This window comes from Rhipicephalus microplus, chromosome 7 (assembly GCF_043290135.1).
Source record: "Rhipicephalus microplus isolate Deutch F79 chromosome 7, USDA_Rmic, whole genome shotgun sequence".
Taxonomy (NCBI): domain Eukaryota; kingdom Metazoa; phylum Arthropoda; class Arachnida; order Ixodida; family Ixodidae; genus Rhipicephalus; species Rhipicephalus microplus.
The window spans coordinates 46,325,356-46,447,251 of NC_134706.1; the positions used below are offsets into that span (position 1 = coordinate 46,325,356).

The 121,896-nt window shown below is 44.9% G+C and overlaps 2 protein-coding genes and 1 non-coding gene across 3 annotated transcripts; 1 reads left to right on the forward strand and 2 right to left on the reverse strand.

Annotated features, from left to right (window-relative positions):
- Positions 1-61,760: 61,760 nt before the first annotated feature.
- Positions 61,761-69,879, reverse strand: LOC142767760 (uncharacterized). The gene is made up of 4 exons (XM_075869991.1): positions 69,787-69,879; positions 64,618-64,853; positions 63,592-64,257; positions 61,761-62,091 (listed from the first exon to the last, which is right to left on the reverse strand). The coding sequence occupies exons 1-4, from the start codon at positions 69,877-69,879 to the stop codon at positions 61,761-61,763; spliced, it is 1,326 nt and encodes a 441-aa protein (XP_075726106.1).
- A 2,910-nt stretch (positions 69,880-72,789) lies between these two features.
- Positions 72,790-116,013, forward strand: LOC119179244 (alpha-L-fucosidase). The gene is made up of 8 exons (XM_075869103.1): positions 72,790-72,959; positions 73,757-73,974; positions 74,888-74,994; positions 75,446-75,576; positions 78,687-78,820; positions 81,901-81,998; positions 110,581-110,884; positions 115,562-116,013. The coding sequence occupies exons 1-8, from the start codon at positions 72,822-72,824 to the stop codon at positions 115,941-115,943; spliced, it is 1,512 nt and encodes a 503-aa protein (XP_075725218.1). The 5' UTR covers positions 72,790-72,821; the 3' UTR covers positions 115,944-116,013.
- On the reverse strand, positions 99,733-99,805 carry TRNAK-CUU (transfer RNA lysine (anticodon CUU)). The gene has a single exon. It is a non-coding gene; the product is annotated as a tRNA-Lys (tRNA).
- Positions 116,014-121,896: the final 5,883 nt, after the last annotated feature.

Consider the following 121,896-nt stretch of genomic DNA (forward strand, 5'->3'; position numbering starts at 1 on the left):
TAAATCGCCGATGTGAGGCGCATGGTTCCAGTGGTGGCCGCGTCGAGGCCTCCTCGTGGTCGTATCACGATCTTCAAATCGCTCCTTGGGAGTAGTAGCATTTTGCTGTTTCTGATGACTTGCTGCTTGATCTTACGCGGTTGTCGACGCGAACGCTGTCGGTTGCAGTCCGCTCCCTTGCCGGTGCAGGAGGGGGCCCCATTCTGGGTGTTGCTCTGCGCGTTTGCGCGGTTAATTTAGGTCTTAGATCCGATGGTGCACCAATCCTTGCCCTCCAGAAATTCTTATGGGGAGATATTCTCCCCGTTCACTTGGACTTCCATTGTTGATGGGCGAAGAAAGCGCCCGCGTCAGAGGAGATGCTCACCGCGTCTCGTCGGGTGGCCGGTTTGCGTGAGCGTCGGGCCAAAGGGGCGTGGGTTCAAAACCTCTCGAATCCGGCAAAAAGTCCTTTCCAACCTTGAATTTTGGTGTCAGTGGAATCCTGGTGACTTTCCGTACGCGTTGTAAAATTCATGGGCTGAATGACCGAAAATCACTGCCAAATAGTTCTTGGAAGACGGAACCAACGTGATGCGCGTCTGCTCTCTTCGGCGACCAGCGTGCCTCCAGGTCCCCAAGAAAGACTATCGTTTTTAAAATAGATGCTCTGACGCGCGGCATGGAACCTATGACGGCGCGCTGATGTTGCGCCCCGGAACCGTGCGAGTAACGCACTCGGCCACGATTGCACCCAAGTTGCCTGCGATAAGCAAGAGTTTATCATGTACCAGAATCATTTGAAGGACCGCGTTACAAAAGACGCTTTAGGGAACAATGTTATGCCAATTGCGACACGTTCAGATTGACCTCAATCGAAAGCTGAGTGTCCGGCCTACATACGGTGCAATTACCATAGGTGGAACCTGCTTAGTTTTACTGCAGTGTACGTTTTTGTCTCGAAAAACAGGCCACCTTTTTGCCATTTCCATAAACTTCCATTGTAGATCTTTAACTGATCCGGCTATAAAATAGAAGATTACCTCAGCACGATCGCTGCAGCCTTCTCATCCATTCAGGTTTGCAGACGTGCTCTGTTGTTTGCGTTTTTCAATATTGAACCTTTATAAGTATTTATTCGAAAAAAAAACACACTCGTTCCATTGAAACCACGCTAGCTTAGAGCCGAGACCGCTAGGGGTGCTGGCTGTTGTGCGTCCACAAAAGCTGGATATGGAGAGAAAGGAAAAATAGTGCACTCACCACATACGATCGGCTGAAGCTTCTTTTGAACCAACTGTTTACCTACAAGACAAAGACTCCTGAAGCTTTTTTGAGTAAGTGCACCACTGCCAAAACTATAAGTTTATTGTCAACATTTGAAGACCCTAAGGAAGAGCAAACCATATTCTAGCTTTGCCATTTTACTAGAAATATAACGTGATTAGTTCACCCTTCAGCCATTGCCTTATCATAGCAGTCTTCATGTAACTTACACTCTTGGTGTTCTCTAATCGGGTTCGTTGGCTGAGGTTATGCCCTCTACGGTGGCTTTTGCGGCTGGGCCACGTTCTCCTGAAGTGACGGAACTCAATGACTGTGGTCTGGCTGACATGACATCCACGAAACCGAAGGAGGGAGCCGGCAGCGGCACTGATCCTCTGTCAGGCGCAATGGAACGCTTCAGATGCGGCTGGACGATAGGGCTGACGTGAACTGCCAGCTCAATTTCCAGCTCGGTCGTTCTTTCCCGTCTCCACGCTGTTTTCGCAACGCGAAGAAACGAGATATCAGCAGAAATTTGGAGACCACTTTCCTTTGGACGACTTTGTTTATGTACAGATGCTCACGTATACGTAGAGGCACCCGCGAATAAACCCAGATGAAAACACCAGGGTCATTATTTGTGTCCTCATCTGTAGTGTAACAAAATGACGTAAATTGAAGCCAATTTAAAAAAAGTAGAAAAGTCATAGCAGCCATTTGGCCTTGTTTTAAACAGTTTATTTTTAAGAAGCACGAATGAAACAGACTGGGACGAAGAAGAGATACATACTGGACATATGCTTCCCGTGAGAGCGCGTGTCCTGTGTGTATTTCTTCGTCCTTCTTTCATTCGCACCTTTAAGGTAAAAAAGCTATCTGTTCTGTCAGTGGGACCCTTAGCGATAACCTTCGTAATTCAAAGGTCATGAGATAACAGACCTTAATGCAAAGTACGCAGCAGTGCAACACAGTCGTTCTGATTTGTCATCAAACTCTGCCTTTTTGCAAAGTAAACCTTGCTATAAACGAGAATTAGTCATTCCCTCCTTGTCACGTTTCTTAAGACAAATTTGGTTTATTGGGTTCGTTGAGTCGACTAGCCAAGCAGCAGCTCAGACAGATTGTCTTTGTCTTCTTCCACTCCTGGATCTCACCCAAGCATATCAGGTGGCATTAGTCCCCCCTTTGAAAGCATCGACTCGATGCTCGTAACGGAAAAAAAATGAATGCATACACACGCATATACAGAGAACCAAAAGAGGGAGAGTGCCAGTACTCGCAGCGCAAATGGGGAAATATCGCCAATGCTTGCGCAAGGCGCAAAAAGAAAAGGCATAAAAACACTGGAGAACACGAACAGCAGCAGCAGCAGCACAATGTCACGGCATGTCGCAACACGTGAACCACAAGCGCTACTGTGTGAAGTAGGGCTTCAGCCTAACGACATGCACGGTTTCGGGCCGAAGCTGTCGACGAGAAGACGCTGCGCCGTCCGGAAATACCTCGTAGGTAAGATCGGTGACACGTCTAAGAACCTTGTACGGTCCAAAATAACGGCTTAAGAGTTTTTCGGATAAGCCTGGTCGCCGGACAGGGGTCCATACCCACACTCGGTCCCCAGGGTGGTAGGTGACGTTTCGATGGCGGAGGTTTTAACGTCGTGCGTCTTCATCTTGTTGGTGACTGGTGTTTATGCGAGCTAGCTGACGAGCTTCTTCGGCGTATTGAGTGTATTGCTTAGCGTCTGGAGCGATTTCATTGCTTTGGTCACACGGAAGCATGGCTGCGAGCATGGTTCGCACGTTGCGTCCGTAAACGAGTCGGAAAGGCGGAAATCGCGTTGTTTCTTGCGTTGCCGTATTGTACGCAAACGTTATGTATGGAAGAATTTCGTCCCAGGTTTTGTGTTGTACGTCAACGTACATTGACAGCATATCCGCTATGGTCTTGTTGAGCCTCTCTGTCAGTCCATTCGATTGCGGGTGATAAGCCGTCGTTTTTCGATGACTTGTGCAGCTCAATTTCAAAATGTCCTCCATCATTCGTGCTGTAAATGACGTCCCTCTGTCCGTAAACACGTATGACGGGGCACCATGCCGTAGGACGATTTGGTGCACGAAGAACTGCGCGACTTCAGAGGATGTGCCACGGGGTAACGCTTTTGTTTCAGCATACCGAGTAAGATAATCTGTCGCCACTATAATCCATTTGTTCCCAGAGGACGACAAAGGGAAGGGTCCAAGAAGGTCCATTCCCACGAGGTCAAACGGTGTCTGTGGTGGTGCGATCGGCTGGAGCAGGCCCGCGGGTCTCACAGGCGGAGTCTTGTGACGCTGGCACTCACGGCAGCCTTTCACGTATCGATGTACAGTAGTTGATAGTCGTGGCCAGTAATACTGTTGGCGTACTCTAGCGAGAGTTCGCGAATAGCCCAAATGTCCTGACGTGGGCTCGTCGTGGCACGCAAGGAGGATCTCGTCCCGCATTTCGTTAGGAACAACAAGTACGAAGGCTTTGTCGCTACCACGGGCGCCTTTCTTGTAAAGAATGCCTCTTCTTAAAAAAAAGAAGACAGTTCGCGAGCAATGTGTCGAGTGACCTGAGAGTTCCGGCCTTCCAGGAAATCAATAACTGGGCGCAATAACTGGGCAATAACCCGCTGTTTTGACATAAATTCGGAATCGCTGACTGCTCCGAGAAAGGCATCTTCATCCTCGGAGTCCCTGAGAGCGTGCCCCACAGGCGCTCGAGAAAGCGCGTCGGCATCTTCATGTTTGCGCCCTGACCTGTACACAATCGTAATATCGAACTCCTGCAAACGCAAACTCCACCGAGCGAGACGGCCGGATGGATCTCTGAGATTTGCCAGCCAGCAGAGCGAGTGTTGATCAGTCACCACTTTGAAGGGGCGACTGTAGAGGTAAGGCCGAAACTTGGTCGTCGCCCACACCACTGCGAGGCATTCTTTTTCCGATGTAGAATAGTTGGTCTCGGCTCGAGAAAGAGTACGACTGGCGTAAGCTATTACATGTTCAAGGCCACCGTGTCGTTGTACAAGGACAGCGCCAAGTCCAACGTTGCTGGCACCTGTATGAATTTCTGTAGCAGCGTCCTCATCAAAATGGGCAAGAACAGAGGCTGTTTGCATTCTCTGCCGTAGCTCTATGAACGCTGCATCTTGTTCTGCGCTCCAAGTAAAAGGCACGTCATCTCGGGTGAGTCGCGTAAGAGGTTCAGCTATCTTCGAGAAGTTGGCGATAAATCGGCGATAATACGCGCACAAGCCGAGGAAACGGCGTACTGCTCTTTTACCTAATGGAACAGGGAAAGCGGCGACAGCAGCAGTTTTGTCTGGATCAGGTCGCATTCCATCCGCACTCATGACATGTCCCAGAAATTTCAGCTCTTCGTAGCCGAAATGGCATTTTCGGGTTTCAGCGTGAGTTTAGCTGTGCGAATGGCGTCCAGAACCTTTCTCAGACGCTTCAGGTGTTCTTCGAAGCTCTCGGAAAAGATGACCACATCATCGAGGTAGACAAGGCAGCTTTACCACTTCAAGCCAGCGAGAACTGTGTCCATCATCCTCTGAAAAGTGGCTGGGGCAGAACAGAGGCCGAAGGGAAGAACCCGGAATTCGTAAAGTCGATCTGGAGTCACAAATGCAGTTTTTTCTCGATCTCGTTCATCCACTTCAATTTGCCAATAGCCACTCTATAGATCGATGGACGAAAAATACTTCGCGCGTCGTAATCTGTCGAGAGAGTCGTCGACCCGTGGAAGCGGGTAAACGTCTTTTTTCGTGACGCTATTAAGCTTCCTGTAGTCAATACAAAATCGCAGCGTTCCGTCACTAGAACGACTGGCGAGGACCAAGGGCTGCTGGATGGTTGAATAATCCCGTCATCGAGCATATCTTTTACTTGTGTCTGAATAGCCGCACGTTCTTTGGAAGAAACGCGATAAGGCTGCTGCCGGATGGGGCGGACGTCATCGTCGGTAATAATTCCGTGCTTCGCGAGGTGTGTTTGATGGACTTTGGAAGAAAAGGCGAAGCAAGACCGAAACTCCCTTAAAAGGTCATCAAGTGCAGCCTTTCTCTTGTCTGACAGCGTCGAATTAATGTCGATGTGGTCTAGAAATTCTTCATCCTCATGCGTTTCCTCGGACGCGAAGCACTCCGTGACGTCGGCAACAGGTTCTCTATAGGCTACGGTGGTTCCGCGGAAAAGATGCCGGTGCTCGTAGTTGAAATTCGTAACTAGTATTTGCGACTCTTCGTTACGGACACGCACAACACTTCGGGTGGCACATACACCTTGGAGTAGCAGAAGTGATAGGTTGCTTTAAGCCACCACGTCACCGTCCCGGAGGTCTTCACAAATGACTTCGATGGGAACAGTCGCTCGAGGCGGCAGCGTCACACTGTCGTCAGCAACACGCAACGCAGGTCTACGGCAGTTATCAGCGTCTCGATCTGTTGCGCCTTGAGTCGAGAAGGTCACGATGCGTTCACGGAGATTTATGATGGCACCGTATTCCCGAAGGAAGTCCATGCCGATAATCAGCTGACGTGAACAGTCGCGCAGAACGAGGCAGCTGAGCACAAACTTTCACGCACGAATTTTCACTCTTGCCGTACAGCGACCCAGTGGTGTTACAACGTGTCCTCCAGCAGTTCGAATTCGCGTTTCATTCCATGGCGTAATCACTTTCCGGAGATCTTTCGCTAGCCTCCCGCTGATAATCGAATAGTCTGCACCAGTGTCTATCAATGCATTGACCTGAAAACCGTCAATCAGCACAGGTATGTCAAGTGACACGCGGTCACTGGCTTCAGATGTGGATTTCGGCGTTTCTTCGGTACTGCGATTACTCTCTGATAGAATGTCTTCCGTGTTGCGTGCAAGCGTCGATGGGAGGTCTTACGCACTTCTGAGTCCCAGCGACCTTGCCCCCGAAGGCCGCTGCCTTCAGTTTTCCCGACGAGGGCTTGGAGAGCGTTCCCGTGCCGTCACATCGAAACGTGACCTAGTGGCTGCGGGTCTCCTCGGAGATGGTGACCGTGGTTGCCGTCGTGTAAAGGGTGCACGCTGTTGCGCGAGATACTCTTCGATGTCCCTCGGCCTTTGACCCATTTGGGGACGAGGTGAATTGACGGAAAATCCACGCAGGCCAAGTTGCCGGTATGGGCATTCGCGGTAAATGTGACCAGCCTCACCGCAATGATAGCAGAGGGGTCGTCTGTCCGGCGTACGCCAGAAATCAGACTTGCGCGTTTGTGCACGGCGACCATCGATGTCCAAACCAGTGTGCGCCGACTGAATCGCGACTGACGGCATCATTGTCTGGATCGGGACGTATGGCACTGTCTGAAGCGGAACTTGCGGCACTGTCTGGATCGGGACGTGCGGCACTGTCTGGATCGGGACGTGCGACACTGGCTGGGTCGGGACTCCTTGACCAGAACGAGGTGTGGCAGATCGCAAGGCTTCCGCGTACGTACGACGGCGACTGTCAGTAGACACAGGAGCCGTTTCCGGATCAACCGACATCAGCGGAAAACGATGGGCGTGCAACACCTGTTGGACCTCGTCACGGATGACACTGGTGATAGAACCAACATCGATTGGTCTTGTCCCGTACATCTTTTCCATTTCTTCCCGGACAACAGATCGGATGATCTCGCGAATTAATTCGCTACTCTTGCTCCCAGGGGTGGCGAAAGTTTCGGGGGTTGAGGCAGCATTCACTTGACGGTCAAACAGGGCAGACCATTGGTGCAGTACTTGCTCCATTGTTGCCGCTTCAGTAAGGAACTCAGCAACACTCTTAGGGGGACTACGCACCAAACCAGCAAAAAGTTGTTCCTGCACACCACGCATGAGGTGGCGCAACTTTTTTTCTTCTGCCATAGCAGGATCCGCTCACTTGAAAAGCCGTGTCATGTCCTCAACGTACATCGAGACGGTCTCGTTTGGCATCTGGATGCGTGATTGTAGTGCACGCTCCGCCCGTTCGCGGCGGTCGGGACTCTTGTAGGTCTCCAGAAGGCGACGCTTGAACTCGCGCCAAGATGTCAGAACGTCATCCCTGTTCAAAAACCACGTCTTAGCACCGTCCTTTAGGCAAGTGTACACGTTCCGGAACTTCGCGGCATCATCCCAGTAATTTATCGCTGCGACACGTTCGAACTCACTCAGCCAGTCGTCAACATCTTCATGCTGCTCTCCGTGAAAGGGGCTAGGCATGAGCGGCTTCTGGACGGTGCAGTAGATCGGCGTGAAAGGTGTCAGAGCTTGCACGAGATCTTGTGTCGAAGTCATAGTCGCTGCGTCAGTAGTTGGTGTCTTAGGCGGTAGGCCTCGTTTGCGGCGGCTTACTCTATGAACAGGAGTGTCCACGGGTGCAGGGCTTGTGTTCCGGCTGCTGGACGGGGTCTTGGGCATCGGGTGGATCATGAGACGTTGTACCCAGCAACTCCACCAGTCTTGTCACGTTTCTTAAGACAAAATTGCTTTATTGGGTTCGTTGAGTCGACTAGCCAAGCAGCAGCTCAGACAGATCGTCTTTTTCTTCTTCCACTCCTGGATCTCACCCAAGCATATCAAGTGGCAATATTTTGTTCTAGATTTTCGACAAGGTGCCACTACCTGAACAAGTTGAATATTTGCAATCTTCCTTATTCCTTTGAGGGAAATAGACAGGATGACCTCCAATGTGCAATGGAACACTGAAGAACTTTATGCATACATTGAACGGGCCATCGGAGTCATTCACAGACTAGCTGGTAATATGTACTAGTGTTATCGTGAAAGTATAATTTCCTTGATTCCCAAGTGCAATCTATAAGCCAAATCGAAGGCCTTACAATTCCTTCAGTGCAGTCGATTGCTCACCTTCTATCCTCCAAAAAATGAGCACCGCCGAGGACATCAGCAGTGCCGCTATGGCCAAGGTCGCCCCCCAAATCAGTGCGTTCCCTGGCAGCGATAACCTGATAAGGGAATGCGCACAAATCTACTCTTCAGTATTCTCACACGCAAGTGAGAAATTTTTTCCTTATTAATATAGCTTTGTTGGTAAATTTGGTGGTGCGCAATTTACCACCCACGAAGAAATATAATCCTCACCCACAGCCAAAGCGCATTTGTATGCCGGTCGAGTGTTTAGAAGAATTGTTCGACCATTTAGAGTACGAGGTACTCTACTATTGAGCGAACTAAGCTGTTCCAGGTACTGCAAGATGTGAGTATCGTAAAAAAATTCTTATTTCCGCAGCGTCAAGCATGATAGGTGCATTTCGATTGGCTGATATCGTCATACAAACACTTGTTGACATAGCTGTATTTTGACAGAAGATGAACCACCGATCCAACAGTCAATGTTAACACATCACTGCTCAGAAAAACGTAATCTTTTGTTTTGATTTGTTTTTCGCTGTGAACAGAAGCTTTTATTTTCTAGTATGGGCGACAATACATTATTAGGAGGAATGTACTCAATGTTATAACGCATATCCACAAAAACCGCCTTGACATGATTGAATGGCAGGCGCACTTCAGTTGTGGGGCAAGTATTTCATTTATGACTAAGTTTTATTGCACTGTAGTTTGCGTAGCCCATGCAGAAATGTTTTCGTTCAAGGAAAATGATGTAGTTTACATTAAAAGCTCTGCTTGGAATGACTTCTAAATGCACTGATTTGCGGATGTGCATGATTGCGCATGAGCAAACTTTTAACCTGACTGCTGTTGGAGCATGGTTATGTAGATGTACTGTTTTTCATGTTCAATCAGCCGATAATTAGGCGTTGATCTAAACAAAAACTGGAGTAAATAATCTTAACAGGAGCTCCGTATGGTCCTCTTCACTCGTAGCGCGAATTGTGCTTCTACGACTATTCACTAATACTAACAAAATGGCTGCAAACCGAAGACATTTTCTTTCATAAAAGGAACACTAAATGGAAATAATATCTTAGTTTACATTGGCAAACCGTACTCTGAGAACTCAAATGCCTTATGTTTAACTCTGATAGGTTTACTCCTAGCGGAAAAACTCAAGGTTGAAGTTCATTTTTAAAAATTGCGCCGGAATGACCGTTTGTGACGTCACAAATTTGATAATATATTTTTGGGATTTTTGTGACATTGGTTTGATAAATATTTCGGAAACTTTGTATGCTAAGTCTAGAGCACCAAAAGATGACAATGTATGTCAGCTTCATTGATTGGAAGATGCGTAGGGCCCACTGGACGGCTTCAAATTTCCTTAAGCAACGGTGGTTCGAGCGGGAATCTCAAAGTTGCTTCGCCACATGCATTTTCTTTTCGTTTGTTTTCTCACCTAGTATGTATCGTGTAGTGGTAAGAGTGGTGCTTTGTCTATTGTAACATAGTCTTTACTAATAAGAGAAAAATTGTTTTGCTCTAAGGTGTCCCTTTAAAACCATATACTTGACAATAAGGCAGAATTATCATACTGTGCTCGAAATACTCTACGTAGTGCTAGTGAAACGATGACACAAATGTTTGGCTGACCCCGATCAAAATCATCTAAAGAGTATTCATTTGCCTTTCTGTTTCTCAGAATTCGTCGCTCAACTATGTCAATCATACCTTTTGAAGTACTAACAAAGCAGGCTGCTTTCCGCTGAGATTTTCGCACTTTTTTACACTTCCATATCCGCAAAATTTCCTTTAATATGTTTTAAACGGGAAGTAGGCACAGAAGTTGGGGCTTTTTGAGAAGCCCATCTGTTGTTTAGGACCACATTATCATACAGGAATGTGGAAAGTTAGGGGAAAATATAGCTATAATATTACGACACCTACTACGGAATCAAGCAAAGATTTCCGCTGCAGCATACGTTTGTGAAACAATTCATGATAAAACATATAGGCGTGTTTGTAACTTGACACTTTTCGGGACCATTTCGCTTTGGTAATTAGAAAAGAGTATCTTGATTTACATACATTTTGCAATTCACCAATATAACATGCTTTATGCGTACCATGATGTTGTGTTTTGCAGAGCAGTGATGCCGATTTCGATTGCACTGTTCGTCAATGTAAACTGAAAAATCCTGAAATTACGTAGTTCACAGTACTCAAAATCTATAGGTCGTCTTGCAAATGTTTACGTCTGAAACTCGTACGGGCTGGACGCACACCTGAAGCCTCTGTGGGGGCGTCTCGCCGCTTCTGCTCATCCCTTTCATGTCCCGTTCAGACGACACGGCAAGTGGTGCCGCTTTTCACCATCCACCGGGTCTCGTGATGGCGCTGTACCCAATCTCGGAGCCGCGAGATTCAGCGTGAACTGAGAAGTGCGCGTTCTCGAATATTTCTCTTCTAAGGTAGCACATGGTAAACACGTGTTTCCTTCTTGTCTTACATTGCCATTCGATATGGCCGGAATGTAGACCGCCTAGGTACCTCAGCAGACGAGTTCGCCGTCATCTTAGTTCTGATATCGTATGATAAACCACAGAGTGGCGTGTAAAGCTAATGAGTGGTTGTACTGCATTGAACCGCACTTCTTTGATATGTGGGGTGTAACCTCCCAAGAGACACACTTGTTGGAGACCCGCGCGTGCACATATTTGTCTTAGCTCTCCCGAACAATCCCAGTATAGATATCGCGAGAGGGCAGAGCATGCATGGCCGTGACAGACGCTTTTGCCGAGTGGCGCGTTAAAGCTCGCCATTTTCAGCTACGACGTGCTCGCTCTTTCCAATTTTGTGTACCGCCCATTTGCGGAAACCTGTGTTTTTTCCGATGCCCAAGAATTGAATTTAGTGCTTCGCCTCGGGGCAGCCCCCAACAACAAATAAAGCATTCGTCTTGTTGTTAAAAAGAACGGTATGTATAAAGTTCAACGCATTTATCAGTTAAGCGCGGGCCGAGCGGCGCGCTACGCATCAGCAAGCGACGGCCCACATAACCATGCTGCTCGCCAAGCATGAACCCACGTGGGTCTCGCCACCGGTGACTTCTGAAGCTACCACAACTATCCAAGAATCCCAGTAAAATTTTGTGCTGTGGCAGTGCAAAAAAGTTGCTTCTCATGGCTGAGATAAAATCTCGAAATAGCAAAGTTGTCTGGGTACCAATGACGCCAAGTGACGAATTGGCCAAGTAACGGAACTGGCGTAGTTACTGATGACACAGCAGAACCACAGCACAATGTCATTGATTATTTACTTCTTCTGCTTGGTCTATTTGCTTATTCTGCTTGGTCTAACGCTTCTGCTTGGTCTATTTTCTCACACTTACGCGTTTTCTCCGCGTGGAGCTGAAAAATAAACAGTTTAAAATAATATTAACGCATATTAGAGTGTTAATTATTATTGCGGTGCATTTACGAGCCAAAACAACGTACGAAAAGCTTATGAAGCACGCCGTAGTGTCGGACTCTGGATTACGTTTCGACCACCTGAAGTCCTTTAACGTGCTTTCAAATCTACACCCTAGGGTGCTCTTTTTTGGATTTCGCTCTTATATATATGCGACTTTCTTGGACCGAAAACATGGTATTTTGTCTGCTGTGTGACCATGGTGGTTCTTATCGCAGAGTTGATCGTAGAAGATTTAGAAGAAGTGGCGCTATAGTTTTCTTTACATCTTTTAAATACACATTTATTTCAAACAGTGGTGCGCATAATTCGACTATAAACGCTTTATTGCCATATAAAGGATGGGAAACCCTTTCGCGTTCATCGTAGTTGCTAACAGATTGCCAGCTGTGCCATAACCGACTAAACAGAAAGAGAAGGCTTCAACAATTCTGTCGTCTTAGTTAAATGTCGCAGAGACTATGGTACTTTTTAAAACCTTATATTCAGCTACGCGAGCCAGCATAATTCGCAGTTCAATGCGCAGTTTTTTTAGGTAGAAGTGAAAAAAGGGGTTCCAACGGCGTAGTTATGCCTGGAAGGAAGTTTTCAGTCATCAAGTGGAACCAGCCAGCCCAAGATAAGATTCCAAAAATAGGCTACATAACATCGGATAAAAAAGTGTGAGGACAGATTATATATTTCATAATTTAGCAGATATTGATTGAAAGCAACTTCCAAGGACGTCAATTATTTTAGTGAGATGCACTTGGCCTTTTATGAACACTTGAGAGCCTAGCTATTGAGCACAATTTTGACCATCACTAATTTATAGGATGAGTGACCAGAAAACCAGGTCATTGTACCTTCATTCTTGGCAGGGAATGCAGCTTCATGAGGAACGAAGGCAGCAGGAACGAAAGCAGGAGCAATGGTAGGTTGTGGAAGTGTTGGCGCTGAGCAGTAGTAGTCCGGATGGTATGGGGGGTAAAAGTACATTGGCCACAACGGTGCCGATGGCGGGTAATCGCGGTAGGCTGTCTGGTCTGCACACAGTGAATGAGTGTTATACTAAAAAAAGGCTTTTCAGAATGTACACATTCCACATACGCATTTTCCACGGTAAACTTCACCCACCAAGAGCAGCACAAAGAATACACACGACTAAAAAAATGTATGATACATAAGCGTTGTAAATTCTTTAGAGTTCTGTTGTCTTGTGTGCGCTAGTTATCATAAGTATATTGAACATATTCACACATGCCAAATGTGAAACCATATGCCAAAATGCAAACTTTGAACTCATTTTTACACTCATAACAAAGTAACCACAAGGGCTCCATGAGGCGCATAGCACAGGCACACTAGCAGCTGGAAGAGTGACCTTTCAAGAGCCTTTTTTGTCACACACTTTAGAGGAAATAACTACGAGTACACTTGCATCGTACTCACAGCATAGTAATCCGGGAAGTAGGCAAGTGTGCTCTATTCCTGTAGTGTTCATAATTCTTCTGAGAATTGTGCTCCTGCTACACACCTGTAAGGCGTCGCGTGCACTTTGCTTGTACTACGGCTGACGACAATGAAGGATCATGCTTGAGCTTTTTGCAGTAGGTTGGATGCATTTAATGACCCACTCGTTATGCAGTTCACATTGCCTGACGTGATATAGTAACTTTACTCTTCTGAAGCAGTCTATTAAACACATGTTCACGTGATTCCTTACCTGACGTGAATCCTACAAGTAAGATCGGTCTAAACGCTTCTGCAAAAAGCAACTGTTTGCTGTTCAAGCATGCTTCATATTTATTTTATTTCGAAGGACTAAAAACGTTGTGAAATTGGTCTATCCAGTGATAAAGGCTAAAGCTCTTGCTTCTACTCTTTTGAAATTTTCAACATATGCCTCTTCCTCCTTTAAACAGCACACAGTTATGACTTAGTCACGCAAATGCTACCCCACTATATTATAAAACTCAGCATTGAACGTATGCATTGCCGTAACTAAACTCTATAGCCACCGCTATCAAGCTGACGCTAAAGTAAAATTGTCTAATACTTATACGTGTAGTATTGCAACAACGTAGGTGTCTTTCAGCAAAGATTCGCTAAGCGCGTTCGTAAGGTTTCACCTATCAAAAAAACTCAGTAGTTAGGATGAAGGTTGTACGAGTAGAAAAGGAAAGTCTATGCAAACAGACCGGGCAACGGTTTGTTCTGGTCGAAGGGACCTGAAAGGAGAGAATATAAAAGAACCTTTATTACATAGACACAATTTTTCAGTGAATAGTTGACAAACTCTCACTTTCTTCTCGTTATTTCTTATTTTAAGTTGAAATTGTGTATTCAAAATTGCATAGTAAGTGGAAGAAAAATTCGGAAAACTTTGCCTGAAGCAGAAAATTGGGATCGCTAGAAAACTAGAAGCTTAACGCAACGTCAATAAACAATAATTAGATTCATATTAGAAGCCTGCTTAGAGGATTCCATATATATAAATCAATAAAAAGCACGTTGTTTGAATACTTACGCAGAGATGCTTGGTAGATCTCGCTATAAAGAGCTGCGTAGGAATAAATTTTTGGCTCAAAATGAGAATATCAGAAAGAAGAGGAAAACTGTATCGAACAGTTTATACACAAGTTTATTCATTTTTTTAAGTCAAGACATAATGCTGCACCTTGTGAAGAGCTGTTCAGAGAAAAACATACCGCATATATCGATTTCTTCGTAGTTACCATTCTTTCGCAATTGATCATTTCCCAGCCTAATACCTTGAGCTTGACATGCTAACGCAGCATTTACGTAACTATCAATTCCATAGTAATATAAGAGCTTCACCTCAGCCTGCTTGATAAAAGTAAACTGGGAGCCTTCCGGCGGGAAAGGTTCTTCCTATGTCTTTTGTTAGGTCTTACATTTACACCGAGAGATTGCAACAATGTATCTCATGTAAGAGTTTAGTGCAAAACGACGCAAAGATAGTGGATTATTCTGCATGGGATTTTTTCACAATGGCTTATATATATCGCTCATATGGCACTCTGATATTACTAAAATAGGAGTGTGTTTAGAAAAAATATTTAACGATTTTGAGTACTTGGTACTCAACTATGGGAGAGCAGTAAGCCGTCCCCTAACAACACAAGCAATCAGGTGGCACACACAGCATGCACGCGAATGTCGTTTTGCATATTTCTTCTTTCCGCTTTACGAGCTAAGCAACTACACAGATGCCTCATCTCTCCTTCGACAAAAATTGCAGATGAGCGATTTAAGGCAAGCCAAAAAAAAATTTTTATGCCTTACGCTCACTAGGAAATCAATGATTTGTTATCCATCTGTTCAAAAAACTACAGCTGAAGTTCATCTTTGCACGATGTCCCTCCAGCATAAAGATACAAATGGATAGTGCATGCACTACTTTTTGAAATTTCGTTTTTCGCGAGTAAATTGGACAATACGAGATTTAAGATGAGGCTACGCGAAGTGGGAGGAGCTAAGAAACATGGTTGTTCTTTTTCTGGCAGCTTAATGTAATGCTGTATTGAGAGTGAAACAGCTGCGACTACTCACCCATTTCGCTGTTTTTGTTCTTGATGAAGTTGAAGGCAATGACAATGTGAAGAACTTGAAGCATGGTACATACCCACTGTTGTAGATGAGCTACGAAAAAGCTGTTTGTCAAATCGTAAATGTATAATTTGAAAAGTGAATTAAGTTACAGAAAAGCGAACAAACGCACACAGAAAGCATTCCGCATGAAAATTTTTCAGAAAATAACTAATTAGAGCTCCAGCAGAGATTTCTCACTCGCATTTTCAGCGATCAATTTAGCTCCTATAGGTTGAATACGCATGGGTTTAGCAGAATGGGCCTCCACGACGAATGGTCCTACATGAAAATGGCCCATGCGTAACGTGATTTCCTGTGTTTCAGACAACTTTTTCCGCAGAGCTGTGTGTGGCGTGTACAAACAAAAACTCATCCGGCTGGTGATTTTGCTGCTGATAGCAGTTGGCATTTCTTCTTCGTAATCCGGCATAGGCGCACATTCGCAGAGAATATGTATCTGTGTGTCACGAGCCTTCTTGCAGTGTTGGCATTTATCCGTGGTGTATACCTCCGGGCAGGCGGGTTTTGTCCACGCGGAGGTCCACATAGCTTGCACTTGCCAATGCCGTAGTGTGGCTGCTTCGCTCAAGAGAAATCTTCCACCGCTCCTACCTTGGGGTTCATGATACAATGCCTATATATGCGGATTGGCAAGCGAACTGTTGTGCCGCGTGAGCAGTCGGTGTTTAGAACCAAGAAACTCGCTCGCAGACGCTGCCTGCACCGGCGTTCGGAGGTCAGAGTTACGGGAGCGTGGGAAAGATGGGGAGGTGGCGCGCATGCGCAATGGAGGTGTAAACACCACGGAGAGGGATGCCTGGAATAGAAAGAAGAGAATCACGGCGGGGGGTAGCATACAGTTTTCTAAAATAACTAGAGGGGACTTTGGCACTGCGATCGTTCAGTGACCACATGGATTTATTTGCCTAGATTTTGCGCTTGCGGGTGGTTAACGCACTTGTAGCCTCGTTTATTGCTGTGTTTTTGGTTTTGTTTCGAAGAAAAGAACAAACCGTTATCACTTCATGACCCAATTTGAAATGGTAAGCCTAAATGATTGAGGTAGTGAAGCGTTGCTGTCGAACATTAGCTGATTGTTATTTCTTGACAAAGCAGCTTGAAGCCATACAAAGCTGTAACAACCGTAAAGTGTGATGACTAGGCAAATTTATGTCATACACATATTTCCCATGCACGCTGAAGCGCCATGCGTTGCACCTCCCGTACACACTAGCGCGAGAGCTTCCTCTAGTGTATACACCAGAAGACAGCGATCTCATGGCTTTCTGCCATATTGAAAAGGGCGTCATGCCATCTGTTGCAAGCGTGGTGAAGCAACATCCTCAACTGCCACACGAGTAGACGCTCTGCAAATCAAATGCGAAACTTTAAACCCAAGTTTAGCTGTAAGCATGTTTGGCGCTGTTTCTCTACTGTAAATTTGTGCTGATTTCGAGTGAAACGTCGAGGAGACGTTCCTCGACAGACACTAATGTCTGCAGCTCGTGCATTGCAGATTGAGTAAGCAAGTTTGTCGGGTACGTACTATTTGACTGAAAAAAAAAACACGAACAGCGAAAAGCGTTGCTTTCGACTCAGTTGAACTGCGACGTGCCTTGACTGTGACAACGCAGACTTTGATCTTTAAGGCGGCGTCAACGTAGCGCTAGAATCTCGCTCTAACTTACCCTAATTATAGACGAAGAAAGTTCCTAAAGCGCAAACGACCAGCTAGGATAAGAGAAACGAGAACAGAGCGCTGAAACACATGTACACTGCATATGTTTATCCAGTCCTGCCGGGCACTCGAAACAAACACGCGGTGTCAAAGTGCCTGTCAGAACAATATTTCGAAACGCTACGGTGACGCCGGCGAAAGCACTGATTCGCATAGTGACAGTCAAGGCATGTCACAAGGCCAAAGCCATGCTTTCGGGCCATTCACAGTCTCTTTGCATCGCGATAGTAGTTGTACTAAACGTGCGAGGTACGTGCATCCACGCGTGAGTCGTATTATATCCTATTTTTGGCTTGCGGCCTCAGAAAGAGTACGGCAATGATTTGGTACCGCATACTATGCATGCTGCACGCAAATAGCCGCTGTTAAGTGGATCAGCTGGCATCGTGCTTAAATAAATGCAATAAGTATACTTACTCAAACACTCTTACTGGGCTCGTAGTTTTTCCTGCCGATTTCCATTATATCCTAAGGCGGCGGAGCTCAGCGTTTTCCGTTGTAGACCAAAATATGTGAAATCGCATAACACTGCACTCGCACGATTCCCACAATACGCTGTGAAATTCTCAAGCTGTGCTCAGCAATCTCTTCTTCTTGAGCTAGTTTTTGTCGCATCCGATGACCGTTACCCAGATGACATTTTATAAGCGGGTGCAGCGTGAACAGGCGCTTTTTCGCATTTTAAACTGCCACAGCCATTGCATGCCATGATAGCGAGGCACGCCTTGGCAATTCAAAACAAATTATGGCGTCTCTGGGAGCGAGAGTATACTACTAAAGGCACCTGGATGTGAGATAGGCGTGCTCTTGTCTATATTCAGGAAACTCTATTGGGGGGGGGGGGGGGGGGGAGGAGCGCCGACTAGCACACACTGCCTGCATCGGCTTTGTGAGCCTACAGGTGGGTGGGATGTTGGAGAGTAGGTGAAAAGAACATGCCTGCGTACCCGCTTTTTATTCACACTTGAAGGAGAGGAGATTGGATGAAGAGAGCAGCGCATGCGCCACGAGAGCAGAAGCGAGAACGCAGAAGAAGCGCAAGCAGGTGGTAGGGGAAAAGTGGAGAGCATAACGGCAATTTGTTGGATAGAGGGAAAGAGGAGTGTTGAGCATGCGTAGTGTGATAGCAGTCACCCACACCGACGCCACGGGACATAGACCCGATAAAGAGATGCTCCGCATCTAAAAGTGGCTCCTTTCTGTGTCAGTTATTATAGACAAGAGTAAAAAAAAACACTGGTCACGGCTTTAGGCACACTAGGTGTAACACGCCACCACGTGGATACACAGAGAGATCGTTCCCCAATCCACAGTTTAAAATAAAAATAAAAATAATCAGACAGCATCGGCATCTGGAATGTCTATGTTTCCAGCGCGTTCCTGAAATACAAACATGTAACAACTATTACGGTCAATCACACTTGTCCGGTGTATACGTACGCGTACTTTTCTAGCATTCTTCCTTGTGTTGTAGGGGCATGCTTAAAATATTGAGCTGCTTGTCGTTCTTCATGTGGCATAGTAATTTTTTTCTGCTATCACCATCATTGCTTCACCCTTGTGCCGAAACTGTGTTTTTTCTGACACCTCCCTACACTGTAATACACAAGACCATGCTATTCTCTGCTATCTCTTTCTTTCCTTCCGTACTTCTCCTCTATGAGTGCTCCTCGTCACCCTCATTTGCGCTTTCCAGCCCAGTGCTACACTATACTGTAGTAGCTACGCAATTCTTCATCATTATTAAGCGGGATTAAATAATTGCTGAAGTGGAAGCTCCCGCAGTGCCTTCTCAGCAGAAGTGAAGCAATATTTTTCAACTGCCAAGAAGGCGAAAACATGCTCTTTTTTGGTATTGCCCACTTAAAAATCAAGTGGCTTTGATATGTGGATGTAAGTGCTACGTTGCTTCCATAGTAAAAGATGGTTGTTCCCGACAAAATAACACACAAAACTAAGTATGGGTGAATGAATCTCCAAAAACTTTGCCTCCAATTAGAGGCTTACTAAGAGAAACTTGTAACACCAAGACACACTTTGAGCACTATGTGACACAAAAATGTTTCCACATTAAGGTCGTTGAGCGTGAAAGGGAACACTTCGTTTTTAACTGCTGTACGGTGATAGAGTATCATGCCCCAAGTAAGAAGGGTGCCGCAACCACCATATTCCCATAAGCGTGGCTTCACTCCTGGGCAATCATTTCCAGTCCAGCATTTGTTTTATCCTCCTTGATCATCACCCACTGTTTTTCCTTCCTTCTCGACCACGAATAACATTCCCTCTTTTCCACTTTTCCTTCCAACCCCTTTGACATACCGTACAATGCTCTTTCCTTGGCTTTGTGTGCTTTGACATCGCTACGCTCTGCTCCCCTTCTCCAGATTGGCTGCCCGTTTGAATGTGGGAAGACACCTTTTTAAAAACGATAGTCTTTCTTGGGGTACTTCGATCCAAAAATTTTGGACTGTCTTTTAGTATTTGCTTGTAACAATAGCAAAAACGGCACCAAGTGATACCCCAAATGGCCAAACCCATCCGCAGCGCCCACCAATATTGCTCAAGTTTTAGCGTTCATACTTGTGCGATTGTCAAATAAAAAGCAATTATTGCGCGTCTGTGAAGCACCATAACAACAGATCATTATTTTGTGTATGTGTGTCTTTGTCCTAGAGAAGGTACACATAAGTAATTCCTAGGACCATAATGTTAATCACGCTGCGCTGATAATGCAACGCGATGCGCTGATGTTTCCAACGCTTTGCTGAGACGACACGGTGGTGGCACCTGTCCGTCGCTTTGCGCTCTGCACCTTATTGCCTCCGAGACAAGCGCGCATCTTTCTCCGTGGGCGTGCACGTTTTCCTTCGTTTTCGAAGATATTTGCCATACAGCGCTCGTGTATAACGTGCTTCGATGCGCTCGTTCGCCTTCACTGCACGGATCAAGACTCTATAACAAAATTATTTACCGATTTGCTCACGCATAACATCAAATAATCGTTTTGTTCACTCTCTCCACAAAGAAGACGATCGTCTATCGACGACATTTGCAGTGATACATGCAGATACGGGGCCATTTTTTTCGTCAACGCCGCCGTGCCTGCATTGATTTAGCAGCTCAGGATTTCTAGTTTTATGGAAGGTCACATGCAGTCAGCAGTTTCAAAAGATCTAAAACACAAATGTCAGCCTGAAATTGCAGTTTGAATATTACCACGTACCAGTGGCTGAGATGCCAGTGGCGGTGGCCGAAGGGTGGGGACGTATGTATCATGTGCTCTCCAGGGATGGTATAAACGACTGCTAACAATCATGGTAACAGGAACAATCAGGAAGATAGCGACAGTTATGAAGTCATTTTGCCTACGCTGCCATCAGGCCATTGTGTTTCGAATACTTCATTTTTGCATGTGGATGTGAAAGCCAGGCTTCATCGAGTGGAGCATTTCCGGGATACACAAGCACGCCGAGCGCTGCTATCCGAAAATATAGCGTTGGGGGTGTACTAGGTGAGCTATCTCAAGGCAGTTCCATTCAACAGTACGGAAGGAATGAAGAAAGCTCTGGCCTGTGGTGAAATAAAAGTGAAAGGCCAGTGATGTTTGGTCATGGACCCGGGGAATCAAGAGGATGTAGCTCTGAAGCTCCACTGGCTTTTGCAAAATGCACTGGATGAAGAGGAGCGCTTAGCGTGGGCCCCATACGGGAAGGTGCCAGACGTCTCGAAGAAAAAAATCACAGCATATCCACGTAGTGCCTGATAATGAGTGGGGTGAAGCATCCGTCCATCTGTTCGTTCTTGCTTTCATCTGTCTGGGCGTCTGTCTGTGCGACCGTTCATGCGTCCATTCGTCAATACGTGCGTCCGTTCGTGCATTCATCCGTTCATGTGTCCATCTGTCTGTGCGTCTATCCGTGCGTCCATCCCAGCGTTCGTCCGTGCATCCGTCCCTGCGTCCATCCGTCCATCCATCCATCTGTGCGTTCGTTCCGTGCATCTGTCTGTCTGTCCGTTCGTCTATCTAGTGAACACTCCAAGTACCGACATCTCACATCTTTTCATCGTATATTCGGCACATAGAAGTACCGTCATCCAGCGGACATTCCAAGGACTCAAGGAGAGGTGGCACTCGTGCACTTTCTTACGGCTTGCGCTTCGTGTCTACTTCTCACCTTTCACAGCCTCTAGCTCATGGCTATATACTAGCTCACTATATTCATGGTGCTGCGCCCACACCCCTTTCTAAACCTTGCTAAAACCAAGGCGGTTACGCCCAGCGAGATCAACGTGGCAACCCTTTCTGGACATATACTGCTCAAAGTGTGTCCTTCTGATACTACTTTTTTTTAATAAACATCAAATTGAAGGCAAAATTTACTGACGATTATGTCACCAATACTAATCTCTGTAAGTTATTTCATCAGAAACAACTATCTCTTCAACTATAATTAACGTCCGCTTGTTTCCTCCTCAATTTAAAAGCTTGCGCGCATGCCACTCGTCTACTCCGTCCGTGGAGGTGGCTACCTACTACTACTACTACTACTACTACTACTACTACTACTACTACTACTACTACTACTACTACTACTGCATACATCGTGGACGCCCGACCCATGGCATAGGGAGCTTCGCCCCCAAAAGTTAGTGGGTGAGAGCTATGCAGGGCAACGAGTCGACGATGCGCCTAGTTCGTCGGGAACTCCGCTATGACATGAAGGTCGAAGGCATTACGCTCCACCTGCGCGTCGCCGGAGCTATGGCTCTTCTGGTTGCTCCAGGTAGACCACCAATGTATCCGTGTACGTCTTGTGTGTTATATTTGAGTTTGAATGTCTCTCACCTTTCTGAGTGTGTAGCTTTTTGTTGTTGGTTGAAGGTGTTTATGCACTTGTGTTTATGTGTTCACAAAAAAGCCTATTTTGTATTCTGTAGTTATACCTGTCCATGTGTAGCCCCACCGCGGTGACCTAGTGGCTAAGGTACTCGGCTGCCGACCGAAAGGTCGCGTGAATAAACTCCGGCTGCAGCGGCTGCATTTTCTACGTAGGCGAAAATGCTGTGGAACCGTGTGCTCAGATTTGGGTACATGTTAAAAAACCCCAGGTGGCCAAAATCTCCAGGGCCCTCCACTACGGCGTCTATCATATTCATATGGCGGCTTTGGAACTTTAAACCCTGCATATCATCGACAAAAAAAGAGTCTTCATTACGCGAGTAAATACGGTAGCTCTCTGGTGGCAGCGAGCATTTCCAAAGAAGTTAAGAATTTTGAAATTTCTGCCGAAACACCCTACGGGAAATCTTTTGTTCAACACTCTATCTACTTCCTTTACCAAAACATTTGTATTTGGAACTACACTCAAGCCTCAATATAATGTTTGTGAATATAACAAAATACTGGTTAAAACGAAGTAAACAAAACAGTCAGTCTTGCAATAAACCTAGCGTTAAGAGTGAGCGTTTCTAAAAAATTTTGGAATATAATGAGCCTGGCTTTGTGTATTAAGCTGCTTTTTTTGTAATGAGGTTTCAGTGTATACGTAAATGAATATTAAAACATAAGACCAAGTTGAAAAGAACATTTTCCTCAAAATGTCATGTTTCGTTATTTGAATGCACAATCTATAGCCCGTCATTTTGCTGAATGACGCTTCTGTCCACATAGTTTGTCCAATATTCACGCAAAGATGTTAGACCACCCAACACCTGCGAAACCGAAAATGCCGATTTTGTGTGTATAAAAATAACTTAATCTGTAGTGTTTTGTTGGGTACGTAGCAATCATGTCAAGTGCGAACATGATGCTGAAAAAGCATTCTCAACACGTCATTTTTCATCGTAAAACAATTAAACTTTTTCTTGGTAAAGTTATAAAGCGGTATATGCTTGTTCATGCTAAAGTACATGTATTTGAGCCTGTAAAGTACCAAACTACTTATATCTAAAGAAACTAATACCCGAAAAAGCAAATTTTTCATACAATGGTTCTTACTTTGTGCTCAAATACATGAGAAAAGCTTCTATTATTTATTATCTCGGTTTCTTTCAGAGGCAAACTATACCTGCATTCGTCAGACACACACACAAATAACTTGAGTTGAGTCAGTGCTTGTCTTCTTCCCCGAACTGCTTGCTGTGTGCATTTTGAAACACTTTCACGATTATTATCGGCCATTTCCATACTTTTACAAGAGCAATGCTTAAGAATTTAAATATGACACTTTAGGGCTACGCAATCAACAAGCTTTAGTTTTTACTTCCCAGTTTGCGACTTACTGGTGCGAGTTCTACGTGAGCGCTTTCCTCAGAGCTAATTAGGCCTGTGCGAATAGTAACATATGTGTTTGAAGCCAATAGTTATTCACTCTAGTCATTTAGGATTGAGTTGGAATAGTCTATTGGCATAGTAGAGAAAAAAGAGCATACTTGTCTCAACCCCGACAAACCTCCATAATATTTTTTTGACTGAAACAAGGCACTGCAAATATAAATATTTTACTTTAAAACGAACCGGAAGCGACCCTAAATAGAAAAAGGTTTTGACTTTCAATAAACGTAAAGCGATAACCTGGAAAATGGAATTTTAAAGCTTGCTTTACATGAGCACATAGGTGGGTATAAGAACCTTCTAAAGTTTAAAATTGATTAACTGATGTGAGGGTAATATGTGCTCACGTAACCTCAAACTGGGGCTTCCTGGCAGTGCTTTTTTCTCGTAGATGGAATTTTTAGCGAGAAAGCGACCCTTTCTTCTTTTTGTTTTTGTGCACCCCACGCGTAATATGTTTTGGGAGCCTTAAAACATGCTTTAAAATATACATACATATCTTTTTACGAGCCCAAGCCACCTCGTCATTATGGAACAGGCTTTTGTCGAGTCTCCGGAAATTAGACCATTGGTGTTTAGAGTGCACCGTCATCGCACAGTACACAGGACTCTGGCATTTCATTTCCATCTAAACGTGACCGTCTCAGCCAGGGGCGAACACGCGACTTGCGACACATCAACGGAGCGCGGTAGTCATGCTACACAACAGCGGATTTGAGAGGTGCGAGTTAAAGGAAACCACACACACACACACACACACACACACACACACACAAAACAAAACACACTATCTTGTTGTAACGCATTCAAAAAAAGGTGACGTGACAACAATTAAGGCAACAATAACAAATATACCTGTTTCATTATTTTCTCACGTTCGTCCCATAATGGCAAATCATGCCAGTAGTATAGGGCTGCGTCTTAAGAGCGCAGGTGTACGCGAAAACGCGGCTGCATGGAAGCTGATAGTTAGAGCGCGAGATGAAAACGACGACACAGAGAAAATAGGGACACCAAAGACACGCAGGACACGAGCGCTCTGTGTCGTCGTTTTGTTCTCGCGCTATAACTATCGTCATGCCATACCAACTAGGCCAAGCTGCCACACTTCTACGTTGCATGGAAGCGTTCCGGACCGCTTCAACTCAGCAGGTTAGGCACCTCTCAAACGTTCCGAGCCTGACTATATTGCACCACTCTTCCGTTTTGCTTTTCTACGTCTTTTTCTTCGATTACGTTCTTCCGCAGTACGGCGGGAGCAGGTTTCCCAGATAAGGCGGAGACGAACGATATCGTGACGTAATGACGCAATCAGTTGTGACTCACACGACTCATGCGCACATAGCGAAGCATCGGCGTCAAACTGTTAACCGCCCCAATTTTTCACTCGCTCCTCGTCATGCTGCGAATTTCGCATACGGCAGCTTTTCAGCGCCATAGAATGGCAATTTCGATGATGTTAAGACGCGGTGCACGCGATAGCAGCACCTAGCAGCCGCGTTTCGATTTATTTGTGTTTATGGGCTTTACCTGGACGTATACGTGCAAGGAACCACGTCCCCGGAAATTCATCGAGGACAACCGTATGCTTTGTGTCCGGTATCCAAACGGTGAGCTCCACAATGTGACAAGCCAGCGGTGGGTGGGGGCATCTTCATCGAACAACACTCGCTATAGTTTAGTTCAACTGAAATTTGAGGCTATATAGGTAGCGTGTAACTTTAGCGGGTGGGTTCTTTGAACATGCCGCTACTTAATGGTTAAAATTCCCGGGGACACAGGTGAGTAAGCTCCGCTTGCAGTAAGTTAGGCAGGTAGCTTTTTGTGTCCTCAGAATTATTGCACGTGACGTACTGGATTGCCCGTCGAGCCACCGTTGCCATTATTTCGTGCATGTCTTTACTGATACGTAATACTTGGTTTTCGCAGGCCGGGACACGTGACTCGGTTCGGCATGCCGTCGTGTTGAAGACTGGTGTGCGAACATGTCAAGGGGTTCAAGTTCTTCAAGTATGCACAACACCTCGCGTCGGGGGACTGCTTCGGGCGTAACGCAGGTGGGTTAACTCTATAACCGTTCACTCGTGTTTTGAGTGTTACTTTTGCCGTGCTAATCTTTGTACTGCTTTCTTTTTTGTTTTTAGCATCTACTTTGCTCGTAGACCGGCTATGGCTTCGCCCTCAAGCGTTACTCGCGAGTTTGTGTTATTTGCGCGTAAATTCGCATCGTTTACAAGTTTTCATGTTGTTTCAGGAGCGCTGAACGACGTATACACTCGTTGACAACACAAGTCGAGACGTGCGCGTGACGGCCGCAATCCGATAAAAATGCATCGCCGCGCCATCTGACGTGGAGAGTGCGCATGCGCGTTCTTTCGATTTTGCAGCCATATCTTTTTACTCTTTGCAGCGTACTAATGATTACATGTAGCCTTTTGAGCTAGGCATCGCTTTTTTCGATTCCTTCACGTGCTCAGTTCAATGAGGGCACGGTGGCGGGAAAGTGTACGTCGCTGCACCGCCGCGGTGGTCTAGTGGCTAAGGTACTCGGCTGCTGACCCGCTGGTCGCAGGTTCAAGTCACGGCTGCTGCGGCTGCATTTCCGATGGAGGCGGAAATGTTGTAGGCCCGTGTGCTCAGATTTGGGTGCACACTAAAGAACCACAGGTGGTCGACATTTGCGAAACCCTCCACTACGGCGTCTCTCATAATCATGATGGTTTTGGGGCGTTAAACCTCAAATATCAATCAATCAATCAAATGCACGTGGCTTACTTCACAAACAACACCGAGCTGTTGCACTTTTTGTTTAATGCACTGGTTTTAGAAGCTCATTTCACAGAAATTCCGGTGTCGGTGTCTACGTAAGCGCTTTGGTGGTGGACTAAAAAAATGACAGCATATCCATGAATTTAATGATGGAGAGTGGGGCGAAGCATCCGTTCGTCCATTCGTTCTTGCTTCCGTCCGTCCATGCGTGCGTCTGTGTGGCCATCCGTGCGTCCAACCGCCCGTCCGTGCGTGCGCCTTTTCATGCGACCGCTCGTCCATCTGTGCGTCCGTCCCTGCGTTCGTCCATGCATCCGCACCTGCGTCCGTCCATGCGTCCATCCGTCCATGCAGCTATCCATGCGTCCGTCCGTGCATCTGTCTGTGTGTCCATTCGTCCACCTTTTGGACACTCCGAGTACCACCATCTCGCATCTTTTCATCATATATTTCTCATATATAAGCACCGCCATCCAGCGGACATTCCAAGGACTGAACGAGAGGAGGCACACGCACACTTTTTTATGGCTTGCGCTTCCTCTCTATTTCCAACCTTTAACCACCTCGAGTTCATGCTATGTACTAGTTCACTGTATTCATGGCTCAGCGGCCTAACGCTCGCTAAAACTTTCTAAAACCAAGGAGGTTACGCCCAGCGAGTATAACATAGCAACTCTTTCTTGTCATATAGTGCTCAATGTACATGTCAATGGCTGCTAAGGGGGAATGAGAGAAAGGAGAATCAGGCTTTTAGTTAACGCGCATGCTGTGAATTTTTTATTGTTCAACAACGAACAGAAGAAATCCCCCACCGGCACCACCTTGGAAGTCAAAATGTAAGACTGGTTAAAACTACGACTACGAGGGACGAACGGGCATGGCACGTTGAGGCTAATTATGGAGTAGGTGATGCCAAGTAATCTCGATCAGGTTCTCGTGTTCTTCTCATGGGTGCCAATCTCAAGCGTCCTTCTCATTTTTTGTGGCTCGAAGAGCTCGCGAAGAGTACAGAGAAGTAGCGAATGTCTGTCCACTCATTCATTCTATTGCTTTCTTTATTTTGTTTTTTGAGGGCCATGCCATGACCTCGCCTATTACAAAAATCGTTTTTTTAAGACGATAGTCTTTCTTGGGGACCTTTCTTGGAGTCTTTCTTGGGTCTGTCTGTCTGTCTGTCTGTCTCTGTCTGTCTGTCTGTCTCTGTCTGTCTGTCTCTGTCTGTCTGTCTCTGTCTGTCTGTCTCTGTCTGTCTGTCTCTGTCTGTCTCTGTCTGTCTCTGTCTGTCTCTGTCTGTCTCTGTCTGTCTCTGTCTGTCTGTCTGTCTGTCTGTCTGTCTGTCTGTCTGTCTGTCTGTCTGTCTGTCTGTCTGTCTGTGTGACCATTTGTTTTTTTGTGCACCTTTAATGGTACCGGGTACTCTAAACGGCTACAGCCGGTACCACAAACGGCCAACCCCCTCCGCCGCGCCCACCAATGTTGCTTAAGATTCAGCGTTTATACTTGCGTGATTGTCCCTTAAAATCAACTATTTCGCATATCCGAGGCACCATACCAGACACATATGTATATAGGGTTTGTGCGTATTTTACTAGAAGTTTTTTTAAAATTACATAGGTAATTCTAAAAATCGTAGTTTATCACGCTGCACTGACCATGCGACGCTTGCACGAAAAGGCGAGGGTTTTCAACACTTTGCTAAGACGACATGGTGGTGGCACCTAGCCATTGCATTTCGTTCTACACCTTATCACCTCTGCGACGGGCGCGCACGCCAGTCTCAGAGCCGTGCGCTTTGTTTTTCATGGAAAATGCCAGATGGCGCTCATGTCTCACGTGTGACGTGACTTGCTCGTTCACCTCCGCTGCACGCTCGAGGCACTCTAAGACAGCGCCTTCAGAATATCAATCACCTATTTTTTTGCATAGAACATAAAAAAATGTTTTATTCACTCTCTCCACATGCAAGACTATTGTTTTTCGACCACATTTGCCAATTAACATGCAGATCCGGGGCCAATTTTTTCTCGTCTTTTTGCCTCTTTTGTTACATGTGGAAGGTGATATGACTGCGCCTTGTTATGTTAATAAACTGAAGCATTCTTTAGGCTCTATGCCTTCTCGTTTTTGCCCCGCCGCGGTGGCGTAGTGGCTAAGGTACTCGGCGGCTGACCCGCATGTCGTGGGATCGAATCCCAGCTGCGGCGGCTGCATTTCTGATGGAGGCGGAAATGTTGCAGGCCCGGGTGCTGAGATTTGGGTGCATGTTAAAGAAGCTCTGGTGGTTGAAACTTCGGGAGCCCTTCACTACGGTGTCTCTCATAATTACATGGTGGTTTTGGGACGTTAAACCCCTCCTATCAATCATCAATCAACTAAAAGGAACGTACAAGAAGATAATAAATGAAGTGTGTGGCACCGGTTTGCCACTGAGACAAGATATGCTCTCTCTTTAATCAGGGAGCAGCGAGGCGCATACACCTTACTGCCACCATGCCCCCATTATACTGAGCGCGTCACGGAATGAAGAAAGTGACGCCTGGCACGACACGTGACACGTAATCACTTGTTCACTGCAAGAAAGTAAAAACCAATGACTGCGAAATTGAAAGGACACGCATGCGTGCTCTCCACGTCAGATGGCGCGGTAATGCAGTGTTATCGGATTGCGGCCGTCGCTCACGCGTTCCGACTTATTTTGTTGACGGGTGTACGTACGTACACTAGTGCGCCCCACGCAGCACCAGCGTATCCCCCGCACTATCGCCGACGTTGTCTTTGGCAGGCTTGCTATAACGGCACTGCATAGGGTAAGAATGGCTTTAATATTCAAGAAATAGAACAGTCCACACATTAAACGCAAAAAGCCTCCTCGCTTCAAGCTTTGTTTTTGTTTAATAAATGTATGTAAATGCAGATAATTCATGGTTCTCTGAAGGGTTAACGTGGGTTTCTGGAAGGGGTGCCACCATCCGTAGCACGCGCAGTGATATCGCGTCTTCCTCGTTGCGTTGCTATAGCTGGCACTTCGATTACTGTTGCCATTGCCCTGTTAGGCACTATTTGTTCAGTTTGACCGTGTCGTTGTGACGTGATGCTGTGCAATTTAAACGCTCGCGGCAGCTAGTAAGCAATTTAAGCCCAGGTGGGTGCCTGTAGAAGTTCGCAAAATACGTTTATTTGCCTATTCTTTTCTTTGTGCCAGTCGGTTACCATACTTCAAAAGTAACAGTTGCTAGCTTTCAGTCTGTTTACTCACAGGTGCGCAGCGGAGGTAACCAATGCTACTCGTAGGCCTTGTTCAGCTGTGCTTTTAAACTGGGATACGCTTTCACAATGCTTGCATTCAACAGGCTTAATTTTCTCAATTATGTTAGAATTAGGTGCTTGCTAGATCGTTGTGCACATGTATTCTAAGAGTTTTGCGTCGGAAACAGGGTTTGAAACCTTGACTCTTCCTCTAAGTATGCGGCAGATGTGTGTTTTGAGCTGTAATTGTGGGTTCTCACTATGGGGTGTGCCTAACACAGGAAAACACGCCCTTAAGTTCCCCCTCCTTTCGTCCACAAGAGTCCAGTTTTGATTGATTGAATGCCTTATTGTAACGTGAACTATTACTCATCACTTGCCGCTCATAAAAGGATCACGCGCTTCATTATGCCAGCAGGCATAAACGTTTTCAACACTTGCAGGCATAGCTACCACGCTAAAACTCCCATGTTTACATATATATATATATACCTCATGAATATTGTGGCAAACACAGAAAAATGAGCCCTTAAGTATACACTTCTTCCCTTCTATATATAAAAGGGAAGAAGTGAAATAAGGGAGAGAACTGTATACCTAAGGGCTCGTATTTCCGTGTTTTAACACAATAATAATGAGATATAACAGACAGTAATGCCTAGGAATGTACAGGGGAAGTTATTAGAACCAACGGAATGTAAATAGGAAGAAAGAAGAAAGAAAAGTGGATGAAAAAATTACCAGCTGTGAGCAGGAATCGAACCTACGACCTTCGAATAACGCGTTCGATGCTAAGAAGTGTATACTTAAGGGCTCATTTTTCTGTGTTTGCCACAATATTTATGAGATCAAACAGACAATAATGCCAAAGAAGGTATAAGGGAAGTTATTGAACCGAATTGTTTAGTAAATGTGAAGAAAGAAAAAGGGGTGAAAAGATAACTTGCCGTGGGCAGGAACCAAACCTGCGACCTTAGAATAAAGCGTTCGATGTTCTACCACTGATCTACCACCCCGGCTATCCCCCGGCCACTTTATTGGGTATATATGTGAATTTGAATGAGCAAGTTTCAGTCAGCGCCACCAGTAGCCATGGCGGTGAGTGTGGTACACTTTGTGAGCCTGTTTGGCGTCTCGTAGCACGTATTATGAGCTGGCAGCTGACCAATATTCCCTCGTATACCACCTAAAGACACGAAGTCTGCAGTACGAGACCCTCAATAAGGAATGGGGAAATAAGTGTATACTTAAGGGCTCGTTTTTCGTGTTTGACACAATACTAATGAGATCGACCAGACACATTCTCTCTGCGAGACTCATTAAGTGTCTAGAAGTGCCTGAAAGTTAGTTTGATGCAAAGGCTTTAGAAATGAAAATTGAACCAATTGAAAGCGCTGAAATAAATTGCTTTATTGGACAGCAATTGATATATAAATGCAATCATTGTACAAGCAGTAAATCTGCAATCGATTATCAGCTTCATTCGGTCAATAATTAAAATTGTATCGAAAATTTAACTCTGCCAACGAACATTTCTACAGTAAACAATTCTTCAAACACCAGCAAAAACACCCAGACCAAACATCTAGGTCAACACTGCGCTACCTTCACCAAAGCATTTCAACGTAGCAAAGCATGCACTAACGAAAATGCCTAATTTCCCGATAGCTCCAAGTTCGTGGTCATTACTACGTCTACAGCGCACAGAAGTCGCCAAGTAAGGGTGCTGTTGCAGAGGCGTATGCTGTCTATACCCATCTCGAGTAAGTTGTGTATGTTGGCAAAATGGGTGCACCACGTCTTGCCATGATGTAAAGTGGGTGATTTTTGTTTCTAGCAGCACTGCATCTGATGCATGCAACGGACGGCCCCGCAGGTTCTTGGTGCATTTCGTCAAGTCCTCGCTCCACCGGCGATCAAGTCTCCTGTAGATTGTCACTCAGTTGATGGTGCTCTGCCTGCTCGAGCCCACTGCGTTGTCTTGGTCGATGTTTGCCCAGTGATGTGCGGCAACTTGCGTGAGTGAATCCACGTTAAATAGGGGCAAGGGAAGATGTAGCAGACTCGTGACTTCATTTATGATTAACAGCACACCCAGGTTAACGTAAGAACACTGAAATTCAAAATATCAAAACATGTACAAAGAGTGACTAAAAAAGAGTACATGCACAGGTCCCGGGATCGAGTACCAGCTTGATGAAGATGAAAATGCTGCAGGCCCGTGTGCTCATATTTGGGTGAATGTTAAAGAGCCTCAGGTGGTCCAAATTTCCGCAGCCTCAACTACGGAGTCCCTTATAATCATATGGTGGTTTTGGGACGTGAAACCCCACATAATAATCAATCGTAAAAAAGTGCCCAGAGGGAATAAAATCTTCAGTATGCCGCAGAAACTGCAAGATGATCAAGTAGTACCAAGTAATGGTGGGGTTTATTAATACAATGTCTGATTTCAATCGTAAATATCTCCTTTAGATAGAAAAGTTTCGGTTGTTCATCATCTCATTTCCTGGAAAAACTGAGTCTGTCAGACCAGACACCCATAAACAGAGTCCAGTTAGTGCTTGTCTTCTGAAATACTTTCCATAATTCTTACCGATCGTCGCCCAATTTTCTTTACCATTAAAAAAATCACTTGTGACACCCTAGGGCTACACGATGGACAAACTTTAGTTTGCAGTGTACAGTTTGTGCTATAATGGCGAGATTTTGATGCGAGCGCTTGCTTCAGAGCTAACGTTACTAGACATGCGAGAACCGTACGTTTTAGGTTCGACGCGAGTAGTGATGTGAAAGAATTTTGAACCGGATTCGAATAACATGCACAGCCTAATATAAAAAATACAGCTTGTCCACGAAGTGAATGATGAGTGGGACGAAGCGTCCGTCAGTGTGCCTGTGCCCCTAAAACTAGTCCTATCAGGCTTAAACCACTAACGCCATCTAGTGTTATTTCAAAGGGCACATACACACAACCCAATAAATCTATTGAACAATTCATAAACTAGAGGTGACTACATACTACTGCTACAGAGGAGAGAACAACCCACACCCTAAGGAGCTTCGCCCCTAAATATTGAACATATTTGTCGTGACCAAACCAACTTGTACAATACCGTAACTAAAATAAGGCATGTGCAATTGTATTTATTTTAAGTTTAAAAAAAACTGGAAGCAACTTCGAATAATACGATTTATTTTCAGTAGAATGCAAATGATAACCTGTTAAGTACTATCCCCGTCAAATGAAACGCAAGCCTTTGCGATGGAATAGTGCGCGCCATTCACTTATCACCATGAATAGGCATGCGTAAATGTGCAGAGGTGCCGAACAGGATGCGCGCGCCTCTCAATGGTAACACCTGGATGGAGTGCAGTATACTAGTCGCGAAGGCTTGCCTCTTTTTGCGTTTCGTTTGATGTTATATGACATGAAGTTTTAAATTTCACTATATACTCGTAGCATGTGAGCCAGTATAACAAGCTTTTAAACAATGAAATGGTGGGACGATACTATGCCCATTTAACCCTGACGTGAGGTTTCGCGCAGTGTAGGTTCCTTTTAAATAGATGTATTAAGGATCTTGCGACCATCCACTGCAGCGAAACGGCCTATATAAGGGGTCAGGTGATGGTGTTGGTCATATATGTCCATTTCGAATACTTCCAAGTCACTTCGAGATAAATTTCAATTCGAAATATACAATAAAATATTCGTTCACATAATCGCAACCTCCATATGCCAGTCAAAGCACATGCTTAAAGAGTGTACACGCCTAAATATTACCTGTAGTGACCAGAAGGGTTGCTGATCAGGCTAGTTGGTCATCCATGAACGTAGCGTAGATGTACTGCGCTAATACACGCTACGATCTGCAGTGACCAGATTCCTCATGAAATGATGCGGTATGTCGCAGTCCAGTAGTACTATCAATTTCAGTGCCCTTTCAATGGCACTCAGCATTCATCTGCCATAAATGTGGCTCACTTTTCCTTCTAGCCTGCTAAGTTTTCCATCCGATGCAAGAGACGAGCCTGCAAATCTGTACGTCATCCATCTCTTCCTGCAAGATTTCCTTGGTCGACCATTCCGCAGCAGGCAGTCCATCTTCATGCTAGCGACCTTTTCGATTCAATGGAGCTTTGCTTGAAGATGCGCAATGACTCCGTAAGCATGTGCACTTCTTTGAGTAACAGTGGTGGGGTGCAAAAACTGTGGACTAAGCAATCTTCAGTTCACGCCATGTTGACATAATTTCTATGCGAGCACTTGAGTTACTCCGCGCTGCCTTTAGCAGCCAGATTCAAAGCACCATGACAAGGTCATTTCGAGCACTTGTGCATTGACGCGGTGGCGTTAAAGATCTCGTTTCGCAGAAATGTCGGCGTCGTTCATTGTGAGTGAAAAAGTATCTTCTGCATGACCGAAAAATCGAAAGATGCAGGTAAAATAAGTAAAAAAAAACTCTGGGTGGGAGTGGGCGTCGAACCCAAGTCACTTGCCTATAAAGCGGGTATTCTAAAACGTGTATGTTTGTGAATAGAGGGAATCTAACTTTCTCTACTTAGAAATTAAGTGAAAGTAACTTCCATGCATGCTTTAAAAACGAAGGGCCCTGTATACATGCTTCCCATTACAATAATGCGTGGTACAAGTGTACATTATCGTCGGCCTCAGAACATGCGATTATCACAATGACTTCGTGGTGTAGAGCCAGTAACCCACAACAGGCACACATGCTATACTTCGCCTATTACTTTATAGACACGTTATGGGTGCATAGAAAGTTCGAAGACATTTTATGCACTACGTGCTACAAGTACGTACTTACGGACAGGATCCCCCAATTTTTTTAAAAACTGCTAGTTTTATTCTCCTTGAAACAAAGAAAATCGTTTACTGCAGCACTCATACCAGGACTGGTAACCTGTTCTCTTTATTCTACAAAAAGAAGATATTCAAGATGACACAACACATCCATTATAGTGAGAGAATGCGTCAGCCAGTGGCAAAAAGATTTGGCAATCTATGGCACTACTAAGCGAAACCTACAATGATGCTTTACGTTTAGAGTGAATCAAATGATACAATCGCGATTTCCTTTAACTCATATTTTCACTCTGTTAACAACTCGGGATAGCTGCAAACTTGCTATCTTGCATTGTGTGACAGCATCTATAATTGGTGTCACTGTATGAAGTGGTCCTGCACTAAGCTAGGTGTTAAAACTCGATATCAAGGTATCATGAACCTTTATATATATATATATATATATATACAGCATATGTAAAATACGTACGCCATGTATCGCATTGATATACAAGAGGCTTTTTCTTTCTTTCTCCGTGATTTGCCGGCGTCGAACATCTTTCATATGAGTATTGTACCTGTCTGCTTGGTGGTCTACAGTGACACGGGTAAGCACTGTTTTTTCTAGTGACTGCTTTTGCAGGTTCTGTTTGCGTATAGCTAAGCATTGGCAGGCCTTCGTGTAACGGAATACTCTGAAACATTTGGGGACTATTTTATCCGCGAATTCGGTCTTACCAGGTATTGGTAAAGGAGAGCAGCGGAAGTTTTGTATTGAGTGCAAGCACATTTTCTATGCATTGCGGTGTGGATGAATTGGTCCAACTTCATGGTGCTGAAGATGTGCTGAAGCCATCCGGGAAGTGGATGTGTCGGCAGTAAGATGCCCATGTGTTTGTACACCAGTATTCGCTTTCTTACATATCCACGCACATTGTTCAATATAAAATAAACCTGACGAAAAAAAATCCTGATCTGATATGAGCATATTAAACTTTCCGGTGTTCTCGCGCACAGATACACCACTGCTAACACATTTACTTGCTGAATTGACTGCTTGAATACGAGTGCCATGATTATCGGAAACCGACAGCCCATAAATAGTTGTAACACCATGAAAAATGGTCTTTCACGCTTCTCTTGAGGTTCTAGTCTTCTCTTGATCTCATCATAGCCAATAGAGCCTTGACGTAGCCTTTGTTGAACCAGGCAAGTTTGTTCCTGTTCACAAAGCTCAAAGATGCCCGGAAGGTCAGTTTTGACTGCATATTCAACACTTAATGCGGGTTTAACTGTGATGATGGACGAATCTTTGTTTACTTTATTGTATATCCTTGTACATTACAAGAAAATGACTCAAACGACCGGAAAACAAGGCGAAAGGAACGAGCGTCAACTCACAACTCAATTTGTTGCCAAACCACCACCAAGGCTGGGCGAAGGTACCTTGAAGTTGTATCGCGAAACAATACAAGATACCTAGACGAAAATTATCGGTAATACAGATAGAAAACACTGCCGCGAAAGTTGTATCCGATACGATACTTGCCAATTGTATCGCACCGCACCTCCACCAGTTTAAAAGGCGTTTATTTGCGTGTATTGTGACGGTGGTTCTACGAATAAAACACAATCAGGACTGAGAAGCGTTCGGGCAGATGCTGGCGATCAGCGCGAGGCGAGAGAGATGAGCCAAGAAGCCAGTACTCAACGTTTGCGATGCTGCTTGCGAACTATACGTCTTCTTCACACTCTTGATACTTTCATACATTCGCAAGCTTGTTGTTGTAGGCCCCCACAGTCAAGTAGCGAACGCGTGGGCACAAGAGCGATAGCTTGAGAGATTCCTAAATGTCACCCATTCATTTCAGTGAAATGTTTGTTGGTATTTCAAAATTATTGTTTCGAATTATTGTAATTAGCGTCCGAAGAACGCATTAGAGTTAGATTTAGCGTTTTAACACGACAGCTCTATCGACACTTCGCTGACAGCGGCCCTTGCTAATCATTTTGTAATTGATCTTAGTCGCCGTCGAGCTTGCCGACCAGCTGGTGGATTGTCATCCAATTGCACGAGCTCCAATAAAAACCCTTCGCACGATGGCGCGAATACAGGTGTGCAGTTCCAGGTTCTCTACCAAAGTGTTTTGCATTACTTAATCATTGCTGCAGCAACAACGCCGGTCATGACATTTTTGTGGAACCTTGTGTATATAGGCAAGCCTACATGGAGCACATAAAGCTGTTCTAACCTTTCTTATTCCTACCTGCCTGCGTAAGCCAGTCGTTATCTAAATACTCACCAACGTGCAATCAATTTTCATGAGCGAGAGGACATGTTCACCTCAGAAACGCATTAAAACTTTTGTATTGTCACTTGGTGGCGACTATGTAGGAAGCGGTCGTCACTGGTAGAAATGAAACTAATTTGACGGGCAAACTAAAAGTTTGCCCGTCAAAGTAATTCAAAGTACAAGCGAAGCGCACTGTACACCGACAGTGGCAAATAGTGTCGTCGGCCTTTGGTAATCTCATCGTCCACGGAATGCGTCTTGTATTTATACAGCGGTGATCATATATACCAGCGTTATCACTGGTGAATGCCTCAGGTCGCGGATTAACAAGAGCACGTTTACGGTGCCTAATCTGAATATTAATTCTTCAGTTTTTACATCCTAAAATTACATGACTACGTGGGCACCGAAGGGGAGAGTTCCGAAAATTTTGACCGTGTGGTGTTCTGACATGCAATAAAACCTTGGTGTATGCTTTTCTGGCATTCAACTTCGGCATGCAACATCTGCGCCTGCGAGGAAACGCTCGAGCACATTCTATGTCATTGCCCAGCATACCAGTCCGAACGACGTATTATGGAAGCCAAGCTCCGTCAGCTGGATTCACGGCCGCTTACAGAAAAGATCCTGGGACCTTGGCCGACGGTCTCCCATACACGCAAAGCCACGAAAGCCCTCTTGCACTTCTTAAGGACCACCATACTTCACGACCGCTTGTGAAAGAACAGTGTGACACTATGCTGTGTAGTCTCGAGCTGACTGTTCATCTTTCTATTTCTTACTCCTCTTCTTTTCTATCTTTCCTTTTTATTATTTTCCCTTTCCCCCACCCCCAGTGTAGGGTAGCCAACCGAGCCAAGCTTGGATAACCTCCCTGCCCATCCTCTGTATTTATCTCTCTCTCTCTCTCTCAACTCTATTAACATGCGGCCATCGTAGCCGGATTTGCGCGTAGTCTTAGCAGGACATTCTTGAACAATCTCGAAGTTTTTGATGATCATCATTTTTTAAAATCTTTGTTGACAACCTTCGACGCAAACATTTTTATCTGTCTGTCTGTACAATTGTCTGTTTGTCCGCCCTCAACGGTAACCTAAACGGATCCCAAGTGGCCAAACGATACTCCAAACGGGCGACCCCATCCACAGCGCCCGCCAACAATGCTCAATGTTCAGCGTTCATACTTGTGCGATTGTCAATAAAAAGTAATTATGGCGCATATCTGAAGCATCATAACATGTCGATATTATGTATGTGTATTGTTTACTAGAAACGGCATACAAAAGTAATTCTAAAGACCGTAGCGTTTATCACGCTGCACTGACCATGCAACGCTTGCACGAAAAGGCGAGTGTTTTCAACGCTTTGCTAAGATGACACGGTCGTGGCACCTACCCATCGCCTTGCGTCCTACACCTTATCACCTCAGAGACGGGCACACTCCGCGCGCTTCATTTTGCAGGATAATTCCCAGATAGCCGTGACTTGATGGGCTCGTTCGCCTCCGCTGCGTGCTCGAGGCACTCTAACGCAGTGCCCCCAGAATACCACTCACCGATTTTCTTTTGCGCAGAACATCAAATAAACATTTTGTTCACTCTCTCCAGAGGCAGGACTGTCGTCTTTCGACGACATTTGCGGTGTAACATCAAAATACGGGCCAATTTTCGTGCCTCAGACCCCTTTACGCCAAATTGAAACAAAAACTAAAGTGCGTGGCAGCGTAGTTGCACAAGCCATCGCGGCACATGGCCGGTATTTAAACTATTGCCGCCTATAGCTACGATTTCCTTGCAATTGGTAATAGCTAGAAAAATGGGGAGGATTAAAAACGGCAACCAATATACCTAAAATTGAAAAGCCCTTCTGTTTCTATCATTCGCAATGAATCAGTTGAGATGCGCAATAAAAATGGGACTCCTAATAGTTACGGCAATTAAGCCATAGCTATTAAGATTGCCAACCGTATTGGGCATCTGGAGAGCGGCATCGGAATTGGTGCGGCCACTACCACACGCATCGTGATGCGCGGCGCTTGAAAGTGGCTAAGGATAAGTGTCATGACTTTGAAAAAACTAAAAGGGAAGAAATCTAAACAACAATACGTGCGGGTAAATACGTGTAGGTAGTTTCTGTCAAGACTGCGCAAGCTCTGTCGTGTTGCTCTGCTTTCCGAATGGGTCGCCTACACCTGATCACCTGACTGGTTGAGTTAATTCAAAGTTAAAATATCACTGCTTCTATTCCTATTAAGGCGGCTCAGTGGCACCAGTACTAACTTGAGGTTCGCAGTTAAATCAGGGATTACTGTTTTGCTCAATGTAGCCTTGCTACTGCAGTATGTTGTAACTTAAGGTACACAATACATTATCTAATGTAACGGAAATAGATAGATACTCGACTTGCGAGACATATACAGATACAAGATACACAGAGAGTATATTGAATGTATCCCTAATATATGCATCTTCGATACTGCATTATGCGCACCATGCCACATGCGCAAAATGCACCACTACGTCACAAGGCACGATCGGACAGTCTTACATTGCACGTGCTATTTCAGAAACCTGTCATTTAGATCTAATTCAGCTGGCTGGAGTATCACTAACGTATCGCTATTACATATTTCTTCTTCCTCATGAGGCGTGCGTCTAGCATATCTGGATCAATAACCTTCTAGCTTCCGCCTAGACTAGTATTATTAGCAAATCTTGCCGCTCATGCTGCAGTGCATTTGAATGTGTGTAAAGGTTAATCTTGATCGGGAGGTCATCCTCTTTTGCTCGATAGTTATATAGATTTCTGAAATAGCACACGCAGTGTGAGTGTCAGATTGTGAGATGTGGCGTAGTGGTGTGTTTTACGCATCTGTAGCATGACCCATATACGACGGTTGTTTGGCAAGAATAAATTTAGCTACAAGTCGACGCTCTTTTCACGTTCTCAGGCAGTTTCTGTCGTCCAGCATTCTTAATTGTAACTTGCACAAGGTTGCCCATCGACAAGTTGTACTAAATTACATCACTGTACACGTATTCATGGGAGCATTGCCAGCATCACTTGTAGTGAAGGTGGCGAGTGTGACTCTTTTCACCCGGGAGTAGATCGTGACCTTTGCTCAAGACTGCTGCTGAACTATAAACCTTTGTATGCTAGCCTAGGGTCGGAACGCTGCAGGTGAGACGCTCTCTATGAACAAAAGGAGCATTTCTTTTGAGGTTTCTTATCGGCATGAACAAATCTAGAAAATAGCCGAACAAAATTATCGGAGACATTGTTGTCTTTAGCTGTTGTGCAGTAATTGTGATACAAATCCCGCGAACTTCATTCGCTTCTGTTCAAACGCATCACCTTAGGGCATCGCGTCAGATGCGCTACCAATTGCAGAAAAATACCATTATCTCGGCCATTCTTAGGCTAAGTAAGAATAGGGCATTCTCAAATATTGTGTTCCCTGTGAGCTCGTATTGCTTGGTGCACTTTGTGTATCTACGTTACATATAAACGTGACATTTTGGTGTACTTACAGCGCTTCAATCTTCAATCTCATCGACGGATGCTACATTCTAACCAGCATAGTCTTCTGCGTCCCGCCTGCGCCTCTTGAGTGGGCAAAACCATCCCTGTCTTGCTGCCAGGTCGTACCATCATCAGCAGATATTCCCCTTCTGGTTCCTGCTTCTTCGTTCCCTTATCGGGAACGCATCATGCAAAAAGCCTATCACAGTGGCGAAGACTCATCGGCAGTGTTTCTCAGTGTCGTTCCACTGTGATCACTAGCGGTCGCATAAACAGTGCGTGACGGACTACATTTCTCATAGCCCCCGCGAGATATGCCCGTGATCTTTGCATCCACCCTGGGCATCCACCCTGGGCTACCAGTTGCCCACGAAATGCTGTGTAATACCTTATAATCGGTGATATAATGCTTAATCTAACACAGAGCTGTTTCACGGGTGCTCTCAAGGGTTCCGAAATCTATAGCACGCCGAAATGGTACGCTGTTGAGATGCCATGAGTTAATCGAGTTTTTAGTGACTATAATTTAGGCTGGACACATATCATTGAAAAAATAAAGTAAGTGTAACATATCGTGCCATGATTGCCCTTAGTCCTCGCATTTCACCACCATATAAAATCGCTGCCATATTTTGACTGATCTACATGTTTTTTAGCCATGATAGGCATCCATTCACTTTGTGAAATGTAGTGGCATATTGATGCTGTTTTGCTTTGAACTGTATGTAAAGCTGTACAACTTGAAACAGATTCATCTGTTGGTCTGTGCGGCAGGGAGGCTTTTTTTCTCTGTGCGTGCATGTTTTAGAGCGAAAGCTGTTATGAGATCACAACTCGGGTCACGCGCCACGCCGTAGATGTACGGTACCACCACCTGTGTTCATAATGACTTCACATGAAATAGAAAAAGAAACGCCTAGTTTTATGGACACAGTGAAGCTTAAACCCGGGTTCACTGCCTGCCAGCCCAGTGTCCTACCCCTGAGCCACGCTGGTGCTTGGTTGACAAACTTGCCTTAGGCAGGTTTGACGTCGGGAAAGGAATCGTGCTAATATAAGTAATAAAGCATTTTAGAACAGCAAAAGAACAACCAGGCGTCACACAATGTGAATAGTGGAACGAGTGGGTTGTCCAATGCTCGAACACTTTACAAAAGCTTGTTCTCGACCACCTATTAATTGTGGCGCATACCACCTTCTGACATAATTCCTCATCGTCGTCAGCCGCTGCTCGAACAATTTGCACGAAATTTCTTGCAAATGTTTAGCGGATACCACACTTCTCAGAAGAATGACGAAGGCTAGCATAGTGAATTGGGTAGGCCTACTACTCAGAGTATATATCTAATCCCATAGTGGGTACCCAAGAAGTGTGCTTGAAGCAGTTACCCCATGATTGTTTAGAAAAGGCTATGAAAAGCCACTCTATAGCTTTCACTGTGACTATGCTGCGCCTTCTGCGAAGGTCTTGCGTATTTTTTTTTTCAGTTGTTTGTTGTCCCTTTTGCTGACGCACTCTGCCAATCACAACTTGGGGCTCCTGTGGTTCAGTCTTTAGGCTATTGTGCGGACGCGCTCGGCAGGTTCTTGTTTGTTCAGTATTCGCTTCTTGCGAATCTGTTTTCTTCTGGCGACCAGGTTAGAGGGCGTCGCGAGCAATGGTATTTGGTCCAATACTAACGCATGGCCACCTGCTTACGGTAAACGACTATCTAGAACCAGTTATGCGGTTAAGTCTGTGTTTGGTGATAGTATATGCTTGCCAACTCGGCATTCAACTTTGAATGCTTTGGTCTCGCTTCGCCCTGTAGGTGAACATGGATATTATGCCAAAGGTATGCCGGCGCGGGCTGTAATCACCACAAACAAAACTTGCGGTTTAAAGGGGGTCTGTTTGGTACTTAATAAGTTATTTTTTTGTCTGTTACTGCAGTGTTGTTGTATAAGCTTTTGTAGGTAGGTAGGTATAAACTTTATTTTTCCTTTGTAAAGGAAAGGTGCAATGGAAGAGAGATGAGGAGAGATTGCTACGCTCGATAGTCCTCCGCAACCCTCTCTGCCCAACCCAGGATGGCCTCCTGGACGTCGGGTTTCAAGCTGCGCATGGCAGCCTCCCACTGCTCCTCATTACTAATTAGTTTTCGAAGGGACGGTGGAGGGGGGTGCTTAGGGCACCCCCACATGATATGATTAAGATTTGCTTTCTGTGCGGGGCAATATTTACAGGAGGAGGACGGGTAAAGAGAAGGGTACATGAGGTGAAGAATGTAAGGAGAAGGAAAGGTGTGAGTCTGCAGCTGTCGCCACAGTACTTCGCGCCTTCGTATGGATTTCGACGTTAGCGGCGGTAAGGATAAACGACCAAGGCGGTAGTGACTACAGATGTCGTGAAATGTTAAAAGGCGATCCCGCGCAGCAAACGGTGCCGTTGTCGAAACGGGGCCTGGCTCTTCCAGCGCCTGCGCCCGGAACGTAAATCCTCGGGCGCTGGCGTGAGCCGCCTCGTTACCGGCAAGGCCCGCGTGCGCGGGAGAACACAAGTGCAGGAGCCTGCTATTAGGCACAGTGTTGCAGCGAAGGTGTGTGCTGTACTGCGCGAGTGAAGACTGTTTGTGTCATCGTAAAATTCTAGTGTTTATTGACTGTTAATCACGGAACTGTCAGTACGTTCTCTTTAGTGCACTTCGATTGTTCTTGAAGTTGTTTTTTTTTCTTGTGAGAATGATTTCCTCCGTATGGCTCCACAATTTTTTTTTTGCATCAAGCTACATGGGTTCATATTGTTTTTTGTAGTTAAGACATATGCAGTGAATGTATCTTTTTTCTTAAATTTATGCTGACCACTGTAGTTGCGCAACCGGTAAACGTCCGGAAAGGCCCATCCTTATTACCACAGCATGGCAACGGGTCACCTTGGCGACTGAACAAGTAACTTAAAAAGGTGGCTAAAGTCCTGCCTATGCACTCGGCAATGTTTTCGAAAAGCGAGGTCCCTGGACGTCGGGTTCTTGACGTATGCCTAGAGTGAGTGCTCATTGGTGCAGGCTGCGGGTCTGCCTTTAGAGTAAATGCCGCGGAGTTGTAAAGTTCTAAAGGTCAGTTTAGTGGAGTACAAAACATTATTTGAGGCTTTACTTTGTGCCACGTCATTCAGGTAAATTAGGATTCGAAATATTGAGAGTTGTGTGGAACAACTCGTTTGTTTGTTGCTCTGCTGTACATGGTTCTTTTCTACTAGTATTGCTCCACATTTACGAAGTAATTTTAGGCCTCCACGAAATTTGTATTTTTTCTTTCTTTGGCTAACAGGTAGTGTTACTGCAAGATTTCTTCGATTGAGAATATGTATCGGTATGCAATATATTGTTACTACAAATCCGTAGAGCTACTACTTGTTGCCTTCGTCCAGTTAAGTGTGAATTCCCATGTAGCTACCATATTTTACTCACCCTATATTTAAATTTTCTCAAACTGTATTGTTTGTCAAATTGCTTGTGCTGTTGTGTTGTATTGTGTTGTTTCCGTTTCAAAAATAAAGTTTAATTGCTGGGATTCGCTCAAATAAAGTCTACATTGCGTGTTAAGTTACCTTTCTTATTTGTGCTCTCTGCAGGTGTTCAACTCGTTGAGCACTTCTCTGCCCAATATTGGTTGCTGTACCAGTCAAGGTAGCAAATAGTTGCCCTATGTAAGCGAGCTGTTAATAAATTAGTCTGTTAGACACCAGAAGGTTGCATTGCTAAAATGAAATTTCAAATTCAAGAGATGTTAATCCAAACGAGTTCAGAATATAGTCTCTCCACGAGATGAATGTTGAACCTGCTGAGGTCGTTTTAACAGGTGGACTTGTGTTCATGACAAGGGGCCAAGACAAGACTGTTTTTCCACATATCTTTACCAGAAATGCTTGGTATTCAATAATTGTAATAATTTTGCACAGCATGCAAGTCCTGTTTTACGACTAGATCAGTTTTCCTTGTCCTGTGCTCTACCTAGTGTGGAAGTGTCCATTACTACCAATTCGACGTTCGCATTATGCACCTTCAAACACTGATGTTCAGTGGGCAAGTCCACAACCAAAGATTCAAATGCGATCTCCCTACTTAGAATTGACAGCAGAGCATTGATTTGACAGCAGTTAAGTATTTTACAAAGGTAAGTTTGGCCTCTCATTGGTAATGGCAATTCCTAATGAGGGGAAAGGGGGGCAGCTGTCTACATTAAATCACTGTCTGCCGTCTCTCCAGCTCTCCCACCCTTCCACAGCAAACATTCAAAACTTATCGGAAAAGTAATCAACTTACCTGACCTCCTCTCAAATAACCGTAATTGTTCTCTCCGTCTATGGAAAAACATTGAGAAATAACACTTCTTTTTATTGTATATATGGGTACTGTGGCGGTTCACTGATGTTATGGAAGTATGAATATTTGCATAAAAATTCCACCAATCGTAGCCCGCTACTGTCAAGTATAGATGTCAAAACAGGCGCAATCTCACACATTCAACGTTGTTCCATTGATTTCTTGAAGTAACGGTTGAATTTTTTTCTTTTCTCTTACATGCACCGACGCCTTACAATGTATCCGTGGGGTGACAATCCATCATCGCGTCGCGGTCCTACGGAAGGAGAGGGCCGCAGATGATGCAGATGACGCCCGCTGACCGCTGTTGTTAGTGTAGGCGTGCAGGTCTCGACTAGCTTGTGTCGTAGTATTCAGAGTCTGCCGAAAATTTCTAGCAAGTATATTGGCTGAAAAACAATCGAAAATGTTTAGCCCGTTATCACCCCCTGATAATGCTCAATTTTTGTCTGACGTCAACCCTTGCAGCGATTCGCCATCTATGCGCTCTTTCAAAGTTAAAAGTTCCCCTGGTACTTTGGCTTCACAGCACAGATGGCCAAGAACGGATTAAAAAGTTTAGCCCCTTATCGGCCCCGATAAAGGTCAATTTTTTTCTGACGTCACACCTTGCAAAGATGCGCTATATATGGGCTCTTTCCGAATGAAAAGTTGCCCTGGTACGTGGGCCTCACCACACGAAGAGCCAAAAACACTCGAAAAATGTCAGCCCCTTATCAGCTCTGATAAGGCTTCAATTTCGCCTGACGTCATACCTTGCAGTGAGGCGCCATATATGCGCACTTTCCTAGTTAGAAGAACCCCTCGTACGTTGGCTTCAGCACACGAATGGCCGAAAATGGTCGAAAAACTTTAGCCCCTTATCAGTCCTGATAAGGCTCAAGTTTTGTCTGATGTCACACCTTGCAGCGAAGCGCCAGATATGCGCTCTTTTGGAGTTAATAGTTCCCCCTGGTGCGTTGGCTTCACCACACGAATGGTCAAAAAAGGTCGAAAGGGTTGATGCACTTATCACACCCGATAAGGCTCAACTTCAATCTGACGTCACAGCTTGCAGCGATGGGCCATCTATTGGAACTTTCTAAGTTAAACGTTGCACTCGTACGTTGGCTTCTCCGCACGAATGGCCAAACCCGGTCGAAAACGTTAAGCTCCTTATCACTCCCGATAAGGCTCAAATTTTGTCTGACGTCATAGTTTGCTTTTTCTACTGTTTCTCGTCTTTCGTGTGGTGAATCCAAAGTGCCAGGGCCAACTTGAACTGAGAAATTGCGCATCGATGGCGCATCGATGCAAGGTGTGACGTCAGACAAAATTTGAGCCTTATCAGGGGTTGATAAGGGGCTAAACGTTTTCGACGGTTTTTGGCCCTTCGTGCGGTGAAGCTAACGTACCAGGAGAACTTTTCACTCGGAAAGAGCTCTTAGATAGCGCCTCGTTGCAAGGTGTGACGTCAAACTAAAGTTGACCCTTATTGGGGGTGAGAATGGGCTAAACTTTTTCGACCATTTTTGGCAATTCGTGCTGTGAACCCAATGTACCAGGTGTGCTTGGTTTCAAGGTGTGACGTAATACAAAAGTTGAAGCTTATGATGGGCGATAAGGGGCTATACTTTTTTTACCGTTTTTGGCCCTTCGTGTGGTAAAGCCAACGTACTTGGGGAACATTTAACACGGAAAGACCGCATAGATGGCACTTCGCTACAAGGTGTGACGCCAGACGAAAGTTGTGCCTTATAAGGACTGATAAATAGCTAAAATTTTTGAACCAGTTCTGGCCATTCATGCGGTGAAGCCAACGCAACTGCATGGGGAAGTTTTTACTCGAAAAGAACGTATATATGGCGCCTCGTTGCAAGGTGTGACGTCAAACAAAAGTTGACGCTTATCGGTGATGATAAGGGTCTAAAGTTTTTCAACCGTTTTTGGCCATTTTTGTGATGTAGCCATCGTAGCAGGGGGACTTTTCACTCGAAAAGAGCGCGTAGATGGCGCATCTTTGAAAGGTGTGACAGACAAAGGGGCAAAACGCTTTCGGTCCTTTTTTAGCCATTCTTGCGGTGAAGTCAAAGTACCAGGGGAACTTTTATCTTGGAAATAGCGCATATATGACGCATCGTTGGAAGCTGTAACAAGAAACAAAAGTTGAAGCTTATTGGGGGTAATAAGAGGCAAAACTTTTTTCACTGTTTTTGGCCATCTGTACAGTGAAGCCAACGTACGAGGAAAACTTTTAACTCTGAAAGAGCGCATAGATGGCGCATCGCTGGAAGGTGTGATGTCAGACAAAAGTTAGGGATTATCAGGGGGGAGGGGGGGGTCGATAAGGTGCTAATCTTTCCGACTGTTTTTCAGCCAATGGACTTGGCTAGGAATTTTCGGCAGACTCTAAATACTATGACACAGGCTGGCTAAAAAGTGTACACCTACACTACCAACCGCGGTCAGCGGGCGTCACCTGTTGCAGCCATGTGTGCTCTCTCCTTCCATAGGACCATGGCGCGACGACGAATCGACATGCCATTGACACGTTGTGGGGCCTCGGGGCGTGTAAGGGGAAAGAAAAAAAAATATTCAACTGTTCCCCCAGGGCATAGCAAGGAAACAACGGTGAATGTGGGAGAGTGCACTTTCTTGGCATCTATACTTGACAGTAGCGGACAACGATTGATGAATATTTTATGGAAATATTTATACCTTCATTAGAACAGTGAAGTGCCACAGTGCCCATATATAAAATCAAAGGAAGTGTTATTTCTGAATGTTTTTTTAAGTTTTCATTTACGGGAAGGAATAATTACGGTTACTTGAGGGGGGTCAGGTAGGCTGGGAACTTGTCTGATAAGTTATTAATGGTTGCTGTTGAGGGGTGAGGTGTTGTAGAGACGGCTGGCATTGATAGAAGGCAGACAGCTGCCCCCTTGCTCCTTATTAGCAATTGCCTTCACATATGAGAGGCCAAACTTACCTTTGTAAAAGTACTTACTGCTGTCAATTTAATGCTGTGCTGTCAATTCAAAGTAGGGAGATGGCATCTGAATCTTCAGTTGTAAACTTGGCCACTGAGCATCAGTATTTGAAAATGTATAATCTTATGTTCAAATAGGTAGAGAAATGGTCACTTCCACACGAGGGAATGTGCAGAATAAGCAAAACTTTGTGCCCAGCCTGCGAGTCTTCTTTCGATTATAATGTGGAGTTTAATGTCCCAAAACCACCATATGAATATGAGAGACGCCGTAGTGAAGGATTCCCGAAATTTCCACCACCTCAGGTTCTTTAACGTGCACCCAAATATGAGAACTCCGGCCTACAACATTTTCGCCTCCATCGGAAACGCAGCCGCCGCAGCTGGGACTCGATCCCACGACCTGCGGGTGAGCAGCCAAGTACCTTCGCCACTTGAATACCGCTGTGGGGCACAAGTGTTCTTTTACGAATTGATCAATTATTGAATGAGAAGCATCGCTGGGAAAGACATCTAGACAACAATCTAGTCTAAGCCTCCCTTTCACTCTTGCCATGAAGTCCACTAGTCAAAACGACCCCTGCAGCACCCTGCGTTGAACATTCATTTCTTAGAGCCTCCAGATTCTGGACCTAGTTGTTTCGATTGGCATCTCTTGAAGGTTCAATTTTATTTTTGAAATGAATCATTCTAATGTAGCACAGACTAATTCATTAACGACTAGCTTCTAAAGGACAACTCTTTGCCACCTTGACTGGTACTTCTACTGCGATTGTGCAGAGTAGTGCTCAAATAGAATAACACCAGAGTGCTATAATTAGGAATATTAAAATAACATTCCTAATGAAATTTTACTTTATAAAATCGCGGCAACCAAAATTTATTTTTGGAACAAGAACTATGAGAATCGTTGCAACAGCACTAGCGATTCGACATAGAATACATTTTATGAAGCTTCAAGTATAGTTTGGTCACGAATATGGTAGCTGCATGAAAACTCCCACTTAACATGCCAAAGACGACATGTGGTAGTACTAGAAAATATAATAGGCAATATATTGCATACCGTTACATACTCGCAATCAAACAAACTATGTACTGACAGTATACTTTGGGCAAAAAGAGGAAAAAATACAACAATGGTAGGAAATTGAAAATACATGGTAAATGCGAAGCGGTACTAAAAATGACCAATGTACAGCAGCAGATTCGCAGACCAAGAAACAAGCAATTCAACACAACCCTCAATATGCCGGAACATTTCCACTGAATGAGCACGCACTAAATAAAGCTTCAAATAAAGTTTTGCACCTCACTTGACGGAAAGATACAATTTCAGAAGTCAGCGAAATGGCCTCTTTAAAACTGATACACAAGTTTTCACCGATGGCCATGGGCTACAGGAAAACTTGAAGAACCTTCCGGCCAGTGACATCGCTATTATAAACATTACCGAGTGCAAAGGCAGTAACTTCAACCACCTCTTTCGCCAGTGCTTTAGACGACAACCTGACCAGTTGCCATTCTTCGGTTATCTGGGTGGGTCTCTCCGGTTCATAATGATTGCCTGTAATTATAGTGATTAACATAGATCGAAGAAAATGATACATTCACTACATATGTCTTTTTTACAAAAACACGCGGTGCACACGTAGCTAAGAGGAAACCAGTCTGCCAAAAAAGAAATTCAGGAACATTCAAAGTGTGTTATGTATATTTTATTCCCTGATTTACAGTATCCAAATTCCAGAAATTCACTGAGAAACAAAGAAGCGCAGCACACCGTTTCCCGGCCTGGCAGAGTGGTTATTTTTCATTAAACCTCGCTTACCTTTTCTACAAAAGCATAGAGAATAACAGTGTAATAGAAAAAAATTGAATAGTAGTATGCGCCACACATGCCAAAGCAAACGCTCATCAGAACACAAGTTTTTGTTTGCCGCAATGATCGTTTGCCCCCAGATACTTCTTCATTAACATGGTGCGCTAACACGGTGCGCTTTTTGGCACGGTGGTGCTCTTTGATGTTCGCCGACAGGACGAAGTAAAACCAAAGCATGCAAAATTTAATGCCGAGTTGGAAAGTATATACTGCCAACTAAAAGAGACCTAAAGACGTCACGGGTTCCTAGATGAACTCTTCAACATCAAGCAGGCGGCCAAGTGTTATCATTGGAACGAATACCAATGCTCCGGATGCCCTCTAATCAAGACGCCCGAAGCAAAAAGTTTCTAAAAAAGCGAAGGCTCGATCTCTAGCACGCAGCAATTGGTGATGCTTCAGCTGAGCTGCTTAATTGAACCAACGAAAACCCTTCGAGCACGTCTGCTCAAAAACATCAAGACTCAATGAAAGAGTGTGCCACCCAAAATGCGCCACTTACAACTAAATGCACACACACAAAAAAAGAAGCCTCCCTGCCACCCAGATTTACAGATGTGTGTCCCAAGCTGCCCAGCTTTCCATGCAGTGTAAAGCAAGGGATAATCCCTATGTCACCACATACAATGTGAAGGGATGCCTCTATCATGGCTTAAAAACATGCAGATTCAGCTATGAATCTCACTGCAGTTGTATGTAGTGGAGAAATAGAGCATCAAAGTAAAACATAGCACCAAATTTCACACTTGCCTAATTTAATCAATAATATGGGTGCAGCATACTTAATATAGGCAGTAAAAACAGCAGATTGACCTAATGGCATCAAAACAGCACACGATTTCGGGGTGCAATCGATTCTGCAAGCCTTGGGACTATCCTTCGAACAACTCTGTACGATAATAGGTAATATATCGCGCCACCCTGAAGGCATTACAAAGCATTTCACGGGCCCCGCCGCGGTGGTTTAGTGGATAAGGTACTCGGCTGCTGACCCACCGGTCACGGGTTGGTATCCCAGCTGCGGCGGCTGCATTTCCGATGGAGGTGGAAATGTTGTAGGTCCGTGTGCTCAGATTTGGGTGCACGTTGAAGAACCACAGGTGGTCGACATTTCCGGAGCACTCCACTACGGCGTCTCTCATAATCATATGGTGGTTTTGGGACGTTAAAACCCCTCATATCCAAAAAGCATTTCACGGGCAGTTGGTAGCCCAGCGTGGCTTCAGAGAATGCTGGTATGCGTACCGGGGGCAATACGAGGGGCGGTCATCCAGTAGTCATCCAGTAGCGGTCACAGTGGAGTGATGAATAGCAGCAACGCGACAGAGTCCTTGCAAAGATGGAAGACAGTAGGGTAGGTCACAGCGATATATTATTTTGCATGGTGCCTTCATTCATTTATTCATTCATTCTTTATTTCTATTGCAAAATTTATTACAGCATGGCAGGAGCCATGAAAAAAGCTGCTCTAGGCAGCTTGATGATGTCTTGGCCCCCGTTCTCTATGGTGGCAGCAGTTGGCGGAGGTGGAACAAGACGTGCTTTGGAGTATTATTCAGGATGACATCAATACAAGCAAATATAAATAAGAAACGAAACAATATAAAAGATTGTGCATAACATAAATATAAAAGCACGTGAGAAAACAATCTCTTCCATACAATGCAACTGATTACATGCTCAGACACACACTTCGCAAAGGTGTGGTAATTTCCGGAAACAAAGAAAAAAACACACTAACAGAAGGACTGAATAAGCTAAGCTAGTTGAGACGGCTTTGTATGATGTATTAAAGCGAGCATTTTTGAGTGAAGCAAACAATCTGGGTAATTTGATTTTTTTTACATTTGCATGCCATAACTTGTTCGTGATTGGGGTATATAGACCATACTTCACTGTAACTTCGAAGTGTGGTGGTTTGGGTTAGTTGGTATGACATGACGATAGGTATAGTGAGAGAACAGAACTTCTCCATCGTGTCCCTTTGTCGTCGTTCTGTTCTCGTGCTATAACTATCTTCACTGTGATGGCCGGTATAGGTAGCTCTGTTTTTATGTAGACAGGCTATTTTCTCGAATACTCTTTTTTTTAATTTATATGGTTGTGCCACACACGATGAAGGAACCGATTGTAGAAGGAAAAGATAATGGGGATGTTGTACTACCTCAAGAGACCCTCATTGTGATGTTGGTAGGTTACGCTTGCTATGATAGGTATTATTTTATTTTGTAATGAGCGTATTTTTCAAAGGTTTGATTCAGTTGTAGTACCCCATACGAGGTGAGTGTAATTGATGTGTGTTGCAAATAGCGAGTGATAGATTAATAGTTATACGAATGTTGGCAGACGATATATTTATTGCTATTGAGTATGCCTGTGATAGGGCTAAGTTTTTTACAACAAAGTGCGCGTGTTGGTCCCGATGTAATGTGCTGCAGAAATACGTTTCTGTTACTTTAATTTCACTACCTATTTCTATGTTACTGTTGTTCAGCACCTAGGTGAGATGGTTTGAAATGATTGTTCCTTTGGCGTGAAAAATTGCCGCTTTCGTTTTATCGCAGTTTATTTTCAGATGATTTCTGGTTGAACATGTTGACATGTTCCGGAGAAACTCATTGGCGCTGTTCGTTAGTGTAGTGTGATAAGATGTACTTATTATGCTCATGTAGTGAAGCATATATCGTATACTTCGCAACAATGTATAATAAGACAACGTCATTTAGATATAAATTTAAAAGGAAGGAATTTAAGATACTACCTTGCAGAACACTTGTCTATTGCCAAGTGCAGTAGGAACATTCATTTCGAAATTAAATTCCCAGACAAAGCGCGAATTTAGCTCTATCGAACATTTTTTGTCCCACGAACCTTTCCTGTTGATATTATACGTCTTTTGTAGTACGAGCTCAAAGTCTGTGCGCGTAATACGTATTTATCACCTGTGTAAGTTTTTGTCTTGCTTTTTTGTTCTTAACTCCTTCATTCGTCATTTTTGTGGTTGTAGCTTTTATTTGTGTTCTTGCCTTATCAGCCTCACTCTCATACCCTATTTTCAATTTTCCCCCCTTTGTATCCTAGTGTCGCTCCCATCCACATATCTATCTACCCGCATCGACAATGGTGGCTTAGCTGACTCGCACGCCCTGCTATCACTGTCACAACCTATCGCTCGTGTGGCCCAACCTAAAAGCGATATGCTTCACCCCACAACGCGAAACAGCCACCATGCTATATTCAGATGTCGGGGCTACTTTAACCTGTCCGGGCAGTCTATGTGCATGCTAGACTTCTGTAGACAAAATTCCAGCCTGCGGTGCTTTTTTAAAACCATGAAGCAGGTTAAGCTAGCCGTAGCTATAGTGTGGCCTCTCAGAAAACCATCATAATTATAAACGGGTAATTTACCACAGAAATTGTATAAATCACACTACTCAAAACGGTGAATTAGGCAATAGAGAGCCGGCCAAATGGCTCCTGCATGAACGCGGCAAGCCCATGACCCTGAGTACGTTCAACGAGAGTAATCTAATGAACGGGAAAAGCAAAGCTGGCTGCAAGTAGTCCTCGAAACGACAGAATGCCTCACCAACGGCGACGTGCCCATAAATCTATGATAGGTGCGAACGCTTGACTTCAGTGCCCAATTGTCTCCCTGGAACTTGGACATCCATACATGTCTATGACTGTCAGTGGTTTATTTCTAACCGCTCTGCGCTGAGACCCAGCCTAGAAACGACCGAGCATCGCCTAGCTAACGCCTTGCAAAAACCTAGAAATAACTTAGAAAGCGCCCGCATCACCTGGCTATGACTCAGAAACGACCTAGAAGAAGCAACAACATTAGTCTACGGAATCGTTGTTTCTATTTTAGGCCAATTTCTTCCCTAAACCGGAAGACGGCAGATGAAGCCAAAGTGCAGCGCAAGTAACTAAAGTGCACCTCGGTGCTCGCGCCAACAGAAAGCAAGAAGAAATTGTGGTCGCCCCCACGGTCGTTTGCACGCAGCTTCTACACCCCATTTTGTGCATGTGCCATGCATGCTTTTTTTATCCCTACTACGCTGTAAACAGAAATAAGCCGAGATAGGAGTAAATGACCTTGTCCTCTAGCGCACGCCCCGATGGGAGTTTTATAAACACCGTCCGGAGGGAGTAAAAAATTTACTCCCCATCAGTAGGGGGTTTTTGCATGGTGCCAGGGGGGTTTTTATTTACATCCATTGGGGAACTTTTTCAGGCCAATATGGGAGTAAATTTTTTGCATTGACTGAGAAAAAAAATTACGTCAGCAGCCGTACCATGTGCAAGCGTAATTTTAATTGAATTACATTTAATGCGCACACCAATGTTTACAGTACACAAACATTCTCACAACGTTCACGTAATATTACAACACCCGCACTCACAACAGCTTACCACACACAGTACACACCTACCATATAGTCAACGGGTATATATAGGCACCACATTCTGACCTCCCATGTAGCCCAGATGAAAGCCTTTTTTTTCTAATAATTAAGCAATAAATACGCACGGCGCAAGTATGAACTTGCGGTGGTCTGATGTAAGCACTTCAACACACATGCCTTTTATCCTAATCCTGCCTAATATTCAATAGTTTTTTACTATAGCAAAAAAGTTTTATCAGTTTACGCTCTGTCGTACAGGCTGAATTTGCATTAGCAGTACAGTTTGTGGACCCGTAAAATGGACTGATTCATACACAAAGTGCGCGCGGCCTTGAATGAACACATTAACGAGGCACATTCAGCAGCTCCAGCGATGAACCGAGGTAGACCGCCGCTACCGCGTTCGACGACTAGGCCTCACTCACGAGTACGGCACGGTGATTCGATGAATGAGAGCTGGCAATCACAAAATGCTTGCTGATGTGGAGTTTACGTCTCGTTGTTTTTGCCATGCACAGAAATAGGTGTCCGCTATCCACGCAGTTTAAGCTACGGAGCGATAGACCTAAACGAATGAGACGGTTCGCAGTCGCTGTTCCCGTTGCTCGCATGCATTGCATGTATGGCTCGCAGAGCTCGCCACGGCGGCCGGCAGTGGTGGTAACTTTTGGGGGGCCTAAGTCGCCAGAACGCTTCCTAAAAGTCGTCAATTTCAGCCAAAAGTCGCTAAGTGATGATGATGATGACGTTTTTCCTGAGTTTTTAGTTTTCGACTGGATAAAGCACGTTAAGGGATTATTTTTAAACAATGATTTAAATAAATTTCTGCTGTGGTGAATAAAGTGAACAGTCAAAATAAAATAATCATTTCTAGTGTCGGACTGCGCTGTTCAGTTTTGGTCTGGACAAGCAACTCTGGGTCTGCCGGGAGACGTGGATTGCGCGGAATAAACTTCTAGGTCTGAACCACAGATCGGAACATGGAGGAAGGAAAGACAGGAGGGAGCGTTGCGCAACTCGATTGAAGCCCACCAAGTCGGCCCAACAAGTGACCAAAACGTCAGCGCTCGCGGTAGGTTTTAGTTCTCTCGGCGCTGTTCCGTCTTTGAAACACCTCCGTGAGCCGGCCAGTCTGCGCCGAACCAGTTCATTTCGATTAAAAGCTACCGGGCGCCGTATTTCGAGGTATCGGCAAGTCTCGTTTATTGCGTGATCTCACGGCAAAAGGGCCGACTTTGTTGGCTTCAAAACGGGTTGGCTTGCCAAGGCTGGGTGCGTGACGTCATGCTCCCTCCTGTTATTTCCTTCCCCCATGATCTAGCCACCATACCCATGGGTCGGAACCCAGCGCAGCACTCTGCCGGAAATTAAGTTTTCTCTCTCTCTCTCTCCGCGAAGCAGGGGAACGCGTGGTGTGCATAAATTTTGTGCATGCACGCCACGCACGCTTTTTCTGCCTCATGAAGGTACTGCAATTCCACCAAAGAGCCCATACTTCGTCAATTAGCTTTCAACAATAACCTACTGCGTGCACAGCTGCTATCTAACGTTTGATGTAATATGTTACTACAATGCTAGGAACGAGTGAAACCTAAAATTATTTTATTGGACACATTGCACTCAAGAAGATCGTTTGACCAAGTATCGTCTCGTAGGGAAGAAGCATGAAGAACAAGCAAATTGAAACAGTGCCGGCCAAGATGACAAGATTTAAAACATCTGAAATGTTTTAAATATTTTCATTTTGGCCGGCGCTCTTTCATTTCGATCGTTCTTCACATTTCACTCAAGTCACTAAAGTCTATATGTCAAGCAATAGTTCCACCTCACCAGTCCACACCTCCTCGTCTGCAGACTCTCCACTGCTTTGCGCACGTGCACTACTTCTTGGCGCGAACGCTGAGGAGTACGCTTGCATGGTTCCAACTTTTCTTGTCACTGTGTCAGGCAGGTCATAGGTGTGGCAGCACTTTCCAAGACGGCGAAGTCCGCTACGAACACTTAAGACCGCATTTGTGCTGGCAGTGCTGAGAGAATTTCTGAGTTTTGTCTTAACCACGCTTAGTTGGCTAAAAACTCTTTCCACTTCTGCGTTTGAGTGCGGCAAGGAGAGCACATCAACTGCGAGCTGCGCGACCTCGTGAAACGGGTTCGAGCCAGCTGCATCACGGTACGCAGTGGCCTCGGACCAAAATGCAATGGTGTCGGTGGTGTTGGCCCAGCCCACCAGGGTCAGCTTCTTCCACTGCGCGTTCACGAGATCTATCTCGTTTGGTTGAACACCGAAATGTTCCGCCAGCTCCGTGATAGGCTCCTTGAGTACTCGCAAGCATGCTCCCACAGACAGCCGTGCCATGCCCTGCAATATCTTGAAGTTCGATGGCAGACGTTGCCGGAGCTCATTTGACAGCTTTACTGTGAAATTAACGCATCGCTGGCGCACAAAGTCAACTTCAGGACCAGCTGGTAGCGTGCTCGCCAGTTTCTCGAACTCGTATCCCAGGTATGGCTTGGGGTCCAGGTGACCATCGATAGGCTGGCGCAGCGGATCTATCTTCGCCGTTGGAATGAGCACTTTGCTGCAAACCATCTTAATTAGGAGCGTGAGGTCTTCAAGAAGCTTTGCGGGATCCGCGTCGTTCCTCTCGTAGGCCTTGTTTGTACGCTGAACTTCTCGTAGCATTGGTCGAAGGTAGAGTAGATAAAGCTTATTCAGCGGATCAGAGTACATCTGATACAGGAGCTCTGCGGTGTAGCATCCTTCCGTTGATCTGGCTTGTTCGAAATGTTTCAGCAACATGTCCCATTGATCGAGGACTCTGACGACCGCTGGCTCCAACGATATCCATCTGGTATCGCACACCCTTGGAATTGATAGTGGTTCTTCCCCATCGCAGAGGCTACGGTAAAGTTGACTGTACGCGGCTTTACGCTTTGAAGAATGGGAAAACCACATGTGGGTTTCGCGCACCAAGAAGTCCACATTCCTGGGAAGCGTTCCCTGAACAGCGTGGGAAAGTGCGAGTTGCAAAGAATGGCAAATACACCTTACCATTATCAAGTTCGGGAGTTGCCACTCACGCTTAATTGTCTCGAAAATACCGTTGTTGACACCCGTATTCACCGAGGCGTTGTCAACTCCAATGCCGAGGAGACGCTTCTTGTCAAGTCCCATACGCGTGAGGAGGTTTTCCAATGCCCTGACGATTGTCACAGCTGTGCCATCGTCCAATTCGATAAGCGCAAGAAACGTCGTCACAATGCTCTTCCGAGCAGCACTGAAGTATCGCACCACCACACCCAGTAACTTAGTGATCGAAATATCTGTACCCTCGTCGATTATCAGGCTGTATTTTGAGTCACCGATGTCAGCCACCAAGAGATCCACGAAATGCGGAGATAACACATTCACTATGATCTTCGTGCATTTGCGCCGGTGCATGCGCATGCCTGCTGCACTTTTGCTGTCCATGAACTGTTTCTTGCAGAGTTCTGTCAGGTGGTCAGCGGTGAGGAATGCAGTGTGCTCGCATATAAACAGACAAAGAGCTGCTTCACTTCTGCCGCAGGAAGACTCAGTTGCGGCTGAATACTGCAGTTTCTTCTGCCGAGAAGAACTGGAGTATGGTTCAGATGACTTCTTGTGCTTGGTGGTGGCGGCATGCTTCTTGATATCGCACAGCTTCGCGTAGAATTCGCTCATGCAGTAGGCGCATGATGCTTTTGTTCTTTCGCTCTCCACAGGACGTAGCCAGCCTTTAAACTCGGGCAGTGATTCCCAACTTTTTCGATAATGCTGCTCATACTTTGGAGGCATGATTAAGCTAGAGCGAGCGAGTCGGCACGCTACACCTAGTCCTTGAGTGTACTGGAAATAGAGATGTGTCGCTCAGGAGTGAACGAAATCTTTTGAGCGGCTGTTTTTTCTACAGAACGAGTGATCTGCGGCTCAGTGAGCCATGGTGAAGCAACGCTACCACGTGTTGTAGGTTGAACCGGTTGAACCACTTCGTTTGAGTTCGTGTTCTCTGAAGGGGTACGCTGGGTAGACCCCCGCAGAATCGGCCATGAACATGCCCGGATTTCAGAACCCGAGGAGCGAGAGGGATGGTGTGAGAGATAGGCTTGCCGATGCTCGCGGAAGCACGTGGCGCACAAGTGCGCATTCAGAACTTTTAGCATGGGTATGGTGGCTAGCCACCATAGCATGGGTGTGCATTAGCGAGGGGGGGGGGGGAGACATCCAGGCTCCAGCAGTGACGAGCGCAGGCATCGTTTCTTTCGAGCTGCCTGCATAGACAAGGTATTCGAAATTCCAGGAGGAAGGGGCAAAGGCCAGCTTTCCTGTAGCTTCCTCTCCATCCTTGTATTTTCAACGAAGCGAAAAAAAGCGCTTGGTCCGTCTCTTTCACTGTCCGGTGTTCCGCGCAGTTTTTTTTTTTTCGCTTCGTCGATCATGTACCAACCAGCCCAAAACAGCCAGGTGGCCACATTGCACGCACGCTAAAGATCGCAGCGGCTCAAGAAGCTCGATCCTGTGTGCCCTGGCCTCATTTTTGAAGCTCGTTCCGAGCATTCCCCAGTTCTCATTAGTTTCCTAATATTCTATGTCTGTTTTAAAGGACCCCTGACACAAAATTTGGAAGCTTGGTGTGCTTGCGACGTTTGAGACTCTTGCATGCACTTCTTAACGATTATTAGGGGTGAGTGCTGCCTGTAAAATATTTCAACTTGGTTTTAAAGCGAAGGTGTGTGCTCATCCGAGTATTCCGGTAAAATCGACATTTTTTGTGGTTTTACGTAGACAAAGGCTCCCCTTGCGTGGTTGCAGAGGTCAAGCAAGTATTGTGGGCATCGGAGATTCCGAGAACGTTTTCGGGGTGAGTACAATTCGCCGACTGGCTCCCGGCGAGGACTATTGTTCGTCACCCCTCTCGCTCTGTTGTCGGGCTGCTCTAAGGTGGTTTTCGCTGCTTACGCCAGGAATGCTCTTCTTTTTCCTGAGGGGAACACGCTCAACGCACCCACATCGTTCTATTCTTCCCCACTCTCGGGTCACCCTATTTGGAAACCGCACGTTCAGCGTCACCGAAGCTTGAGCGCATGTAGTCTCAGGCACTGCCCCGCTGTGCGGCGCTAGTTTCTTATGGTATCTAGGCGGGCGTTTTGAACTGAAACAAAATCGTCCTCAATTAACGATGCTAGCATCAATTATACGATGCGTTAGAACATTTACGATTGAATTTTGGCATTACTAGACGCAAAGCTACGGATTACTGTAAAAAAATGTCGAAAACAAAACTTTTCCTGTCAGTAGTCCTTTAAACATTCAATTTCAACTTTTCAAAGTCTCCAAAAAAGTCGCTAAGACTCCAAAGTGATAAAATTGTCGCTAGCACGACTGAAAAGGCGCTAAATTTAGCGACTTTCTCGCTAAGTTACCACCACTGGCGGCCGGTGCGCCGTGCGAGCTCGATACGATGCCGGCTTGATACCGACTCCATAGCGAGGCCTTCCTACCGCTTAGATGTTGCAGCCGGTGAAGTATTGGTGACACTTTCAGAATTCCCCATCGGCGGAGACGGGGCGAGCGCGTCGCCGGCGCAACTCTCACACCGGTTGCTGACCGCCTGCCGTGGTCGAGCGAAGCCTACTTCGAACCGCTTCGAAGTTTTACGGTGCGATCGCCGACGATCATGCTCCGCCTCGTTCGGCGCTCGCCTTGTAGTTAGTCATTGACAGCTGCGGTCGCAAGGTGCAGAAGACTGTTATACATCCCAGCAGCCTTCATTTTTTAATGAAACACATTCTTTGCCTCGCCGGTGGTCGGTGCTAGCTTGCAGAGCTCGCCACGGCGGCCGGTGCGCATTGCGAGCTCGATACGGTGCCGGCTTGATACCGACGGCATAGCGAGGCCTTCTTACCACTTAGATGTTACAGCCGGTGAAATACCGGTGACACTCCGAGAAGCCACTATCGGCAGAGACGGGGCGAGCACGTCGCCGGCGCAACTCTCAGACCGCTTGCCGGCCAGCCTGCCGTAGTCGAGCGAAGCCTACTTCAGACCGCTTTGAAGTTTTTGACGGTGAAACTCCAGGAGCAGCCGCTGACGACCGTAACAGCTTACTTTTGCTACCATTAATTCATTCTTCGAAGTTTTTTGTTACTCGGCCCTTTGAAGCGCGGCATTCACGGCGTTTCTTTGAGGAATCGGACCGATGTGCGGCGTGGTTTAACGGTGCGAAATATATTGAAATGTTCGCAGTAAGTACCAACAGGTCGTTGCAACTCTTCGCTGCACTGATAATTTTGTTGCCTGTTGACAGATGTTCACACGGTTAGCCACACAAAGCACATGTGTTTCACACCGACGTGCAAACATATGCCCGTGTACACACACACACACACACACACACACACACACACACACACACTTACACGTCACGCCCAATGAGGGTTTTTAAAGCTTCTATAGGGAGTTTGTAACCACGTGACCTGAAACTCCCTGGGGAGTTTAACAAGGTCATGTCGTTCAAAAACTCTGTGATTAAGCAGGGGGCGTTTTACGATGACATGTGCCGAGTTCACTCCCTAGCAGGGAGTAAATAATTGGGGAAGGGGGGTTTTGTGGCTCATGTGCTGGAGAAACTCCCATCTTGGCTAACTTTTGCTTACAGTGAGATGTTAGGAATGGCGATATTACCCGAATTGTGACCCAAGTGGCCTTACGCCACGTGACGTCTTCGTGGAATTGATTTCATTGATTCGTGGGGTTTAATGTCCCAAAAAAAACATATGATTATGAGAGATACCATAGTGGAGGGTTCCGCAAATTTTGACCACCCGTGGTTTTTTATTGTGCACCCAAATCTGAGCACACGGGCCTACAACATTCCCGCCTCCATCGGAAATGTTGCCGCCGCAGCCGAAATTTGATCCCGCGACCTGTGGGTCAGCAGTCGAGTACCTTAGCCACTAGACCACCGCGGCGGGGCGTCTTCGTTGAACCATGAGCACCCGATATGACAGTCACTGCGCAAAACCGAATTCAGAAAATCTTGTTGTGCTAACCTCGCAGACAACCGAAACGCCACACAAGCTCTTCATTAGCTTGCATAAGCTGAGTTGTTTCTATTCCAAGTTGTCATTTCTCATCTCTTTCTACTCATCCGAATTATCACTCCTGTTAAACTGCGATATCTTTCTCACTACGTTCGTTCGATGCCTAAGCGTGCGCAGCGTTCTCCTTAACGGTGGAGGGGAGGGGGGAGGAGCAGAGCAAGCTTGTTTCACAGCCCCCCTCCTTATAGAGCCAGTTCATTGGGCAGATTTCGTACCCCCCACCGTTGCCTCTTAGGCGACGAGGAGGGGCAGCCACCACGCACTGTCCCTTCCTTCCTCCCGTTGGTACGTTAATGACTCCATAGTGTTTTCCCTCACCGATCTCCCAGCCGGAAGCGGAGGCAGTATTTTTCTACTGGGTGGAGGGGCAGTCAGAGTAAGTTCATTCAAGGAGGGGGGATGAAAGGCGGTGACAATAGGCGTTGTGTTAGAAATATGTTTGCTGTTGGGGGAGTGTTAAAGGGGGGCTGAGGAAAATTCCGAAATGAGGGCTTCAGCTTCCCGTGCTTCCCCCCCTCTCCCTCAACGCCACTCCTGCTTCCAGCCTTCTATTGCTTGTTTACACCTCAGAATGTTTAGGCACTGCGCCGTGCTCCCGACCGGGTTGCAGAAATTAGGTGTCTTTTCTCATCTTCTAACCACTACCACCACCACCAGAATGTTTTACCATATGAAAATACCTTTGAAACGCAATATTTCGACGACTATGACTAGTACTGCTAGCCCTGTTCACAAGGAAAGCAAGATGAATGCGGGTGTCAGCGCCCCATAGTCGCCGATCAACGAGGCGGCGGTGAATTGCAGTGGTGTACACTGGCATTCAATAGATGGCGACAAAGAGGTTATATAAACGTTGATTGCGACAGCCTGAACCTCACGGAAATGGCACTAGCGTCTGCTTGCAGAGGCGCCAGGAAATTCTGTTTATATGCATTCAAGTTCCATAGATGGCGCGAGCCCGAGTTTAAAGCAACGAAATGCGTTGTTAGTGTGCCTCCTAAAATAACGACACCATGTGTAACAGTCTGGCGAGAAAGATCTGCGCCGACGCAAATTATATTCGAAAACACCCAAAGAAATCACTTCACACTGAGAGAAGAGATCACTCTGGCGAATACTTGAGCATGTACGATGTCTCGTAGATGCGCCTGAGCAGCGGATACGCCCGTCCGCACTGGCCTCGGACATCATCGAGGTCGACGTCGACCACAGCGACGCACAGAAGGTTCCAGTGACGCAGAACCTTGGCGGTCTTTTCGAAAACGGTGAACTGGTCCTCGTACGACACCCACGTGTAGTTCTCGGAGCTGTAGGCAACGTCGTCTTCTATGTTCTTGACACGGTCGGGCGCGTCGGTGCATACATCCGAGAAGGAGGCCTTCCCAGGGCGTCCTGGCATCACGGGGTCACCTATGTCACACTTCGATGGAGATCTGGGCCATATAAAAAGTACATACCTGATTGTATAAAAACAGTATTAGCAGTGCAGTCTTATTATAAATCATTTGTGGCATCAGGGAAATATCAAGAAAAAGATTAGATAAGATGCCCCAGGAGTGGTGTTCAGTGCTTTCAATTAGGCTCGTAGTAAAGACGCTGTTGCAGACAGTTAACTCGGCAGGTAAGTGCCAGATAAAGCAGCAATATGTCAAGAAACTCCTGGCAAGCATAGTAATGCATAATATGGTTAAGCAAAAGGGCGCGAAAGGAAGGGAAATGTTAGTGATGAAGTGAGGGTTAAAAGAATAAAAGGGGGGGCCGAAGGCAGTATAGTAGAGGCCATTGAATGTAGGCGACATGATCAAAAATACAGGAGAAATCTGTAGAAAGAGACAAAGAAACATAAGGAGAGCGAAGATGGTCAAGAAACATAAAAAAGAACTGAATGAGCGCGTGAGGGGGTGGGGTCGGTTAATCACCAGCTCAACTTGCAATACCCTAACGCAATACTTCACTGCACTCACACATGTCCATGTATAATATCAAATAGGCTGAGTTTGGTGGCTTAAAATTCCAGTTTTAGAATATTAGCATTAGGTTTTATTAAAAAAGACAGTTCAAGGAAATATGGCATGCCGAATTTAGCTGCCACTTGTGAATCAAGCTGTTCTCAAGTCATTCAGCAAAGTATAGAATATATGTTTCAGAATTTATATTAGGCGAGATTATTTTACAGTGCTTTTCTGCGACCAAGGCTTTTACAGCATCAAAATAAAGGCAAATGTTATTTTATTATTTGTTTTCAGAATCAAGGATCAACAGCATTTGTTTTTAGCAACTCATACTTCCTTACCACACAAAAACTAAACGTCTCGCGATGAACAAGCATTACTGCGTTAATAAAGAATGATTACGGCGCACTTCTATCCTAGTACTGATAAGTATCTCTCTTGCGCCTGTCAGTTATGTTCTTAAGTATGCGTAAAGCATGCGTCTACTTTCCGTTGTTCGAGGTAAATCAACTTGCGCACTACCACATAATATGAGATATCAGTAAACAGACACAAGCTACTTTCTATTTATTTCTATCCTACTTTCTTAGTAGATGTGCCAACAAATGTTGCAAGAATGTCTGCCAAGTAGCCCGAACCATCGTTTTATAATAACATATAGGGTTTAGCGTCTCAAAACCGCAACATCACTATTTTGAGCGCCGTAGTGGAGTGCTCTGGAAATTTTGAGCATCTGGCATTCTTTACCGTGAGATGACATCACACAGTGCATATAGGCCTAAACCATTTGATCTACACCAGAATGCAATCGTAACGGCCATAGACAAACCCGCCCCCTTCAGTTTCCCTGCTGAGAACCATAGCCCCTGACCCGCCATGAAGGGCAGTCGCCAAAATTAGTAATGCTCTGTTGTCAGTCACGTGGAAGAAAAATTTCGTATACTCTATAACAAAGACGCTCATGTGTAGAAAATGGCTTACTTAAGCGTGAAAACGGTTCCCGAAAGGGCGATTGTGAAACATGTCTTCTTCCCCAGGTTGTCTTCCAGTCCTTCGAGGCGACCCATGATCGTGCGGTGGTTGGGGCGACGGCGCGCCGAGCCGGCGTAGTCAAGCGGTGCAGCCAGCTGCGTCGTCACGGAGGTCTTGTCCAGGAGATTGTGGGTCTTCACGAGGACGCGGTCCATGGTGAGGGACAGCTCCTCGTGCAGGAGAACCGTCGCCGCGTACGGCATCATGGCGGACAGGGTGCGGTTTCCCCAACGTGGATCCGCCTTGGCCGAGGCGAAGAGGGAGGCGGCATCGCTGGAGGCGTCCGCATCTCTGAAAAAGGCGTCGTCGGCGAAGTCGAAGTTGACGCCGTCAACGACGCGGTGACGCTCTAGCCAGGCAAATAGGGAGCCAAACAACTTCTCTTGTCCACCCAGCATTTTCTTCGCCGCATATTCCCCGACGAAGATGTTGACGACGATCTTCCAGTGAGGGTAAAAGACGTTGCGCACTTGGTCGAGGTGGTAAATTATGGCGTCGTCCGTGGCGTCAGCCAGGGGTTGAAGCGTGGCATTGTCCAAGGTAACCCCGTTGTACACGATCTCATTGCAGTAGAAGCCCGGGAACTGGCGAAGTATCAATGTGTCTGGAGGTGGTCTTTACAAAGAGAACAAGGTACGAATTTGAGAGATATTCGATCCTTACAAAAAACGTAATAATGTTATAGACCGTCAAAAAGTCGTGTAAAGAGAGCGATTGTGCAACAGCAAATATAGAGGCACCCTTTCTAGCTAACCTGTACCCACTGGTAGTTTATGAAATTTCCGCTTACATCACCACAGTCGCGCTTCTACGATCACTCCAACGTCATGAAACGGCGTATACATACGCGCAATCGACTAGTGCAACATCGAAAGCCGCATTGTTGTCCTATATCAGGCACCTGGCTTTTCGCGCACCCTGCAGAATGAAATCTGCAACTCATAACAAGCACGCTTGAGAAACACAGAATCACACCTGAGAAATCCCTCGCGGTTGAGGAAGCAGAGGATGGGCCTGGGGCTCGGCATGTACGCGCGCCACTCTTCGGCCATCTGATGATCAAGCTTATCGATGGGGTCCGGCCACAGCACCGTCGTCGATGCTTCTGAGGTGACCACATGCTGGCGCTTGGCACCGCGAAACGAGGCGACGCCAACGCTGGCGACGACGACGCACGTGATCAGAACTACAATGGCGCCTAGCGTGTTGACCTGCAAAAAGCCAAAGGGAAGCGAATGTGCAGCCACCACACTTCCAAAATCCCGTCTTGCAAGGAACGACTGCGCCTGGTGGTGTGTGACAAATGAAAGGGGTACTACGAAGGACATGTGGAAATAGGTCATGCTTCAGCAGCAGCCCCAACCTTGTGTGCTATGTCGAATGCCATAGACAGCGAAATCTGGCAGAAGTGGCTGCAGGAGCTGCAGGGCATGGCGATTCCATTAGTATAAGAATAATGCGCAGTACAGCGGTTTCCATGAGCTCTTTTTCGGGTTCCATGTGACTTCTGTTAACCTCCAGCAACTTTGTCTAGAAACGACGTTCATCGATCTGTTTACCGGTATCGCCGTCTTGACCATTTCACTCAGAGGTTTGAATGAGCTTTACAGGCTCACAACAGACCACTGTCCTTCTCTTTCCACATAATAAAACATAAAACACAAAAAGCAAAGCCGTACATACCACCAAACAATGCCATTCGTATACGCATTAAAAGCCGCAAGCATGACTGACCAAGTGCATTGTTCTAATGATGGCTGAACGATCTTGGTGGTACAGTGCTCTCTTGTCAGTATATTAAAAAACCGTAGAACTAAGCGAAACGTCATACAATTCTACCCCAAATCTCGCTCGCTCTCTGAATACTCTATCAACGTACCTCTTTTCTGGGACTGCTTTTCGATATCAGTAGAAGTTAAAATAGGGTCAGCCATGAAGCTGAAAAAATTGAATTCTTCGCTTCAATCAAATAAATACCCGAGAGTCGTTAAGTAATAAAAATTAACAAGGGACCCAGGATGACGATTTCGCGCACGCGCAAGAGAATACCGCTTACAACAGATTGTATTCAGCGCTTCCATGTGTAAGTCGATACTCTTGCGTACTGCTCACTGAATCTGCCGCTTCAAAACCTTGTCTTAGCTGCCTGCAGTTCTCCTAACGCTATATGCCCAAAGTTAGGGAGCAAGAAAATTTGGAAAACGGTGCCACACGCCCGTGTTGAGTAGTGCTCGTGTAGCTACATCAGAAGCAGTTGGGCGCAGCACTTGAACGTGAACATAACAAGCATAACTTTAGTTTCTTGAAAATGACAATCTTTTGAGATGGCAATGAATAAAGTAGATTGAAATATAAAACCTAAACGTATGCACTGGTAGTGTGGTTTGTAAGACAAATTATTATTACTTTTAATAATTCCTGGAACCACCTTCCCGGCTCCATCACCCGTGTAACGGACCTAAAGGACTTCAAGCTCGCTGTACTTCATGCTCCGTAAATTTTTTCTTTGTTTTTTGTTTCTGTTTATTTATTTTATTTAAACAGCAATTATGATTGTTTACGCCACCCCTTTCTGTAGTGCATTCGGGCCTTGAAAGTACCTTGAAAAATAAATAAATGAATAATAATAATTTTAACTTCCCGCAATGTCCACCTCATAACGTATGCCTATTTCAGGTGTGCTTGTTTTCCGCTGAAAGCCAATTCCCATCGTTAAGTGTCGCTATATCTTGTTCTTTTATTATCGTATCTACGCAGCTACCCCTACACTGCTCTGTCTGCACAGCCAATCAGTTACCAATTGGGTGCATTTCATTACGATAGCAATTATATGGACACTCTCGGCTGGATTTCACCACCGGCGTAGGCGTCAGCGTCGATGTCATGCGCCGTATATGTATACGTACTATATATATGAAAATGCAAGAAGGAAAAAAAGATTCCGGCGCGTCGAATCGAACGTGGGACCTCCGCGTCGTAAATGCGAGGCGTTAATCACTGAGCCACCGAGGAGTACCTCCATCAACGCTCAAACGGCAAGCTATTTATATCTACCAGTTACCGCTCTTAGCGGCAATCTCGGGGCGAAGGGGGGGGGGGGGGATACCGCGTTTTCAGCATTATCAGCAAGATGGCGCAATGAGCGCGCGCGGCCTAGGGAGCCTTCATGTGCGCGCGTCTCCGTGTTTTAGGGTGGTGCCAGCCTTTGACCCACTACTTGCCGCCACCCGTAAAACACACTGTTGCCAGTCCCGGTTTCCGTGGCAACAGGCGCCATGTTGGTTCTTGTGGCCAGGTGTTCCTGCTCCGTCGCACTGCACCAGCTGCATGTAGGCGCGGGTGTGCAAGCTGCGGTATGAGCTGCGTTTGATTACCCTATAGACGTAGCTTCCGCTATGACACCATGCTCGTGCTAACCACACATAAAAGAACTTTGAAGTGTAAATGCCAGGGTGCTGCGTGCCACAATGCCAAACCATCTGTAGACCTTCCCGCTTCCCGACTTGCTCTAGCCAACGGAAACGCTGGGCTACATAAGTGAGATGAGACTGCTTGGAGGCGACTACTTCTCGCCGTGTTCGTGAGGTGAGTACCCGCTGTGTTGCGAGTGGGTTGAGTATATCACCGTACATTACGTGAAATGGCTGACTTAGCCATACAACGAAAAGCAGTTTGAGCAAAGTAAGCACGACAACTTGCACAGTATAATAATGAATTAGGCTTCGTTCGGCTAGGCTGTGCAAGCGGAGGATGGTTGTGTATGCTTGTTTATCCTTGTAGTCGAAGTGCAGTTCCTCAATCGAATGATATGACTAGTCGAATGTCTGGTCCTGCATGCATTCACTATCTGCACTTTGTCGGTTTCCGAAGCCGTCGCTGCATTCTTCGCGGAAAACGCCAGGCCCATAAGCCACCTACAGACGCTCCCGTTAGCTTCTTCTTTTTCTGGCAGATGTTCGCATTCCTGCAATTTTACCTCGGTCGCTGAGGAAGGGCATTTGGAGAGGTAGCCAGACGAGCCGATGAACGCGTTCCCTGTAGGCGCTTGTCTTGCACAGTTGCAATGCAACTAACTTTTTGTGTAGCTTCCCATGGGGTATTCGTTCTTTGCTTCAATGACACGCGCAACCACACAGAAACTCGCTCAATAATTGCAAACTGGACTTCTCTTTATAACACTGAACGCGACAGATTTACTGTTCGTGTCCGTTCATCCTTCTGTACATCTGTCGGTCCAAACGGAGCAGTATATGTGCACTAAGCAAGTCGGCTGTCAGCCCATAACTCAAATACGCCTTATGAGGTGCATCGTTATTTGTGCCGTCCTTTTGTTTCATAACCAGACACACAGATGATTTGATATCGTAAACTCCGCTTTCATTTAGTGCTTCTAGAGAAAATGTGTATGGACTCCGTATATGTCGTCGGAGCCGTGTATGATTTTTGTCTTATTGCTTTACTCTAGGCCCACTGCGAGTACACAAGCTTCCAGTAAAGGAGGCAGAATGGTTTGAAGACACAAGGCCAGATGCCGTTTGGATGCTGTTTGCAATAAAATCTGACCTGGAAAAACTTGATTTGTCCCTCGTTGCTCCCCTTTGCTTTTCTTTTGGCCTAATATACAGGCTTGTGGGCATAGGGGGAGGGCGGTGTAATGTGATTGAATGCCCTACTTTTTCGGGCAATGCTTACAACTTGTAAGGTTTTGAAGCAGTCATTGTACAGATTCGTTCGCAGGAACTAAACTAGCTGTAGGAAATTATATTACAGAGAAACGAAATGTTTAGGGTATGAGAAACAGGCTAGCTGAGCTATTCGGTTTACAGAGAACATAGCGAGCTACCCGGTTGCTTGTTCTGCCTTCCCTGTCGTTACGAGTTCCATCATATAAACACCACGGTTTCGAGCCTTGCACTAAGAGGCCTTCGAGGTATTTGCAGTGCTAAGGTGAATATGCTTCATGAATGGCGCGCAGACATTGAAGTCCATTCATAGTGACATCGAGGTTCTCCCCCTCGCAAATATAGGCTCCCTGAATAACATCACTCCGCCAATGCGGTGAGTCTACCAAGTGGGAGAAAACTGTTTCAACAGTATTTTATACAAACTCGAGTCCCGAACATGTCTTTCCTGTTCTACCAAACCACGGCTAACTTCAGAAAACATCCCTTCAGCCTTCAGCATTTGCTATACAAAAAAAAAGAACTTTTCGTTGAAACCCACGCTGCCGTCAATGTAAATGAGCGACCACTCAGAACCAACATGGTGGCCCGTCAAGTATGCGGACCGTATTAGCCAGTTGTAAGCATTCATGATCAGAGTTGTCACCACCCTAAAACACGGAGACGCGCGCACATGAAGGCTCCCTAGCGCAGCCGCTCTCACCTCTCACGCGTACTTTGGCCCGCGGAGAAAAGGGGAGTGAACGATCTCTCGCACGCCCTTATCTCCCAGTGGGGAGGATCATACGTCTTGGCTGGCGTTAGGCTTGCACTGAAGATTCTGTTGTTGTTACGGGGTGCAAAAATGTCACTGCAATCGTTGCACAACCTCCATGTGCGAAAAGGGCGTGCTTTTCAGACACAGCGAAGTAACAACTGAGACGCTTATTCGCGTTTATCTGTACTTGCGCGTACGTTTCATGCGTAATTTGTGCGTGAGAAACGTGGGGCACGGTTCGATATGCTTGCCATTCTGCGCGTCAGCTTCCGATTCGGTGCCATCGCGTTCATTGCTTCGCCTTTGTGGAAATGCTATGACTTTTTCTTTTTAATTTTTAATAAACATCAGTACACTATATGTTATGAAGCTCTGAAGGAGCGTACTTTGTGCCTTCTTTAATCCGGACTCTCAAGTGAGCATGCACATTCCAGTATGTCTGGAGTGTACACTTGGAATCACGGATGTATGTTAAGAAAGCTTCAGGGACAATATATCTGTTCATTTAAGCTGGCTTGAATTTAAATAGCCTCTACGCCTGTTATTATCAAACAAGCTCTTCAGTTTTAATACAGTACTTAGAAGTGAGACCCTGTTTCTGAATACTTTTCAAAGGGAGTCTGCGATTACCACAGTGGATAAATGCTGAGCGCGTCCACTTAAATTGAGCTAGTCGCGTTAAATGTGATCACCGAGCGTTCTCACCAGAAAGTTGGGAACCAGAACCTTTTCGCCCTTGTTGGCCACCTCGAAGTCCAAAGCAGTGCCGTAGTTCTCGAAATACATCGGGTCCCGCATGTTTACACCTGGATCGCCGGTGAAAATCAAATGCTGTTGATGGCGAGAATAACGGCCGAGTTCGTCTTCCTCTTTATCTGAGCACTCAGGGGCTACATACGCGCGCCACGCGCAGTTTTCATGATGATGGCCCGTGTTCAGTACAAAAAAAAAGAAGAAGTGGTAGAAAAGGACACGCAGCAGGGGGTTAGTCATTCCAGTATAGCATATTTGCTACTCTACCCGTGGGAATGGAAAGGAGAGGTATCGGGCACAAAAAAAAAAAAATCACCGGAGGAAATGATGATTGGTGGGGCGAAGCGTTCGTCAGTCCATCCGTGCTTTCGTCCGCCTATTCCTGCTTGCTTCCGTCCATCCATGCGTCCATCCGTGCGCCCGTCTATATGTCCGTCTATCCGTGTGACCGATGGTGCATCCATCCCTCCATGCGTCTGTCCGTGTGTCCATTTTTACATCTGTCCATCCATCCGTCCGTCCATGCGGCCGTCCCTCTGTCTGTCTGTCCATCCACCCGTCCGTCAATGCGTCCGCCTTTCTGTCTGTCTGCGCGTTGATATGTCCATCCGTACGTCTATCTAATGAACACTTCAAGTACAGCCATCTCGCATCTTTTCATCATGTATTTTTCATATACAAGTGCCGCCATCCAGCGGACATTCAAGGGACTGCTCTTTCGAGTGTGCGCCACCGGTGGCTTCATACACCATCGGAGGACGGACAGACCCACAACCTAAGGAGCTTCAACCCTAAAAATATGCCACGCACATGGCGGCAAAAGAATCTTCAGCAAAACATAAGATTTCCTGAAATTGCACAACCATTGCAGTGGAATTTTTATACCTATAGTTTGCATAATAGCAGCCATTATGCCTCTGCTCTAACACGAGCTTCTCTCGTCCTCAGAGTGGGGGAACTTAACGTCATTAGAGCTGCCCTCCAGATGAGCGCAGCAGGCTAAAAAAGAGGAAGTCCAATGCTTGTGTGGCCACGCAAAAGTTTTTCAGTTCCTTTCAATACATTTCAATACTAATATACCATAAATAATTTTGCTGTAGTAACTATTTCTTCCTTATACGAGAAGTATTTCAAAAAATTCAAAAGAAATTCACCTAACACTCGGCCAATACCCTGCATTGGGTAAGAGTCATGAAAAGAGGTGAAGAAGAAGCAGTCTTGAATGTTGTGTAGCACTTATATCGTTTGAACCTTTGAATGGAAAGTGTGCCGAGCCCCCTAATTGGTATGAGCCAGAAGTTATTAGGAGAGAAAATAAAACAAAGGCAGAATGGTCTCATCTGGTAAAGTTCTTATGCATTACCGCTCAGTGAGACTGAAGTAACTTACGTTAATTTGCGTTTTTTTCTGCCTTCTGCCTTATATTTATTATATATTGTCGTTATTTTTTAATTGTACAACCGATCTTTTATTGCGCAATTCTGTGTCAGTGTCGGCCGCGATAATCATGAGTACAACAGCGGTCCTCTTGATGAGGTAATTTTTCTGCATAGACATGATTAGTTATGTTACTTAAAAGATGAAATCTTGAATGCGCGCGTTACACTTCCACGTAGAGTAACGTTGCGTTGGTTCGTGAGAATGGTAGCACCCACTTCTTAACGTGAATTCAAATGATATTCACGCAAATAAATCGTCAACGCTACTTTTTACTAACACGGCACGTTTTCTGTACCGGCCGAACACTAGTACAGTCTTTACACTTAAAGCCATCACCCTTGTTTAAACGTTCTTCTTTTTCGCGTCTTTTTTTCTGTACTGAGAAGAATACCTTAGCAAGGATTAGTATGAAAGATTTCCGGTTTAAGGGCAGCCAGACACTTTGTAGAAAACAAAGAAGAAGAAGCTACTTCGTACTGGTGTCTGCGGTGGGGTTCTCCGAAGAAACGCCGCGGCCAACCGGTGGGTGGTTGATTTCGCTTATTTACTATGACCGCTGCTTCACATTACCTTGACGCATTCCATTATTTTCTCGCTCCACACTTTGTCGCTATAGCTGAAAGGCAATCAGTCCGATGTGACTGCGCAACTAGCATGATGGACGACCAGACAAAAGATGTACTACATGCCTTGCGATTTCTACGCGATAACGTTAAATAGCTTGTTGCGCGAAAAAAAATCCGTGTCGGCGTCCTTGGTTGCGAGCTGAAAGTCCTCGTGGTCCGCGAAGGAAAAGTGGTAATAGATGCAAACATGGCTCTGAGCTGGAATCTAAGCCATGACTTCTGCGTGGGAAGCAGGCATTCTATAAAAAAAAAAACGCAGTACTCCTTAGAACTGTTTCAAAAACAAAAAGAGAAACTAATACAAATGTTATCTACTTTGAGCAGTCGCATGAAAGCATGTGATATCGTGTGGCAAAAGCGAAGAATTGAACCAGGCGTCATACTATGTGGACTCAGCAACGACTTACTTAGTTAAATGCCAACTCATTACAAATCGCTCATATATAACTATTACCATTCGTAACAGCATCACCTAGGCGTACAGCTGCATAAGCGTGCAAACACAGACGTAAGGGGTAGTTGGCGAATTTGCCTAATGTCAAATTGTGACGTAGTAGGCAGCTAGCAACTTTACCTGAACAAGGCACTTTACGATTGCTACGCGCCGCCAACGTTTCCTTTCTCGCCGCCCAGTTGATGCACCCGCCGAGATGCTTGGTAAGCGAATGAGAATGCGATGCGAGTGGCACAATTACTTCATGGCGTTCTACTCTTGTAGGCGGAACTCGAGCGTCTTCCAAGATTTACTATATACCAACCATGTTCCATGCCTAAAGATAATCGATTTCAGCATTACTTTTCACTGTTATTTCGCTGCGAAGTGCGTTGTGGTTTTCTCTCTCCATATCTTACGGCAAATGCAGCCACGGTCCCGGACACGTCACGCGTGTAACGAGGGACCGCCGTTGTAAGACGGACAAAATGGCGATCCTTAACTTGGGCCGGCTGCTACCGCTGACGCTTCTCGTCATGGCTTCAGCGAGCTCGACGAACGAGTATTACGCGCGCTGGGACCACCTAGACACCAGGCCTCTACCTCAGTGGTATGACCAGGCCAAGGTGTGTTATACCGTCAGCACGAGGGTTCTTAGGTGGGCTGGTTGGTTCGTGAACACTATTATATAACAGTGCAAAAAAGAAGAGAGTCATTTAACACATGACATGACTTAGCGCTACCATGGACATACCAAGATACGTGGCAGGAAACACAGCACAAATTGCATTGTTTTATGTGTTGACTGCATCACTTCCCGGGATCTGACGCTTCGGAGAAAACTATAGGGCGTCAGCACTTGGAAAGGAAACCTCACCCTAGGCCTGTACTGTTTAGAACCACATCACAAATACCGCTAGATATCGTGGCGAATCGCGCACCTTTACCCCATGTAGCAGTGAAAGCAGCGTATGTATTCGCACAGAATTGAAAAATAAAACAAAATTATGACTAGGGAAACATTCTGGTTTTCACAAACGCACAATAATGAAATATCTAAAGGAGAATTACTTCGTGTTAATCATAAACGTAGACTGTCGGTATGAACACATATGAAGCCGGGCCCGTATTCGCAAAAAATTCTGTTGAATATTATCCTAAGATATCTATTACCGATATCTATAGAGGCTAAATCAGCCGACCAATGGGGAAAGCCAACTAATTGAAAAGAAATTTTGTCAGTTGGGATGCAGATCTTGCCTAAAGCCACACTCGGCGCTATTGCTGACATCACTCATATCTCCTGTTTCAGGGCAAGCAACCTATAGCCAATACCAATTATAGCCCACCCGTCGGTTTCATTCATTGATAGTACCTTAACATGTACGATACTGAATGTTCCACTGGGCATGCTCATCGCCAGGTTGGTGTGCTCCTCTACTGGGGCGTGTTCTCAGTACCAAGCTTCGGGTCCGAGTGGCTCTGGTACCACTGGAAGGGCCGCCAGAACAGCCTGTTCTCGGACTTCATGCGCGCTAACTACAGGCCCAATGTCACCTATCAAGAGTTTGCCACCGCCTTCACCTGCGAGCTCTACAACGCCGAACGATGGGTAGATCTGCTGGTCAAGTCGGGAGTGAGGTAATTACACGAGCTCGAAAATGGGGTCCCAACAAACAGCGGGACATGTACACAAGTAAGAGGCGTACGACGTGGAGGAGCGCTGAACCTACAACTTTGCTTTATTTAAAACTACATTACGCGTGCGCATTAGCGTTACTCTCCAGGATGCACGGCCCATCAAACTTAGTTTTCTTCTAAGCATGTGAGATATTTTAACATCACAGACAAAGAAGCATCGTGGACATAATAATCGTAACGTTTGACAAAGTCAACTATTTCTAAAACCGTCCACTCATTACTCGCCTTTTCCCAGCGCGAAATGGTCGTGGGATCACACAGCTCAGTTGATTGGCATTCCATGCAGCGTTTGGGGCAAACACGAGAACTTGTTTTCGGGTTCCTGCTTAAAGATGGATCAAGCTCTTGCAACTACTTAGTCATACACCTCACAATCTGCCTAATATACCTTTTGCCACAGACGGTTTTACACTTCTTTTTATGTGTCAATGACGAGCAAACACATTCATACACATGCACACACACAAACGCACACACACAGGAATGCACACACAAATGCACGCACACACATACACACACATGTATATTTCTATGTTATCGTCGCTCAAGAAGTATAAGTGAAGATTTCAGTAGAAAGCTTTAAGTATTAAGGTAATTACTAGCTTTTGTTCCAGGCCCATGGCGTGCCCCACCCCTCCTCCTCATAATTCGGGTCAAGGGAGAAGAAACTTTTTATCAGAAAGAAGAATGAAATGATGTGTTTCTCAACACCTTATAAAACACCTTCTCCCCTCAAAATTTTCATATTTACGGGGTGGTCTATAGTAGCAAGCTATCTGCAAGTCTCATTTCGTGATCGGTCATTTCCACAGGAGTGCCGAACGACTCGTCCACCTTTACATATCCTGCGCAGGTACGCTGTATTCACGGCGAAGCACTTCGAGGGCTACACACTATGGCCTTCAAAGCGTTCGTGGAACTGGAATTCGGTTGACGTCGGACCGAAGCGGGATCTCTTAGGTAACACGACAGCTTGCCTCCTTAATATTCATATAAATAATTAGCAGTCGTGCCTGAGGTATAGTGTCTTACTCGCGAGAAAAAAACAAAAGAGTAACACTTGATGGTTGAGTAATAGGCCTACTCTCGTTTGCAGCATGTAGAGCTCATGTAATTTTTTCTCGTTCTGTATAGTAATCTATCTATCTATCTATCTATCTATCTATATATATATTTATATATATATATATATATATATATATATATATATATATATATATATATATATATATATATATATATATATATATATATATATATATATATATATATATATATATATATATATCTGTCTATCTATCTATTTATCTATCTATCTATCTATCTATTTATCTATCTATCTATCTATCTATCTATCTATCTATCTATCTATCCCTTTCTCTCTCTCGAATTCTTGATGTCACATACGCAGGTGAGTTCGCGAAGGCGTTAAAGACGAGCACTAACATTCGGCTGGGCGTCTACTACTCCCTCTACGAATGGTTCAATCCACTCTTTATGGACGACAGGGAGAACAACTTCAAGACAAACGAGTTCATTCACGTGAGTGCACGAATAAAGTGTTGATTGTGTTTACCTGTACGCCACAACGCTATGACACAGGATCTTTCCGAACTGCAGCTCCCAAAAGGCTATATTGAGGAGCACTCGAAGCAACAGTTGTTGAAAAATAAATTAGTTTGAAACGATGAGAGTAGCGGAGAGGTTATTTCGACAACGCGTCCTGAACTAATACGCATATATGAATAAGAAAATCTTGCATAGAGGCTTCTCTATTATTCATGAATATTCACATCATGATCTTAATGAAAAAAAAAGTTTAAATATATGCCGTCTGTTAATCAAAGAAAACATGTTTATGTTCGTATTGGTTTTTCGAAGGCCATAAAAACAGCAGGCCAAAGTATATAGTAGCGCCGATCAGATTGGACCCCTATAGTTCAACTGTTTCAGATATTATATCAGAGCAGGGCTGTCTGAAGTATGGTAATTGGTGCACTTATTACAAGCGCGTCACACTTTTTTTACTAAATAATGATGTCATCACAAAAACTAAGCACATCATTTATTTACACGTTGCCGCAAGATCCCGAAATGCGGTTATTGCCCTTATGTCGTGTTTCCACAGAACACAACTTTAATTAAATATGCAGCTTTTGCGAAAACTATTATTCGAAAGAATTTTAGGTACTTTGCATACGAAGACGACATACTTCATCTATTTCTGGCAGTATGATTTATCCTGTTACGTGATGTATTGAAGCGAACCACATCTCTCAGAGAAATATTGATGACATAGAGTTTACTGCCCGCTTGCTTTTTTCCATTGTTTTTTTTTACTTGGAAGTCCCCTTGAAATTGCAACCACGACACTGTAGGAGCGTATAACTGCGTTTGAAGGCGTAAACAAGGAAACCGTTATAACCATCACCGTCAGGTAAACAGATTACTGTTGTGTTTTGGGAAAAAGTGGTCAAACGCATCATGACGGTATTTACGTGAGGTTAGCTAAGTTAACCATTACAGGTGACCTATGCTGAATCAGGTGAGGTTTACATACCATCGCTAATGTGTCCCATCGAGTGAGACATTCGCCGATTTGAAAGGCGACTGCAGAACTACTGAATCTCATGTCTCGATCTTTCAAGGAGTTCTTAGAGTCAATTTGATGTTCAGACTGACTTACATGCCTGTTTCCGTCTTCTTAGCCGCAATTTAATGTTCTGGTTCGGGTGCCTGTTTCCGTCGCCGCCTTATTCCTAGAAGTACACAGCCTCTCAACGACAAAGATATATATTCACGACAGTGGCCGGTGCGACTTACCAATGTGGACACGTCGTATATTACGCCAACACGGTCATTCTAAGCTTTGGCGCCTTGCACCCAACTCGCTCCTTCGTCACATTATACTGTGCTTGTGGCGCCATCTATCAAAAGGACGCCAAACGCACCATGCTTTGGTTACGCCTCTCAACACGAGAAGCGCTGGGTTCGTGCGACCAATCGAGGCGCGCCGATCCGTCTCAGCATATCAATACATCAAGCCCTGGGTTCAAATGAAACGCTTTAGTAATGGCTAAATTACGACAGCAGTGGCTTTTTTATGGCTGTGGTTACCATAGACTGCAAGCGCTTCCTAGTATGGCCTTCAGTGTTATCTGCATTACCTCTGGCACTTCCCTCTTTAGGAATGTGATTGATGATTGATATGTGGGGCTTAACGTCCCAAAACCACCATACGACTATGAAAGACGCCATAGTGGAGTGCTCCGGAAATTTCGACCATGAAGGGTTCTTCAACGTGCGCCCGAATCTGAGCACACGGGCCTACAGCATTTTTGTCTCCATCAAAATCCTTAAGGAGTGTTTCTGTATAATTATTTTAAAACTGGTAGTGGCAAATGGTTGCAGAGACGAACTCAACACCTTCGTTTTAGTTGCTTGCCAACACTTGGCTTCTTATCAAAGTTTTATTTCAGTTACGCATTTGCAATACTTGTAATTAATCCACCTGCAGTGTGCGATGTCAATATATATTCGGTAGTCATAGTGCCACATCCTTTATTAGAACCGCAATGTGGTGCGGAGCAAATTTGTGAACCTAAGAGCGTTATAAGTGACACGGGGTGGTGAGCAATACAGCGCACACTTGCCGAGGACATCACACTACACGAGCAGGCTGGTTTGCGCAATTTATAAAGCACACACTAGCGTCTGACTGGAAGCGAGGCAGATATTTAATCGTTGTCTTCGTCACCATCATTTTCAGTTTTCCATTTGGTCCACCTATAGGTTATGCCACTTTGCCACTGGCTTGCCAGTAAAGTGCACAGCCTGTAGTAGGGGCTACCAGAATGGCACCGCCATGCTGATTAAGAACTTCGAAAGCTGCATTCAGCGTCAAATTACTGCGAGACAAGTTACTGTCTATACTGTCTATACAAATTACAAGTTACTGTCTATAGAAATTACTGCGAGCTGACCGCTGCTATATAAGCTCAAGACAATTTAGACATTATATTTAAACTAGTATGACACGTCTTGAATTCGCCAAATACACATTTCAGCTTATTCTGAAGTTGTCTATAGCTTGCAGTGCAAATAGAATAAATTGAAGCTGCGCAATAACAGCCTTCCGTCACTCGGGTTTGCTTATTTTTCACAGTGAATATGTATTTTTCATGTCTTTTTATCTGACATTGCTACAGAAATCCCTGCAAAGTTACTACTTGAATAAAGGTAACCGAGCATACATTACTGGAGATCAACAAAATGAAGTTGCGTTAACATAGTTCGACTGTAGTTCATGTTCAGGTCAAAGGGACTATAGGGGGAGAGGGCGGCTATAAGGTATATGTCGAGGCAGTCGATGGCCTCAGATAATTGCACATAGAAGCCAAGATAGAGTAGGCTCTACCGGCCATGATGGAGAACCAAGGCGGCAACATAAAGCAGAAAGGTTGTGAACAAAAGGGCGTCATTTTACGCATGACAGAACCACTGAGACGTGAGTAAACATATCTTCTTTCTGACAGATAATAAAAACATTAACAGATATGACGGTAATATTGGCCATTAATTGATGGAAATGAAACAGAGTGATAAAAGCTGATAGAATTATATTAACTGCGGTATCATCGCGAACCGTGCAGTTCAAGATATTGCCTGAACTGCACGACCTGGTGTTCAAGTACGAGCCGGAAGTGATTTGGGCAGACGGCGATTGGGAAGCGCCAGACGCGTATTGGGAGAGCCCCAAGTTTCTGGCTTGGCTCTATACGAACAGGTAAGAGGCAAGAGTACAAAATAATGTGGCTCAATAAGCTGCAACAGCTGTTACCGATATGTCCCCATTATCACCTTGCAGAAGTGGCTATCATTTTCAGGCTTCAAACGTAATCGACTGTCTGCCACTCAGTCATTGATTTGGGGGGTTTAACGTCCCAAAACCACCATATGATTATGAGAGACGCCGTAGTGGAGGTCTCCGGAAATTTCGACCACCTGGGGCTCTTTAACGTGCACCCAAATCTGAGCACATGGACCTACAACATTTCAGCCTCCATCGGAAATGCAGCCGCCACAGCCGGGATTTGATCCCGCGACCTGCGGGTCAGCAGCCGAGTACCATAGCCGCTAGACCACCGTGGCGGGGCCTCTGCCACTCAGTCACATTTGCATAACATAGCCCTTGGGTACTCAATAATACGTTGCAATGAAGCAAACAAAGTGAAGTTTTATTTTGTGCAACTTTTAGTAGGCAATCCTTATTGACCGCAAAATGACTATTTCAATATTCTGCAATATACCATATAATGTTCGTAGATATTCATAATCACATTGTGGCTGCATATACATGCAACTTGTTTTTAGACATTTTTTTAGAGTAAAACAAATTAGGAATACTGACGCTGTCTTATAACACGGCACGTCGACAGAATTACCGAACATCGTTATGACTTCACCGAAAGGCTAGACTGCAATTCTATGCAACATATAAGTTTTAAACAGAAACTCTTTTGACACATAGTGCTATTTTTTCTATGCACAATGTATTGGGCACTTTGTTTTGTCACTAGTACAAAAACTGCGTTCCCCCCCCCCGAAAAAAGATAAGTAGCTTCTGGATACGTGGATGGTGCGTCTGACAAGGTTATAGAGAAATTATCGGAGACAAAATCACCATAGGAAACGAAATCGGAGGTACTCTTCCAAGAAGTCGAGCTTGTTTATATGGTACTGCTACCTTGTTTCCTTGTTCGATAGATACATGTTATTTACGAGAACTTGAAACATACTTGAAAATCTTTTTTATATATTGAAACATAGGCAACAATTAGCTTCATTAGATAACCTTGTTCCATGGCAAGATACCTAACTTGAAGCACATCTGTCACTTCGTATTTCGAAACATGTCAATGTGGATACCACTAATACTAAGATAGTTAGAATAGGAACTGTTTCGGGCAGGGTACGTAGCACACACTTATGAATATGTTGTGTCATTATGTTATTCATCGCCTAAAATACATGCCGCGTTGCGTAAACGGGTATAATATTCAACTTAGGTTAGCTGTGTTTTTACATAACCAAACCTTACAAAATGTTAATTTGTGAGAAAAGTCTTCCAGTATTTACTCACAAAACTTCCTCATTATTAAGACTATATTGTTTTGTATATACACTTGCCTACAAGCTACTGCACCATTCCGCACACAATATTGAAAAAGTAATTAAAAGGGGACAAATGCGCTTATACGAAAACTGACTGGTCGATTGATTGATTGATTGATTGATTGATTGATTGATTGATTGATTGATTGATTGATTGATTGATATATATGTGGGGTTTACCGTCCCAAAACCACCATATGATTATGAGAGACGCCATAGTGGAAGGCTCCGAAAATTCGACCACCTGGGGTTCTGTAATGTGCACCCAAATCTGAGTACATGGGCCCACAACATTTCCGCTTCCATTGGAAATGCAGCTGGGATTCGATCCCGCGACCTGCGGGTCAGCAGCCGAGTATCTTAGCCACTAGACCCCCGCGGCGGGGTGCTTATATGGAAGCTGTGTCGCTGAGAAAGCTTAAACTATTTCCATCTGTACGTTTTAAATACTAATGCACATCTTACTCGGGCTATGTCAGGCGTCCTTCGGGATCCATCCACCGTGCGCTCCTATAGCAACAGATGCGGGCACGCGTGCTTATCCTCGCCCCTAGCAACCGGGGCATGTGGTGCAAGAGAGTGTAGGAGAAGGTAGATGAAGTGATTCGCTGCTCTTTCTCTTACCCTTCACTCTCTCCCCCTTGCATCACACTTTTCCGTCCAATCTCAACAACCCTGAAATGCGTGTTCGAGACGCCGTTGTGAAACGCGAACGTTGAGAACGCTGTTTGTTTTATTTACTTCATAGAACTGTTTAACAGTGTACGCTAGCTACTAAAGCGGAAACGCATAGCGCGTTTTTCGCGACAAAAGAACGCCACGTGTGATGACCGGCGCTATCGGCTGCGCGGTGTAAGACAAAATCACAGCTTATCCGCGGAGTGAATGATGATGAGTGGGGCCAAGCGTCCGTGCGTTCAACCGTCCGTGTGTCTTTGCGTCCGTACATGCGTCCATGCGTACGACCAGGTTCGAGATGGCAGACGGCGCACGAGTAACACCGAGACGAAACGTGAGCCATGGCAGCCGAGCTCAGGTGTCTTCAGCGCGCCCGCCGCTGTGCTTTGTCCACGCCCTACCAACGATCCACCACGTACGGCGACTATCTAGCGGGACTGAGAGATGCACTCGTCCTCTACGCATTCAGGCAACACAGCAGCCAGTCCAAGAGTAGCGGCACTTTGGAGAGTAGCGTGATAGTAATGCCATCTAGGGAATGAGACAAGAAATGGGCATTCATTTCTTTTGCCTTCTGTTCTTTCTTGTCTCCTGTTCTCTCGGTTACGCATGACCAGTTACATGGTTAGGCTAAGAGGAGCTTCGCTCCTAAAAAACAAACACTATTCTTCTAACGATGGTTTCTCACGTGTGAAACGCCGTCCTCAACGCACCAGAACGCACTCGTATTTTCTCACGATTCTCTTCGGAGAGGTAGAGCCATATTTTTTTGTTACTGTTTGATTTATGTTTGCTAGTTTTATTTTTCTTTCTACACCCACAAAAACACTTATATGCCTCGTTAATTTTATGCTTTTATGCTGTAATCGTCCCCATAGCTGGATTGTTTTGGGTATTTTTTATGAAATATTATTTTATACGCCCTATTGTGTAGCGGTCTGAAAAGAGCTACATTACTTATGAAACTATAGTAAATAACTGTAATTTGTACACGTGTGATTCTGTCCCCCGCAGCACTGTTCGAGACACAGTGGTCGCAAATGACCGTTGGGGCAAAGGACTTTGGTGCAAACATGGCGACTTCAGGAACTGCAAAGACGGTCACAATCCGAGTAAGTACGCCAACGTGGCTATGGTAAAGAGCAACTGTATTTATGTTTCTTTACACAAGTTTGGCATAAGCTATTGAGAGTAAGAGTAAATTGCTTCAAGCCAATCAACTAATTTAGGCGGAGTGGCCTCATTCCATAGGTTTATGGCTGCAACATTCTCGACACCCTAGAACTCGGTTTGTCTATCTTCCAATACAAAGGGGCGAGTGATTTAGCCATGAAGTGACATTTAAATCACATGAAGCACACCGAAAATATATCGCAGGACAAGATCGTAAAGGCATGACTGTGTCCTCAGGGTAGACAATGAAAAGATAATTTGGTCAACACGCAATACTTTTGAGTGAGGTGCGCTACACGTGAGAAGATAGGGGGAGATTAGACTGGGGTGGGGAGATTAGACGCAGTCTAATCATCCCAAGAAGGCATCAAATCTTTTCGCGGCCTTACTCAGTCGCATCCTGCCACATCAATTTTTTAAATGTAAAGAAAGATGCAGGTTTTAGGGGTGACGCTCCTTAGGGTGTGGGTTGTTGTCTCCTCGGTAAATAGTACATAGTGTGAAGCCAGCTCTACTTTATGAATTGCTCACTAGATGAAGCTGCGTGTCTGTAAGGCAAATTGTATATAAAATCACTAAACGATGGTATGGTATTTCTATAGTTGATGAAAAAGTGGGGGGGGGGGTGTACGGAATGACGGACGGATGGATAGATGGACGGATGGACGTGTGGACAGACGGATGGATGAAGGAACGGAAGGATCGACAGACGGACAATGGACGCTTCGCCTCACTCATCATCATTCACACTGTGGATATATGCTGTAACGTTTTGACAATATTTGTGGTCGTGGAAAACTTATTTTACATTGTAACAACTATTACTTATCCCCTTTGCGCCTAGAAAGCCTAGTGCCAATAGAAGATCATCGTGGGAATCACGCCGCTGCTTCATTTGCATTTGGCATCCAATGCGAAACTTGGTTTCGTTCGAACTCGATCACCTACGGGGAGGGGATTAAATTATTCTCGCACCTCCCCCCCCCCCAAATAGACGGTACAGCAGTCTATAACGATGTAGGCAAGTTAAACACAGACTATACCGACTACATTTTTTTTATGCGTAGTGCCTGTAGAATGCACAAAGTGCTTGAGCAGCTAGTTCTGTGAAACAATATTTGCGTAGCAGGAAGAAAGCACGGGTTCACTCACTTGAAAAGAATGCGTCCAAGTCAACACGGCAGCGTAATTACTACAGCGGTGGGTGTGCAAGCTTAAATCTCGCTAAGTAAAAGTAACACGCACTTGTGAAACGTTCATGATTATGTTATTTCGTGTAAAAGTACTGGTTTTCGTTTTATTGATTTTTTTATTTAAACAAGCATTTTTGTCCAGATAGGAGGGGCATAAAAACATCAAGTAATCTTTACGCTAACATACGTCACATGTCTGTGAAACAGCAGCAAAACCTATAAGATATTTTAACACTCCAATCCCCAAGTGGATGATTTTCCAAGGATACAGCAAAATTGTCAGCCGAAAAAATCTCATGGGCAGTGAATTCCAGTCAATCACTGTTCTTGGAACATAACTGTATTTGTAAGCAATAAGCTCGTGCAAATATGGGTGCCAAGGATGTATCATGTTTGTGGTGAGTATTCCTAGCAGTGGCTGGCTTAACGCAACAAAGTACATTTAGGGCTACTTTCCCTCACCGAAGTTTGTATAAAAACAATTAACTATCAAACTTTCTTCTTGTTCCTAACCAAGGTATTTTGTGTGATCTCATAAACGTGACAGGAGAGTCGAGTCTTCGATACTTGTTCAAAATAAATCTAACCGCCTTTTGTTGTATTTTTTCAAGAAGCATAACATCTTATTTTGGAAAGTGGTCCCTTATGACTGCACCATACTCTTATTTAAACAGAATGAAAGTTTCAGAATTTAAAAGTTCTGTGCTAGAAGGAGAACCTTTTAACTTCCTTTGCAGAAACCATATTTTGCGAAGCGCCTTTGCGCAACTATCTGTTATGTGTGTTGCCCACGTGAGGTTGCTGCTGAGAGTAACGCCTAAATATTTATATTTATCTGTTTTCAATACTGCACTACCATGAAGGGTATAGTTAAAAGTGACGGGAAGTTTTTTCTCGTAACGCGTAACAGAACAGTTTTTTTTTTAGAATTGAGCACCATATTCCACTTATTACACCAGTCATCAATGGCCATAAAAGCTGTCTGTAATACATTTAGATCAGCTGTAGAATATATTTTCAACAAAATGCAGTCGTCTGGATATAATCGAATGCATTTGGGTTAGTTGGGCTAGTTGGGTTAGCTTCATAGTGAAAATTGTGCCTATGCAACACGAAGACACAGCGGAAATGTTCACCAGGACGAGCTTTATATAGTGGCTAAATATCATGCGTCACAAACTAGGCCTGCGTAATAGAATCAACCTTTTATGATGACTTCGTGGTATAGAGCAGAAAAAACACTTAGGTGACCGAAACTGTCCTACAAGTCTTTCTGGCCTTCTTAAATTCAAGCGGGCTACAGTGTCTTTTTTTTTTCGTGTGCAAAGCACAATGAAAGAAGTACACAAGACACTGCATTCAAGGGCGTCACACCACTATGGCGTCTTTGAAATTCCAAACTCGGATCACAGAAAACCGTTGATTTGATCTCGTCTTGAACTTCTACGTTGTGGCAAACGTCCCAGAGGCATTGCGCCTTCTGTATAGAGTTAAAACGGTGTGGCGCTAATGCCGTCTGTAAAACTTCACATAGCATGCGTGCATACGGTCATTGTTATGACGCCTGCGCAAGTGGCTGCTTTTTTTATTCTTCATTATTTCATTTATTTCCTCAAAATCATGGCAGTAATTTTCACACTTTCTTTTATCGAAAACAAATTGCCAGCTTTGGCTGAAGTTGTGCCTATGAGCTTTGCTTGCAACTGACCTCCCGATGACATTGCGAATGCGAAAAAATGAAAGACCTGAACAAAATTGCAGCCTGGTTGCAATAAATGACCGGCTAATTGGGCGATCGCAAAGAAATGTGGGATATGACGGCTCACTGTTCCACGCACCACGCGGGTCAGCAGCGGCACGCGCGCATTTTTGTACAGCTCCGTTTAAAAAATCACCTCTCCGTGCAATGTCAGTGCTTTAGAAGTTAGTTTTTGGTTCTTGCTAACCGTGACTGTGACGATGAAAAGCTACGAAAGCCATGAACGGCAAGGAAACTTTTTTATTGCCCTAAAATGATCTGCAATGCTTTTATGCTGTGCGGGGGTATACTGTCAGTTTGGCTAGCAAATCAGTCAGTACAGAAAACAGTTTTTATTGTATGATACTGAAACGCGCTAGCGAAGATTCGTCAAAGAGGAGGAAGAGACTCGACTGGCTCGCGAGCGACGCTGTTGATCCTTCGCTGAGCTACACCTCTGCATACCCATCTTGTAAATAAACGCGTTCCATCGTCACAATTGTGGTGGAGGTGCTGGGTAAGCTAGCTACTACCAAGTGATACCGGAGAGGCACCGTCCCCTAACGACGGAACCGCTACACGAGCTTCGCCGCAGCCGTCGCCTAGCGGGCTTGGCAAGAAATGAGCTCGGACGGAGACAACCAGCAACCAGCCGCAAGGACGTCACCCTACCACTACAGGGAGCCGCGAACCTTCACAGGGAAACCCGGCGATGACGTGGACGAATGGCTAAGCCACTATCAGCTGGTGAGCCGTTCGAACGGTTGGAATGCGGCTAGCCAGCTGTCTCACGTGGGGCTCTTCCTCGATTTCACGGCGCTGGTATGGTTTGAGAACCATGAAGACACATTGACAACCTGGGACCAGTTTGTGGAGAAAATTAAGAAATGCTTTGGAGACCCAACAACGAAGAAGAAACGTGCCGAGCAGACGTTGTCGCAGAGGGCTCAAGTCACCGGTGAGACATGCAGAACCTACATTGAAGAGATTCTGAAGTTGTGCAAGTCGGTGGATGCCAACATGACGGAAGAAGACAAAGTGGGCCATATACTCAAGGGCATCGCCGATGACGTCTACCACTTCGTCTTTGGCAAGGAGAGCCTGGAATGCGTGGCCGACGTGATTAACCACTGCCGAACCTTCGAGGCTCTTAAAACTCGTCACATCAGATTGAAGTTCGGAAGTCTGGCCAACGTCACGACTGTTGCCACCGTCGATGTCTGCCAGAATTCTATACCTGCCGACCTTTCCTCCACCATTCGTCAGATTGTACGGGAGGAACTGCGTCGCCATGTCTCTGTTCTCATGCAAGCTAGAGACCCCCAGTGTGATACACTATCCCCAAGCATCAATGCTGCGAGTTTCGACGAGCGCAGTTACTCCACCCGCAGTCCACGGCTGAGGGCTCCGCCACCACAGGCTACTTACGTCGAGTCGTCTTATGCGCCCCGCAGCAGTTATAGCTACGACAGCCAACCGCCTCCGTTTGTGTCCGAGTGGCAACAGTTCCCTGAGCATCCTCTCCACACCGCAGCATTCAATGTGCCTCGGGAACGCCCCGTGTGCTACCAGTGCGGTGTTCGCGGACATATCGCCTGGTTTTGCCCATCGCGACGTCGCCCACGCACGACGTTTTCTGACCGACCAGCGATGCTTGCACGGCGAAGCCAACAGCCCGATTACGCCTACTGGCCTTCAGACTCAACTGCCCAGAAGCACGGGCACCGGCCGAACATCCGCAGTGACTCGCCTGCCTCTGTGAGGAGCTTGACGCCACCTACTACGCGCCAGCGACGGTCCCCATCTCCCCGTCCCCAGCCGCGGCTTTCCTCTCCGCCACCGGGAAACTAGCCGGCGCGGCCGATGGAGGCGAGGTCGCTGGACGTACCGCTTTGCACACAAGTATGCCTCCATTAGTTCACATGCTTCACAACAAGGTTCATGTATTCATTGACGATGTTCCCACGATGGCTCTGGTAGACACCGGTGCAACAGTTTCTGTAAGGAGTTCAGTTTTCAAGAAGAGACTTGGCCGCAAGGTTATGTTTTATTGGGATAAATCTTCTACTTCTTTAGCAGTCAGCGGCACGGCTTTGTGTCCAGTAGGTGTGTGCACTGTGTCTGTTCGTGTTGCTGGTAAAGCGTTCAAGGCAGAATTCGCAGTGCTCGCTCATTCCACGCATGACGTTATCCTTGGAATTGACTTCTTGCAAGAGTGCCGTGCGACTGTCGACTGCGGGGCAGGCGAGGTTCTGTTGTCCGCCCTCGCCCAGCAGCCTCAGCGTAGCGGAGACGACAACCTCGTTGTAGTTCAAGACACTATTCTACCGGCATGGTCTACTTCCAGCATGCCCGTTGCTGCTTCGAATGCCGACTCGACTTTCAGTTCTCCTGATATTGTGATTGAGCCGTTGTCTTTGCCTTGCATGAAGAAAAACATCTTTCTGCCGCGCTGCGTTGTGTCTCTCACAGAGGGAAAAACTAAATTATGGGTAGTTAACTGCTCATCCGAGTCTGTTTTACTACCAGAGGGAATGCGCCTTGCCATGTTTGAAGGGCAGTGCAGTATCTGCATAGGAGCTCTCAGCATAGCGGCGAATTCGGGCTATGCTGATGTATCCGGCACGGAATACGAATTTTATAAGATGGTTAGCAAGTCTATTCCCTCGCATATGCGCAAAGTGTTGGTTACGCTGCTGGCCGGGCACGCTAAAGTATTTGATTTTGCACGGAAGTCACATAGACCTCAGACGCCCAGCACACGCACTCGTCACAAGATCGACACCGGATCTGCGCACACCCTCAGACAGAAACCTTATCGAGTTTCCGTGTCAGAGCGCAAGGTAATTTCAGAGCAAGTCAGCGAGATGCTAACCTCTGGCGTAATTCAAGAATCGTCAGGTCCCTGGGCTGCACCTATTATCTTGGTCAAGAAAAAAATGGGTCCTGGAGGTTCTGCGTTGACTACCGACGTCTCAACTTTATAACTAAGAAGGAAGTGTACCCGCTTCCTCGCATCGATGATGTCATCGACTGCCTGCATTCAGCGTCCTATTTTTCATCGGTGGACTTGCGATCCGGGTATTGGCAGATCCCCATGGATCCGGCTGACAAAGAAAAGACGGCCTTTGTTACACCCGATGGTCTGTTTGAGTTTAATGTTATGCCATTCGGCTTGTGTAATGCCCCCGCCACATTTGAAAGATACATGGACACCGTTTTACGGGGCCTCAAATGGGAAATTTGCCTGTGTTACCTGGACGATGTGGTGATTTTTGGGCGAACACTTGAAGAACATAATCATCGCCTTGACCTCGTTCTAACCTGTCTCGAGGAAGCTGCGCTTACACTGAACTCAAAAAATGTCGCTTTGGAGAACGTGAAACCTTAATTCTGGGACACCTGGTGGATAAAAATGGCGTGAGACCGGACCCGCAGAAAGTCGCCGCTGTCAGCAACTTCAAGCAGCCGCAGTCTCCCAGGGAGTTGTGTAGCTTCCTGGGCCTGTGTTCTTACTTTCGTCGATTTGTTCCGAATTTCGCTGATAAAGCACAACCACTGACTGACTTGCTGCAAAAGGATGTCCCTTTCCACTGGACACCGGATTGCGAAGCAGCCTTTAAGCATCTTCGGTTCATACTGACTTCAGGACCGGTACTACGCCATTTCGATCCTTCTGCTGAAACGGAAATTCACACAGATGCCAGTGGAATCGGCCTTGGTGCAGTGCTCGTTCAGCGCCATGACAATGCTGAACACGTGGTCGCTTACGCGAGTCGTTCGTTGAGCAAGGCCGAACGAAATTACACAGTCACAGAACAGGAGTGCCTCGCAGTCGTTTTCGCCGTGCACAAATTTCGCCCATACATCTACGGCCGTCGCTTCTCGGTAATCACCGACCATCATTCTCTATGCTGGTCGGTAGGCCTCCGAGACCCATCTGGACGACTGGCGCAATGGGCTTTGTGCTTACAGGAGTTCGACTTCACAGTACGCTACAAGAGCGGTAACCGGCACGCAGACGCCGACTGCCTATCGCGCCTTCCTCTACCGACGACGGAGTGCGACGCTGACAACTTCGACCAGTATATTGGTGCTATTGCCTCTGAGTTCCCTGATCTCGCGACTTTCCGGACAGCCCAACAAGAGGACCGCTCCTTAGATTCTCTGTTCGCCTCCGCAAATGAACACGCAAACCCAAGCTCTTTTGTGGTTCACGACGGCGTCCTTTACAAGAAGAATTATTCCGGACAAGGCGCCCGTCTGCTTCTAGTTGTTCCACGCACTTTACGGGCTCACGTCTTTCGGTCCTTACACGACGACGCAACCTGTGGCCACATGGGCTTCACCAGAACGCTTCAACGAATCCAGCAAAGGTTCTATTGGCCCAAGATGCGACACGACACGGAAAAATACGTTGCTGGATGTGAACAATGCCAACGACACAAACGTCCCACGGCTACGCCGCCAGCACTTCTCCATCCTGTTCCACCTCCTAACTCTCCCTTCGAGACTGTTGGTGTCGATCTGCTCGGTCCATTTCCACGATCGAGCAGTAACAATCGATGGGTCGTCGTCTGTGTTTACCACCTAACGCGCTACGCAGAAACTGCTGCAATACCTGCTGCAACGGCCATGCACGTATCGCAGTTTATGCTTCGCTGTATAATTCTCCGCCATGGTCCTCCACGCGTTGTCATTAGCGACCACGGATGTCAGTTCGTTGCCGACGTCGTTGAAGAGATCCTGCGTCTGTCTGCCTGCCATTTCCGCCATGCTACACCATATCACCCGCAGACCAATGGTCTTGTAGAGCGCACGAACCAGACTCTCACGAACATGCTGGTTATTTATGTCGATTCTAAGCACAAAAACTGGGACGAAGTGCAACCTTACATCACGTACGCGTACAATACCGCTAAGCATGAGACTACAGGTTACTCTCCATATTACCTGCTGTACGCTCGCTCCCCGCGATTTTGTCTCGACACTATACTACCTTTTACACTAGACGTGGAAACCTCGACAGCCGAGACGCTCTGCCGCGCAGAAGAAGCCCGTCGCATCGCACGCCTTCGAACCTTGGCATCCCAGCAGCGTTCTAAGAAACGTTACGACGCCTGCCATCGCTCCGTATCTTATAGTAAGGGCGATCTTGTGTGGTTATGGACACCAGTCCGCAAACGTGGTTTGTGCCAGAAGCCCTTGGCTCACTATTCCGGTCCATTCGTCATTCTTGACCGCCTCAGCGACGTCTCGTACGTAATATCGAGCGTCACAAGCAATGGTCGCCGCTCTAGCAAAACACAACTGACACACGTTGCGCGCCTTAAACCGTGCCACCATCAACCATCTGAGTGACTCGCCCAGAGGGCATCGTCTGCGAACCAGGAAGTGAAACGCGCTAGCGAAGATTTCACAAAGAGGAGGAAGAGACTCGACTGGCTCGCGAGCGACGCTGTGGATCCTTCGCTGAGCTACACCTCTGCATTACCCATCTTGTGAATAAACGCGTTCCATCGTCACAATACGTTACTTCTGACTTAAAAAATCACAATTTTTTCATCTCAGGGGATGGGGATGACTGTGGCAGCGTGCTAAGAGTTCATTCCGAGATCGTTGCTTCGGCCGACATAATCGGTCGATCGGCATGAAGCGCAGCACATTTTGAGCGCGTTGAGATATGTTTTGTTTTTTGCTAGCCTTCAGTGCCCTATAGGATGTGTTTCTTAGTCGAGGCCAGACGCTTATTTAAACGCCGATCTTGATCAAGCTGTGCGGCATGGTGGCACATAAACAATACAGTCAAGCATAGACAGCGCGGAATAATCGAAACCTTCCGCTTTTTGAACGCACTTCTTCCTTTGGGTGCCAATCTGGCACACAGTTTGACCAAAATAACGCAAATAGACTCGTCCAGGGCTTCATGTAAAAATACTCTCGAGTGAAGCTTTTGTGTTTTTGTCATATATAGAAGTGCTATGGTTGGTGCACCTCTTGTCTGGCAAGTCAATTTCACTCGCGCGTTCCCATAATATATTTGCTAGGCGCTTGCACGACAATTTATTACTCAATATAATATTTGCAGCAAATTCATGCGTAAGTGGGTTTTTTTTCAGTGTGGAATACACACGTACCTGTGATAAAATGGTTTTCGCACATTCTGGTTTCAACGTTACGTACTCAAAGGCTACCTGTCGCTGTGGCTCTCTTCCCAGCTGTGGCCCACCTCAGTATTCTTTCTTCGGTCCATGGGAATCGATACATGCCGTTTGCCTTTCACGCTCGAGTTGGAGCAGCCAGTGGCTGAAGAACTAACCATGATTTATCCGGACGAAGATAAACGGGCGAGCGCTCACGAGCAGACGGTGCATCCCACAATCCCTCGCTCTTTTAATAGTCGCCTATTGTGGCCGGTGGCGCTATCGACCAGAAAAAAGGCGAGGTCAAACTGTATCCTTCGAGACTGAACAACTCCAGCGCACTCTGCGATTCTTGTAGTCTAAGCTTGAACTCTACTGTTGTACTAGCACTCCGTTGGATGGAGCTACTTCCACGTGCTTTTGGCTTCTTGAAATGCATGCTTCTGTGCTTCTCGGCACTCAATCGCCACCCCTACACCACCCTTCTGTGTACATAGTACATGTCATTGGCAATGCCTCAACTATCCCTCATCCACGTGCGTGCACTAAACTGTCAAAGAATGTCCTTGGCCTCTTTCCCGCAAAGTATACAATTCTCACATCAGTAGCTGTCTAAAAAATAACACGATAACTTTGCTTTAGAAATTTATGGAGCACACATGTCTGTGAACTAGAGTGATTCGTTGTACGACCACCTTTAAGCGGCTGCCTCTGAGGCAGCAGCGTTTTCAAGCGAAGATGTGTTTTTGAAGAAATGGTAGACGATTTGGGTACCTTATGAACTCTACTAGGGGAGAACAGTGAGCCGTCCCATCACCAGCATTTTAGGGGCGAAGCTCCTTACTCCATGAGCTGTGCGCCTCGTGTTTGTAGTATGTAGTAGTAGCGATCTTTTGTTTAGTCCTTAGAATGTCTGCTGGATGGCGGTACTTGTTTGTGAAGAATATATGGTGAAAAGATGCGAGATGGCGGTACTTTGAGTGTTCACTAGATGAACGAACGGCTGCACGCATTGACACATGGACAGACAGACTATTTGACGAACGGACGTACGCAAGGACGGACGGATGCAGGGTTGCATGGATAGACGGACGGATGAACGAATGGAAGAACGAACGGAATCACGGATGGACTGACGTACGCTTCGCTCCACTCATCATTATTCACTCCGCGGATATGTGGTTTAGCAAAACTGGTTAAAGATTAAGAGTACTAGGTACTCTACTATGGGACAGCACAAAACCTCCCTGCGGCCTCAGGCCTTGGATTTTTGCTGTTAAGTCTGATTCCACGATATGTGTTTATAAAAAGTGGTCAGCGGTTTGGGGTACTAGGTACTCTACTATGAGAGAGCACAAAGCCGACCCGTGAGCCTCACACTTCTTGGGGCCGAACATGTGAAGAAATGTCACTTGGATGTGCGTTTTTAGAAAAAAGTGGTTAAGGATTTAGAGTACTTGGTACTCCATTATGGGAGAGCACAGAGCCGTCCCAAACAGCGCTAGCGAGAGCGTGTCTTTAAAAAAAAATTCCGCCATATCCACGAAGTAAATGATGATGAGTGGGCGAAGCTCCGGAGGTAAACCTGGTAAACGATGAATCCTCTGTACATTTTGCCCACTCGATTTTATTACATTGCTCCCCCTAGCGTACGTCGCCGCACTAAATCGAACGATTGCCTTCAACCAATGACACGCGCCATATGTGACATCATTCCTATTTTATAAGATCTCGCGTCTTTCATCAACTACAAGTACCGCTTTCTAGTTTATAACATCTTGCATCTTTTCATCATCAGCTACAAGTACCACCATCTAGTAAACACTACAAGAACTAAACGAGAGGTGGCTACATACAGGAGACGGTACCGCCATCTAGTGAACACTGCAAGAACTAAACTAGAGGTGGCTACATACAGGGGACCGTACCGCCATCTAGTGAACACTGCAAGAACTAAACTAGAGGTGGCTACATACAGGCTACAGGGGACGCACAGCCCACGCCCTAAGGAGCTTCTCCCCTAAAATCTGGTGAACGATTCAGAGTATTTATATCCCACTCAGGGAATGTGGTCATCGGAGATGCTCTGCTCACATCTGTATTTCTATGCACAATTTTTATGTAACTGATGGACTCTTTTCGGGGCATTGTCTGTGGTCAGCCGTTCCTGTTATAAGAATACCACCTTTATAGAATGAAGGGAAGTAATGTAAATATAAGGGCTAGTTGTCTTTGTTAGACACAATAATATTGACACATAACATACAATGATGCGATGGCAAGTTTTAAAATGTCACTAGAAGTTATGTTAACAACAAACGTGAAAAAATTGCCCCCACTTCACCAAAAGGAATCGTGAGAAAATGCGAATGCATATCTTGCACCTAGAGTACACGGCGTAGTGTTAATAACGTAAATTTTTGACGAGACAAGGGTACCGTTACCATTTATATACGCATACATTAGGCAGTGAAAGGTCGAGAGTGAGGCACGCGTTTCACTCTATTTATATTTACGGACCAGTGAGTGGACGGGAGACTGTAGTGCAGGGAGAATAGAGAGTGAATGGCGAAATGAGCGTGGAAGCACTGCACTTACCCTCTCCTACACTGACTCCACACTAGTGTTGAAGAATGGGTGCCTCTTTTCCGTTCCAATTCCATTCCGGGGAATGCGGATTTGCTGCAGTTTTTTCAATTTCTTTTAGTTTCTCAGAATGAGAAAATTTGGCCATTCGTATTCTGAGAATGGCGGGGCAGTACGATTCCATTCCTGCAATTCCTCATTGTGGGAAACGCTTCTTAATAGTTTTATTCGGTTAACATTGAACGCCCCCATAAGTAGGGTGTCATGGGAGGCATTAAGAACTGCAAAAGTGCGTAAAACGTGTTACCAAGGTTGATGAAGCTTCGTGCCATATCTCGTGCAATGCTCCGCCGCAGTGTTCCACATTTTCGATGAAGGTGAATACGCTTGAGGCTTATGTGCTTACACTTACTTCGTTGCACGTTCAAAAACCCCGGGCAGTCGAAATTTCTGGAGCCCTCAACTACAGTGTCTTTCGTAGTATAAGGTGGTTTTGGGACGTTAAACCAAACAATAATTATTACATCTCGTGCAATAAAACGACCCTTACAATTCTCCTAAGGCTAGTTCTCTCGCTACATTTAGTATTGGCACGGTCAACTTGTTTGAACGAATTGGTATGTTTTATTTGTTTAAGCTTAATTTTTAATAATAAACTGATGACATAGCCTATTTTCATTTTGACAAAACTAGTGTTCAAGAAGACTGAGAAGCTTTGCCCCGGGTGCCGTGTGGTCATGAATAGGAAGAAAACTGAAAATGGATTCATGGAGAACAAAATGCTCTACATGTGCTGGTACTGCTATAAACAGTGCACCACCACTCGGGCACCTTGTGCATTTGCATCCAATGTGGAAGACAAGGCCGCACTGTTAGTCAGCACTCACTCTTGCTAAGCGCGCCTCGCAAGCATGAATGAGGCGAGTAGAACTTTCTGTGTTCACCTGTGCACAGGTATGCAATGTCACCTTTGTCCAAAGGTTGTTATGTGTGTGAGGTACTAAACTGCTCGCGAGATAAAGACCAGGCCGAGGATGGAGTGTTCACCCCTCTCGTGTGGGGATATCCATGAGAACCAACTTACAGGGACAATTTGTTTCTCCGTTTCGTATCCGTTGGGATAATGCATTTGTTTGTACGCTTACTTATGTCGTGATTTTTCTTTTACAAATGGGCAAATTGTTTAAACTTTTACAACCCGCTTACACTTACATTTGGCTAACTAAAGGCAGACTTAGAGAATGCGTTGTGGCCTTCGAATTCGGTAGATTGTTCACACTTTTACACCACACCTATTGGCTTTGGCTAACTAAAGGCAGGCTTAGCGAATACGTTGTGGCTTTAGACTTCGACAGAGCATCTACCCAAGCTTAGATGACTAATTAGCGCATGATATTTCAGTTGTGACCAATAATGGTGTAGTAAAATACGCTCTTGCCCAATGTCTGTGTTGCTTGTCGATGCGAACACGGATATATGCAAAGTCGTAGAAGCCGAGTGTAGTGACAAAGAAAAGGTAACGATAATAATAAAATGATCCCACCCCCGAGCACTGTGAGTGCGGGATGACCGGCTTTCAGCTCAAGATTCAGGAACGCCTGATCTTCTGGGCTTTATTTCCGAAACGCCTGATCTTCCGAAAAAGTTCAGCAAGTGGTCACTTGTTTTTTGGTCACAAGGTTGACGTAAAATAAAAGAACTGCTTAAGCATCTTCGTGAGTTTTTTATGCTGCGGTAAAGGTAGCCAGCAGTACAAGCAGCAGAAAAGAAGCTGTATCTTGGTTCTATTCATCAAAATTTCGCACCAAAAGTTAGGAGCTAAATTTGCGCTTCGCGTTCAATTTTAAAACCCGAATGATGACCAGACAGCTTTTTGAATGGTTGGCTAACAAAAGTGAAATAAGACTGTTACCGTCTACCTATGTGTTGCATTTCACAAATATTAGCTGCTTAAGCGTGAACCGCTGAACGCAGTAGCCTATGTGGCAGTGCATTATGGTAGTACTTCTCCAGCCTCCAACAGACGTGGCAGCGGCGACCGTCACCCTGGCCTCTCGCCATCCTAGAAAAGACAGAACGTGCGCTTTCTTCAGAGCCGGGACTTGGGAGACGCTGTCGGGGCCGTAGTTACGTAGGCTTTCCTGCTTCAGGTGGGTTCCAGGACCGATCGTCGTGTGCAACTGTGTGCTGCGCTGACCGACAGACCTTCACCGACAGAGTTTCGGGTGAAGGCGCCCTTGTGAATAAACAGGAAAGCAGTATCGCAAAAGGTGCGGGGGATTGTATGGGGTCAGATGGTGCAAAAGCTAGTATCTTGGAGTGAACAAATGCATCAAGCCATCACGCATCATGTTAGAAGCCTGTATTCCAATATGTTCCCGAGTCAACTATGGTGACAGAAGCAAACACAAAAAAGTGAAGGGTCGGGAAGACAATAGGTAGCTGGGGACTAGCTGAAGATCCGCCCAGGAGAAAAAATCACAAGGCGCAATAATGTGGGGGGGGGGGGGGTGATGCTGCTGTTGTAGTTCGGCTCGACCATGAGTACGCGAAGACTAGTGACAAACTTCAGAGAAGCACACTTGATATCAGGACAGAATCGTAGTAGGCCCGTTTCTTATAAATGTACTGTGCTTGTATTCAGAGAAGCTATTTTAATAATGCAGCTTTATAGTTGGCTTCAAGGCTCTTATTACTAATGAAAGGCGTAGACGAAAACAGGCTCTATTTTTATAAAAAGACATAACTTTATTCCCATTCTGTTCCGGGCAAAATAGACCTAATTTCATTCCAATTCCGTTCCTCCAAGCGTTGTTCCCATTATATTCTCATTCCGTTGCGGGGTCGCACAATTGTGGAATGAATCCGAAATCAATCCAATTCCAGAGGGCAACTCCGCAACACTTCTCCACACACGTGGGAGCTCCGCTAAACTCCCAGGATGCGAGCGCCCTCACATGCGAGAGCGCACACTTCCTCTCCACTCACTCTCCGTTACTCCGCCCGCACCACCTTTTCTGGTTGCTAGGGGCACGGATCAGCACGCGCGCCTGCAGCTGTTCTATGGAAAAGGGAGTGAAAGTGGAGAGATAACCCCTGCCGGCAAACGGATGCCACCGTATGCCTGACATAGGTAGACATAGAAATTCATTCACATATAAAAGCAAAAAAAAAACTGAACGAAAATAATAATTGCCACCGGCAAGAAAGATATCCTATTTTGAATAACAACATCAGAAGGGTTATTCGATGGTCGGTGGTTCGGTTTCTGCCGGTGGCCAGTTATGTTTTAGTCTAATTTTACTTTGTTCAGATATAATTGAAAATTGATTTTATTAACACCCTCTATACTTTCCTTGGCATCATTGTCTGGTATTTCTTCTTAATATACATCTTTTATTATGATGATTACTTTTCCCCGTCCCCACATTTCACTGTTGCCGTACTCTAAACAGATCCTGTCACTTTCCGGCACCGACGTCAGAACATGAGTGATTTGGCAAGACACCAACCGCGCCGGTGGCATCACAATAGCAACCAATCAAAACAAACAGTAACGGATGAAAAGAAATAAATGAAGAAAGGTATAAAGAAAAGTAGAAGCTCTGGTATGTTCATGACATGCTTTGCTTGTCCATTTTCGATAGAGAAGTGCTTCAAAATTTTTTTTTCGTAGTGCCCCTGAATTGAGCTTCTCGAAGTGGTGAGTTCCGTTTTGAGGTGACACTGTTACTTACACATGTGTATTCTACTTTAGGAAGCTTTCGGCACATATATATATATATATATATATATATATATATATATATATATATATATATATATATAAATATATATATATATATATATATATATATATATATATATATATATATATATATATATATATATATATATATATATATATATATATATATGTGTGTGTGTGTGTGTGTGTGTGTGTGTGCTAAGCTTTCTAAAAAGTCAGAACTCCAAGCTATTGTTTAGTCTCAATAAATTACTTCAAAAGATTTCTGGCTTTCCCTCTATGCACAGTACATGAAATCATCTAATGCATACCGGTACAACCAACAACTGGTCATCATATATATATATATATATATATATATATATATATATATATATATATATATATATAGAAATTGGCTTGAGCGGACAAACGTGCGAAAACTTTTATTGCTCCTACGTTTCGGCCGGGGTCCGGCCTTCGTCAGGGAATACATTGCAAATGTCAACGTGCTGCTTATATACATTGGGGGCCCCCAACACGTGTCTATTTAATATCAAATGTCACATATATGACAGTGGCACACAAATCAACATGCGGAAGAGCACGATGTGATAATGACAAGACTATATCACGAAATGATAACATACGGCGAAGTCTGCGCAGCAAAAAAAGGCGTTTTTCATAGTCACGGAAAGGATCAACATAACAAGGGTGATAATGTACCACGAATGCATTTAACAATATTGCGTTAAAACAACTTGATGAACTAACAAGAAACATAGGTAAACAACCAGCAACAATGCGCTAAAAGAATTAACAAAAAACAGATGTAAAGCAACGAGAACAGCAATATGTGGCGATGGTGATTTGAAAAAAAAAAAACTGGTAAAAGTGAGATACATGGCATTCATGAGAACGAAATATAACAGAATTGTATGTAACAGGCTGAAAACTGATGAAAGCTGCAGACATGTGATAGGGAATTTAGCCTTGTCCGTGACATAGTGATCCCGTTGCTGAACGTGCGCCCAGGAACGTGAGCTTTCCTGCGCTTTCGTTAATGCCGAATGACAGTGCTTTAAATTTGTAGATGAGAAATGATTCGCGTGCTTCCCGTTCATGGTGAGACTTAAAACCAGATTCTAATATGGTTGCTGTTAGGTTATCGAGTGAATGTCCTGTCGCATTCAGGTGCTTAGATAGGGGTAGGTTAGGAAAAGTTGTGACATGCACCTGAATGCGACAGGACATTCACTCGATAACCTAACAGCAACCATATTAGAATCTGGTTTTAAGTCTCACCATGAACGGGAAGCACGCGAATCATTTCTCATCTACAAATTTAAAGCACTGTCATTCGGCATTAACGAAAGCGCAGGAAAGCTCACGTTCCTGGGCGCACGTTCAGCAACGGGATCACTATGTCACGGACAAGGCTAAATTCCCTATCACATGTCTGCAGCTTTCATCAGTTTTCAGCCTGTTACATACAATTCTGTTATATTTCGTTCTCATGAATGCCATGTATCTCACTTTTACCAGTTTTTTTTTTTCAAATCACCATCGCCACATATTGCTGTTCTCGTTGCTGTACATTTGTTTTTTGTTAATTCTTTTAGCGCATTGTTGCTGGTTGTTTACCTATGTTTCTTGTTGGTTCATCAAGTTGTTTTAACGCAATACTGTTAAATGCATTCGTGGTACATTATCACCCTTGTTATGTTGATCCTTTCCGTGACTATGAAAAACGCCTTTTTTTGCTGCGCAGACTTCACCGTATGTTATCATTTCGTGATATAGTCTTGTCATTATCACATCGTGCTCTTCCGCATGTTGATTTGTGTGCCACTGTCATATATGTGACATTTGATATTAAATAGACACGTGTTGGGGGCCCCCAATGTATATAAGCAGCACGTTGACATTTGCAATGTATTCCCTGACGAAGGCCGGACCCCGGCCGAAACGTAGGAGCAATAAAAGTTTTCGCACGTTTGTCCGCTCAAGCCAATTTCTATTCATCACTGGATTCACAGAAGACACTCGCTGGATATATATATATATATATATATATATATATATATATATATATATATATATATATATATATATATATATATATATATGAGGGAAATGAGTGTATACCTAAGGGCTCGTTTTTCCGTGTTTTAACACAATATTAATGAGATCTAACAGACAGTAATGCCAAGGAATGTACAGGGGAAGTTATTAGAACCAATGGAATGTAAATAAGAAGAAAGAAAAGTGGATAAAAAAATAACCAGCCGTGAGCAGGAATCGAACCTACGACCTTCGAATAAAGCGTTCGATGCTCTAACCACTGAGCTACCACAGCGGCCTTCCCTCCATCCACTTTTTTGGGTTTATATGTGAATTTAGGAGTAGGAGTGACAGTCAGCGCCATCTATAAGCCAAACGACGAGTGTGACAACACTCTTATGCGCATGTTTGGCGTCACGTAGCACGTGAACTTATTATGAGCGGGCAGCTGATTAATTGTCCCTCTTATACAACCTAAACACACTAAGTCTGCCATTACGAGACCCTCGTTCAATGAAATAAGGGAAAGAAGTGTATACCTAAGGGCTCGTTTTTCCGTGTTTCAACACAATAATAATGAGATCTAAATGACAGTAATGCCAAAGAATGTACAGGGGAAGTTATTAGAACCAATGGAATGTAAATAAGAAGAAAGAAACGTGGATAAAAAAATAACCAGCCGTGAGCCGGAATCGAACCTACGACCTTCGAATAACGCGTTCAATGCTCTAACCACTGAGCTACCAAAGCGGCCTTCCCTCCATCCACTTTTTTGGGTTTATATGTGAATTTAGAAGTAGGAGTGACAGTCAGCGCCATCTATAAGCCAAACGACGAGTGTGAAAACACTCTTATGCGCATGTTTGGCGTCACGTAGCACGTGAACTTACTATGAGCGGGCAGCTGATTAATTGTCTCTCTTATACAACCTAAACACACAAAGTCTGCCAGTACGAGACCCTCGTTCAATGAAATAAGGGAAAGAAGTGTATACCTAAGGGCTCGTTTTTCCGTGTTTTAACACAATATTAATGAGATCTAACAGACAGTAATGCCAATGAATGTACAGGGGAAGTTAATAGAACCAATGGAATGTAAATAAGAAGAAAAGTGGATGAAAAAATAACCAGCCGTAAACAGGAATCGAACCTACGACCTTCGAATAACGCGTTCGATGCTCTAACCACTGAGCTACCACAGCGGCTTTCCCTGCGTCCACTTTTTTGGGTTTATAACTATTAATCAGCTGCCCGCTCATAATAAGTTCACGTGCTACGTGACGCCAAACATGCGAAAAAGAGTGTTTTCACACTCGTTGTTTGGCTTATAGATGGCGCTGACTGTCACTCCTACTTCTAAATTCACATATAAACCCCAAATGTGGATGGAGGGAAGGCCGCTGTGGTAGCTAAGTGGTTAGAGCATCGAACGCGTTATTCGAAGGTCGTAGGTTCGATTCCTGCTCACGGCTGGTTATTTTACCATCCACCTTTCTTTCTTCTTATTTACATTCCATTGGTTCTAATGACTTTCCCTGTACATTCCTTGGCATTACTGTCTGTTAGATCTCATTATTATTGTGTTAAAACACGGAAAAACGAGCCCTTAGGTATACACTTCTTTCCCTTATTTCATTGAACGAGGGTCTCGTACTGGCAGACTTGGTGTGTTTAGGTTGTATAAGAGGGACAATTAATCAGCTGCCCGCTTATAATAAGTTCACGTGCTACGTGACGCCAAACATGCGCATAAGAGTGTTTTCACACTCGTCGTTTGGCATATAGATGGCGCTGACTGTCACTCCTACTTCTAAATTCACATATAAACCCAATAAAGTGGATGGAGGGAAGGCCGCTGTGGTAGCTCAGTGGTTAGAGCATCGAACGCGTTATTCGAAGGTCGTAGGTTCGATTCCTGCTCACGGCTGGTTATATTTTCATCCACTTTTCTTTCTTCTTATTTACATTCCATTGGTTCTAATAACTTCCCGTGTACATTCCTTGGCATTACTGTCTGTTATATCTCATTAATATATATATATATATATGTATAATAATGAGATATAACAGACAGTTATATATATATATATATATATATATATATATATATATATATATATATCTTCTCTCCCTTATATATATATATATATATATATATAAGGGAGAGAAGTGTATACCTAAGGGCTCGTATTTCCGTGTTTTAACACAATATTAATGAGATATAACCGACAGTAATGCCAAGGAATGTACAGGGGAAGTTATTAGAACCAAATGGAATGTAATTAAGAAGAAAGAAAAGTGGATGAAAAAATTACCAGCTGTGAGCAGGAATCGAACCCACGACCTTCGAATAACGCGTTCGATGCTCTAACCACTGAGATACAGCGGCCGTCCCTCCATCCACTTTTTGGGGTTTATATGTGAATTTAGAAGTAGGAGTGACAGTCAGCGCCATCTATAAGCCAAACAACGAGTGTGAAAACACTCTTAATCGCATGTTTGGCATCACGTAGCACGTGAACTTATTATGAGCGGGCAGCTGATTAATTGTCCCTCTTATACAACCTAAACACACCAAGTCTGCCAGTACGAGACCCTCGTTCAATGAAATAAGGGAGAGAAGTGTATACCTAAGGACTCGTATTTAACATAACATAACATAACTTTATTTTCCTTAAAGACCCCTCGAGGGGGTATTACATAAGGGGTGGGTTAACATATAAATTTTTTTTTGTTGCCACAAATTTTTATCACGAAAAGTAGACACATAATCGTTCAAAAAATGATGATGAGCATTCAGTGGTGACGACATCATGGGGAAGGTCATTCCAGTCTTTTGCTGTCCGAACAAAGAAGGACATAGAAAAGGTGGTCGTCTTAATCCTCGGCCGGGCAACTTGAAGCGAATGACACGTGCGGTGAGATATGCGGGCCGGTGAGGCGATGTAGGGATGACGAAGGGTGCTGTAAAAAAACTTATGAAAAAGGCTGAGACTAGAGATGCGGCGGCGAATGTCAAGGTTTAAAATAGCCGATTCTTTTTTGAGTGATGTTACACTTGTATTGTAGGAAGATGAAGAATGAATGAACCTGATGGCACGGTTTTGAACAGCCTCGAGTGAGTCGATCAGATAGGCTTAGTGTGGGCTCCAGACTGCGGATGCGTATTCTAATTTGGATCTGATGAGGGACTTGTAGGCCTGTAGCTTGACAGTTTTAGGTGCGTGCCCGAGGTGACGTTTCAGGAAAGCCAGAGATTTGTTCGCTGATGATATAATGTTAGTAATATGCGTGCACCAGTTTAGATCATTACATATGGTGACACCGAGATACTTGTATGACTGCACGTGTTCGAGGGTAACGCTAGCAATTACATAAGGGAACAGAAGGGGGTTGTGGCGGCGGTGAAATGAAACGATCTTGCATTTGTTGGGATTAAGTTTCATGAGCCACAGGTCACACCATTCTTGCACGTGGTTTAGGTCATCTTGGACAGCGGCTTGATCAGTGGGGTTGGTAATTGGTTGATATATTACGCAGTCGTCGGCGAACAAACGGATACAAGAGGAGACACATGAAGCTAGGTCGTTTATGTAAATCAGGAAGAGAAGGGGCCCGAGTACGGAGCCTTGGGGGACACCTGACGCTACTGGAACGGGACTAGAGTGTACTTCATCGACGGAGACAAACTGCGAGCGGTTAGTTAGAAATTCCTCAATCCAATTTACTATGTCATGATGTATATTTAAGGATCTAAGTTTCATTAAGAGCCGCTTATGGTGTACAGTATCGAATGCTTTCGAGAAATCTAAAAAGATGGCGTCCGTCTGCAGATTAATGTCAAGATTGGCATGCAAATCCTGATCAAAAAGGGCTAATTGGGTTTCGCAAGAATAACCTTTGCGAAAACCATGCTGTGCGGGGTGGAAGAAGTTATTGCCGTCAAGAAAATGAATGATTTGGGAAAAGATGACGTGCTCCATGATTTTACAGGGTACGCTTGTTAAAGAAATGGGGCGATAGTTTAGAGGGCTGTCTTTGTTACCTGATTTGAAAACCGGAGTGACCTTCCCCGTCCTCCAGTCGGCTGGTAAGTGGCCGGTGTGAAGTGACTGTGAGAATATTAGCGACATAATCACTGAAGAAATACATTTAGTGTTTTTAAGAATTTTCGAATTGATTCCATCCACACCTGCTGAAGAGGACAGTTTCAATTTTTCAATGACAGACATTATACTGTCTGGCATAAAAGTTATACGCGACATAGAAGACGGTACACAAATTGGTAACACAGGGAATGGTATAGGGGTTTCGTGGGTAAACACAGATGAGAAAGCAGTATTGAATAGCTCAGCGCTCTCAAAATTACCGATAACGTCGCCCACTTCACTTTTCAGTCTAATGCTGCGCGTTTCCTGTGGATTAATTATTTTCCAAAACTTTTTGGAGTCATTAGTAAGTATCTTGGGTAAATCTGTGTGAAAAAACGAGCGCCTGGCGCTGCGTAAGGCGAGCAAGTATGTTTTTTCAGCCGCATAGTATTTTTCCCAGTTGTGAGCACTCTGTTTTAACTTGGCAGCGCGAAATAACCATTTTTTCTTATTTTCTAGTCTTTTCAAAGTTTTTGAGAACCATGGTTTCTGGGAAGACGTACGAAATGTAGTTGTAGGTATGAATTTTCTTGCTAGCTCCCCTATTTTGTTTTTGAAGATTGTCCAGTTGTCTTCGACTGTTCTGCTTGAATGGCGAGCTTCAAAGTCTGGTAAAAAACGTTGAAGTTCGTTGTTGATTGCCTCGTAATTCCCTTTATCATATAGATTGATAGTCTTGGATTGAATCAGGCTGGGCGAGTGACTGAAATTGAAGACTGAGTGTATAACCTTATGGTCGCTGATTTCGCGCAAATATGTAAGCGAAGATAGCGTTTCGGGATGTGTTGTTAATATCAAGTCCAATATGTTCGCTGAGCTATTTGTCACGCGGGTTGGCTCCAACACCAGCTGTGTGAGGTTAAAGTTTAGGCAGACATTGACGAATTCTTTTGATTCCGCGCTTGTTCCTGACAAAGCTGCCAGATTTTGCCAATCGATGTCAGGATAGTTAAAGTCGCCGAAAATTAGGACGCGCGCGTTGGGGTGTTTCAACATGAGATGATTCAATATGTGGTTAAATTTCTGTGGAAAGTCTGGGTTGCTTTGCGGGGGCCGATAGCACACTCCAAGTAGCAAAGTTAGTGGTGTAGAACGAATGAGAAGCCATAGTATTTCTAAGTCAGTCGCAATGTCGATGACTGAGCACGAAAATAGCCTACTAGTGGCGATCAGAACACCTCCCCCACGGGCGCCCTTACGATCGTTACGAAAAACGTTGAAGTTCGGAAGATCGGTCAGGATTTCGTCGTCTGTGACGTCACCAGAAAGCCACGTTTCGGAGAGCACGACTATATTGCTGCTAGATGACGAGACAAGACTACATATTTCCTCGCGTTTTGAAAGGAAGCTGCGCACGTTAGCGTAGACCACAGAAGTAGTAACATTTGCTCGGGCGTTATTACGGGGGCGGTGTGGCAGTTCGCGATGCTGCCTGGTTTGCTATGGGATTTCTTTGACTTTTTGCGATACTTCATCGAAGGCATACTTCTTTGAACCAAGAAACAACGTTTTGTAAGGGCATGAAAAAGCGGTTGACTTGTTTCTAGCGAAGGCTATTAGGTGTTTTCGTGCATTTTGAACCGAGCGTGAGAAGTCCTGCCTGATTGCGTAAGTAGTACCTTACAGTTTTTTGCCGTTAGACAAGATCGCTTCTTTAGTTTTAGAAGATGTAAATCTTACTATGATAGGACGCTGCAGGCCAGCCTTGTAGCGGCCGAGCCGATGTGCCCTTTCAATTTCCTTCGGATCAATTTTTATGTTTAAGTGCTCACTGCAGAGGTTCATAATTAATCCTTCCGATTCCAAGAAAGTTTCAGAGTGGTTAGTATCTGGAAGTCCGTGGAATAGCAGGTTGTTGCGTCGCGAGCGATTTTCAGCGTCCTCAAGTCGAGCCTCTAAGGTTTCAATGTGACGGCTGGTGGCAGCCGTACTGGCCTGCAATGTCACTAGTTCTGATCGCACAGATGAAAGGGTTTTGTAGTGCTCCTCCAACTGTGCTATTCTATCATTTAGGTCACGAATAGTTTTTCCCGTAGTATGCAGCTGTACTTTTAAGTCTTGCACTTCGGAAAGGAGTGCTGACTGCCCGGTAGATATTTTTTTCAGCTCAGCCAGAATTACAGGGTCAGTAGGCCCTGGATTGGTTTCTATGTCCCCTGACAGTAGCAGTAATAAACAGTGAATGGCATCGATACATTCAAAAGCAAAGCATACACAGTACTGCGGGCTCGGCAGCTGGACGAGACAGTAATTACTTGATTTTTTTGAAAACAAAGAGCTTTTTCTACCAACCTGCATAGCAAACAGGAGCGGGTTAGATGACTGTTCCATGGCGTAGCCACCGAGCCCACAGCATGCCGCGCGGGGATGCTCCAGTTTTATAGCTGTTGGTGATGCTGATGGCGATAGGGCTACTAGTGGCTGCCGTATCCATAGTTCCTCGCGTGGGGGCGCCGCTTGACAGGCCAGCGCATCGATGTTGAAACCGCATTGGGTAGGCGTATCCGCGCTGATATCGAGCCACAAAGGCTCGCAGGCTGCTTGTCTGTGGGGCACTCTGCCCAGTGAGGCGGAGGCAACTGCGTGAATGGCAAGCATCACGCACACCTGCATAGCAAACAGGAGCGGGTTAGATGACTGTTCCGTGGCGTAGCCACCGAGCCCACCCGTGTTTTAATTTCCGTGTTTTTAATTTCCGTGTTTTAACACAATATTAATGAGATATAACAGACAGTAATGCCAAGGAATGTACAGGGGAAGTTATTAGCACCAAATGGAATGTAATTAAGAAAAAAGAAGAAAGAAAAGTGGATGAAAAAATTACCAGCTGTGAGCAGGAATCGAACCCACGACCTTCGAATAACGCGTTCGATGCTCTAACCACTGAGCTATCACAGCGGCCGTCCCTCCATCCACTTTTTGGGGTTTATATGTGAATTTAGAAGTAGGAGTGACAGTCAGCGCCATCTATAAGCCAAACAACGAGTGTGAAAACACTCTTATTCGCATGTTTGGCGTCACGTAGCACGGGAACTTATTATGAGTGGGCAGCTGATTAATTGTCCCTCTTATACAACCTAAACACACCAAGTCTGCCAGTACGAGACCCTCGTTCAATGAAATAAGGGAGAGAAGTGTATACCTAAGGGCTCGTATTTCCGTGTTTTAACACAATATTAATGAGATATAACAGACAATAATGCCAAGGAATGTACAGGGGAAGTTATTAGAACCAAATTGAATGTAATTAAGAAGAAAGAAGAAAGAAAAGTGGATGAAAAAATTACCAGCTGTGAGCAGGAATCGAACCCACGACCTTCGAATAACGCGTTCGATGCTCTAACCACTGAGCTATCACAGCGGCCATCCCTCCATCCACTTTTTGGGGTTTATATGTGAATTTAGAAGTAGGAGTGACAGTCAGCGCCATCTATAAGCCAAACGACGAGTGTGAAAACACTCTTATGCGCATGTTTGGCGTCACGTAGCACGTGAACTTATTATGAGCGGGCAGCTGATTTATTGTCCCTCCTATACGTTCTAAACACCCAAGTCTGCCATTACGAGACCCTCGTTCAATGAATTAAGGGAAAGAAGTGTATACCTAAGGACTCGTATTTCCGTGTTTTAACACAATATTAATGAGATATAACAGACAGTAATGCCAAGGAATGTACAGGGGAAGTTATTAGCACCAAATGGAATGTAATTAAGAAAAAAGAAGAAAGAAAAGTGGATGAAAAAATTACCAGCTGTGAGCAGGAATCGAACCCACGACCTTCGAATAACGCGTTCGATGCTCTAACCACTGAGCTATCACAGCGGCCGTCCCACCATCCACTTTTTGGGGTTTATATGTGAATTTAGAAGTAGGAGTGACAGTCAGCGCCATCTATAAGCCAAACAACGAGTGTGAAAACACTCTTTTTCGCATGTTTGGCGTCACGTAGCACGTGAACTTATTATGAGCGGGCAGCTGATTAATTGTCCCTCTTATACAACCTAAACACACCAAGTCTGCCAGTACGAGACCCTCGTTCAATGAAATAAGGGAGAGAAGTGTATACCTAAGGGCTCGTATATATATATATATATATATATATATATATATATATATATATATATATATATATATATATATATATATATATATATATATATATATATATAGCCACTGCCACATATTAGATATAGCTGATTTGGACCATGTCATATCGGACCACACAACACCGTACTGTGCACCAGTTTATATTACTGCCATTGTTTTCGGTCACTGTGTGGGTAAAGACGTTGAAATTATCTAGCGACAAGGCCAGAGCATGGCAAATGTAGTCCCCAGAGCATTCCGTATAGCACGAAAAGTGCCAATACAATGCTTGAAAATAACGGCAGCACACATCATGCACACAAAAAGCTCATAACTTGTACTAGAAAGCTCACTTTTCTCAAAAACTGCATTCGCCGACAACCCATTTGACTTAAAATAGGCATCAACGACATGTCGTAGATGACAGCTCAATACCGTCTTGTTTGAGGGCTCCCGTGCTTCGCCATCTGCGAATTTTGGTCATGCTTTTTATAGTCGGAGAACCAGCTTCGCCTCTTGCGTAGATGAAACCGACATTTCAAGATCTCTGGGGTCGACCTTCACTTTCTGTGTTTAGCGCAAAAAACGCACCTGTGTAATTTTCGAATTGACTCGACTTATATGACTTCTCAGAAAAATTTATTTTTGCACAAACTGACGGCAATCAAAAGCGAATGCAGGACATGAGACCAAACACAAACCGCAAACACTTACTCGCGTGAAAAGGAACCCCATCCTCTCCTCCTAACAGCGGAACCCTGAACTATGCAACTAGCTGGCGAAGTCCCACATGCTCGGTTGAGGGCCTTAATACAGCCACCAGAGATAGAAATCATTCTAGACAAGTGTCATGTTTTTTGCATTGAAGCGATTGCGTAAAGCACGTTTAGTTGTTGATCGCATTATTGGCTTAATTCTTCTTGCTCACTCAATGCAGGGCATTATCGGCTCTTCTACACTATCCCATTCTCCACTTCCACAAGTCGTCGTCTCCTTTTTCTTTAAAGAATAAAGGGAAAATATACGCCTCTAAATAGACACGTACAAAAGTGTACCGTTTCCCCATCTCTAGACGCTCTCAAAGCAAGCATACCATCACCTCCGGGTAAAGCATCAGTTTTCTCGACACACGCGGATCAGAACGTGACCTCATTGTTCGCAAGGACGTTGAGTGTCTCCCGTAAAGGAGTCGTCTATCAACGTTATTGACTTGACACTAGATTCCGTGATTTCTCTAGCCTTTCTTGGAACGGGACTGTGTTGACTCTCTTCTTCTTGCGTCGCTGTCGACGCAAAAAGATCCTCAATTTTGCTTCATTGCGATGATCTCCCTATCCGTCCGAGAAGTGCTTGCTTCATATTATACGTGCTTCCCAATATAAAATTCACATGGAACTGCATATCCACCGACGGTTTCTGCTCTAGCTCTCGCCTTTGACGTCACAAATGCTGGTCATAAAGCTTCGTGTGCACCAGCGAACGCAGCCTTCTTTCGGCTACGTGAGCCGGCAATCCATATTTCAACGCCTTATTTGCAAAGATCGGCCTCTTTCTTCAATACTGCATGAATGTCTTCCGAGCTAACATTGCGAAGCGCTCGAGTGTGTAGGCTGTAGGGACATTTCCGCAAATATCTATCTCTCGTGAAGTGTGATTCTTTAGAGTAAGGCGAAGTATTGGCTTCGCAAGGTCACTCTTAGTCCTCAGAAGAAGCGTGTAAGAATATTTGTTCACTGATGTTGCAGTGGCCTCCGGGTTTTCAGGACTGCTTATAATAAATCGCGTTTCCATGGACTTACTGTCCGGCTATATGAAACATACGTAGCTCTCATTGGACTGTATGTGTGAATGCATGATTCTTCGGTATAAAACTCATCTTAAGGGAAGCTAAATATTGAAATTATGTTCACTTGTTATTTAGCTCAATAGACATATCGATTTTTCTGAATTTGCCGTGTGTACCAGTTGTCTTCATGCAACCGGTAAATGGCACCGCGTTAGGGAAGCGACAGTGCATTTGTTCGAAGTATCCAATAGTGGCAACCTGATGATAATTCAATTTAGTAATCGCGTGGGTGCAATATATGCTTGTTCACATTGTCTTGCAAGCTGCACAGAGGCAATGCTATGAAATTGTAGCAGTACGGAGAATTTATGCTAACTTCGTGAGGGGCATAAACCCGGCTTTGTTAGAATCATAGTACGTGCTTCAATGTCGAAATAATCAGAATATGCCACGTTCACAACAATATACAGGACAAAAATTAATTTTCCAAGAGACAGGGGGGATCCACACACCACTAACTTCCCAAAAAACCTTCGAAGGCAGCTTGACGATATCGGGAGACTTCAAGAGATCCAGAGGCGCCAGATTGCAGAAGTTTTCATCAATAACTGATAAATACTGTCACTATTAGAAATAAATTATCAGCCTCATAACAGCCTGAGACATCGTTGATGGGCACTGGCTGTGAATGTATAAACCCAGAAACACAAGAAAGTATATCGAGCAGTTTGTAACGGAAAACTAAGGCAAAGTAGTACATGTCTCACAAGAAAGCATGAGGTTGAATTTTGCGCGTTCAAAATCAGTTAATCTTTTAACGGATAACAGTACAATAAAAAGGTGAGGAGGTTGGAAAGTTCGCTTTTCGTTTTTGTCTGGTGCAATCTTTGTCATCACAGATTGATGGAGGATTTGTTATCAATATCCGTTAAAATGGTTCTAAACAATGTTCAGCGTTAAGATTTTTCTGCGCTAATAATGTTCTTGAGTTTCATTACCCCACGTTCTCAAACAATGGCAGCATCTGACCCCCCAAATATTTCTCAGAGACTCTACAGAAGTACAAGTTCGAGAACGTGATGACCCTGGATAAACCGTCGTGGGGCTACAGACGCAACGCTCAGCTCAAGGACTACGTCACGGACCACGAGCTGGTAGCCACTCTCGTGGAGACCATCAGCTGCGGTGGCAACCTTCTCATCACGCTCGGCCCCACTCACGACGGCCGCATCCCGATGGTGTTCGAAGAGCGGCTCACCACCCTGGGCGCCTGGCTAGCACTGCACGGCGAGGCGGTCTACGCCAGCAAGCCGTGGGCAGCACAGAACGACTCGGTTTCTGCTGACGTGTGGTACGACGAGTTTTCGCTTAGACATACTTTAAGGCGATACACGGCAAAGGTACAAGAAGAAAAGGTGAAACGTAATAAGAAGCGGGATATATCTGGTTGCTGCAACACACCCCTGAACAAAATTCACTTTGGGGATGAAATAACAATGTGATGAAGTTAGCTTGACACAGAGTGGACAAGTACACCGAAGAAAAGAAATGCGATAAAGGTTTAGTATTTAGCCCTTGAGTCGATTCTTCGTGAAAAGGTAGTTGCATTCGAGCGTTACGAGCTTGCTTCGTGTTTTTTTTTTCTAGTACCTTCCGTTTTTTTTAAGGCTAAATTATGAGTTACGCAATACATCGAAACAGAGACAGTATTTGCTCAAGAGCCAGCAAACTGTCTGCCTCTTCTACTTTGTGCTAGCTGCTCGCGTGGCAGAGTGCCGGTGTCATTAATCATCAGTGCAAATATGCAAAAATATGATTCACAAGGCAGGAGAAAAGCACTTGCCCATGATGGCAATCAATAAGATGGTTTGCCAAAACTAAGAAACTTGCAGGCAAAGAGAAACCATGTCACACAGTACAAAACCAATACTCCTAATTTAGGTGTCCGATTACTTTGTGACAGCCAGAGCTTTTGTGGTGTGATAAAATGCGGGTGTGGTAGTGTTGATTTAACTAGATATTTTTCTATTTGTCTATACTTTAAGGCACCTTATTGTTCCCACTTTGCTTGGAACAAACAGAGTGAAAAGGGACACTTTTCTCTTATTGTGAAACCTGAGCTCCCCCCCCCCACACACCACCCCTACCGGGGGGAGCTTATTACGGAAAACCGACACTATTTGCCAGGAATTTAAGCCCAAAAAAAGCGAACAACTTTTAGCGGAAAGTTGGTGCGGGCGACGCAAAAATAATTCTCGCGGTTTTTCAGCAAGTGCTCTATCAGTATTTAAAACTAAAGTTCATGCACATTTTGAATTCTGTATAACACCGCCTTGATTTACTGCAAGCATTAACATAGAAATACTTGAGACTTCGAGCTAGCGGCAGTAATACTGCGAGAACAAACAGCGGAGGAGGTAGCATTACCGACGTCATTAGAATTGCTTGTTTGCCTCGCTTACAGTAACGCTTGAGCAGAGAATTTTGCTGATTAACAAATATTTTATACAGCAGAATACACAGATATATAGAACCACATGTGTTGCGCTGCATATATGTATGTACAGAAGACGTTCTTGAGGTCATCAAATTATGAGCGATACCAGTTCTATGGCACGATTCATCAGCGAATTGTTTTGTTTTGTCCCCAGCTCATTGAAAAAAGAGAGCATGATATATCTGAGGCCCTATACGCAAATAAAAAAAGACGCAAACTGCAGAGGTGAAGGGAACAAGCAGAATTCGTTAAACTTTCCAGTTTTGCGCTTGCAAAGCTAGTACGTAGCCCTGTACTTGTTAATGGACTCAAAAAAATAAAGCACGCCTTGACACTAACGCATTTGTTACGTTTATTACGACTTTACTTACAGGATGTTCTTTTACGAAAAGGCACTCGTTACTTTTAATGGAAGAACTCTGCAACAAAGTACACGACTCATTGGGACAAGGTTTACAGTGATCAAGCTCTAGATTGCTATTTTACAAGTGTAATATCGCGTGTGAATGTCAGTAGGGGTTTTACAGATGTTATTGTTTCATATTTTACTCACTGGACTCGTTCGGAGCATGTAGCACACTGCAAACTTCAAGTACTATGCCATTTCTACCGGCTCTAATTTTGTAGCCATTGCTTAGAAGTACAGTTTAACGGTGAATTTGATGAATGTTTCAAGCGTACTATGCTATTGGGTGAGAATGGATGCGCCAAAAATAACTGAACAATTTTCATGGGCAAGATGCGTTTCTGAGCTTCAGACAAAATAACTGCCCTGTCGCTTTCCTTTCCAGAGCTCACTAAGCAGTAAAGTGCTTGTAATAGTGAACAGCTTGAGTCATTTATCTGAAACTTACTGCATGTGCAAAAAATAAGCATAATATTTAATTTGTGAAAATTATATTTCAACGTATTTCCCTATTTTCCTGCAGTCTGGTGGGATATTGCGCGATATTCGAAAATTGAGAAAAGAAATTTGAATCCATGAATCACGACGAATAACTCCACAACACTTCTGAGAGTCCTGATTGAACGTTTCAGTCAAGTCGCGCGCACAACAATCTACGTAGATTGCACAAACAAGAACTTCAGCAATTGCAGTAGTCAGGTATCAGAGACGAAAGTTGTCCCTTCCGCGAAAGGACCCAATATTGCCGCAAGGTATGTGATCCCCCTTTATAAAACACCCGGATATCTTCCGCGTCGGTGCTACCTTTCACACACGCTCCGTGCCACGTGTCGGAAGACATTATAGGAGAACTGTACACCTTGTTTGCTTTGAATACCCAGAAAGAACAGGCGGCGCAATAGGCGTCTCCTTACTGCGTGTTGTCAGCTTCACTGTCTTCACCACACCTGTTACCGTCGCACGCCATTGTAGTCCCAGGTGGTCAATGTTCTTGCCAAGCCGCTGTTGTTTAGAGGAATTTTGTGAGTGTGTGACGATTCCAGGATAAAGACAGCGCGAGGAATTCATTGACATCAGATATGAAGAGTCCGCAATTCGAGAAATAACAGTGTGGTCATCAACCCCCTTTTGTGTACTGCAGTCACAGGTTGCTGCCGATAAACAGTCCACCTGTAATACTTGCGTAGCAATATATATCAGAGATTGAAACAAATAAAGAAACAATTGTGTCCAAGAAATACGATGCCTCCCTATCAGCTCCGATATGCTAGTGATGACTTCAGGCTGTTTCCTTGGGTTCGCAGTCTTTCGATCTCAGCCGTTAGTGACGTAGAAGAGTGTAAACCTGTCGAAGGGGCTATTGAGAGATATATACAGAATCAAGTTGCCGGTATTTAGGTACACGTGTATATGTTTACGCAAGCTTAAATTCGAATGGAAACTCTACGCACTAAACCAAACTCCATATGGCAAACAAATCTTCGGCAAGAGGAGCTGGTACAATTTTCTTCAGTTTGCTTGCAGACAATATGAGGTAATGTATGAAAGATAATGACACGACCTAAAAAAGAACTAAATATGACTTTAAAACGTTCATTCGAATGGCCATTAATGCATACACTAATCAAATATTCCTGTTCTACATGAGGCAGGCAGATTCATCTAGAAAACAGGGGGTTAATGATTGGCGGCGTGATATTAAGAGCAAAATGTGTATCTTAGTACAACCCCTTTCCCACACAAAAAAATATATGCGGGGGACGTGAGCTCTAAAATATTCAGTTTTGTGTTCATGTAAACTTGAATGCGCTTGTGAGATGTAAGCACCTATATAGAAACAATGCCACAAGTAGGACGTAAATCGTGATGATGTGTGAAAGTTCACTGGTGAAACAAGTATTGTCAACGTCATGGAAGATTAGCGTGGTGAACACAGCACCTAGACTGGCACCCGACGAGGAGTGCAGTTCCACACCCCTCTCCATGGGTGCAGCCAGGAAGTGGTATACCGCTCCCGTGCTCCTCCTCCCGCAAATTTCTCCATAGCGTAAAGAAGTAAAAATGAACATGTCAAGGATGTACTCTCCCTTTCGAAATGTAACATTTGCCCTTCACCCCTCTCCCGGAAAAGATTTCTGGCTATGCTCCTGCCCCTCTCGCTCATTTCTCAGGCTGCTTTCAAGGTCGCACCGGTTGCTTAGTAGGCCAGAATTGCTTTTTTTTTTCATATCCTTAAGAAGACACGCGCTTTACAGGCCTCAAACACGGAAGCACCAGTATCATTTCAACTTTTACCTCGTGCCGGGCCTTGATTCAAAAACTGTTCATTTGCCGACATCAATGTTAGAAGGAAAGTGATCCTAGGCGCTTTTGCTTTGTGGGGCGTTAGTTTCTAGTGGCTTTAGGCCATGGGCGAAGGATTTGCAGTGCAGCAAACTAGTATCAGTCAGCAAATATCGATTGCATATACAGATAGGTAGACCTGTTACAACTCGGTTTCATACTTTCCGAACAGAAACCTCTAAATCACTGTAGAACAGTACCAAACAAATAATTCTTTGTCAGGGTACCTTGAACAGTAGCGCTGAACACCTTATATAATGGAGAAAGTACAAGCAAGACAGCTTTACTTTGAACGTATCGTTATTGTCACTGTCTCTGCTTCTAGTATCATCATGATTGCCACTCAAAACTTTTTTTTCTGCGCTGCGTTAAAGTTGATTATTCTACTTTTAGTCCAGTGTTTAGTTTGAAAAAAACACTTTATATGAATCTGGATGGCCAACGCTTTTCTGAAGGCGTTGCAAAAGTGGCCTCTTTAACGTCCTCTTAATTTTGTATATGTTGCCATAGTAGTCGTTAACCCCTGTTCCTAATTCTCTCCAAAAGCTCATGACAATGCTTATACTGCTTGATTAAATTTGGGAAACAAAACGCACAGCCGCTGGAAGGAACATAAAGTTTTTTTCGCTCTTGACGCAAAAATGTTTGCCTTTTCATCAATGACAATCGAGCTTTGCATATGCAGTGTGAGCAGTCCTTTTTTTTTTTGCTCTTCACGCGAATCGTTTGCGAGGGAATAAGCGTGCTTTCGTTCATCTAACAAATCAATTCATCCATCTCAGGTACACAACCTCGGACTTCCCTCCGCCAGTCCCATTATCACCCACCGAACCACCTTCTTCCATGGCGGACCCTCACGACAGCTACTTCCGCCCCAAGACTGGACCTCCTCCGACGACCCCGGTGCCCGACAAGGGTCCCGTGGTGTACGCCTTCCTGCTCCAGTGGCCCTCCAGCGGGTTTCTGCGGCTCGGCTCAATGTACTTCAACGCAAAAACGCACGTGCAACTCATAGGTCATGCCCCGCGACTCACGTGGAAACCAGTGGGTCAGCTGGTGCTGATAGACTTGCCGCCACCCCCGGTGAACATCGCGACCCGCGTCGGAGTCTGGGTGCTCAGAATAACAAATGTGGAACCCACACCGCCTCCGGGAGCTTTCTGAGATGCTGCTGCTCAAGGCCTCAGCATTGCCTACACTTCTTCAAGTGTGAAGAGCTCATTCAATAAATATGTCGGTGCAATGCAACTACTTTGACAGATTTAGCCATGCATTTGGTAGGCAAAATGTGTACCTTATAGTACAACCCCCTTCAGAAGAGATTTCGTCAAGTGTCTTCCCCTAATCTGTTGTTTCTTTTTTTCTTTTACAGTACCATCTGTGGCTCACAATGATGGCCAAGCTAATTACTGCTAGCGCCTACCTATTGTATATAAGCAGTGACCGACGTTCAGCATTTACTGCCAGTATTTGCTCAAGTTTTCTGCTTTTGTCTAAATAGATGACGTTGGCTTGTCATAGAAATGGCCGTGGGAAATAATAACAAATGTTAGCTCATACTTTGTAATATTGTCTAAAAATCTAGGAACGATTGGGAGTGTTGGCTTGCTACAAAGAAATGTCAGTGTTTTCATGTGTCGGATAAGCCACGTTAGTATTGACTAGACGCAGGTAAATGTCGTTTTTAGTGTTTCTCACCTAATATTTTTGGTTTGAGCTATTTAGCCTAGCTGAGTGTAGTAAGAAGATATGCTTAAAAAGAAAAAACGAAACAGAAAAAGACAGAGTGCTTGCGAGAGAATAATAATAATCTTAAGTTCAGTATTTATGATTTGTCCGACTCTTCGTCAATCCCTCTTTCTTTTGGATGAGTGTATCCACAAATGTTTTCTTTTCCCTGGCTCTGTCTGTGCCAGAGGGCCCATGAACCACCAGACTTACACTAGAGAAATTGCAAGGCTTTCTTTTTCTGTGAGTGTATCAATGTACCATCGAATGCCATTATATTTCAGTATTACGTTGCAAAGACTAATAGCTGTAAGTATTTACTTGAGGCATGTGTTTTTCAGAAGAGGCACAAAAAAGACAATATATTTCGCTCTTGGTCTCTATTCAACAACGCCCGTTTGTTGCTAACTGTTAATTTTAGCAATTTGTAGTGCAGAACATTGACACTGATCAGTTACTATGTCGCCTCTGATATTTGCCATGTTATTGTTTGTGAAATGGAATCCGGTTATCCTTGTCAGTATAGCTATGAAAAACAGTGTAGACTTCTCCAGTCATGAGCACACTATTTTAAGAAATAAGTATTGCATATACGCTTGGCAACGTCAGGTAGATTGTAAGTTGTACTTCCACTTTATTAGGTAACCATTTTCACACTTTTAACAGCATAAAGTGTGAAGACGGCCAGTCGTATTATTTGAAATAAGCCGCCAACGCCTGAGTCTCTCTAAAACAATTGTTTAGTATTTTTACCACACCTACCATACCTTTATTTATTGCACTGATAAACTTGGAGCAATGAAATGTGCAAATATTTAGGAGTTTTCAGTACAAAACGCAGCTTAGGAATCATGCAAAGAGTACGCTGCAAGTATGTGAAGTTCCACTCGCGTTACAGAATGCACCAAAAGCAGTGTGGTCATCAAAAAAAGCAAAGTTTATTGTAGGTGGACCTAAACAAGATTGCTGAGCACCTTGCTGAATGGCTGAACATATTATTTTACCACACACTTCTAACCCGTGTAGAGTGCATGTGACTCATTTTACAGCAATTTTGGTTGGAATATCCTTGGGTCAAGGTATTCTCCAAACTCCGTGAATGAAACAATGACCTTTCTTCCTCACAAGTGAGCGTTCCGTTTATGACACAACCCTGGAAACTCTAGTTTGCGTCGTCAGTTCATTGCACTCTCTCGTCCGCTTGGTTCATTAACGGCTCACTCAGCTAGCCACGCAGTGGTCGTTGAACTGACATCACAATCCCTTTCAGTAAGAAGACGAGAACACTTGACGTCACCAGACTGTTCTTTTTTATTTTTGCTTTTTCTTTCAGTATTGAATATGCACGTGGGCAGAATTTATGATGTATCTGATTAGCACGACGTGAACGAAAACGAAGAAAAGGAAGCTTTTCAAACGCAATGAATTTTTTTATAAATGCCGAAGAATGAATACCGGAGAAGGCTCTCTAGAGACGCCCTTCGGTCATCCGAGAAGCAGACGTTATTACGGAAATTGAGATAAGCTGAAGTCGACAACCTCAGGTCATTCGCAGGACATCGGGTCGCTCATTAGTTTTCTCAAGCAGGTCATCGCACCTCTCAGAGGTGGTCAAATGCGCTGATGGGACAATGGCAAAAAAAAACAGAAGACCCATTTGAAACGCTGCTTATGCAAAACGCGGAGCGATAATCAAATCATTGCGTAATGCTAATCCCCGTTTCAGAAACTATACGTAGCAACTAAATACCGTTCTTGTTTTTGGAGTACCTCGACTAAGGAAGAAAGAAACTGTGTTTTCAAGTGTACAGCAACTTAGGAGGCCGGGCTGTCGTATAGGCTCTGATCGTATGCTGTTGTCATCGCTTGGCGTATAGCAGGTGAAACCACATACATTATGGCCATGTGGGCGGCCACTCAAACCTCAAAAAAGTCTACTTTCTGTTTTTAATCGCATTGGCGATGATATTCCCGCAGGAAGAACCGCGTATATGTAGAAGTAGATCCTAAACTTTTAGCTCACACCCATTCTGGAGTTTATCAGAACCATTTGAGTACGTGTTTGATTCAAAGAGGTCGTCTTCTGCTTGTTGTTTACGAGCGCCTTGCTAATATGAAGTGCGGTGCCCGTTGGGGTGCCGACTGCCATATAGTTAACCTCGACGTACCATTGCAAAGGCCACTTCGAAAAATTGAAAGAGGAAATGAAAGTAAAAACTGAGAAAAACAGAAAAAAAATCTTGAAAAAAAAGAAATACTTAAAATTATAGAGAGAAACTAGAGAAGAGAAAAGAAGGCGTACAGGAGCAAGAACAAAAACATAAGAAAAAAACAAATAGCTACAAAAACCATGGAATCAATTACTCACTAGAAGAGCCTATTGCCTCACAAATTCAACGCCGCAAAATTTTAAGAATCCGTCCAGTGCGAGTTCAGTTACAAAGGTTTGTCACATGCTGCATTTGCATTGTCTTTTCTCTCGTCCCGACGAAAGCGCTGTAAGCTAAGCAGGTAGGGGTGGCAGGGCAAAGAAACTACCATGCCTCGTGACCTTGAGCACTTTTTGTTTCTTCGAGTGCGCGATTTTTTCAGTGTGATTGCGTGCGCACGCGTTGACAAGTAGCGACGTCCCACGGCTATAACGGTAACTTGATCTTTCGGTAAGAGACACACAGACGTTTTTTTGCTCAAATCCAACGGGGTCACCGCCGTCGGCATGTTTTCTGAGACACGAGCTCTTTATCGCTATCGCGTTAATAAGGCTGCTTAGTTCAGCACTCCCTTCAGGTTTATCCACACTAGTGCAAAGCTGGCTTAATGTTTGTGTAGATGCGGCACTGCGGCGATTGTTCAAAAACCTCTGTATTCAGTCATCTGAAAATGAAACAGTAGTTATGCTGGGTCTATAGAGAAAGAAATAGTTCCTTCGTGGAGGCAACTGAAATGCCGTTAGGAGGAACAGGAAAAGTAACTTTATTCATATGAATTGGCGAGCAGGAATACAGTAATTAGGCTGGCCGAACCTCTAGATCTAGACCCAAACTGTAGCAGACCACTCTGCAAGCCTGGTTTGTTGATGTCAGTTTGTGCTCCTGAATGACTTATTGCATGCTTTTGCCGAGGGAGCTTGCTACAAGAGTTCATCTGGTTTGGGTGCTTGGGCAGCCCTAGTACATCATGCCCAAGAGGAATATTGAATATTTCTAGATCCCCAGAGTTGCCGGTTCCCCTCATATTGGGCAGCATTCTTTTTTTCGTGTTTCTTATCAAATTTGCCATCGCTTGGCACGAACTTCATGGGTGGGGGAAGCTATCTGCACCTTTAGATGTCACAGTTATTTTAGCAAGTTCTAAACCCCGTTTGTCGATCGCTTTGAGGAGTGTTCAAGTCAATCATACGTTTGGGGACTAAACAACAAACATAAACCATGTAAAAGCAAACATTCATTCAACCACATGAAGACTACCTTGTAGACAATGTCAAACGGTAAGCTAGCGCTTTCGTTCATAGCGAAGTGAATTTTCGATTCACAAAACATTCGCGTCCTGTTTTTTTACCGCACTTTTCATTTTAGAATCATTTTTATAGTATAAATCAAGTATTTCAACAATATAAATGTTGTAAAAGTGGCACATGTTTTCGGCTTCTGTTGCAATAATTATTTACATTTTAGCTCGTAAGATCTGAGGATTCTGTAGCTCGCCATGTATTGAGCACATTGTCGGGCAGGAGAACATCACGTGGACCTTTGTAAACACTTCCAAGGAGGAGGCGCTAGGTAGAAGGGCTCAAAATTAGCACCCAGCACAAATCTTTAAAAGACAGACAGACAGACAGACAGACAGACAGACAGACAGACAGACAGACAGACAGACAGACAGACGGATGGATATACGGATGGATAGACAGACAGACAGACAGACAGACAGACAGACAGACAGACAGACAGACAGACAGACAGACAGACAGACAGACAGACAGACAGACAGACGGATGGATGGACGGATGGATGGACGGATGGATGGACGGATGGATGGACGGATGGATGGATGGACGGATGGACAGACAGACAGACAGACAGACAGACAGACAGACAGACAGACAGACAGACAGACAGACAGATAGACAGATAGATAGATAGATAGATAGATAGATAGATAGATAGATAGATAGATAGATAGATAGATAGATAGATAGATAGATAGATAGATAGATAGATAGATGAGCTTGTGTTAGAACCAAAGTTTTCTACATTTTCGGGGCAAATGGTTGCCAAATTGTCACGTCCCTGTGGATTGCTTTGATTTGCTGTAAACCACTGTTAGGTGGGCCGCTCAGCCAAACCCTTTTATTACGTCGTAGTACTACTGCTCTTGAATTCCATTTTTGAAGTGCGCTTTGTTCGCATCGCTCTCAATGTTCGTTCGTCTCCTGATGGTAAAGTGTTTGTTCTCAGAGTGCTCTTTGTGTATCTTAGCATGACCCCTCGAAAAAAGCTGTCAATGGACATAGTACCCCAATGGCATCAATCGTGTTCTACAAGGGTTACTGCCTGTTTACGAGAAAGAGAGTTCTCATCTACATTGGCCAATGTCACCAATCTATCATGCAAAGTTTGTTGCACCGATTATAACAGATTACCGAGAAGAACGCTAGTGGACCAGAGCAGATTTGTGAGGTTTTCCATTTTCCTGCGTTCGCTCAATCCTTCCTCGAACGGAAAGGCTTCGCTAGCCTGCAAGAACTGAGGTGTAAACATGAAGCTGTCTTTTTTGGTACACGTGTTTCGAATAACGGACATGGGCACGTTTCTGACAAGGTGATTGGTACAGTTTTCCAGCCACAGCGAACTGTGTTCGAACGAAATGCACTGGCGTTACTGTGAGAATAGTGGCATCATAACATTCGCACAAAAAATTTGTACAAGAGCGAACGAGTGGCGAACAGTACGAGGATGTCTTGCATTGCCTAATAGGGGCCACTATATTCACGTAGCAAGTTCGAGAAATGGGCTATAGTTATTACGATTCAGTTAAAGATTAAAACGGCGAAAACAGCATAGTTAGACTTATAAAGAAATGCATAACCCGTTGAAAATATTCTAGTATGCAAGAAATATATTCCGGCAAGCAAACGCTAGGCTGCATTGTATGCTTCGATTTAGAGTGAACAACGACAAAGAACGCAACAAACGCTTCCAGTTGTTGTTGTGACCTCTTATATATATCATAACAAGCCAGGGGCTTTGGACTGTAATTGATGATATAAATTGGTTAAACATTTTGAGTGCTGAATAATACTATTAAAAACGTTCATAATAAGGAAAGAGTGCAATAATAGTTTTTGCCCATTCATATAAAGCGCTATAGTCTTTAGATTGAGTAGAAA

What these genes read in the sequence shown, in the direction of transcription:
- LOC142767760 (XM_075869991.1), bottom strand. Translation starts at nt 69,879, where the DNA reads ATGCGGGACCCGATGTATTTCGAGAACTACGGCACTGCTTTGGACTTC. An exon ending in TTCTGGTTCCCAACTTTCTG is followed by an intron (nt 64,854 to 69,786) that starts GTGAGAACGCTC and finishes GGCTTTTTGCAG; the next exon opens with GTCAACACGCTAGGCGCCAT. An exon ending in AACCGCGAGGGATTTCTCAG is followed by an intron (nt 64,258 to 64,617) that starts GTGTGATTCTGT and finishes CTCTTTGTAAAG; the next exon opens with ACCACCTCCAGACACATTGA.
- LOC119179244 (XM_075869103.1), top strand. Translation starts at nt 72,822, where the DNA reads ATGGCGATCCTTAACTTGGGCCGGCTGCTACCGCTGACGCTTCTCGTC. An exon ending in AGACAAACGAGTTCATTCAC is followed by an intron (nt 75,577 to 78,686) that starts GTGAGTGCACGA and finishes CGAACCGTGCAG; the next exon opens with TTCAAGATATTGCCTGAACT. An exon ending in CAAAGACGGTCACAATCCGA is followed by an intron (nt 81,999 to 110,580) that starts GTAAGTACGCCA and finishes AATATTTCTCAG; the next exon opens with AGACTCTACAGAAGTACAAG.